Here is a 112,023-nt window from a genome sequence, read left to right on the forward strand (position 1 = left end):
GAAAAATTATAGTCCAATCTCACTGATGAATATTTGTGAAGAAAACCTTAAAATAATATTAGCAAGACAAATATAGCAGAAAATAAAAAATATATAACCTCATGCTCACTTTAGTTTTTTTCTGGAATATAAGGGTAGAATTTACATTAGAAAATCTCTAACTATAAATCACCATATTAATAGATTAGAGGAAAAAAACATATAATCATCTCAATATTTCGAAAAAAGACTGATTTTTAAAAAGGAAAAGAAACGCTTTTAGTAAGCCAGGAGAGGGGATCTTCTGAACTGAAAAGCAGCGCCTGGCGAACACTCTGCAGATGTCGTCCTTCGTGGCGGACTGTCCGCAGTCGCGCCTCTCCGACCGGGTCACTCGCGGTGTGGACTGGCTGTGGCAGCATGGCCATCACACTCCCACCTCCGTCCAGGAGCGGCGCTGACCGGCCACCCGCCTGCACCACCCGCTGCACCCGCACTGTCCCCGGAGGCTGCGCGTCCCTCAGGCTGCTCCCAGCCAATGACTGACAACGTCTGAGACAGAGCCCGAGTCCGCCCTACGGGGTGGGACTCCTCTAATCGATGGCTTCGTCTCAAGGGTTCCCCATTGGCCTAAAAGACACTGTCTCCAGGCGGTGCTACAGTCCAAAATCCTCCCTCCCTCCTCCCTCCCTCTTCCCTGCCTCTTCCCTGCCTCCCTGCCTCTTCCCTGCCTCCCTCCTTCTTCCCTCCCTTCTTCTCTCCCTCTTCCCTCCCTCCCTCTTCCCTCCCTCTTCCCTCCCCCCTCCCTCCCTCCTCCCTCCCTCCTCCCTCCCTCCCTCTTCCCTCCCTCCCTCTTCCCTCCCTCCTCCCTCCCTCCTTCTTCCCTCCCTCCTTCTTCCCTCCCTCCTTCTTCCCTCCCTCCTTCCTCCCTCCCTCCCTCCCTCCCTCCCTCCTTCTTCCCTCCCTCCCTCCCTCCCTCTTCCCTCCCCCCTCCCTCCTTCTTCCCTCCCTCCCTCCCTCCCTCCCTCTTCCCTCCCTCCCTCCCTCCTTCTTCCCTCCCTCCCTCCCTCCCTCTTCCCTCCCCCCTCCCTCCCTCCCTCCCTCCCTCTTCCCTCCCCCCTCCCTCCCTCCCTCCCTCCCTCCCTCTTCCCTCCCTCCTTCTTCCCTCCCTCCTTCTTCCCTCCCTCCTTCTTCCCTCTCTCCTTCCTCCCTCCCTCCCTCCCTCCTTCTTCCCTCCCTCCTTCTTCCCTCCCTCCTCCCTCCCTCCCTCCCTCCCTCCTTCTTCCCTCCCTCCCTCCCTCCCTCCCTCCCTCCCTCCCTCCCTCCCTCCTTCTTCCCTCCCTCCCTCCCTCCCTCCCTCCTTCTTCCCTCCCTCCTTCTTCCCTCCCTCCTCCCTCCCTCCCTCCCTCCCTCCCTCCCTCCTTCTTCCCTCCCTCCCTCCCTCCCTCCCTCCTTCTTCCCTCCCTCCCTCCCTCCTCCCTCCCTCCCTCCCTCCCTCCCTCCCTCCTTCTTCCCTCCCTCCTTCTTCCCTCCCTCCTTCTTCCCTCCCTCCTTCTTCCCTCCCTCCCTCCCTCCCTCCTTCTTCCCTCCCTCCCTCCCTCCCTCCCTCCTTCTTCCCTCCCTCCCTCCCTCCCTCCCTCTTCCCTCCCCCCTCCCTCCCTCCCTCCCTCCCTCCCTCCTTCTTCCCTCCCTCCCTCCTTCTTCCCTCCCTCCTTCTTCCCTCCCTCCCTCCCTCCTTCTTCCCTCCCTCCTTCTTCCCTCCCTCCTCCCTCTTTCCTCCTTCCCTCCCTCTCCCCTTCCTCCCCCCTCCCCCCTCCCTCCCTCCCTCCCTCCCTCCCTCCTTCTTCTCTCCCTCCTTCTTCCCTCCCTCCTCCCTCTTTCCTCCCTCCCTCTCTCTCCCCTCCCTCTCCCCTTCCTCCCCCCTCCCCCCTCCCTCCTCCCTCCCTCCCTCCCTCCCTCCCTCCCCCTTTCCTTTCCTAGGGGCCTGCTGCGCCCATTGGGAAGCTCTCCTCGCCCCCTTTGTTCCCGCTGCCCCTCGGGGTGTCTCCCAGGGCAGCTCCTGAGTGCCCCCCTCTACGCGCCCTCTCCTGGAGAGTCTGGGCTGCAGCCTGCGCTGCTCTGGCGGTGGCAGTGCCTCTCTGGTCCTTGACTTAGGCTGTAGACACACGAGACTAGTTTCCTCCTGAGCTCACTGTGCTTCTCCCCTTCCACTCTCCTGCTTGAGCTGCCGCCTCCATATCCACAAATCTAATCCATCCAGGAGCCCCAGCTCGCGAAAGCAGATTCCTCCTAACCCCGCTCAGGAGGAGCAGTCGCCACCTCTACTAGAACTCAGCGGCCTCTGCGGGGTCACAGTGCCGGCACAACGCATCCCAGTAGCTTATCTGTGCGTGAGTCTCCTGCCAGACGATTCATTCTTGAAATATTGGCCTTGGCCAGATAATTAATTCCTGAAAACCGCTCGTGGCAGTAAATGTTAGAATGAAAGCAAGATCGAAGCCTAATCCATCTGCTTATGTCTTGTAAATATGAACAAAAACACCCTAATACAAACCATCTCCACCTGCTCCACAGGGGCAGCGGACAGAGGCCATGGCCCACCCTGCAGAGCTGCCTTCGCGGCCAGGTCACTTTCGCTTGCCCTCCTCGGGAAGGAGCCCGCACAGCTCCTCTTTGGAAAACTGGTTCCAACATGGACTCAGGTAGCGCTCGGGAAGCTCTTCCTACGCCCAGCTTAGGCCCCTCTGGCTGGACCTCAGCGTCCGCTCTTCTCTTTGGGGAACTGGGGCAGACGAATGTGCCTGGCAGACCCTTTCACAGAGGGAGAGCCACCATTCGGGTTACGACCAACCCAAGAGCACTGATTTTGTCAACACTTGGATGCTTTTGAAAATGTTAACAATCTGGTGGGGGTCCTGAACCACCCCCAGGGAAGGGCCTGCTTCTCCTGGCTGGGTTTGCAGCTCTCCCACGTGTCATGCTGGTTTAGGCTGAGAGCCACTTCCTCAGAGCAGGAGCGAGATGGGGATGGGCATCTGGAAAAATTCCAGAGATCACAGGTCACCACTTCCCCTTCCTGCCCTATTGAAATTTGAGGCCCAGGCTTGGCCAATGCCCCACTGGCCTGGCCAGGGCCTTGCCTGCCCCCAGGTTGGCCCTTGGGTGTGTGAGGCTATGAATCCTCCCCAAGCTCATTTAGAGGACCCCCTAAGAAAGCCTGGGGAAACCTGCGGGCCGAGGCCCCAATTCATGCACCAGCAAGTGCAAACAGACAGACGTGTGGGCATTAGGGCATGCTGGCAGGAGCGAAGACAAATTCAGCTTTTGGCTTTGCAATGCTGACAAGGAGCATGCCAGCAAACTCACTTTTCCTTAGAAGCAACTTGTTATTGCCAAATGTCCTGCTCATCTGATAAGAGGAGATCCTGTTTGTATTCTGCAGCTCACTGGATTACTATGGCTACCAGCTGAACTGAATCCATCCCAGGTGCAAGGAGAGGGGTGCAGGGAGAGAGGGTGCAGGGAGACAGGAGCACAGAATGAAACTGATATTCCTTAGCTCCAAAGCCTCTGGTAGATGTTGAATAAATGATAGATAAACACACAGCACGAACACCGACACTACCCTGTTTATTCAAGGAGCTGACCTTACCCTTTATTTCTTTGCCACTGTATTTACTGGGTTTTAAAGAATAATGAACTTGGAATTTTAAAGGCTTGAGCGTAAACCCAGGTCCCGAGTTTATAGCTGGGTCTCATTTTCCATGGCTTTAAAATGAGAATATCACCAGCAGAAGGTCTCTGCAGCTAATAGTAACCCTAAATTGCTCTATGGACAGGAAATAATATGAATTGCGAAGGAGGCTGTGGGTACCACGGGCCTCCCACGCTGCACTGATCCAGGGGAGACCATTGATGCTGTAGTCCACTTGAATGGTGTCCTTTGGATCATGCAAAGCAGTGGCTCTGGATACTATTAAATAATATTTGTACAAAAAATATCTACTATTTATTGACAAACTAAGACAATTTTCTCATATCCATACAACAGTTTTGCAAGAAAGAATTATCTCCATTTTCTAGATGGAAAATCAGGGGCTCCGAAAAATTTAAAAAACTCCCCCTCTACCCCCCAAAAAATAACAGTCAATAGTTGAGGATAAGAAAATAAGAGTTTGCAATCTGTTTGCCCGATTCTAAAACTTGGGCTTTCCCCACTATTCTATTGATGTCAAATACCTTAGTAGTAAAAAGGTGTTTCTTCTCCCATTCAACAGGTGCTTATGGCATACCAATAATACAAATAGATCGGAGGCAGGGAAGCAAGCAAGGGACTGACGAATTTCAGGGGGAAGGGGTGGGGTGGGAAGAGATCAGCCAAAGAACTTACAGGCATATGTGAGTAACCCAGGGGCAGAATAGTGCGGAAAGGCCTGGGAGGGGGAGAGGGTGGAGGACGTCATGGGGGAAAAAGAGGGACATCTGTAATAACTTTCAACAATTTTCAAATTAAAAAAAAAAAAGACAGCACCAGTTTTTCAAACAATCCAATTAAAAAGTGGGCAGAAGATCTGAACAGACGCTTCTCCAAAGATGGCCAATAGATGTATGAAAAGCTGCTCAGCATCTCTAATCAGCAGAGAAATGCAAATCAAACCCAGGATGAGCTCAGCCAGCTTGGCTCAGCGGTTGAGCTTCGACCTAGGATCCAGGAGATCCCAGTTCGATTCCCAGTCGGGGCACAGGCCCGGGTTGAGGGCTCGATCCCCAGTCGGGGGCGTGCAGGAGGCAGCCGATCAATGACTCTCTCATTATTGATGTTTCTTTCTCTCTCTCCCTCTCCCTTCCTCTCTCTGAAATCAATAATGATATATTTTAAAAATCAAACCAACAAACCAAAAACCACACCTGTCAGAATGGCCATCGTCAACAAATCAAGAAACAAGTGTCAGAGAGGACTTGGAGAAAGGCCAGTTACCTTTAAAGTGTTTTGGCGTGAACTCTACTAATAGGGGAAGAAAACTGACCAAACGGAATATTTTCTTTGGGGGAATATAGATGTTAGGTGAAGAAAGAGAGAATAATAATAATAGTCAACTATTGAACACACGCTGTAGCAGGCCGAGGACACAGGTGGAAGGGCAGCAAGCCCTGCACAGGTCACGGTTAGAGGAAAGGAAAACATTAAGGCGACTAGGACAAGGGCTAATACATTTGGGCCTAATATGTGACAGGCATTGTTCTGCGTGTTTTATATCATTTAACCTCACACCAACCCTGTGGGGTAGATGCTACTTGTGACTCTATTTTACAGACAGAGAAGCTGAAGCACAAAAGGCGCTGGCCCCGGCTGACACAGCTGGTCAGTGTGACAAGCTGGGATTACAGTCCAGGGAGTGTGGCTCCGGAGTCCACGGACTTACCCACTAGCGATACTAACGGTGACCGTGTCAATCGTTATTTCATGGCTGCTGTGGCAAATGCCATAAAGTAAAGGTAGAGTGTTAGAGCATATAATATTGTATTTATTTTTACTCAAAGGGCATTAATCTCTCAGTCTTTATTCAAATCTACATATGTGTTTATAGAGAGAAAGAAGTCTAGGAGTAGTATGTATGTGTCTGTGTTTGCATGTATGTACTTATTTTTTTAAATCAAATTCTTAACTACTATTATCTCTGGGTGGTAGGATTTCAAGCAACTTTTAAATCTTTATTATTTATAATTTTATAATTTTTTGTCATACCTAATTTTTAAAAACAAGAATAATGTGTTAATTTTACCATTCTGAAAATGATAAAGCTATTTTCAATATGGAAAAAAATGCCCCATGTGCTATAAAAACTAGGTTTTGATTTAGAAATATCTTTTTGTGGGGCTGAGGGAGGAAAAATGGCTCATATCCAAAGGGAATAAAATTCATAAAGAATCTTTCCATGATTACCTCTGGGGTAAAAATATATAAAACTGAGACCTATATCCACTAAATTTCTCAGTTAAACACTGAATGAGGATTCTTTGGCTTCAGAAGAGCTGACACTATATTCAAAGTTTTGATCATTTAAAAGTAAGCCTCCAGCATTTAAATAAAGATTTGCCGGATTTAAATAAGGTAAGCCCCAGGAAGAGCCCACTCGGCACGGGAAGTGTCCTCTACTGTGGAAAGAGCAAAGCTTCCAAATCACTCAGAGCTGGGTCCAAACCCAGACTCTCCCACTTCCTACTTAAACGACTTCTCCCAGTTTTTAACTTAAAGAAGACTAAGGTGTGTGTGTCTCATACGTTCTTATTTACGCAGCCGATTCTGAAGTACTGTTATCTCTGCGTGGTAGGGTGTCCGGTGATGTTTAAAGAGCATTCTTATTAAGGTGCCTTTCACTTGCACTTGACTTGTAAGCATTAAGACAACCTGCATCTGCGCCCCCCCCGACCCTCGCCTGCTCTTCTCAGGGCTGGGCTGGGGGTGAGGGATGAACAAGCAGGGGCGATGGGACAGTCAGGGACTCAGGGAACAGGTCTTGAGACAAAGAAAGAGACGTCTGGAACTTCCATCCTGCAGCAGACATTTATTCATTTTCAGACTATTTTCCCCTGGCAAGTTTTAAATACTTTCTACTGTACCTGATAGGAAACAGAGGTGCATTTCCCCTGCTGATCCCCTGTCCCTGTTTACCAGGCGCGGTGAAAAGCGTCTATTGCGTGTCGGAGGCAGAGGTTGTCTTCCGAGAAGAAAAATACAAAATGCTCTTGCTCCCCAAGGGCTGGAATCAAGGAGTCAGCCCGTGTCGCTATCATATCTGGAGAATGGACCTATGCACTTAATAAACCTAATGACCCAATAAACCTCAGTTCTGAATTTTTTACCCGAATTTTCCCTCCAAATTTGCCCAGTCTTTTTTTTTTTTTTTAATTTATTTTTAATTTATTTTTTTATATATCTTTATTGATTTCAGAGAGAGGAAAGGAGAGTGAGAGAGAGATAGAAACACCCATGATGAGAGAGTCACTGGGGATCGAGCTCTCAACCCGGGCGTGTGCCCTGACCGGGGAATTGAACCTCGATCTCCTGGATCCCAGGTAGATGCTCAACCGCTGAGCCACGCCAGCCGGGCTGCCCAGTCTTAATAATGATTGATGAGTTCTTTTCTGGAAAGGCAAAACTTTGATCAAGCCAGAATGCTAATTACTGTCTGAGCTTTTTTGAGACATGAAACACCCACAAAAAAGGGTACATGTCAAGAATGTACAGCTTGGTGAATCTTCACCAACTAGACGCACCCATGGAAGCAGCCAGCACTCAGAGGAACAGCCGGGTCAGCACCACCCCCAGAAACTTCCCTCAGGACCTCCTCCAGCCACTGACGGACCCTCCCCTCAAGGGCGGCCCCTCCCCTGATTTCTAACAGCACCGACTATCTGTAGACCCTTCCAGTGTGTCCCCTCTGGGGGGCTGCTTTCTTTCAGCACCGTGTCTGTGAGACTCATCCATAAACTGCTTAGTCACTGCTCCTAGCAGCCCACGGAGAGTGTAAGAATTTTTTATCAGATATTCGTTTTCAACACAAGAAGCTAAAAATACTTACTCACTGACGTTAAGGCTTTCTTTTTTCAATTTCCTAACTCCCCCAAATGGATTTTCCTAAGAGTTCAGCAGGAAAACTTTTTGCTATGGAAGAAAGATGTTGGGTTCCCGTTAATTGGGGTTTGTTTAGATTTTGCACAATGGGAGGTGTTACAGGGGAAGTGTGATGCCGCCTGGGGAGGCAGCCACTGTTTATCTCCCAAATTTGCCAGTCCCTGTAACTGACTTCCTGTGCGAGTCCCAGGTTCTTGAAGACAGGAAGAGACAAGAGACCTGCTGTCTCACTGCTCCTGTCCTGGTGCCCAAACCAAAGCTGGGGGCAGCCCCAACCGCGACAGCGTTGCCACGGGCCTCTGGCGCCCGTTCTCCTGAGCACCACCGCCCTCCGGCTGCTCTGCGGGGGCGGGCGGGCCTGGCCCCCTTCTTGTCATCAGTAGGTCCATGCCACCCAGCCACCTCTCGGGTCTGCGAGGGTTTCTCCATCCCTTCTCCGCACAGGGGGACCCTAGCGGTAGCGTGAATGAGGCAGGGGTCCAGGCCTCGACACAACCCTTTGTCTGTGATTCTGTCTTTCTGTCGGAGATACTTGGAGACCAGGTATCCCCTAAGGAGAGGAAGATAAGATGCAGGGAGCCCTAGTGAGGACATGAGTTTCTCCGGCAGTGGAAAGCGATGCGGGTTCCAGGGGGTGGGCTGCTAGGCCGCCAGGGTCCTCGGACGGGACAGGACGATGAGGCTGGACGGTGAGGTCAGCCGTGTGCCGGGATGGGAGCAGCCAAAACTCTGCGGCTTCCCGTGTTTCTCTTGACAAGGTGTTTTCATGGTCACATTGGGAATCTCAGCTTTTGTCATTCTTCGAAATACTGGTCGGTTCCCATTTCTGAGGAATGGTTGTGCCTCTGGGTGCCGAGGTGAGGCAACTTAGGGGACCGGGCGATGGCCAGGTCTCACTCAGCGTGGGGCAGGGATGAGCCTCTGGGTCGTTGTTAACCTGGTTCCAAAAGAAAGAGTTAAGGAATGGCATAGGAGATGAGGTGGTTGCTGACATTTTTACTTATCCGACAGTCTTTCTAGAAATCCCACAGCCTGAATCTCCAACTATGGCATTTTTTGGAAACTGAGGCAGCCCAGAGAGGAGAGCTTTCAGAGGAGAAGCATCTGAAAGCTCATCACAGCTGCTGCCAACTGTGCCTGAACACACAGCCCAGGGTGCCGGTCCGCGAACGCCCACCTCCTGCAGCCTGGTGCCCACATCACATGCACTCTCTACAGAAGCATCCATGGCTCCCCAGAGGCCCTCAGAGGCGTGTGCGGTGGCTGAGCTTTTTCATTTGGCCAGAGGGGGTCCCGGAAGCCTGCACGGTGACATGGGAAGAGGTGGGCTTTGAAGTCAGACTCCGGCCTTGGGTCTCAGAAGTGGCTCTAGTACTTTCTAGTTCTGTCCTGGGCAGGCAGCTTACCTTGTTTAAGCATCCGTTTTACCCCTGTTAATATACTTTTATATTTATGCTTCTTGTAATGTTTTCAATAAAATTTTATAATTTTGGGCTATAAAGGCATCGCATATTTTTTGTTAGATTTATCCCTAGGTATCTGAAATTTTTATAAAAACATCACATTTTCTAAATTCTTTGTGTTGACACTTAGGATTGCAACTTAATTTTGTATATTACTTATTGAGTCCCATTTTAAAGTTTTTTAAATTAGTTCTAATAATTTACCTGTAGGTTCATTGAGGTTTCTACTCAATCATGTCATTTGCAAATAGACTATTGTATTTCTCACTCTCCAATCCATCTATCTTTTCTTTCCTTTATTCCTTCTGCCTTGTCTAAGACAACTGTACACAGAGGTAGAAATAGTGGGGTTCTGCTTTGTTCCTGATCTTGAAGGGAAGTTCCCGGTGTTTCACTATTAAGTCAGGTGCTTATTAGAGGTTTTCTTTCTAGACACCATTTTCCACATTATCGAGGTTCCCAATCATTCTAGTATTTTTGGAACAGATGTTGAATATCACTGAACATTCTTTGTACATTGAGAAGATTACATTTTTTCCTTCTCTAATCAGTTAACATGGACAATTATGGAACTGATTTTCTAACGTTGAACCTATTTTGCATTCCCAGGATAAATCAGTCAGGGTGCAACCTCTTCATTGTTTACAAAGGTCACAGAGGGAAAAGTAAACTAAGAGAAGTTGAGTCACTTCCCCAGGGCCACAGAGCCCAAGTATTTGTAAAAAGCAGATTATGGAAACCTTGAAGTTCTGAGTGATGTAGACTAGAAGTGGATCCAGCCTAAAAGGTCCTCAGATATCGCCAGCCACCACTGCATTTAGAGAGAACCACTCTGCCCCTTGGGTGATGGCACCTGGGACTGACCTTGCCTGGCAGCACAGCTGTCTGGGACTCGAGGTTACATTTAGGGTCATGCGGGTCCCCATCAGCTTTTACGTCAATCCTGAGGGAGGCCGCTGAACTTCTGGGTGAGACAACTCCGTCTTATCAGGAGCCAGGATCCTGGGCTTATTTAAGGATTACAATACTAGCCTCGATATGATCTCTTCCAGATGAGTGACTATGCAGTTGCTGCCTTTCTGTTCTTTGTCGTCAGAATCTGTTGTTTGGTATCACAGCTGGAGTTTAATCTAGTTCAGTCAATGGCCCACTTTGATAAGCAAAATATTTGGATTCCAAATGCTGTTCTGAAGCATGTACGGAATTTTTTACTATGCAAGCTTATACGTCCACTAGAATTCCCCTCTCTGAATTGAATGGGTTCCTGGCAATGTGGCCTCCAGCACACAGAGTAATGAAACAAGCGAAGTGCTTTTCTACAAATGAGCCAGCTGACCAGCCCTGCAGAAGGCAGACAGGCAGAACTGAACCCCACGAGAGCGGCAGCCACAGAAGCCAAGGGGCAGCCCCTGCCGGTGTCCTGAGAGCTTCCTTCCCACTTACCCTTCATCTCGGTGGAGCCCGCTGCCTTTTGTGCCTCACTGTTAGTGACTGCACCACAGTCCCCAAGCTTGCAAAGTGGCAAGAGGTGACACCCAAGGCATCTCTGGGCAGTGTCCTAATTTTATGTTACTTCTTAAGACATTGCGTACTCGTAAGCTCCACAGCAATCCAAGTCCTAACAATTAGAGAAGTGAGATTTTTGTCGCTGTTGTCTACCAGCGCGGCCACGGTTCTTAAAATTGACAAGCTCCGCGCTGAAGCAGGAGTGGGGGGAGGGGCACGCCCACGCACTGCTGGTGAGAGTTCAAGTTTATAGTTTTATCTGGGGGGTAACGGAATAGTATCTGACAACCTTTTAAGTGCACATTCACTATGGTCTGGTAAATCCACTTCTAGTAATTTCCCCAGAGAAACTATAGGACAAATATAGGCAAAGTTAAATATCTTAGGGTGTTTTTCAGTGTTGTTTATGATAGCAAGAAATTGTGAATAGAGAGATTTTCATCAATATGGGGTATTTTAAATAAGCTATGGTGCATTATACAATGGAATATTATGCAGCCATTATAAAGGTTGACATGGACCTATATTTATTAACAGAAAGATATCCTTAATATATGGTTTAGTTTTAGACACTAAAATACAAAAATAAAACTTGAATCTATTTTGTTGAAAATTTAGTTGTGGATATGTGAATTAAAAAATTCTGAAAGCCTACACTAAGTTAGCAGTGATGTAATGGATACTTTTTACTTGTTTGCCTTTCAGTATAGTAAGAATCTTTTATAAGAGAATATATTACTTTTATATTATTACTTTAGCAAAAAAACATTTTCTTATGGAAATTTATTTCTATTAATTACATTGACAGATGAGCTACAAAATTTAAGTTTTATTGTAATTACTGCAGCTATAGAAAAAGAAGATCACTTATTAAGCACAGTTTAAGGACAAACAAGTCACCCAAATTAAAATCCGAAATGACGCCTTTTCCTGTCTCTTCATTGTTGAAAGGGAAAAAAGTCCCTGAGAGGCCATTATACCTCTTGGTAAGACAATTCCCTTTTATCAGGAGCCAGGATCATATAATTATCAGGGATTTAAAAAACTGGACTTGATTTGATTACTTCCCGCTAAGTGATTTTATGTAGCCACTATTTTTTTGATTATTTATTTTATTATAATCTATTGTTTAATGTCACAGCTGGAGTTCATATTATTTCAATAAATTACCCATTTTGCTAACCAAAATAGTTACAAGAAAAGGAAGCATATATGTACATTTTTAAACATAGTTTAAAATTATCTTTCTACTTCTGGACTTGCTCAGGGGCACGCAGGCCAGTGGAAGGTCTAATGAATGTCAAAAAACCCTCCTTCCCCTTCCTTTTGGCTTTGATATTATCTGTGGCCACAGCTCTGTCATCTTGAGCAGGGCATTTAACCCTACAACCCTCGGTTTCCTTTTTAATAAAATGCATGTCATGCTGCTCCCTCAGTAGATGTATCAGCTGTGCAGATGGAATCTACACCTTCAAGTTTTGGGAGGAATAAATGAGGCAGAGCTTCTAAAATGCTTAGCACAGTCTGGCCCAAGAAAAAGTGCTCAATACCGGTAGCTCATAAACTTAATATCTCTGCTTCACTTCCCTGAGATGTGCAAATAATCTGTTCACAGTGCTCTTTGTAAGCAAGCCACCCATTGAACTGTTTCTAGTGCTCTGAGCTAGGTGATAACCCGTCTGTGGTTATGACAGTCGCTGGTAATCAAAGGGCCACAGACACAATATGCTTTGAAATAGTAAAAATACTGCTAATGAGAAAAACCACTTCCTAATTTATCTGCAACGTGTAGCGTATTTGCTGTGTGTTCTGTCCAACCACTGAGCTTGCAGAAAGCACCCGGCTCATTCCACTCAGCTGACGGGGTGGTGCCGTCTACTCACCCCCTCCAGGCCCCTCTTCAGCACCACCAGTGGCCTGCTAGCTGTCCTCCTGCAGGGCTCACACCAGAGCCTGTGTATGTGCTGCCTCTTCAGGGCCTTTCATTATCTTTCTATGCCCGGCCCTCCACTGGTCTCTGAGCTCCTGCAGGCCGGGGCTTGTCTCACTCACCTCTGAGCCTCCAGGGTGCAGCCTAGATGGTTGTCCCCAGCCGGTCCCCGCAAACACATGTAGGACGAGTCAAGGCACCCCGGGAGGGGCTAGTGGACGTAGACACGGTCATGCAGAGTGTGTCCTGAGAATCCAAGTCCTATTCAAGGTAACGCAGGTGGACAGCTGTGAAAGTTCATATACTGAGGCCTTTGCCAAAATAACTAATTCCCTGGCCTTTCCGCCCCTTTCAAAAACTGGAGAGCAGAGATAGAGAAAAGAAACACTTGATCAGGAATGCAGACCAGTTTAAACAGAATTTCAGTAGGAAGAGTTAGCAGCTCATGAAACTTGTACAATATCAGATCCTTCCTAAAGCTATGTGGGGACAGCTGACATCTTTGTCCACGACGGTCTCGGCCATCTGGGGAGACACAGACACTCAGGCCAAAAGGATTTCCTTTCTTGGGAAGTTGTGATAAGGCTACTTAAGCTGTGGAAGGTTGAATTTATCATTCATTCCTCATATTCATATTGTATCTATATCTATACTTATACCTACTTATATATCGGGTTTCTTTTTCCATTCTAACTTGAGCCTAAATATAATTTAAAACATCAGAAGAGTTTATGATCTATTATTATCAAGTGAAAAAAGCATTGTACTGAATATACAATTTGATCCTAATTCTGTTGGTGACAGTATCACGAGTGATTTTATTTCCTTTCTTTGTGTTTTTCTGAAAAATTTAAAAAACAAACATGTGTTATATTAACAATAAGGGGGGAAAGCTATATTTTTTTAAGTTCTAACTGATCATCCTACAGCTTACAATGCAGAAAGTTCTCTAGTCTTCTCTGAGTGGAGGGGCCAGGTGTGCAGGGAGCCTCTCTGAGGAATGGATTAACTGCCTTCTGTTTGCTACAATGACAGGTGGTGCAGGTGAAGACACGGGCTCAGTCTGTCCCCCCTGCAGCCTCCCAGAAGGCCCCCAGCCACTGTGGCCACAGAAAGCTCCTGGGCTGCTCCCTTCAAGGGCCTGGAATGTTCTCCCCACCCAGCGTGGTCATGCTTACTACAGGAAGACCTCAGCTCTAAGCCGCCACCAGGGGAGGCTTCCTCAGGCCAAGCTCCCATCATGCCTTTCCTTGACCACATTTTTTGCTTCCTGCATTTACTGGTATGTTTTTCTTAAATATCTTAATGTCCCCTCCACCTCCCCACAAATAAAACAGCCTCGGGCACCCCTCCCCTGGCGGTTTTGCTCATTCCTGAATCCTTAGCGCTAACACCCTGCCTGGGGCCTTGACGGGACTTAAACATTCCTTGTGTCTAGACTGCACCACGTAATAAGATAAGTAGATCGCAGGGGAGGTGGAGGGAGCCTTGCACTGAGCCTCCCCGGGAGCCAGCGATCTCGCCCAGGAACTTGCACCTGGTCGTGGGTGACACTCTCTGCTGGGCCCTGCGGGAAGTGAGACTCCCACGGAGGGCCCTGCCCTGGGGATCTGCGGTGTCCCATGAAGAGAGGAGGAGACGGGACACAGATGACCCCCTGATGAAATGATGTTGGAACTGTAGGTTTAACGGCCACATAATCGGAAACGCCGTAAGCTCCCTGCGCAGAGGACATCCACACGAGCAGATGGCCTTCAGCCCGAACAGCTTCGAAACAAAGTCAAGCGGTGTTTTCCTCCCATGTCTATTCCTGGGAACCCTTTGCTACTTCCCTTCAAATCCCGAAAATTTAATATCTGACTTAAAACACATTATCAGTTAGAGCCTATGGTCCACCCAGCACCTTCCCTCACACCCGTCTGAGACAGCAGGAAGGGGAAAGAGGCAGCGCCCAGAAGAGGGGCTGGAGTTGAAAATAAGAGCAGAGGAAAGGGCGGCGAGGCGCCCGAGCCCGGCCCGCCAGGCATCGCTCCGAGCACCAGACATGCAAATCCTCTTAGCTGTCCTAACACTCCAACTTGGTGACTGCTGGTGACTCGTGTCCTCGTTTGAGAGCACAGCTCAGGGGACTGAGTCACAGGAGGGTAGTGAGTGGCCCAGGTCACACAGCTGGTGGGCGGTGGAGCCGGGCAGTCTGGCCCCAGGGCCCGGCCTGACCCCGCTTCGTGGTGCCTCCAGGTCCCCGTCCTTTCCTGTCTCGCAGCACCCCTGTCCCTCTTCCCTCATCGCTTCATCACCATCCCCTCCACCAGGCTTTCCCTTTCTGCTATGTAACCTATTCCCTTCCTCTTGACACCAAATTCCTCAGTGCAGGTGCAGCCCCAAGCTGCTTAAACCATTGTCATCTTTGGGCTCCCCTCCAGGTCTTTCCATTCGCTCCCTTTTTAATCCATCCACAGGATGCCCACTTACGAGCTGTAACAGTCGCGGAGGAAGTGGGGGTAACACCCACGGCTGCACAACCGGGGTTCCAAGGCGATACACAGGAGTTACGGCTCTGACTCGACACTTGCTTTGGTGGTCTGATCGCAGACCTGAAGAGTGATCACGACGGCCCGCTGTGCGCCAGACTCCGTCCAAGCACCCTCCACGGGTTAGCCCAGTCACTCGCACAGCAACGCCCTGCAAGGCGAGTTCTGTGGCTACCGTTCTGCCTCACAGCTGGGTAAACAGAGGCACGAGAGTCTCTGCCTCAGGGAGAGCCACACTTCAGCCAGGGTGGTCTCGGCAGCCGGATCCCAGGGCCCAGGCTTCCACACTGCGCTACACGGCCTTTCACTCCCATGCGCCAACCCTTCCAATTTTACACTTTTTTCTGTTATAAGAAGCAGAAGTTCCTTCTTAATAAGGACCCATATCTGTTTTATATTTTATTTGAAAACTGTTCCCAGCAATCTCCCCCACCCAGCATTGCCAGAAAGCCCTCAGTGACGTTTCCTCTCCTACCTAATTATTCGAGCAGTTGTTTTTGCTCCCTCCCCTTGGAAAGGCTGCTGGAAGAGAAGGCAGGCTCTGGGAGTTCACTGGAAAATGGACACGGGGACTTTACAATCAGGACAATGCATGTTTTCCAAATATGTGCCCTTACATTGGGGCACATGTCATAATCCAAGGGACCTGACCCCTGGGTGAGGTATGCCCCACACTGCTCAGCCTGGGACGTCCAGCAGTGAGTCACACTTACTTGTCTCCCGAGCACCTCGGGAAGTAGGGGACCCCCCCCTCGCTCCCTGTGACTGTTTTTTCCCATCTGCCAGCAGTGCTCCCTGTTATCAGCATCTTCACTTTGTGGGAAAGGCTGTGGTGAACTTCTGGCAAGTGAGTAGGAAGTTTGCTCAGCACCGAGGGGGCAGCGAGGCTATAAGAGCACAAGCCGCCCGGGCTGGGCAGAGACAGAAGACCGGGAGGCGAGGCGCACAGGAGATGGTAAGTTCCTGTCTCTTTCTTATGGGCAGCGGGTGAGTACAGGGCAGGACAGGGTTCAGAAAATGAGGAATAGCTGGACTAGCCCTTTAGGGTTTGCAAGCATTTCAGAGCCTGCTGTCGTCTTGACCCTCCCAGCACCCTGTGAGCTGAGGTTATTTCCAAGTTCTAATGACCCTGCGATGCTGGACAGAGCTGGGGTTTCACCTAAGGCAGCCTGTTAGGCCTGGCACCATCTGCCTCTGGACTCCAGGCCTCTGGTGTCCAAGAGGGCTCGTGGGTACCCTCGGAGCAGGCCTTGATCCCCGGGCCCCTTCTCCAGGGATGCTCTCCTCTCTGGGTCGAACGCAGGGCTGAGCAGGTGCTCGGGACAAGCCTATGGTTGATGGGCTTCCCATCCCCAGCCCTCCAATTTCTTTCTCTGAGCCCTCGGAGTCTGCCAGGGCTGGTGGGGAGTGTCCACGTGGTTTCCATTTCTGCCTTAAGTCTCAGTGCTGCTGGGGACTCAGTTTCCTCGTCTGTAGAATGATCAAATAGTATTCTACTTAACAGTGTCACAGTGAGAGCAAAACAAGGTTACACCGAGAGCATGTAGCTCTGAGTGTGGCACAGTTACTGGCTGGGAAACGCTCACTATCATTGTTATGAGAAAGGGAAAATTCCTGGGTTCAGTGCTGTTTGGGGTCCAGGGAAGATGGAAAGGAAGGGACATACTTGAATTCATGAGCATTAGCCAGATAAGACACGTGTGGGGAGACACAGGCAGGTTTTACCCCAGCTCACCAGGAGCATCTCACGCAGGCCCAGAGCTGAATCTTAGTCTGTGGCTAAATCCTTGCGATTCGGATGAAAGAAGTCCTCTTCCCAGATAAAACTGAAAACATCCACATAAACACCGAGCTTCCTGTAAAACCGTAGCAGGGTCCCCAACCTCCACGCGGGGCTCAGGTTGAGAGCCCCACTCTGTCGCCATCAGCTCCGTGTGGCCCCCTCGGCTGAGCCTGGAAGCCTGCGGTGCAGTGCGGGCACCCGAGCCCTGGGACTGCTTCAGACATTAAAAGAGAAGACCTCTTCCTTTGCTCTTGAGCACATTTGACCTTCAGGGATTCAGGAAGCTCAAACCCTGTGTGTAATTTGGCTCAAGTTCAGAGAGAGGCTTCAATTAACCTCTAGGACCCGAGGAAAGGGGTTAAGGTTCACCAGTGGGGCACTTTCAGCAGGTAGAGCTCGGAGGGGAGCTCCTGACGGAAACTCACAGGAAGATGGTGCCGGTGTCAGACAGGGTTAAGGGGCGAAGGGCAGGTCCCGATTCTCTTCCACTCAGACCTTTAACCAGCTCAGGTCTGTAGCATCTACTTCTTACTCTTCCTTCCATTACTTGTGTTTCAAACTGAAGCTAAATGGTCCACACTCTCCCGGGCCTGTCACTGACCCTTAGAAGGTCCAGCTTCAGAGCTCCGCAAGTGGAAGCTCATCACCCAAACCCTCCAAGATCAGAGGACTCACTATGGCCCTCGCAGGTTTTCTCAGTGGTTAGAGCATCGGCTCTTGGACTGGAGAGTCCTGGGTTCGATTCTGGCCAAGGGCAGGTAGCTCGGTTACAGGCTCGATCCCTGGTCCCTGCCGGGGTCGGGGCACGTGTGAGAGGCAACCAGTTGATGTGTCTCTCACATGGATGTTCCCCTCTCTCTCTCTTTCTCTCTCTCCCTTCTACTCTTTCTGAAAAGCAATGGAAAAAATATCCTTGGGTAAGGATTAAAAAAAATAAAACAAAAAATCCCAAAAGGACTTACTAAGGATCAGATGGTGCTGAGAAGACCCTGGACCTCCCCTAGAGAGGAGGCACATGGTAGTTTCATAAACGACACTAGCTTCCCTGATCAAAAAGCAAAACAGAAATTTTATAATATTAAGTACAAAACAAATTCTTTAATTTGTAGGGAGATAACTCAGTCATTATCCAACAGACTTTTAAAATTTTTTAGTCATGTTACTTTATTTCTAATGCTAATACTTCACCTTAAGTAATGGTGGCCAGTTGTCTAATGAAAAGATGTGCTTTGATTTTTGGGGGTGATGTCCTGGGTTTCCCCCTGTTCCTATTTCTAACTTGCTGTTCAGCTCAGAGACCTTTTTCCACTGTGTTTCATTTTCTGTCCTTTACGTGGGACTCCACCACCGCCACCACCTAGAAGCTTACGGGAAATAAGAGTCTATCAGCTGTGAGCCTTGTGAAATCTGGACACTGCCGCCAACAAGTCACATAGTTCTGCCTCCTCAGTGACTGTCACATCTTCCTCCCCTCTGCATTCCCGCTGACCCCAGCCCAAGCCAGGCCCTCTTCAACTCTTCAAGACCACGCAGGCTCTTGTCTGTGTGACTCAGTGGTGGAGCACCCGCCCCTGCCTTGAGAGGGTGCTGGTGCAATTCCGGTGATGGCGCAGGCCCAGGTTGCAGGCTTGATCCCCAGCGGGGACCCTGTATCTCTCTTTCTTGCCCTTCGACTATGACAGTGGCCTCCTCCTTTTACAGCTCGGCCTCGCTGCTCCGCATTCATCACAAGCACCATCATCAGATGCACATGTTCGGGTTGCTTCTCTGATCAGAACCCTGGCCATTGGGTTCTGGCCCCAATTCACCCTCCAGGTCCCTTTCAGTTACCCTCCAGGACCTTCCTGCTCCAGCAGCAGTCCAGCCACATCACTGCATCACTGCCTCTCCTAACCAGCCATCCCCCCTCCCCCCATCTCTCCTCACCCTGGCTTCTCATCTCACTTAGAACAAAATCTCACCCCCCCCCCCCCCCCCGCTGTTTCGGTCCCCAGGGCGAAATGCCAGCAGCTGCATCTCACACTCTCCTTCCCCTTGACATCTTTCTGTTCCCAGAACGCTGGGCCCTCAGCCTCCACCTTACAGCCTCAGATTCGCCCTCCTTCCGTCTCCAGTGCCCCTTCTCCTGCTTCTCCGTGGCTGGCTTTTTCTGGTGACTCTGCTCTCCACTTAACACCGCCTGCCCTGGACTCCCCGTAAACGGAGCCACCAGGCACCCCAGCACGAACCCACCTTAATTCCTTCCCTGTCACTTACACCTATCTTCTACTTTTCACGTTTACTTGCTTAGTATGATTGTGTATTTATTGGTGTTTGTTTCACTGTCTGTCTTCTTCAATAGGATGTACATCCCATAAGGACAGGAATTATGTCTGTTTTTATCATTTTAATGCCAGTGCCTCAAAACAGTGGCTGACACATTGTAGGCACTTAATAGATCAATAGTTATTGATAAGTAACGGGAAAGGACACAGGCAGTAACCAGGGAGCTCCGATCTTGGTGTGGGGAGGAAGGGACTGGCGACAGGGCAGGCTCCTTTGGGGAGGAGATGTCTGCACTTACAGAGCTAGTCACACACAGGAGAGCATGCTCGGGGCTTTAGGAGACAGGGAACACACAGTGCATTCTGGAAACTACAGACGTTTTGTTATGACTCCATTGTAGGATTCTGTTGGGGGGGTTGAATCGAGGGGTAATGTCAGTCGATGAGACTAGATCAGTGATTTTCAAACTTTCTTCTCATGGCACATAAGCTAATTACTAAAATTCTGCAGCACAGCAAAAAATACATTTTGCCAATCTGACCAAAAAACGGGTATAATTTTGATTCAATCACACCACATAACTATTGTTGTGTTTGTTGGCTGTTGTCATTTTTTAATTTGACAATCGAAGGGAAAAGAGATCAGTGGCCCTGACTAAATAGTCAGGTATTGCATGTTTTAAAAAGTCTTGCAGCTCACTGGTTGAGAATCACTAGACTAGACAAATAGGGAAAGGCTATATCTTACAGGAGCTTGCGTGTGTCATCTTTATTTTTTCAATATGTTTTTATTGATATTTAGAGAGAGAGAGGAAGGGAGGGGGAGAGAGAGACAGAGAGAGATACATGGTCCCTACTGGGGATCAAGCCTGCAACCTGGGCATGTGCCCTCATAGGGAATCGAACCAGCCTCTTCTTCATGCATGGGCCAATGCTCAACCACTGGGTCACACCAGCCAGGGTCGAGTGTGGTCTTGAAGAGTGCATGTGCTGCTCAGGGAGTAGGACCAGCTGATGGATATTAAGTAGTGAAGCAAAGCAATCAGATTTTTGTGTTGGGAATGTCGTTCTGACCGCATGATAGAGAATGATGGGAGATGGGTAACCTTGAGGAGAAGAGAGGAGTCAGAAGATGACCGTCCTGGTCCAGGAAGGAATGATGGTGTCTGAAGCAGTGCTGTCGCAGTGAGTGGGCATCTGGAGACTGGCCAGGTGTCTCGTCAGGAGGTACAGTCAATAGGATCCATGTGAAGGGTTTGGACAAGGGAGCGATCCCCAGTCTTCCCTCCCTGGTCCCAGAGCCAATATTCCAGAACTCCTAGATGGAAGAGTGCTGGTTCCTTAACAGTGATCACCCCACTCTCTGGGATACTTGCCCTGATTTGAGTTAAGTCAGCCCCACTATCTAGTCAGGTTGTGGTCAAACACACACACACACACACACACACACACACACACACCACCCTATACACCCTACAACACCCATCAATGGAGAGCATTCTACGAAATTCTGATTTTATACAGGAGGGGTTTTAGGTAGCAACCGGGTGGAAGAGCGATAAAGCTTCAATTGCTAAGCAAATACAGTGCACTGTGTCTATGCTGCTGGGTGCTTTGGGGTGGACCTGGAGGGGCCCCCAGGCAGCGGGGAGCTTGGCCACACCACGTGCTCTGTGGTCTACCTCAGCGCAGCACGGATTTGGAGGCCAGAGGCGTGTGAAGGTAAAAACATGAAGTGGTCAAGCTTTTGTTTCAGTCAGGCTCTGCTGCTGTCATTTCGATACCTTGTTGTAGACTCTCCAACATGAGGGAGGCGGGCGAGATGAGCATTTCCAGAACTTACTTGTCTGAAAACATTTTTTAACAATGTCAATAGATTAGATGAGTTCCCAATAGAAAGGAGCGCATGAAAAATAATACATGTTATAGATCCAAGGGGAATGCAATATATAGGAATAAATGTTAAATATGTCTACACACACATATCTGTTAAGCATGGAATAGTACTGAGATATATGCTACAATGGTCCAGCAAGATGACAAAGTGTGGATCAGTAAGACAGCCCAGCACAGAGATGCTCACAGCACACTGTGTGGGTCAGGGGCTTTGCATGTGACTTCCCATTATTCGTGGGTATGGCAGACCAGTTCTTAAAGGAAGATTATTGCGTAATAATAATGACAGTGTTTTTTTACATGCACGTTACAAAATGTGTTATATAGAAAAATGTTAGTGGCATGAAGCAGTTACTCAACGCACACGCGTTGAATAACTGAAGAAATGACACAGCATCGGCGTGGTGTCCAACCAGGGAGGGACTCGGAAGCAGAGCTGTGAGAAACACGAAGTGGGGAGAGGGCTTGGGCCACCTCCTCGATGGGCCAGGCAGGATCATCACAACATAAGGATTGTGGACAAAAATGTTCTTGGCCTTACTGGTTGCACATGAGCACTAAAAGGATGTTCTCTTTTCTTGTTTCAGGCTGGCCGCCTGCGAGCCACCTGGAACTGGAGGCCTCAGCAAGTGGTGCTCAGAATCGCCCAGCTCCTCTACCTCAGTGCCCTGATCTCTGGTAACCTTTATTCTAACCCTGCACCCGGCTCTGAGTAATTAGGGTAACTTCTCCGAGTGGGAGAAATTAAGGATGGAAGCCAGTTGTTGCGAGGCATAGGAAAGCTGTCCAAGCCCAGATTCCTGGAAGGAAAAAAAAAAATGCGCCCAACACCATCCTGTTGCCAGAAAAGGCATCAGGAAGAATTTAAGCGGGTCTGTCCAGGACCAATTTATCTGTCAGGCGCAGTAGGCATAGGCCTGGTGACTCTCACGGACCCACAGATATATTTTAATTTCTTTAAAAATTATTTCCTTCTAGGTCAAAGAAAATGTTTGTAGGATATAATATTAATATACCCTATATGCAGCAATACAGCTGTAAAATATAGTTTTTAATAAATATTGTGGAAGACGGGGCCCATGGAAGTCACAACGTGGTCCTGGAGATCTCAGAACAGAGTCTTCATGGCAAAACAGTGCGACAAAGGTGTCAGGGAGGAACAAACATAACTGGCCCTCACACAGGCCACAGAGGAGAGAGTTGAATAGGAAAAATACATTATAAACAGGAAAGGGAACCATTTCCAGGCCTGATTGCTTGCATTGTACAGCTCTTCACGTGGGAGCTGGCCTCTCCTGGCTCAGCTGAGCTCCACAGGCTGAGATAACAATACTTTGCACCATCACACAGGCCCTTTAAAGGTTTGGAGGGCACATTCGTTATTTCATTTGATATCACAAACATTTCTTTAAAAAGTCCGTTTTAAACTTTAATAAGTGAGTAAGCAGAGAGGGAGGAAATAAGCAGTTAAGAACAGTGGAATGAGTGAATGTGAGACTGCGAATCAGGAGACCTGATTTCTAACCTGTCTCTGCCCCAAACCCACTGTTTCACTCAGTGCTTACTGAATGCCAGCTAAGTACCAAGCTCTGTGCTAGGTGCTGAGGAGCCAGAGCTTGAAAGGGACCATCCTCAGGACTCACAGTCTAGCAGGTGTGGACCATGTCACAGAAGCAGACACACAATACACAGCAGCAGGGCGGTGGAGGCAGTTGGTGCCATGGGAGCCCGGAGGCAGAAGCACCGAGCCAACCTGGGGAAGTGAGGGAAAGCGGGCGAGGAAGGGTGTACCGGGCCTAGGCGGGGGCAGCCAGGGTAGCAGGGAGAGCATGTGCAAAGGCATGGACGTGGGACGTCTGTTTTGCTAAGAAAGTAAGTGTGACAGGGAATGAAGCAGGACCAGCAGGTGCGCCCCCGACCATAAAGCATCTTAGTTTCCTCGTAAAGGGCTGGAACCTGTAGATAAGAGGCAGCCACCCAGACATTTCCAGGGACATTTAAGTTGGATTTGGCGAATTATTTACCATGCCTCCTTCACTTATAAAAGGAGGAGAGGATTAGATGACTTCTAAGGTCCCTTCTGGTTCTGGTATCTTATGATACGAATCTTTAACATCGGGGGCCTCAGAAGAGGGCCTTGTCCTAGTGCGACTTGACGTTCATTTTTAAGTGAAAGATGGATACCACTCTTTTCTCTTAAAACTAGAAGATTAGGCATGAAAGGGCCGTGTGTGGGGCTCTCATCTTCCAGTCAAAAGCTCCTCCGACCACACAGAAGGGCCCTCGGGCTCCAGCCCCTCCTGTAGAAACGCTACCTAACCCGACGCTGTCCCCTTTACCCAGAACTACTGAGCCAGAAAGAGGTGGCAGCGTGGACCTATCACCACAGCACCAAACCCTACACTTGGAACTCCTCCCGGCATTTCTGCCAGAGGTTCTACACGGACCTGGTGGCCATCCAGAACCAAGGCGAGATCGCCTACCTCAACGACGCCATGCCTTACTACAGCCAGTACTACTGGATCGGGATCCGCAAGGTGGGCGGGAAGTGGACCTGGGTGGGGACCAACAAGACCCTCACGGCCGAGGCCGAGAACTGGGCGGACCATGAGCCCAACAACAAGAAGAACAACCAGGACTGCGTGGAGATGTACATCAAGAGCCCGTCGGCCCCCGGCCAGTGGAACGACGAGCCGTGCTGGAGGAAGAAGCGCGCGCTCTGCTACTCAGGTAGGGTCCCTCTGCTCGGAGTCTGTCTGCTTGAAAAGCATGCCATCCCTGTGACTGCAGCCACTGAGCCAGGGACAGGGAGTCACGGGGCCAGGGACGGGCAGAGTGAATGCCAATCGAGCAGCGCCTTGAGCACCTCGAGGGAGAGACGATCCAGACCAGAGAAAACTGGGCTTTTGAAACCAGGAGGTAATTTTACTATCACCTGGCCCACCCTTCTCATTTTATAGCTGACGAAATAGGTGCTCAGGAGGTTTTAGCGTCTTGAAATGCACGTCCAGAGCTTTTTTGCCCCACTGTGCCCTAGAATGAGAGGGGTGAGGTGGGAGGAGCGTGGCCCTCCCCGGGAGGGACAGCCGCAACTAACACCCAGGCGCTGTCATTGGCTCATGTGTCTCGAGCCATTTCGGATCAGTGGCATTCAGTCCTACGAGACCTTCATCCATCATGTCCTCCTATTACTCTCGTTTTGCTGAAGAAGGAAAGGCTCAGAGCCGTCAAGGAATCTGCCCCAGGTGCTAAGCTCACGATGAGGGAGCCAGTTTGAAACCCATGTTGACTTCGAAGCTGGTCCTCCTTAGCCACGTGGGCTACCACCCCGTTTGCTCTGCATTCTCACGAGACAGTCTGAGAACATGACCAAGGGCCACAAGCACTTTATAGATTCCCCTTAGTGATAGGGCTGTTGGGCTTTGGTGAGGGCTGGGGGAGAAGGAAAGGGGGGAGGTAATGAAGGGGAGATCCTGTGAGTATATTTGATTCTCAACCCTCCCAACTCCAGACTAAGCAGACATGCACGAAAGCTTGGTCTTCCCAGCTCCACGCACCCAGTGCCAGGGCTGATCCATCTTTCTGAGGTGGCTTCCCTGCAGAGGAGCCCCCCCGGCCCTGTGCAGCACACGGGCACTGTGGGGGCGGCACCTAGGGAGGGTGCCGACTGTCCTGAGCAGAAGAACACTGTGTACTCTGAAGCTTTTTCCTTAATAAGTCACCTTACAGATGTCACCTTCTTGCTGTATATGTCCTGATTTCTTTAGATTATAAACACCTCCCCCTAGAAGCCCTCAACAACAGGAGCGGAACACACAGCATAGTGTATTCCCTCCGCTTTCTCCCTCTCCTCACCACGCTTCCTCCTGAGGGAAAGCATATCCATAAATGCATCATCATGTGGCCAGGTCTCATTTTATAAATGATTTATTTGGTTTTAAATAAATTAATTAGCTTACGACCTGTTCTTCAAAGGTCAGGATGGACATTACCAAGATATTAGCTCATGCACCTTCTCTCCCAGAGCTCACCTGTCCATGGAGATGACCTTGGCTGCTACTAGATGTCCCAATAGGCCACCGTTTCCACTCCACTCCCAACTTCAACATCCACATCTGCAAGGCAGTCTTCCCAATACAGGGTGCAAAAAACTACAGGACAGGAAAGAGAATGAAAATTATTGGCGTAAATGTTGCCAGCCCTCTAACCCGCAACACTGGCAGACATCACTAACTGGCACAGTTTCACCTGAGTACGGTTGGCTTCCATCTCCACGAACACTGATGGGCATTTTGGCATCCAAGGTGAAAGGGTCAGGGACCATCAGCTCCCTGTAGGAGATATGGAGCAGATATGTATCCTGCAACAAGACATGAAGCTGGGATAATTCCATAAATGTCAGGTTTTGTCAGACCTCAGAATAGTCTTTCAAAGAAAGATCCATTTTTTGAATTGTCATTCATTTCTTTCCTAGAGATACAAGGGAATAGAAAAATTACTAACTTGATGGAAACCCTGGAAGGGAGCAGAATACAGAACAGTGGCTGTTTTCCTTTCCTACAGTCCTGAATTCTGGGGAAGCCACAGCCAGAGCAAAGCCGCGTGCTCTGCGAGCACAGGGTCGGCGGGTGTTGCTTCTGCAGGGCACTGGCGGGGCCAAGGAGGAGCCAGCTCTGCCTCCTGCACCTTCTCTTTACTTGGAAGCCCTCCCAGCGCCTCTGTGCAGCTTCCCCAACCCCTCTGGTTGTCATGGGAACCTCTGCAGAACCTTGCATGGCTTTAGGCTTAGAGCATCTCAGAGTGGGGAGAAAACGTAGAGATCATCTAGCTTGGTCCTCCATGTGACCTACGGATTTCCTGTTGTAAAAGGAGCCCAAAGTGGACCAGGTGTGGCCAGGGCTTAGCGCACAGGAAACACCCCCAGAAAATAGTCTAGCCACAGACCCTGCCCCAGCTATGACCTCATCAATAAAAACATCAATGAGAACATCCTCAGTGCTCTGATAGCATCAGTTCCAACAGTAATCGTCCCACCAGGTAGTGCATACACCCCCAAAGAGTCTTGCAGGAAAGAGGCGCTGGCCCTTCTCCACCTGTCACCCAGTGGCACAGACTTAGCGAGGAGAGCCTGGCAGGCCACCGGCTTGGCACTGCCCAAACCTGGCATACTTATACCCATGAAGCATCTGCTCATAAAACTGCTTGCTTTTTACCAGGAGCAGGTCTTAAACATTTCACTTGGCTTCTCTGCTTGCCCACCACGTGGCACTGGGCATAGATTTGAAATGAACAAAAGGTGGAAGGGTTTGGCCCCTAATGATGGGCAGGTTGGGCTCCATGCAGGAACTTCCCTGAGGTCACACAAAGGCCACAGTAGGCGACAGAGCCAGGACTGAGATCATGTGTGCAAGCCCAAAGCTGGTGCCTTGTCGGTGCTGCAGCGTCTCTCTCTCTCCCACCCCCTTTCCCTCCCTCCCTCCCTCCTTCCCTCCCTTAAAAAAAAAAGGGAAAACATATCCCTGGGTAAGGATTAACAACTGAAAGAATCTGCTTTTCTCCACATGCCTGCCCCCTCTGTATCCACCAGCCTCCTGCCAAGACACGTCCTGCAGCAAACAAGGGGAGTGCGTGGAGACCATCGGGAACTACACCTGCTCCTGCCACCCCGGGTTCTATGGATCAGAGTGCGAATACGGTGAGGCCTCCGTTGTGCTGATATCGTGGCCGTGAGTCTTGAGCTTTCCCTACCATCTGTCCACCTGCCCCGCTCAAGCTGCCCCTGGACACTGTGCTCTGAGAGAGCGCGTCCGTCATAAATCTCGACAGTAAAAGGGAAACGCAGAGGAAGCAAACGAAGGCGGGTTACAAGCAGCAGTGGGGGAGCGAGTGGTTCCCTAGATGCAGCCCACAGAGGGGAGCAAAGGCCACAGGCTTGGGCTGGAAGCCCCGGGGCAGGGTGGGGGCTATGCAAACAGTGCAGCTTTCAGCAGGCCCGGCCTTGTCGGCGGCCTGCAGTGGAACCTCGGTGTTTTGTCCCCGCAGTCAGGGAGTGCGGACGCCCGGAGCTCCCAGAGCGTGTGCTCATGAGCTGCAGCCACCCCCTGGGAAGCTTCGCTTTCCGTTCGCGGTGCAGCTTCCGCTGCACAGACGGGCACACGCTGGACGGACCCCGCGAGCTGGAATGCTTGGCTTCGGGGGCCTGGACGAGCGAGCCCCCGCGCTGCGTGGGTGCGTACACCCCTTTCCTTCATCCGCACCGAACTTCAACTCGGGAGGGGAGAACGCTTTCTCCATTAAACAGCAGGGGAAATGAGGGGGGCCTACGCAGAGGAGGGATTCTGGGGATTACCACCACCCGCCAACCACGGTCCCGCTGCGTTTTCTATCTGTGCAGCGAGATAATCCGCTGAAGTCTCGATTCTCAGGCGGAAGCACTACGGGGGCCTCTCTCCCTCTGCTAACTGCTAAGGGCACAGAGTACAGTGAGGGATTAGGGGGCCAGTGTCATTAATCTGATCATTTTGCTTTGCTTCTCTAAAAAAGTAAGTGAAACATAAGGGTGTGTGGATCTTTCCAAACAGCTACTGAAAGTATCGCCTAAGCCACTGAGCCCATCACCTTGCCTGTCAGTTTGGGGAGGTAGACAGCAGCGGCCTAGGCTCCCCAACGCTCACGCCATTGCCTGTGGTTGTTTCAGCCACCCCATGCCCACCCCTGCGGCCCCCCGAGCGAGGACACATGAGCTGTCTGCAGGCTGCAGAGGCTCCCTCGCACCAGCCCAGCTGCAGCTTCAGCTGTGAGGAGGGATCTGTCCTGGTCGGGCCAGAGCTGGTGCAGTGCACCGCTTCGGGCGCATGGACAGCCTCGGCCCCGGCGTGCGAAGGTGAGTTTCAGGCCGTGGGGGATGCACAGTCCCCGGCACCCAGTTCCGCTGGGAGTGCAGGCGACACTGGCCAGCTGTGGAGAAGCTGGCCTGCATGGCCACGACCTAGCTCTCCTCCTACCTTCCACTCAGCCCACGAGTGCATCTGGGTAGGAAAAGAGTGTCGGCTCTAGAAGAGTAACAGAATTTACTAGATTTTACTAGAAGCAGAATGTAGAAGTCTCCCCCCCGCCAATTCGCAGCCCTCAAGCAGGTTCAGAATGGCCTCGCTCATAGTTTTACGTCAGCGGGGAAAGGGCGGCATCGGCCTCTGTAAGTAGACGCCAGAGACCTGCCGAGGCCGCACGGCGAAGGCAGAGGCAGAGAGGACACTGGAGTAAGCGTGGGGGAGCCTGTGTTGGAGAGATTCAGGTCACCCTCAGGACTGGTACTCCAGGTCTGGACAAGTGGCTTCAGGGTCTCCTGACCCTTACAGCTCCCCCCGCCCCCAATTTCCACGTGCTCCCACCGTTGCTCTCCGGCTGTGGGCATGGCTTTTCTCCTCCCTCAGACCTTTCTCTCTGTCCTTGGTTTTTCTCTCTAACTGAGCAATGTCAGCTCCTGGAACCCCTGACAAAGGAGCCATGGGCTGTGCCCTCCCCTTGCTGCCTTTGCAGGTGGCTCCCGCTGTAAATTCAGGTGTGGCCCGGCTATCCAGTGAGGGGCTGGCACACTGGCTGCCCTGGCCCGGCCGGTGGACCGCAGCCTTGCCAGCGGTGAGGGTGGGCCGTTCCTGGAGTAGCCCCGTCACGCAGGAAGGAGTTGTTCACAGCGGAATGATCCAGGGCTCTCACCTTCGGCATGGTCTCCTCTGGGCTGACGCAGGGCCAGCTTTTCAACCCCAGGAGGCATGGTTTTCTCATCTGTGAAATGAGCCAAGATTTGCAAGGGCCTTTGTGAGGATGGAGTCTATAAAAAGTATACAATTAAATGGCATCTATGACTTGCCTAGCTTAGAGCCTGGCACTTGAGTAACCTCAGTTTCTGCCTCTTTTTTCCTTTCTTGCCCCACGGGCCTATACACGCTGTGGGACAATGTCCTATGCTTGATAAGGGTCAGAACGGGGCTAAGAGGGCAAGGAGGGAGATGGCTCATTGTGGCCTTGGGAGGTGGCCTTGACAGAGGAGAAAGGAGTATGGCATTGAAGAAGAGACTGTGAGGCAACGCCAGGCAGTAATACAACAAAGCTGAAGTCTGTGCACGAGCCTCACAGCTCCCAGCTTACCAGGCAGGCAGGAAGGAAAGGGCAGCTGGAAAGTCAGGGCTGGCGCAGCGAATTCCTAGGACACCTAGATTCCAAGGCCGGCTCTGCTACTGTCTAGATGGGAGGCTGTAGGGGAGTGGCTGACACTTGCTGAACCTCACTGCTCTCATCTGTAAAGTGAGAGAGAAACGCAGGAGGATCTTCCGTTCTTAAATGCCCCAATTCTGTGAAAACCAGAAGTCTAAGCCCAGGGTGTAAGGGTGGTCTTTACACTCTGAAAACAAACAAACCAAAAAGCCAGATAAGCCAGGACCAGCCTGGAGATGAAATGGGCTGGAGAAGGAAGGGTGTGCGGAAACCAGCCTTTATCAGAGCCGAGGTCGCTGGGCTTAATCACGCTCAGGAACTCGCTTTGGGCTGCGCTCCCTGGCAGCTGCAGTCTGATTAGGATGACTTCCTGTGGGAGGCAAAGCCCACGTGGGATCGCTTTATGGGGCTAGATAATAGTGTCAACAATAAGCTATGCCATTCCAGCTTCTTCCTTAAAAGTCCAGCCTCTTCTATACCTAACCTTCCACACATACCCCAATAAATGTTTCAAGAGCACCTTCGATGCACAGACTCTGCCAGTCTCTGAGCTGCAGCTGCGAATGAGCCTGCGCCTCCGGGGGGCCGCACTCCACGGGGCACAAGCACAACAGTGTAGGAGCAGCGCAGGACCAGGGCTGTGGCAGCCCCCGCGGGTGGGCGGAAGGCTCTTAAGGAAAGTGGAGTCTCAGCTGAGCCGGCTGAGACAGGCAGGGCGGGTGAGTGATCCGGGCGAAGGGGGCATGGGGAGGTGCTCTGGGCAGTTTCCCTTGGGAAAAGCGAGGACTTAGGGTTCTGAGCATCCTGGCAACGTGGGCAGACAGATGCAGCCTTTCTCTAGGGCTCTTCTGAGGAAGAGCGGAGCCCTCGCTTGACCCGGTTTCAGACTATCATGCTCTCTTCTAGCCGTCGAGTGCAAGCCCCTGGAGAGTCCTGTCCACGGGAGCATGGACTGTTCTCCGTCCCCGAGAGAGTTTCAATACAACACCACCTGCAGCTTCCGCTGTGCGGAGGGTTTCGAGCTGAGCGGAGCCGACACGGCGCGGTGTGCTGATGCGGGACAGTGGACGGCGCCAGCCCCGCTCTGCCAAGGTACCGAGACGGCGAAGCGTCCCCTCTGTGCCCCTCAGCCTGTTAAGGCATCAGCATCTGCATCGAGCCACCATCCACTGAGGCATCAGACATGCGTAAAGCCCCTACTATGTGCAGAGCCCTCTGTGCTGGGCACTAGAGAGGAAACGGGGAGCAAAGCCAGCCGCAGGCGCAACGTCTTCGTCACCGCATGTTGTTATAGAGGTCGGGGTGCCCTGGCTGGCACGGATGGGTGGGCTGGTGCGGGGGAGATGGGGCTGGGGGAAGGACTGACGCGTGAGGAGCAGCAGGACGTCAGGGAATAATGGACGAGGCGTTCAGTCTAGTTCCTTTATCTCCTGACAGCCAGCTTTGGTCTCTCTGAGGCTCAGCCTCCTCAGCGGTGGGAGTGCTGTTACCGCCTGGCCTACCTGCCTCACTAGCGTCTGTCAGTTAATGTGAGGGAAGCAAGCTTAAAGCCGCTAGGAGCTTTACAAATGTGGGCACTGGGGTCTCTGGGCAATTTATGTAAATTCCTGAGTCTGACTGAAAAATAAGGCAGTGGTTTGAAATCACTGTCTTGAAAAGGGATTTGAAAGCCCACGTTCAGAGCACATTATTCATAAAAGTTAAAATGTGGAAGTCACCCAAGTGCCCATCAGCAGAGGAATGTTTAAACAAAATGTGCTATAAACATGCAGTGGAATATTATTCGGCCTTAAAAAGGAAAAAAATCCTGACATATGCCACAAAATGAACAAACCTCAAGAACATTATGCTAAGTGAAACAAGCTGGACACAGAAGGACAAATACTGTATGATTCCGCTTAGATGAGGTCCTTGGAGTAGTCAGAGTCATGGACAGAAGGTAGAGTGGTCGTTACCAGGGGCTGGGAAAAGGGCAAGTGGGCAGTGACTATGTAACGGGTATGAAGTTTCCGTCCAAGAGAACACAAATTGTTGTGGAGATGGGTGGTGGTCATGGTCAGTAGGGATGAACTTAATACCACTGAACTGTACACTTAAAAATGGTTAAGTGGTAAATGCCAAATTTTATTTTATGTGTATTTTACCACAATGAAAAAAATGGGAGGAGAAATGAGGCAGTGGGGGAAGAGACGACCATGCACCGTGATGGGAGGCTTGGTGAGAGCAGTGGGGTATGTAGCAGACACACTGTCCGAAAGACAAACTTTATCCAGGCAGGTGAACCATCCAGAAGAGATAGCTGGATATTCTCTTATGCATCCAGATGTGGCCTCAGACTCCCTTGCTGAGCCCCCTAGGGTTTCAATTCTGACAGCCAGGGTCTGCATCTGACACAGAGCTGTAACGATATTACTATCTGCCAGGACTGCTGCTGCTACTAATCCTAGCAGATAATACTTACTGCGCACTTCAGCCTCGCTCCATGAGGCGGTTACACTCATTGTTCTTGTTGTGAAGATGAGACTGAACATCTATAGAATCCACATGTTCTCCCTATATGATCCTCTATTTTATATACTGTAATATATAGTAGATCACACAGCTTATATTCTGTTTTTCACTTAAGTCATACTGTAAGACACCTCCCTTATCTTTTCAAGGTGAAATATGCCATTTTTAGTGACTTCCACCTTCCTCTCAAGGATCCACCATAACTTACTTTCAGCCTCTGATTAGTGGCATTTATATTTGTTTTCAGTACTTTGCTCTTATAAATAATGTGGTGATAAACAATCTATGAATTGATATTTAGATATGTTATGTTGATTATGTACTTAGCATAGATTCTCTTGGGTTTATTTTTAAAATTATGATATTTTGATATTTCAAAATATGGTATTTTCAAAATTATTGATACATGTTGCCAAAATGTTAAATGGTGGCTCAGCATTTTCCTCACAAGACCCTTCAGGTGCCACTGTGATGAAAGGACACTTTTCCCGTCCACGTTACACAGGCCCAGCTTAGAAACCCCTGCCTTTGGCACTCACTTGGGCTAAGAGGTGGAAATCCATGAGAACTCGTGTAGTGCTGTTTCCTCGCTCCCTCACTCCCTCCCTCCCTCTCCCGTAGCTTTGCGGTGCCAGGACCTTCCAGCTCCGAACAAGGCCCAGATGAACTGCGTCCACCCCCTCGGTGCCTTCAGGTACCAGTCCACCTGCAGCTTCGCCTGTGCTGAAGGCTCAGTCCTGGTGGGAGCGAGCGAGCTCCAGTGCTTGGCTACCGGGAGCTGGAGCTCTCCGCCTCCAGAGTGCCGAGGTAAGATGCGTTCTCCCCAGCATCTTGGAAACGAATCGTAGGCTGTGTTCTAAAAGGCTGTATTTTAGAGGTGGAAACTCTCTCGTGGCCAGGAAGTTGATACGGACTGGAAAATTCATGAGCCCTTTCATCCTGTAACCTGGCGATTCAGGATGCAGGTGCCCTCGGGAGCCAGGCAGACAGCACAAGTGGCAGGACGCTGGGCAGTGGGCGACGGGAAGGGCCCCAGCCAACGACTGACCAGGCCTTCAGCAGGACCTGTGATCAGGACCCAGGTGAACTGTGCTGACTTAGCTAAAAACAGCACCCGGAAAGAAGGCCAGAGGACAAAAGCAGCTCGAGGCCTGCTGTGCCAAGGCTGACCTGGCATCTGATCCCTAGGAAGCACAGAGTCTCGTGGGGGCATGGGGGCAACAGATGGGCATCATGGTGGAACGGGGGGGCTCTGGTTCATTGGTGCCTGGCTGCAGACACCCTCCAATTCTGTATAAGATTGCAAAAATTCACGTAGGATGAAGTGAAGAGACAAAAAGAGGAAGAGACTAGTCTATACAGGCCAGGTTATGAAATCTCAGAACAGAAAGAGCACACTCAGCGTAAGCCCAGGCACCTGCACTGTACCCGATACGGACCAAGGCCGTGTGCTCCGTCAGCACCGAACGAAGTGCAACCGGCTGTGATGGCCGGGCTCAGGGCCTGAAGGGCACGAGCGCTTCCTGTGCTCCCCTTTCCTTTCCACTCAATGTACCCGATTTTTAGTTACATTCATGGCAAATGCTGCTTTTCCAAAGCAATATTTTCATTTATAAAAGCTACAGAAAAATAAGAAAATAGAGAAACAATAAAAATCCTCTCAAATACCCCCACCTTAAAATAGACACTGTGAGCATTCTTGTATGAATTCCTCCAGTTTTCCCCCATCCACTTTTCCCTCCATGCATTTAGTATTTTTATGATACTTCTACAGTTTTAATATATAAAATTAAGCAGGTAAAATGCTGGAAAATTCTGCATTGGTTGCCTTCGCCTTTCTCTTTGCACAAGCTTTTAAAGTCTGAGTGAAAGCAGGCAACTCTGTTCTTAATGGAGAGGAAACCACTTGCCATTCAGGTCACACACGGGCCTGCGCACCCCCCCCCCCCCCCCACTGTTAAACTGGGGCAACAGTAAACACATGAGTGAATGACTGAATGAGCGAACTCAGCCGCACTGGAGCTGGGGTGGGGCCCACATTCTGAGGCTTGTGACGGTGCCCTTCGCTCACATCCTGGCTGCCTTGAAGCCTGGACATGTCACACAGTCCACGCAGCTTTGGGGAAGAGGGTTGTCGGAATCATTCCATTAATACATTAATGTGTTAATGTATGAAAACATTCAAACCTGTGAAGAATTTTTTGTGAGTTTATTTCAGCCAAACTGTCGACATATGCTGTAAGGCTCCCGAGAATGGCAGTTTTGCACCTTGCTTTATAGATTACAATCAAAGAAGACACAAGTGGGTTACAGGAAATTCATTGGTGATAGATTAGGGAGGCGAGAGAAAAGAAGGGGGGCCTCTGGGATTGGATAAAAAGTAAACTGATAGACACATATTTCTTTTACATAGGTGGGTACAGATAGTTAACAGTCAACAAGATATCAATAACAATGAGAAGATTCTTGGTCTCCGCCCTGGTGCTGAAGGCCCAGAAAAAGGGGGGAAAGTACTTTGTTTTGCAAAGCATGTTAATCAGATGTGTTATCTCAGATGGGGAAAGACAACTGACAAGCTTTCTTTAACCTTTGTGAAGGAAAAATACTCCCGTAGGGTGTGACTACCAACCATAAACTGCTTATGTTTAAAAAGTTTTCATTTCAGACCATCTGTGGTTACTTTAGGTCTCTGAGTTTGCACCATACAGGCCTGCTCTGAGCTTTTCAGGTTTAGCATGTAGCCCCCTTTCGTCCACACGGGCAACGCTGGGCTGTGCGGGGCACAGATTACAACTCATTGCCCCACACTGTCCCTGTGTGGGCGTTGCCCAGCAAGGTTGACATGCGGCTTCCTGTGACCTCCCAGTTCCCTTCTGCTTTTGGTTCCTTATTTACTCCTACTGAACTTTCTCCTCTTGTTGCTGGGTGAGCATCCAGTGAAGTGCCCACATGTGGGCTGGACAGGAAGGTGCCAGGAGGCTTGCAATTCACTAGCTGTTGCAATACTTCTAAGAGAGTCTTATCAATTTCCCTTTTCAGTGCTCCTCCCACCCCTGTATCCCCCACCCCAGCTGTCAGAAGGCGCCGCCCCAGAAGAGCTGGAAATGGGCTCTAAGGCACCAAGACCCTCCCTTTTTGTCCTTACAGATTAGAGGCTACTTGGCTTTTCTCCTGTCCTTTCCCCCACCACACACAAGCACCCTGAATACAGTCTTTTCAAGTGGCAGAAAATAACTAGGTCTTTGGCCAAGTTGATCAGATTGGGGGGATGTAGCTGAAGAGGGGAAGAGACGAAGGGAAGAGGCAGGTACAGAAAATGTTGAAACTGTAAGCCTCTCAAGGCGGCGGCAGAAGGGTGGTCCTGGGTGCAGTCCTAGGTGCAGCCCCACTGCCGCCCGCCGGAGCAGCGCGGCCACAGTGAAGGCGAGACGCCCTAACCCACGCGTGGCTTAGCCTTGTCTGTTTCCGTCAGCACCTTTAATCTGGACTTTATCAGCTCACTCATTGGCAGAGGGGCAACCTCACCAGCTACTAACATGTACATACAGCGATTGCACTTCTGACCTTTGTTTCCATCATTCTCCACATTTTTAAGGTAAAGATATTGAGGCTCAGAGGGCTTAAGTGACTTGCCGAAGCTCACAGAGCATGATCTCCAATCCAAGAGAATCCCCTAGCACCTCAAACTCTACATGTATAAACTGGCAAAAAAACCACACCCATGAAATTGAATTTACCTTTATTTTTGCAAGTGAACAAGTAGAGGCTGGCAGGAAGAGCGTTTGCAGGTGGTAGTTTGAGCTAAGTGCCCACTTTGTGTCCATGAGTTTTAAATTTAGTTTTCGTGTGTGATTTAATTGACTTACTATTTTATATCCCTAAGGATCCCTGCAAGGCAAGGGTTATTACTTTCCCCATCCCGTAGATGAAGCAGCGGAGGCTCAGAAGGTTTATTTCCCAGAGACGCACTGCTAGTGAGTCAGAGCCGAGACTTGGGCCCAGCATCTTTCGGCCCCTTGGTTGGGGAAAGGAAGTTGAGAGGGAGGAAAGCGCTTCACCCACTTACCATTTCCAATCGCTGTCATTGTTTTCGGGTAAGGTCAGTAGGCTGGTTTCTGAAGAAAATCCTCAGGAAGCAGCCACCTCCGCTCCTGTCCTGGGGACTGAGATGAGCTGCTCCGCTATCTCCAAACAAAGCGCAGCTCCCTGCTCAATGCCCAGAGCCCTCCGAGGGCAAACCTGTCAGGGTGTCAACCAACCGTGAGCGCTGCTGTTACATGACCTCTGGCTGGGGATAAGCACCGTGAAATTCAAACAACCATGTCTAACCAAATGCTGCCCTTGCTTATTAAGGACACACACACGCACACACACGCACGCACACACACGCATGCACACGCACCGACTTCAGGTTGCTGAGTTCTAAACAACCCCTTCTCCCTTCCTCTCCATGCCGCGGTAGCCGTCACCTGCACACCCCTGCTAAGCCCTCAGAATGGAACGATGGCCTGTGCCAAGCCTCTGGGAGACTCCAGTTATAAGTCTACATGCCAGTTCACCTGCGATGAGGGCTTCTCTTTGTCTGGACCAGAAAGATTGGACTGCGCTCCATCTGGACACTGGACAGGCTCCCCACCAACTTGTGAAGGTAGGACCACCAATCGGTGTTTTGTTATGGCTTCTCAGGTAACACTATGGAATGTGATCTGTGTAAAACTGTCTTAAGCTAAAGGAAACACACTTTCCACAAAGCATGATGACCTAGACCGAAAGCAGCTCCCCTCTTTTTCTCCCCCCCCGCCCCATGATAATAACTTCAGTTGAACATTTAGCAGTTTTATAAAGTATTCTCGCCCGGCTGGGCGTGGCTCAGCGGTTGAGCTTCAGCCTAAGATCCAGGCGATCGGGGTTCGATTCCTGGCCAGGGCACATGCCCTGGTTGCGGGCTCAATCAATGACTCTCTCATCATTGACGTTTCTGTCTCTCTCCTTCCCCTTTCCTCTCTCTGAGATCAATAAAGAGATATTAAAAAAAAAAGTTATAAAGTATTCTCATGTCGTTATGGCATTCAATGTCACCACAATTTCGTGTTCCTTCCTTACAAAGTCTTTCTACTACACCCTTCATTCACTTTCCGGTGTTCACCCTTCCTGAGCACAGCCAAGCCCCGGACGTGAGCTGAGGTTGGGGTGGATGGTGTTCACCCCAGCCTCTCGAGGACCTCACAGCCTGACGACTGTGTCCTTTCTTTCTCCCCCGACTTCTATGTGGATATAAATTCCGCAAGGGCAGGGACTGTACCTTCTTCATCCCTGTGCCCCCTGCAGCAACCAGACAGAGTAAAAGGGGGTGTGTGACAAATATCTGTTGAACCGAAGCTTATCATTTACTGGTAAAATTTATTCAAGCACAAATCCTACTGATCGTGAATTAGTGGACTAGTCAAAGGTGGGGGCTGGCTCTTACCAGTCTTTGATTTCCCCCAAACATCTGGCTGATACAGTACCTAGCATATAGTATACTCTAAAATAGACTTAGTGAATTAATTAATTCATAGGTCACGTTTACTTTCAAAAGGCACGATTGTGCTAATCGACTGTTGAGTGTACTCAGTGACAATGAGACCAGCAGTCATATTTATTGCTTTGTAGTAAGTACCAGCTGTTTCATATGCATTATCACATTCAACCCACTCAACGATCTTTACATGGTTATTTTTATTCCCATCTTAAAGATGAAGAAACTGAGGCTTTGAGAGAATAAATAGGAGGCAGCGGGCACGTAGCTCGGAAGTAGGGCGCCAGGATCCAAAGCCGGTCGAGTGGGCGACTGCGCCGGCGCTTTCAGGGCTGCGCTGCGCTGCCACCTGGTGGCAGGGCTCCTTCCCCGCAGACGCCGGGGAGTGACCCCTCCCACGCCCAGGCTGGGGCGACGGCGCTCAGCTGCACCTCAGAAGCCGCAGCGCCTGGTGTCAGATGAGAGAATACGCTGAAAGGAATTTACCATTAGCATTATGTGAAAAACAGCTAAAATATCATTTATTCTTTCCTGTGGAATGAGCACTAGATTAATATCCGAAGACCTGTCCCATTCTCCCTTGCCGTCACGTGCCATGTTAGAAAGTGGTGTCACACCCTGAGGCGGCAGCTTTCTCGATTCGGAAAGGAGAGGAGCAGACACGATTTCCTTGGCGGACTCTTCCCTGGCCAAGAATTCTGCAGGTTACAGGACATAAAATGCTACCATGTGCTGTCAAAAAGATCCACTACGAGTGCCAGAGGACTAGGGCAGTAATGGGGGACAGCATTAGGCCATCGCTCATTCACTTGTTTCTCACTCGTTTATTCCATCAGCATTGATCTTGAGCTCTGTCTTCCCACATTCTGTTTTCAGGCCAAACAATAAAAAACCCGTGAGAATTCTCTCACTGAAGTTTTAAATCATTTATGCAACTAATATGGTTGTTTACTCTGTAATCTCTGAAGCCTGCCTGCCCCACCCACTCCTTCCTAGCCCCGTTTCTCCACAAGAAGAGGTGTTTGCCTGCCCCCCTGCAGGCCCAGCCCTGCCCGTGTCTAGAATCAACCCCGGCCGCGGACAGCAGCTTCGGCCAGCCGGGGGACTCAGATTTGTCATCTGTGTCTGAGCCTGACCTTGAGCTCTGGTTTTTATACCTGTGTTTCCATCTCATTCTCCAAATTCATTCTGTAGATTTTAGCAAGTAGTTCCTCTTCTCTTCCCATCTGCCCGAGTCCATGATTGTTAACCCTCAGCGCTGACCCAGGGCCCTGATTTCCGCAGTGACGCAGCATCCTAGGCTATGTCGGGGGGGCAGGGCCACCAGGTAAGCAGGGTAGCAACAGGTGGAGTAAGCAGTGTCCCTCTCAGTTTTGGGGTGGTGCCACCAATACTCCCTCTTTAGTTAGAACACCGGTCCCTGGGCCTCTGGGACTTGGGCTCTGCCTGCATTTCCCAGACTCCTCCCTGCCTTTGCCCTCCAGGCCCTGAAGTCCTTTCCCGAGCACGTCATCTTTTCGTTTGAATGTACGTGCTCACATGTCATGGGTCCTTTCTTCCCTCTTCTACTAGATGGAGATCTCCTAACACCCAAGGACCACAAGTCCTCGTGGGCCGCACAATTCTCATGGCAGGATTTCAAATAGGGCTCAACAACCATTTGCCAAGTTGGCAATACATGACATTTTAATTTACTAACCATTTACCTCAAGAACTACTTTTATAAACTACTGCAGCTGCTCTTCTCATGATGCTTTTCTCCCCATTTAATTCTCTCACAGAAGATTATTATTTAGCAACAAATATTGGGCTATTGGCAAACTGAGCAACTATTCTTTCTTTAAACCCAAGGCTATTCTGAAAGAAATGCCTTGATAGGCTAAGACTCATTTTGCTTAGCTTTTTTGCTTAAAAAAACACAAACACCTCTTGAAATGCTGCACTGAGAGGAGAAGGCGGCTGGGATTTTACTCAGTGGAAATAGAAAGGGATTCGGGGCGGTGTGAGCTGAGAACCAGCGGCAACAAGCCTGAGCTCAGCTCAGGGAATTCCCGGGACTGATCCGGCTCGGCCAGGAGATCCTGAGCTCTCCTGGGCCACGAAGCTGGGACATAAAGAAACAACCTGGGGATCGCAGTGGAGGGGCCGTTTAGGACCGAAGAGGCTCCCGCAGCCCTGGATGCGCTGAACTGGGGAAGGTGGCGGGATATCGGAGAGGGAGCAGCCTCGGCAGCAGGGGGCAGGAGGGAAGCCGGGCCCACAGCCGCGCACAGGGCAGTGGGAGCCGAGGGGGCTCTGAGGTCTCCGGAGAAGGTGCACAAGAAGAGGGGGGGGCTGTGACCCCGGAGTGTGACTGCTTCCATCCCAGGCTTCTTCATTTTTGTGACTTCTGTCCACACCCCTCTCTGTAAGCCCACCAACCCCCCTCCTCCTGCCCCCTGTGGGAGGTGGCCTGTCATGTTGGGTGTGGAATGCCTGCTGCTTGGCAACACCTGACATAGCAGGTGCTCAATAAATACCTGTTGAATACATGAATGAATGAATGAATGAATGAGCGAACTAGTGCAAAACAAAGCTTCTGAGTAAACGTGAGGATTTTGAGTCTCGATTTGCTTCTCCAGCCATCAGGTGCCCAGCATTACCTGCCCCGGAGCGGGGCCTCCTGGACTGTTCGGACACTCGCGGAGAATTCGGTGTGGGCACCACCTGCCGTTTCTCCTGTCACAGAGGCTTTCAGCTGCAGGGGCCCCCCACTGTCCAGTGCACAGCCTCCGGAAGATGGACGGCACCTCCGCCAACCTGCGAAGGTAACAGTATACAGTCGCCAGGACAGCCCTTCTGGAAACATCTTCCACAACAGTAGCAAACACTTATATAGCTCTTACCGTGTAACAGCTACACACTATTATTATTATTACTATTATAGTGAAAGCCCTACTTCTTGCTATGAAATAGGATCTAGGAAACACAGACTGGATTTCTAAGTGTATAAGGAGTGACAGGACTTTTTAATATTTGCAGATAAAAGATATATTGATCCATAAGCAGAAACTGCCTTTCATAATTTTGGCCCCTTTCTCCAAGAGCTTTATTGGGTCAATGAGTGGGCCTCTGTTGCTTCATTACCAGAGAGAGCACAGGGGTGGAGTCGCTGATCGAATACTTCAAATCAAGGACCTGAAGTGCAGAGGTCATCTTTCTGCCTCATGTCATGTTAGCGACAAAGCCAGTGGCATCATTTCCACCTCACGTTTCCTGCTGACCTTTGGCCAGAGGACCACACCTCCTCCCAACAAAGCAGGGTGGGCAGGCAACTGGCCCATGCGCACTTGGCTTCCTACCAAATTTTCTATATCTGCGCACTAACTCTCCTGCTTTAAAATTTTTTATTATTGTTGATAGTATTACAGATGTCCCCCATTTCCCCCCTTTACTCCCTGCCCCCCAGTTTTTTTAATATCACTGTCATTGACCTCCCAGTTGCATCTTCTAGCGGAGAATTCTCTCTCCAAGGACACTTGTAAATACTTTTCTTCACCCGGTTTTCCATACCTGCAAATAACAGCTTCCGTAACTGCCTAAGGAGCCCTTCTAGAGCCTCCTTCTGCAAGGAGTGGGGGGCAGTTATTCCAGGAGAGGCCTAAGCCTGTGATGCTCTCTAAATTCAACACCTTCTCACAGCAGGTGCAGCACCAGCTCGTACTCCAGAGGTGCGGTGCCCAGCCCTCGTCACCCCGGGGCAGGGAACAATGTCTTGTAGACATCAGCTGGTGACCTTTGGATTGAACACCACTTGTCACTTTGGATGCAAAGCCGGATTCACGCTCAGGGGAGAGGGTGCTATCCGATGCGGACCATCCGGACAATGGACGGCAGCGGCTCCAGCCTGCAGAGGTAACGTGAGAAGGGCCGGCAGGTCTGCTGCTAGCTTCCTGCAGGCCCTCGGGCCAGCATGGCCCCTGCCCCTGAAATCCCATCCAGCCCTCTGGCACCTCAAGCGTCAGCTCCTCCTGAAGTCCACACCGGTCCCAGTGAGAAGTAGTGTGTGGCAAGTGCACCACTTCTCCCCCCCTTTGTCACAGCTAATGCCCTGGTACTCAGAGACCCAAAGGAAGGGACATTCGTGAATGTGCAAAATGTGTGAGAACAGTAAGCATGCTCAACATAAAACCAGCCACGTGAATGATGCGATACAATTTCAATTCTAAATTATAGTAATTATGTGGCATTGTAAACATCCCATATTCTCATGATTTGAACCTAAATAAAAAGGCAAACCACGTATGACGCCTCCTGAGGGCTATCGCCCCACACATAAAGCACTGTGTCTCTTTTTTGTTGCTGTTGAACTTGTTAAGGAGTTTTGTGTTTTTTTTTAAAATTTATCTTTATTGTTGAAAGAATTACAGATATCCCCTTTTCCCCCCGCATTGATCCCCTCCACCCCGCACCACCCCCCCACGCCTTCACCACACTATTGTCAGTGTCCACGGGTTATGCTATATGCATATAAGTTCTTTGATTAATCTCCTCCCACCCACTCCCCACCCCCGCCTTCCCACTGAGATCCCTCAGTCTGCTCCATGCTTCTGTGTGTCTCTGGATCTATTTTGTTCCTCAGTCTATTTTGTTTATTAGATTCCACATGAGTGAGATCATGTAAAACTCAATCAGGAAGAATCAGAAAACCTGAATAGGTTAATAACAACCGATTAAATAGAAACAGAAATAAAAAATCTCCCAGCAAACAAAAGCCCTGGTCCGGAAGGCCTCACAGGGGAGCTTTCTAATTCTTTAAGTTGTAGGGTTAGATAGTTTACTAAAAACTTTTCTTGCTTTTTGAGGTAGGCCTGCAGTGCTATGAACTTCCCTCTCAGGACTGCTTTCGCTGTGTCCCATAGCTTTTGGGTTGTTGTGTGTTCATTTTAATTTGTTTCCAGGAAGTTTTTGATTTCTTTCTTGATATTATTGATAACCCATTTATTGTTTAATAATGCTATTTACATATGTTCGAATGTTCATACTGCAGTTGATTTCTAATTTCATGCCATTGTGATCTGAGATGCTTGATATGATGCCAGTCTTCTTGAACTTGTACAGACTGGTTTGGTGTCCTAACATGTGGTCTATCTTTGAGAATGACCCATGTGCACTTGAGAGAAATGTATATTTTGCAGCTTTGGGGTGAAGTGTTCTGTAAATATCAATTAAACCCATCTGATCTAGTGTGCCATTTAGAGTCACTGTTTCTGTGTTGACTTTTTGTCTGGAACATCTATCCAGTAAGTCAGTGGGTTGTTAAAGTCCACAACTATGACTGTATTGCTGTTGATCTCTCCCTTAAAGTCCTTAAGGTTATTATTGATAGGTCCTTATTTATTGCCATTTTAATTCTTTATGCCTATGTTTCTCTCTCTATTTCTTCTAATTATTACAGGAGTCCCCTTAACATTTGTTGCAATGCTTCTATTTCTACTTCTAATAACAGCAGTCCCTTTAACATTTCCTGCAATGCTCGTTTGGTGGTAATAAACTCCTTTAGCATTTTTTTTGGTCTGGGAAGCTCTTTATTTCACCATCTATTTTGAATGATAGTCTTGCTGGATAGAGTCGTCTTGGTTTCAGATCCTTGTTTTGCATTACCTTGAATTCTCCATGCCATTCTCTCTGGTCTGTGTAGTTTCTGATGAGAGGTCATCTGACAGCCTTATGGGAGCTCCTTTGTGGGTAGCAGATTGCTTTTCTCTTGCTGCCTTTAATATTCTCTCTTTGTCTTGAACTTTTGGCACTTTAGTTATGAGGTGTCTGGGTGTGGGCCTCTTTGGATTATTCTTGCTTGGGATTCTCTGTGCCTCCTGAACTTGTGTGCCTTTTTCCTTGACCAGGTTAGGGAATTTTTCTGCCATTATTTCTTCAAACAGGTTCTCTAAATCTTACTTACTTTTGACCTCCTCTGGCACTCCAATGATGTGAATATTGTTACATTTCATGTTGTCCCACAGCTCCTTTAGACTATCCTCCTGTTTTTTAATTGTTTTTTCTTTTTAGATCTCTGATTGAATGATTTTTTTCTACCTTGTCTTCTAATTCACTGATCTGATCCTCAGCTTCCTCTAATCTGCTGTTTTTCCTTCCAATGTATTCTTTATTTCTGCTATGTCATTCTTCATTTCTGACTGGTCATTTTTCATAGTTTCCATATCTTTTTGCATGCCGTTGCGCATCCTTACAATGAGTATTCTGAACTCTATATCTGATAGATTGCTTGTCTCCATTTCATTTAACTCTTTTTCTGGAGACATCTCTTGGTCTTTCATTTGGGGCTTGTTTTTTGTCTCCCCATGTTGGCTGCCTATTTTGGTTTGTTTCTATGTATTAGGTAGGCCTGCTGGGACTCAGTATTTTTGGAAAGTTTCTGGTGCAGGCCAATGTCAGATGCTATTCGTGACTGGCCTTGAGTACCCTGTTTGGAGCTATCAACAACCCATGACTTGAGGCCCCCTCTGTTTGGGGCTGGGTGCATTTGGACAGGACCAAGATGCACACCAAAGAATGCTTTTCCAGGGCCTGGGTTCAGAAGCAGATCAGGCAAAGACTCAAAGCACTCTGAAGTCTGCCTCTGCCTGCAGGCTGATTAATCTGATTCTTTTAATGAGCCTCAAGCTGTAGAAACTCCTTGAGGTAGAGAGAGAGGTTTTCCAACAGGGTGGAGCAATTACTCCCCCTCAGGCAAAAGCTGTTTGGAAGGTAAATGTCTGCCTGTGACAGATGTCCTCTGCAGTATGGGGGAATGACTCAGCACGGGAATCCAGAGGGGTGCCCTCTGAGCTCCATCTCCAGAGCCCACAACCTTAGATTTTCCTCACACAGCTCCAGTCCACTCTTTCCTCTCCCTGCTGGAGCTCAAGGTGAGTCGCTGCACACGATACTGTGTGTTGACTCTTTTTAAGAGGGTGCCTGCATTTCCAGCCATCTCTCCCTGGCAAACAGAAACCTGACTACTTTTCACAGCCAGATGTTATGTGGGCACCTTTCTTAGTTCTGGTGTTCTTGGCTGGGAAGCCAAGCTTGGGGTTTAGACCCCAGAGTCCTCAGTGGGAACTCCCCACAGCTGAGATCTCCCTCTAGACCTCCGGTTGCTGCCTGTGGGAGCCCAGCCAGCCCTCTAGTGCCTCCATACTTCCTACCAGTCTCTATGTGGTCTCCACTTTTCCTCCTTGGTTATAAGGGTGCTCTCCAGGTCATCTTCAGTTGCAGTTGATTATTCAGGATGTTTTTTTAAATATTTTAGTTGTAATTCCAGTTTGGTCCCAGGAGAGTGTCAGTGTAGCTTCTGCTCAGTTGGCCACCATCTTTAATCCTCGCGCTGTGTCTCTTTGATCTTTGTGCTCCCCACAGAGCACAGCGCAGTGCTTTGACCATGTCACTAACTCTCAGTGATTATGTGAATTAAATTTAATTCCTTGAGCTTTAGCTTCCTATCCACAAATTAGGGTGAATGACTTGAAGTTGCTAGAAAAGTAGTTTAAAGAGGGTTGTGGTCTCTACTTCTTTGCTGAACACTTATGAAATATTTTCATAATATTCAACATCTAATAACACATACTGACATGCCTGCTAATTGTCAACTGTAGTAATAATGACATTTAGACCAATAGCATTTTTGAGAAGCAACATTTTATAAATGGTATTTTTGTAGGCAAGATTGCTCCATCCAGTAGCAGGTATTTCCTGGATGCTGCTCTGTGCCCGTCTTAGCTCCTTGGCTGGCATTCTCCAGCGGACATCTCAGGATGCATGATGTTGGAGGAGCTAGTGTGAATGTTGCGAGTGGCTCACCTCCTCTCAGACCTTTGACATTCTAGCTCATCTACTGGCAATGGTAGTCAGGTTACAAATGAAACCATAGTCTCATTCTACACGTTTGTTTTTCCCACGTTCCTCTTTTCTGCAGCTGTCCAATGCTCCACGCTGTACACGGTTGAACCAGTGCTGATGAACTGCTCCAACCCTTGGGGAAATTTCAGCTATGGATCAACCTGCACCTTCCAGTGTCCAGAGGGTCAATCGCTTAATGGCTCCACGACAACAGCATGCCAGCCCAGTGGCCAGTGGTCAGCGGCCATGCCAACCTGCCAAGGTATATTCTTCATAGTTTAGGAAGCCACACTAATACAGAAAATAATAAAATCCTTGTTTCCCCCGTATTTCTGACAGTGTCTCACTTTTCATCACCGGGCTTCCCCTGCATTTAACAAACATTTCACAGTGAATCAAGCCCCACCTTCTTGCCTTCTACGTGCAGAGGGAATTGGAGCCTGTGACTCTGTAGACAGTCACCTCCTTCAGACTTATGAAACAAGTCCTCTCATTTCTTTATAACCTGGGGGGTGATACATCTTGACGTTTCAGAATGTTTGAAACTAGAGGTGGTTTTATGCAGATCCCTAATCTGTCTCAGAAGAAGTTTGTCTATCACATACCTTTAAGTCTAAAGCTGCCACGGATGTTCTTTAATTAAGCTCTTTCTGTCTGTGAGGTTTATTTCATCCCTCCATCCGTCTTTCTGTTTCTTTTTTCTCTCTACAGCTTGTCATGACTACTTTTTGGTCTATAACTATATTTTTAGTGCAACAAAAATTACCGACGGCTTATTTTATCTTCCCAGGCTTCCATTTCTTGGGTCTCCCATATGATCCTTTAATCCCTTTTAGTATGTCCTATCCTGACTCCTTTGGAAACTGCATTTGATATTAAGCCTTAGGGATAAATGAGGTCTCGTGACTTGCCAGGACCTCTGGTGATCCCACTTGATCTCAGCTCCTAGGACTCTGAGCCCCCCTCTGGGAGCGTGGTCCTCTGCACGGTGCACCTCTAAGTCTTCGTGTATGTGTTGCTCCGCAGCAGGGCCGCTGACAGTCCAGGAAGCCCTGACGTACTTCGGTGGAGCAGTGGCTTCCACAACTGGCTTGGTGATGGGTGGGACACTCCTGGCTCTGCTGAGAAGGCGCTTCAGACAGAAAGGTAAGTGGGAAAGAGTTTTCTCTTTCTGTTCTTCTTTCCTGTGATTTGGGGTGGGGCGGGGAAACCACAACTTCAGCAGCTCAAGTTTGAAATCATTTGCATTAGAAGAAAACAGGGCCAGGAGACGTGATCTTGAGAACTGACTACCCGTCAGAATCACCTTTATAAAAATAAAGATCTTTATAAAAACACAGATCTTCATATAGGGAGAGCTGGAAATGGGCTTGGAAATCTGAATTTTTCAGCGCCCACCCCCTTTGGCATTTGGGGACCTCTGCTCCAAGGAAACTCAGTTACCACCAAAACTAATTAAAATCATGCCTTGCTTCCCCCCGTCATCCCCTCCACCATTCTTTCATGCCTCAGTCATTTATTGACCTACTGTGTTAGGCAGTGGGACCTAACAGAATGATGGTCCCTGATATGCAGGAATGTGTAATTCGGTAGGTGAGATACACAAGTGACACCCATGCTAACACTGAAGGGCAGGATTGTGTGAGGACACATACGGCCTGAGTGTGACAGGAACGCAAGACAGGTGTCCCAACCAGCCTGATAGCTCAGAAAGGCTCTTGGAGGAGGGATCTTGCCAAGGGGAAGGGAAGCAGAAGCGGAGTGCCAGCGGAGGGAGAGCTGGGGGAGAGCCCTGAAAGGCTGGAGCCCGGGCAGGCGCTCTGCTCAGCAGTTCAGTGCGTCGGAGTCAAAAAGGCTCACGGAGCAAGCGAGAAATGAAGCCGCAGGTACGAAGAGCTGCCGCCCTGCTCATGCCTTGGCACGAAAAGCTACGGGAGACGTATGTGCTCGTGGAAACATGTGGAGCTAAAGCCGGTGTAAGCAGGGAAGGGGCCAGAACGGGTGGAGACCCTACGTGGGAAACCGTGCTTATGGGACTCCTCGTGGGAAGCGCTCTGGCCTGGAATGAAAGAAGGGACCCATCTCCTCAGGGTCAGCACACCCTCCCTCTGTCCACCTCAGATGCCGAGCCTGTCCCTACGTTCAGAAACCTCTGGGTCAGCTAATGGGGCTCTTCATGGTTCCTCATGGAAGGTGACAGGGGCATCAGAGGGCCGGGAATGCGCAAGTCCAGGCACCTGGAAGTGGCTCCGTCTAAAGCACCTGCTGGAGGTCTCAAGGAGCGAAGGGGTCCCGACCCCTACTCTCACCCGCTCAGGGGCAGAGCCGCCTGTTCCCTGCCCTGCGCTCCCTCCAGTCGCAAAGCCACCAGGGCACCGAGGCTGGTTTCCTAAGGTCCCTCCCGGGCTCTCCCGTGAGTGGTGACTAGGACAGCAGACCAAGAGCAACACTGTTTAAAACCCAAAGACCTGCACCCAACCTCTGCGCAGCGACTGCTCCCGCTTCACCCACCCAGCGGCCCGGACGCCATCCCCGTGCCGCGTGGGAGCCACACTCTTCCTGCGTTCCCCCCGCGCGCTTGTTTAGCTCGGAGACATTTCTAGGGAACCTTCTGAATCACGGGGAGGGACCAGCAGCCGCTCCTCCTCCAGTATCTTTAACAATAAACACATTTACTGGTGAGGATGGGGACTTTCCCTCGGCGTGTCCCGATTCAAGTTTGAACTTCCTAGGATTCTGTGGTCAAATGACAGGACAATGCGGCCGCCTCTGTCCCTCTCCTGCAAATGCAAAGTGCGCATCCCTTATCACATTCAGGGCTCGGTGATGCCCTGCCATAAAGATATTTGTTCTTCATTGGACCTGATATTTTAAAACTTTTTAGCCATGAGATGCTTCGATTGACAGGACTGCTGCGGTGCTTTAAGTTCCCACTATCATGGTTCATGGTTTAGATGGAGACAGGAGGCCCCGATCACATGTCACCAGGGAGGGAAGCTGTGGCCGTGGAGTTGGGATGGGTTTCTTTATGTAATTAACTTGCCTGAGGGATGGTGGAGGGAGTGTGACACAGGATGGACGACAGGGGGCCTCAAGCGCTGGAGGCTGAGTGATCTCAACGCCAACCCAAGCTGCCAGGAGGCTGAAGGCAGGCACCAGACACGGGAGGAGGGTTGTTACTGAGAGGGAAGAGGGGAAAGGTGGGAGGACTCTGGAGTTACGCTGTCAAGTGTTTAATTTAGCTTAAAACAAGTAGGCCTTACCTCTCAGGGCCAGTACGCCCCTTCCAATGAGTCCACCTGAAAATCAGTCTGCCTACCAACTTTCCCCAATAATCCCACCACGATGCCCTTTCTCCTGCCCCTTGTTTTTTCTCTTAAACCAATCATTTGTGTCTTCTTGCTTATTTCAGATGATGGGAAAAACCCCTTGAACCCTCACAGGTAAGATGGAAATGTTTTATGATTGAGTTCATTTTTCTAGTCTTACTTTTTAATTCACCATAACAAGTCAGAATAATTATATATAACACCCCCTTCTTGCAACAAAACTAAATGCACAGATAATATATCTTAACTACATGTTTTTAAAAATCAATAAGTACCCTAATTATAGTAGAAATAAAAAATAGGAGGGAAAGTGAGTTGGTGAGTTGTTGCAGAAATGAAACGCTAAAGCTGGGGCACTGCACTGGCAATGCTCCTTCAGGTAGGATCACTGCGAAGGCCGCAGCCGCAGAGGGCAACCGACAGGGAGACTGCAAGAGTGACTCAGAAGGCTCCGAGCGTTGCCAACCTGATTGTTAAAATGATGAACGATTGGCAAAAAGTTTGGAAAACCTGTTAAAATCTCCCCTCAGTTCACACTGCAGTTGCGTTTTAGAAGATGCTAACAAACAAACAAAAAGCCACCTCGCCCGGCGGGGTGTGGCTCAGCGGTTGAGCGTTGACCTAGGATCCAGGTGATCAGGGTTCGATTCCCGGTCAGGGCACATGCCCAGGTGCGGGCTTGATCGGTGGCTCTCTCATCATTGATGTTTCTGTCTCTCCCTCTCCTTTCCTCTCTCTGAAATCAATAAAGATATATTTTTTTAAAAAAGCCATCTTAATATTTAGATGTAAAGCAGTGAAGTTCCAGGCTCAGAGATTTTTTCACCCCTATGAATATCGAGTAGATATTCTAAAGTTGTATGGAGTGTAGGACAATTCTTTTGCGTCCGGTGTGTATTAAGACATCCAGCATCCCTGTCCCTGCCCATAAACGTCCGCAGAACTCTTGATCGTGATGAAAATTTAACACCGCCCATGGAGGGCAATACCACTGCACTTTGAACGCTATTGCCCGATGGTGCAGCCCCCAGGCTGGGGATTTTGTACCGATTTCCTCTCACCAAGGAGAATCTGCAGCCCCGTGGGGGGCAGAGCAGGTATTCAGCACCCCAGGCCTCAGTGACGACTTCACCTGGGTGCAGAAGGCAGTGATAATTCCGGAGCTGTTAGGGGGATCTAGAGAATCCTGCTGGCCTTTCTTCTTTCCCTTTTAAAGCAGAACTCCAGGGTGGGTAGCAACCCGCGGTCTGAGAAACTATGTGGTCAACGACTAGGCACCATGTGACAGGGCATCTTTGTGTTTCTGTTCCTTAGCCACCTGGGGACATACGGAGTTTTTACAAACGCTGCGTTTGACCCAAGTTCTTAAGGTAAGTTACCAATGAAGATATTTTTAAAGGAAATAGAACAGCAGGGGGAAGGGGAAGATTTTAAAGCTCGACTTTTCTTTATATAACATGAGTTAAATTTTAAGTATGTAGTAAATTTTTAAGCCACGGAGGAAACTGCATTGGCACAGGGGACAGGAGTGGCTGAGGACTGACAGCAGAGAGTGAGTTCACACAGGACTTCCATCTCCTCCAGGGCGGAAAGGCTCTGGTGAGACCTCACTCATTTCAGGATGGGCGGCATCCCCGGCAGTGACCCACAGGTCGTATCAACACTGCGGCTTGATAACCAGAGTCTTGACCACTGGGAAAATTTTACAGACTTCTACTGGGCCAGTGCCCTGTGCGGCCTGCAGGGGAAAGGGGAACAGCCGATGCGCTCTCCCAGACGGCTCAGTGCGCGGCTGAGTCTCCTAAGAAAAGCAGCCTCGATGGCAGGAAATCTGAACTCCAGAGAGGTTATATTGAGCCTCAGATACGAGTGCTTTCGGGGGAACAGAAATGAGAGCTGTTCAGACATGAGGGGAACAGATATGAGAGCTTTCTTTCTTGTATTTCTTAAAAGGCAATGTAGTTATTTTAATTTCTTTTGGTTCATTTTCAGAGACCTCCCTCAACCTCAGAGGATGCTGTTGTTGACCGTCAGGCTTCCTGCTAGACTTGACTTAAACTGGAGTGAACTTGCTGCAGTTTTCTGTAAATACTTGTGAATAAAGGACATGGCATTTCCTCTAGATTAGCTCTGGACCAGAGCAGAAGGACCGGACCGCAAGCCCAGAGCCTCCGCCCGGCCCTTCCTGCTCCCCACTTCCTTCTCCAGCCCGAGCCTCCGCAGTGGGCCTGAATGTCCCTGCCGGTCCCGCCGTGGTCTGTGGGCTATGCCCTGCCTGTCACTTGAAATACTAATTAGCCAAATACTGGAGCTTCTGAGTCACCTGAAGACCAGACTATGGAGAAATAAAAAATGCCTATTTTTGGACTGGAGGAAGGCTCCTGTACTTTTTGGAAGGCAGGCAGTGTCTCTGCCTGGAGGTAGTTTCTGTAAGACCTCTGGGGTCTCCAGGGCGGCTGCCTATGAAGCCACTTAGGCCCCTGCTGCAGAGGCTTCCAGGGCGGCCTTGGGTGGCACCACAGGCTCGAGAATCAAGACAGGAAGGCACATGTCCCTGCAACGGTCCCTCCACTGGTCACTCTCCCCCACAGACCAATATTTAAACGTGTCAATGAAAGGATTCCCCCCAAATGCCACGTTCTGTTATCTGATGTTTTGTTCAGTAAGGTCTACGTCCATCACTGTTTACACCAGTGTCATGCACAGTTACCACTGTCCCCTTTACGGCTCGACCCTGCGACCAGTCAGCAGGTATATAACACACCGCCTTCCCACAAGGAGAAAATCAGAGAAGCCCAGAGCCTTCATCAGCCGAATGTTCCTCGGGGAAGAACAGCTGTGTTACATGTTCTTTCAACCACAGGTTTGGTAAATGGGCTGTTGAAAGTTGCACAGCAGTTACCTGGCACTAATCAAACGGAGAGGCCAGCACACAGCTGCCTGGCCCTGTGAAGGCGAGGCAGTGAGCATGTCACCAGCCTGAATGACACAGACAAACATGCCAAGAAAAATGGTGAAACAGTCTAACTGAAGGTCTTCCAAAATTTTGCAAGAATTTTGGTAGGAACCTTGGGTTTGAGGGACACGGTGCTATTAAAAGATTTCTCTGACGTGCTGGCAATAGCCTCCCGGACTGCCAGTCTCGAGGCCAGGTCCCACAGGACAGTGGTCAGCAGCCCTCTCTCCCGAGGCAGGATCTACACTTGGTAAGAGATCCCCAGGGAATCTGGGCGGTTTACCAGCCGATATTAGGGATACAGGGGGCGTCCTGCTCCTGAATAGCTTATGACCTAGTTGGGGAGAGAGCAGACACCCACCCAAAGCACTAGAGGCTAATCCACGTGGTGTATTGTTTGAATAGTGTTGCAGGAGTTCACAAATGGAAAAGTCCACGTGGGCCCAGGATCAAGGAGACAGTAGAACTCTGACTGGACTTTGAAAAGCAGAGGAAATGGGTGGCCTCCGTTGGTGGAGTAGATAACAGCAGCCAAAGGGCGGAGGCAGTAGTGGGGTGTGTGGTGGGGGTGAAGGCTTGAGGAGCCCGACATCGTGACTGAATCTGCTGAGACAAATCCTAAGACGGGCTTGTGAGGCACGTAGATCCGGGGAACTTGGACAAGTCATCATGATGCTTCGGACAACATGGTCTCTGATTATCAATAGCAAAATATGATCTCAAGGCAGCGTGAAACAGACAGCTGGTCCGAGAAACACAGGGGGTCTGGAGGCAGGGAAAATAGAGCCCCGGGAAGGAGCAAGTGCTCAGCGCTCCCCAAGGGCGAAATCACACTCTCCACCGTGTTCTTCTAGCCTCCCAGCAACCCTGTCGGGGAAACGTTTCTCACCGTCCCTGCTGGGCACGTGTCAAAACCAAGCTCCGAAGCAGCTAGTGAGTGGGACTGAGCCTGGTCCACTGATTCTCTCGGCCACACTCTTGAAGCCCCCCCTCCCGCCGCCTTCGCTGGCCACAGGCCCTGACCAAGCCTGTGCTGTGCGTGGGCAGAAGCCGGGCAAGGGGTCCAGGCCGGCAGGCCCAGTCCTGCCTGTGCTCATCCCCTCGCTTCTGCACCTGAAGACATCCCTGTGCCAGTACAGTGTGTGTGCCCTGTCCCTTGGATCAGGATCAGGATCAGGATCAGGATCAGGATCAGGGTCAGGGTCAGGGTCAGGATCAGGATCAAGGTCAGGATCAGGATCAGGATCAGGGTCAGGATCAGGATCAGGATCAGGGTCAGGGTCAGGGTCAGGGTCAGGGTCAGGGTCAGGATCAGGATCAGGATCAGGATCAGGGTCAGGATCAGGATCAGGATCAGGATCAGGATCAGGGTCAGGGTCAGGGTCAGGATCAGGATCAGGGTCAGGATCAGGATCAGGATCAGGGTCAGGGCCAGGGTCAGGGCAAGGGTCAGGATCAGGATCAGGATCAGGGTCAGGGTCAGGGTCAGGATCAGGATCAGGGTCAGGGCCAGGGTCAGGATCAGGATCAGGGTCAGGGTCAGGAGAGTGCTGTGGTTAAAGGTTTGGGGTCCCGTTGCACTGGGAATGGCAGGCATCTGGGGAGTGTTTGTGGTGGGTGGTGAGGGGCTGCTGCTCCGTGACCATGACCGAGCCGCTGGAAGGGCAGGACTGCCGTTTTGCCCGTGGCTTATGAATCCCTGGTCACTGCCCCACCTGCTGGAGCCTCTGAGTTCTGCCCTTCCTCGCCTGTAATCAAAAAGTCACTGATCTGTTTCTAATCCGCCTCCCTGTTATCTCTGTCGCGGGGCAGTGACCTGGCCGACGCTCTTCCAGGAAAGGCCCTGGGAGGCGGGACAGCCGGAGGCTGCAGCCGCTGCCCCCGAGCCGGGGAGTTGCCGGGCGGACACTGCCACCCACAGCCTCCCGGAGCTCACTGCAGGGGACAGCAGGCGGCGGGGCACGAGCCGGCTGAGGCGCCCTGCCCAGGACGGGCGGCCGAGGGCAGGCGCAGGAACGGAGCCATGTCCCCACACTGGCCTCGCCTCTGGGTGCTGGTGGTCCTGGGCTCGGGCTGGGCGGGCCCCGGGCGCCCGGCGGCCGCGGCGCGGCTGAGGCAGTTCTACGTGGCCGCCCAGGGCATCGGCTGGAGCTACGGCGCCGAGCGCGCGGAGCACAGGTGAGCAGGGCGCGACCCTGGGGCCTGGGGGCGGTCCATTCCTTCAGCGGCCTTCCCTTTGCTAATTCTGCCTCCAGCTCTGAGGGTACAGGGGATACTGTTTGATGGGCTAGAGCGGCTTCCGCGGCTTTGCTGATGACACAGTTCTGTTAGTGTGATTGATTGTGGTTTAATATATTGATTGGTTCAAAAGCACCGGGCACCACCCCCTCGATACCCTGCAAGCTCCTGTTCTAGAGTTTTAGCAGCCGAGTATTTTTATGCAACTTCCAGCTACATAGTATTTATTGCATTCTCTACAAAGCTTCCTCTTCCGAAACTAAAGACATACGGACCCCGGTCCTTCACTAGACACAGGTTATTCAGTAACAACCACCAATTTTGTTATTTCCTTACAAATGGCTTTCAAAACACCATCAGGCCATAAACCTGCAACATTTTTGTTCATTCGCCTTTTCTTACAGCATGTGGCCCTTCATTTTCCTCCCTCGCTCCATGGACGCGCCCTGCCCTGGTGATCTTGGTGAGGTCGCAATGAAAAGGCAGATATGCAGCTAAGAGGAGGTTTAAATAATAAAGCTCTATCTCTGAGTCACAAACTGCTTTTCCTAATTGCAAGGCTAGAAGTAAGACTTCCCAGAAATGAGACAAATTATAGGATCTACTCAATGTTTCCAGTTGGTTATATTTTTACTTGTTTTAGTGGGAAACCTCTTAGTGTGACTCAATTTTTTAAACTTATCACTTTGAATGATTGCAAAAGATGTGTTCCCCTTTTACAATTACAAAGCGATCTACCAAGAGATATTGTAATATTTTCAGTCTTTTAGTGTATAACCTTAACCCTTTTCAAGTTTCCCTTGCAAGGTTTATTTTGGAGGGCATTACATACTCTCTTAGTCTTGTAATAAGAAATCCCTCTTTTTAAAATAAATCATCCTAACTATTTCATTTCAATGTGATAATCAAGGTCCCACTAGCACGGGGAGGGAGCTGCGTCAACTAGAACCCCAAGGGAAAGAACCGTCGGGCACCAATCTTTCCTGCTTAGGGGCAAACGCTAACTTGACTGCTGGCTTTCCCGTGGCCCCTGTGCTTGGGCTTGAAAGTTTGGTCTTTCCTCCAGAGTTAATGCTGAAAACTGGAGGCAGAACCACACAGGTCAAAAGTCTGGTCACGTGGTGAGTCCACAGGGAGCCACGGTGGGTCCTCCTGTCCTCTCGCTCGGTGGCTGTTTCCAGGATTCTAGGAAGAGTCACTCTTCTGGTATCAATTATTGAATCAAATGATAAACTAGACCAGCTCTCAATATTTTTGAAGCTTAAATCATGTCATTTCTCTCTAGTATTTTCATGTGAAAAATCTAACCTGTATATCTGGCTGTTTAAGTTAAGGACTTGTTCTAAGTCGTCCTATACCCAGGGCTAAATGAGACTGCAAGGAAATCCACATAGCCAGTTCCACCCTTTGCCAAAGTCTGTTTTAGCACAAAGCAAAGATCTTTCCCTTTAGTTCATCTAATATTAGCAGAACAATGCCTTTTAGAGGTGAAATATATCTGTTTTCTTGTTCCAGGTCTGAAGTGAATGTTTTTAAAAATTTCCTTAAGAAAACTTGTTCAGTTATTACATGTACGTAGTAACAGATATTTCAAAAATGTATATATATTTTTCCTTCAGGGTTATAGTATTATATATGCATCATGCATATTACTTGAATTCATATCATCTGTAACTTTCTGTTCAGTTTTACTAACAATAAACCAAATAAATAAAAGCGGAATCCCACATTAGGGATACAATCGACGTATAGAATCCTTGGGATCTAAGAACTCGAAGAGGTCATTTAGTTCATTTTCAACTTCCATGTTCTCACCTCTGCTTCCCCCACCCCCTAAGCTCCAATACTCCTGGAATCATCTACTTTTTATCTGAATGCTTCCCGAGACTGAGAACCTAAGAGAACCAACTCCTTTCCATAGCTCGGCATTCCAACGACACTCACTCATCCTGTCCACAAACATTAACCCAGTTCTTAGGTCTCAGTTCTTAGACTTCTTTACCATGAATACAATGGGTTCACCTTTTTTGAATCTTGGCTCTCCCACTTATCAACTGTTTCTCCAGGGCCAAGTCACTTACACTTCCCGAGAGTTTGTTTTTCATTTGTTTGTTTGTTCCCGATATGAACCCCAGGGCTTTTCCTCCATGACTATATCCAGCTTCTCGCCAGACGCAGGCCCGCCAGTCAACAGCCCCTTCCAGGGCCCCGCAGCTTACCGCTGAACTGGACTGACAGCGAAAATAGCCCCCGGAGTTACTCATTAAAGATTCGATCAGATTTTTAATCTTTTAAAATCCAAACCTAAAGTTTGGGTTCACCTCGTGATCTTGGGTCCTTCTTTAGAAAAGTGATTCCGATTCTGAGTAACAGGGTTAGTTAGGGCAGATTTAATTTGTGACAGGATGGTGATCACAACAGAACAGTCTTGAAGAGATCAACAGTGACTGTGATCAGCCTCACTTGCTCGTATTTATAAAAACATGGGCTTTTGAAATATAATGAAAATTACTATTATTCCTAGTACAAGTCTGAGGACATGAGAGAGGCTTCTCTTTCTTTCTTTCTTTTGAAAGTGAATAGATGTCATACAGACCTTTCACATTAATTTTTGTATTGTATTTCCAGTTTGAATTCTTCTGCAACTACCTTTAAGAAAATTGTCTACAGAGAGTATGATGCGCATTTTCAGAAAGAAAAACCACGATCTAAAACTTCAGGTAAGCCCGAAACATATATTTTTAAATTTAAAGATAAAGCTCTTTGATATTTATCTATATCTAAGATATCCGTTTAGTGATATTTAATAGAAATGTGTATTTTTGTTGTTTTTAACCGGTGAAGGCTACATAATTTGTGGGGCCCAGTGCAAAATGAAAGGGAAATTCATATTATTGAGAACTTAAAAACAGTGACAGAGACATACTGAGCCAAGCAGGGGGCCCTGCGTGATTCCACAGGTCACAAGTCACTTGCCCATGAAGCCAGCTGTTTCTAACCTGGATCAAAACGCTTTAAAAGTCCTTTAAGTGTTTGAATGTTTACGCATTCGTCTCACAAGCTATTACTGAGCAAGGGCTGGGCTCTGGGCTGGGCGCTGTGGGTGCGCAGCGGACGGGACACACGGTCCCCTCTGACGGGTGCAGTGAGCCTGGCCGGGTGGTCTTCCCCGGACTCCAGGACCTGCGTGGCGCTGACCCCTTCCCCCCACCTGTCCGTCTCTCCTGTTTTATTAGTGTGCTATACACAATAGCGATCTTCTTTAAAGAAAAACCTTTTCTCCCCCCCCCCCCTTCTTTAATCAGGGAAAGCAGGCTGAGTGGGTTTGGGGATCGGAAACTCGGCACCATTTTCACAGACACGATAGAGGTGGGTAAGAGACAACCCCCCCAGGTGGGTCCCCTGGTCAGTGATCCACTCAGCCTTCCTCCCGACGGGGTGGGGACCCAGAATCGGTCCCAGATTCATTCTTCTGCCTCGTTTAGCCCATTATTTCCTGCCTCCTCTTCCTTTTATCTTCACTCTTCCCTTGACTGGAGCCTTCCCTTCAGCCAAAAATCATTACCGATAAAAGAAAACACAGCTATGTTCGGGTCCCCCCATTCAGAACAAACTCCCCTCGTCCCTGCTCGGCCTCCCCTTTCCCCGCCTTCCCTTCGCGAATGGTCGGCGTGGTCCCCACGGGCTCGTCTCCTCTCCCTGCCTCCCCCGCCCTGCCCCGTGGGGTCCCCTGACAGTCTCTCAGGAGGGCACCCACGGCTGCAAGGGCCCGGAGCCGGCGGTTTCTTCCCAGGTCTTTTCCAACTGGGCCCTTCGAGGGTATTTAATGCTCCCCCTTCTGGAAACTCTTTCCCTGCCTTCCCCAGGGCCGCCCCCCCCCCCCCGGGAGCAGGGTTCGAGGGGAGGGAGCGGAAGGCGAGGAGCCAGAGCAGGAGGGCCCAGGGGTGACTCCCCGAGCTCGGCTCCAGGTGCGGCAGAGGCAGTGGTTCTGGAAGGACATGAGAGCGTGAGGATGTTTTGGAGTTTTATAAAATAGAATTCAGTGACTGAAAACGCCTAAGAGCTCAAGGGAAGAATCCAATAGAAAAGGAGAGAATAAAGTCATCTGATGGAAGGAGCCAGACTCAGAAGAAATGGAAGTGACGGGCCGGGTGGAAGACACGCCTCCTTCACCGGGCGGGGGTTACTGGTAAAATTAAGTGTGGTCGTGGGCGGGAAGTCCAAGCCCTCCTGTCAGAGAGTCTGCGCATTTTCATAATTGCAGCGCCAACCTTAGCACACGCTTAAGAACTATTATATTAAATTAAATGGTTTGGGTAAATAGGCGGGTAAACGGAAAGTGAGGCAGGAACCATTGGTGAGGCCTGGGGAAAAGCCAAGGTAACCGAACCCGAGCGCCGGTCTGTGTGAGCCGCTGAGCCGCCGGCCACGGGGCACAGAAGGGACCAGAGCCAGGCTGCAGACTCTCTTTAAACAAGGAGGAGGCTCTGATAGTTTTTCAGGAGGACAGTACTGTGATCCGAATCCTCTGTAGCGATTTCCTGATCAGCCTCATTGATTAGAAGTAGACCTTGAGGGGTGGTTTGTTTTTAAGCCCCGTGCGCTGAAAATACCATCTTTCTGTCAATCCCTGTGTATCTCATAACGGGTTTGTTTTATGTGCTCTCCAAGGCACCTCAACATTCATTTCTCTGCAGCCGCTTCCTAAACTTGCAAGTTGCTAAGGACGAACCCCTGGAGGGCAGGGGGGACGTCTTACTGGTCTTCGGATCCTGGTGGTAGTTGATACAGGAGGCGAATCTGCTGTAAAGGAAAAGCGTCAGATGTTGAATGAGGAGATCTGGGGTTTTGGTTTTGTTTTGTTTTATATGTTTCTATTGATTTTTAGAGACAGAGGGAGGGAGAGACATAGAAAGACAGAAACATCAATGAGAGAGAAACTGCGTTGATCGGCTGCCTCCTGCACGCCCCCTACTGAGGATTAAGCCTGCAACTGGGGCACGTGCCCTGACCGGGAATGGGAATCGATCCGGTGACCTCCTGGTTCCTAGGCTGATGCTCAACCATTGAGCCACACCGGCCGAGCGAGCTCTGGGTTTGCCTCCATGGCCTTCCCCTTCCCCAGGCTGGTTCTGCGTCCCTTGTACCAACCCCTATGTCCTGCCCCACTCACCTGGTGGGCGGGAGTCTAGCTGAGCCCGAACAGGAGCGTGTGGGCCTCACCTCCGCAGCATGAGCCCAGGCCCTGCTGTAACGGTGGGCGGGGCCAGGCTGCAGGGCTTAGGTCTGACGGTGGATGCCTGCCCGGCGGACAGGTGGAGGGAGGACTGGGCTCATTGTCAGGAACTCCGTCTTGCATTTGTGAATGGCTAGTTTTGAGTCTTTGTATCTTTGCAAGGAAAATTATGATATGTTTGTTCCTGGAGGTTTTTAAAGAGCTGCAACAATGGGCTGCCCTGCTTTCTGTAACACGCTGTTCACCTGAGTGCAGGGGCTGGATTAGCTGGCCTCCTGTGGTCCTTTCCGATGCCAGAACTGCATGAAACTGGGTACGCGATGTGCTGCCTTCCTGGGCCCACAGCTTGTCTTTGGGCCCTGGGGAGGGGATGGGGATGCTTTAGGACATCTGGGTGCCAGGGGAGCTAAACGGCACCTCAGGAACGTGTTTGCCTTCACACATGAAGGCATCTGATTTGCCTTTGTGAAAACATAACTTGGTTTTGCCTTAATTCTGAAGAAGCAGAAGGGGGGGCTAAGTAAATACTCCAGACTGTTCGCTGCAGTTAGAGGTCTTATTAGGTTAAATAACTTATGACTGATTCTGGGCATCTGGTATTTGCAGCCATGTAATGCAACAAACACGTCAGCCAAGCAAGGCAACCATGGCAACGAAACGCAGGGCACGTGTGCGAGTGCAGTGGGCACCCTGTGGAGCTCGCGGGCATCTGGGCGGTGGGAGCAGCCGGCGGGAGCTCTATCGGAGCCTGGACTGAGGGGTCAGCCAGGGAGTGAGATGCGGTCAGGAGTCAAGACGGGTGTAGACAGTGGGGCTGTTCTAGGAAAGGGGCCTAAACCACCCTGCAGAAGGCGGTAGAGAAAGCTTTGGTCCAGGAGCCCAGGGGCCTGAATGTCAATCCCCGCAATGCCACCAATCTGACCTTGGGCGAGCCACCTCCCTGCTCCTGTGATGAGCTCTGTGAGGCCAGGGAGGGCATCTATGTTACTTGGCATTGCAAGTGTGACCCTAGGATAATATGAGCATTCAGTTATTATTTGTTGCATGAATGGATGAATGAATATGGGGTGGGGAGGTGCAGTATAAACAGGTGGTTAAAAGCTCAGGATCCAGAGTCAGGCAGATTTCACTTTAAATCATGGCTCTGTCTCTAACTAGCTGTATAACAAACAGTACACAAGATATTCAAACGCCCTGAAGCTCAGTTTCCTGATCTGTAAAACAAGAATCTCAATGTTTCCCTTGTTGGGAGGATTACTGTAAGGACTTTCAGTGTAGCTTTGGGGTGAAATGTTCTGTAAATGTCAGGTAAATCCATCTGATCTACTGTGTCATCAGTGTTTCCTTGTTGATTTTTTGTCTGGAAGATCTATTCAGTAAAATCAGTGGGGTGTTAGGTCTCCTACTGTTACTGTATTGCTATTGATTTCTCCTTTAAAGTCCTCCAGAAGTTTTGTTTTTATTTTCAGCCTGTGTGAGTCTTTTGTTCTGAGGTGGGTCTCTTGTAGACAGCATGTATCTGGGCCTTGTTTTCTTATCTATTCAGCTACCTATGTGTTTTGATTGGGACATTTAATCCATTTAAGTTTAAGGTTATTATTGATAGGTAGTTATCTATTACCATTTTATTTCTTTATGTCTATGTTTCTCTCTCTCCTCTCTTTCTCTCTCTCTCTCTCTATTTCTACTTCTCATTACAACAGTTCCTTTACCATTTCTTGCAATGCTGGTTTGGTGGTCATAAACTCCTTTAGCCTTGTTTCTTCTGGGAAGCTCTTTATTTCACCATCTATTTTGAATGATAGCCTTGCTGGATAGAGTAGTCTTGGTGTCAGATCCTTGTTTTGTGTTACCTTGAATACTTCATGCCATTCCCTTCCGGCCTGTAGAGTTTCTGATGAGAAGTCATCTGACAGCCTATGAGAGCTCCTTTGTAGGTAACAGATTGCTTTTCTCTTGCTGCCGTTAAGATTCTCTCTGTCTTGAAATTTTGGCATTTTAATTATTGTGCATCTGGGTGTGGACCTCTTTGGATTCTTCTTCCTTGGAACTCTGTGCCTCTTGAACGTGTGTGGCTTTTTCCTTGACTAGGTTAGGGGATTTTTGGCCATTATTTCATCAAATAAGTTCTCTAACCCTTGCTTAATTTCTACATCTTCTGGCATTCCAATGATGTGAATATTGTTACATTTCATGTTGTCCGACAGCTCCCTTAAACTGTCCTTCTGTTTTTTAATTGTTTTTTCTTTTTGGTTCTCTGAGTGATTTTTTTTCTACCCTGCCTTCTAATTCCCTGATCTGATCCTCAGCTTCTCCTAATCTGCTGTTTATTCCTTCCAATGTATTTTTTAAAATTTCTACTATGTCATTCTTCATCTCCTTCATAGTTTCCATTTCTTTTTTCATGCTGTTGAGCATTGTTACAATCAGTATTCTGAACTCTATATCTTATAGATTGCTTATCTCCATTTCATTTAGCCCTTCTTTTGGAGAATTCTTTTGTTCTTTCATTTGGGGCTTGTTTTTTGTCTCCCCATTTTGGCTCCCTGTTTGGATTTGTTTCTATGTATTAGTAAGATCTGCTAGGACTCCCATTCTTTTGGAAAGTTTCTGGTGCAGGCCAATGTCAGATGCTATTCGTGACTGGCCTTGAGTACCCTGTTTGAAGCTTTTCAAACTCCACAGTTTGTGGTTCCTTCTGCTGGGGCTGGGTGCATTTGGAAAGGACCAAGATGTGCACCAAGGTCTGGGTCCAGAAGCAAATCAGGCAGACTCAAAGCTCCCAGAGGCTGATTGTTATTCTGTCTCTTAATGAGCCTCAGGCTGTGAGGGCCGGTGAGAGGTTTTCCAGCAGGGTGGGGAAATTGCTCCCCCGCACCCCCGCCTCCAGGCAAAAGCTGCTTGAAAAGTAAATGTCTGCTTGATAAATACGTCCTCTGCCATATGGGGGAGTGACTCAGCACAGAAATCCAGATGGCTGCCCTCTGACCTCTATCCCCTGGGCCAGCATCCCTAGATTCTTCTCACACCACTCTGGTCCACTCTACCCTCTCTCTGCGGGAACCCAAGGTGAGTGGCTGCACATGAAACCTTGTGCATTGGCTCTTTAAGAGGGTGCCTGCATTTCCAGCCACCTCTCCATGGCAGAAAGAACCCTGCTGCTTTCTACAACCAAATGTTATGCAGATACCTTTCTCAATTCGGGTGCTCTGGGCTGAGAAGCCCAGCTTGGGGTTAAGTCCCCAGAGTTCTCAGTGGGAACCCCCCACAGCTGAGATCTCCCTCCGGACCGTCAGCTGCTATCTGTGGGAGCTCAACCAGCCCTCCTGTGCCTCCACACTTCCTACCAGTCTCTATGTGGTCTCCACTTTTCCACGTTGGCTATGAGGGTGCTCTCCAGCTCATCTTCAGTTGCAGTTGATTATTCAGGATGGTTTTTCACTATTTTAGTTGTAATTCCAGTTTGGTCCTGGGAGAGTGTCAGTAGCTTCCACTCAATCTGCCGCCATCCTGGAATCTGAATATCTTTCTTTTTTTGGCCAAAGAAAAGATGGTAGGCTGTCTTTAAGAAATGACAGTGGGTTAGAACCGGGTGGATATAGTCAGAACTATTGCTGCTACTGTCTCGACTTGCTTTGAGCCAAGCCAAGTGTTTCTACCTTTCTGTCCTTATCTGACTGCATGTTGAGTTTATGAGGTGGTAAAGCCTCCCAGATTGAAGATAAGCAGGTCAAGCTCAGAACTTGAGAGAAAGACCGCAGTCACTCGTGGGATACTCTGCATGGTGTGTGTGTCTACGTGCGTGCACGTGCGCACACGTGAACACACACACTTAGCAGCTGTCTTCGATTTTCCTAACATATTTATCTTTGCTTCCATAGGACTTCTTGGGCCTACTTTATATGCTGAAGTTGGAGACATCATGAAAGTTCACTTTAAAAATAAGGCAAACAAGCCCTTAAGCATCCATCCTCAAGGGATTAAGTACAGTAAATTCTCAGAAGGTAAGAGGAATTTCCTATCCCTCTGACAGGAGAAAACGTACAACTCTAACACCAGGGTCAAACACATAAAACCTATTAACCACGTGTCAGAGAACTCTCCTGCAACTGGTAAATATAAAAACTGTTGCCCTTATAAGTTTCAGAGAAGAAAATGAAAAAGTTCTGGAGTCATCTAGACCTCAGTTTTTGCTAGGTCCTTGTACTTTAATAGTTGGATGGGCCAATTACCTGACCTCTCTGAATTCCAGTATGTTTGTCTGCTCAATGAGAATGACCATACATACATTACACGATTGTGCAGGGCGGGGGTCTGCAAGCTTCTCTGTGAGGAGCCAGGAAGTAAATATGTTCGGTGTTGTGGGCCATGTGACTCAGCGACAACCACTCAACTCTCCCTTTTAACACACACAAAAGCAGCCACAGGCAATATATATGTAAGTGAATGAACACAGCTGCATCCCAATAAAACTTTATTTAGAAAGAAAAGAGCTGGCTGGATTTGATCCATGAGCCATAGTTTGAAATAGGGACATAGGACTAGCCTGGTGCACAGGAGACACTTAATAAGTAGTATTAACATTTTGAACATAGTGAAGTGGTTAAGAACGTAAGCTTTGAAGGTTAGGTTCAAATTCCAGCTGCATGTTTTCTGGCTAAATGACCTTAGCATCCCTGCGGTTTTTCTCTATTTTAGTTCAGGATCTCATCTATAAAGTAGGAATGGTTATACCCACTCCCTAAGATTGCTTTGAGGTTTAGATAGGGTTGTTTAGCATTGTAGGAAATAAACATGGTTCTGGGACACTGGTAAGCCCTCAGTAAATGATGTTAATGGTGGTGATGATGATGATGGTGCTGATGGCAGTGACAGTGAGGATCACGAGGGTGATGGAGATAAAAGTGACCACATCGGCCATCGTATAGCAAGTACCTGTTGATATTGTTCTGATTATCTCCTTTATGCTCATGTTCAGACCACAAGAAGCAGAATAGAACTGATATAAGAAAATTGTGTCCATATTGTAAGAGATGTTAGTATAATATCACAAATCTTCTTTCTCCCGTATGTTCCAACCACCATACCTTTGAAGAGAGTAATTGAGCAAGAGAGCAGTTTACAGTGCAGGCCGTGGAACTAGACAGCCTGGTGCAAATCCTGGCTCAGACACAAAATGAGTGACTTTGGGAAAGTTTCTTAGCCTCTCGGTGCCTTGTCTTTCTCATCTGTAAAATGGGAATAATAACCATGACTTCCTCATTTAGGTTTGTTGTCATGAAATCTTAGAACTATGCCTAGTATATAATAAGCACTTGATAAATATTAGCTATGAGGAGAAAGATAATTCTTCAGTCAAAATTTATTCATGTCAATTATATCTCAATTAAATTTTTAAAAATGTGTTCAAATAATTTAATATTTAGCTGACAATTTATGGATTAGAAAGGGACTTTTACATTTATTATTTCCTGTGTAAATTACTGTCAAACTCATTTCTACTAAAGGGATAAGTGACCGATGACAGGTCAATGAACGAGTCTCCGTGGGAACATGGGCGTCAGCACATCATGTTTAGCTTGAGGAAAAACAATGACACATTAACTGTGAAATTTCAGGCACCTTAAAGAGCCAATTTGGCAAGGCTCTGAGTGAGGGAGCATAAGCAGGGGTCTCTCCTATGTCCCCCAAATCATATGATGACAAAGACCAACCAGTTAACGTACTTATGAGGCTTCCAGATGACTGTATCGGAAATTCAGCACCCTAGTGCCCAAGGGGAGCACTTCAAAATGTCCTGTGCAGGGTCCATTTCGGACGTGGGAGGAGGTAAATGTTGTGGACTTTGTATTCCAAGCTGGGCTGTTTGCACAGGAAACGAACTTTGCAACACTGCCCTCTTCCCCTTCTGTTTGTTTGGCCCTACACTGCCCCACAGCCAGCAAGTATTTATGAGCAGAGGCTTAAAATGCTCCCCCCACTTCCACTGGCTCCATGACTCTCAGAAAAGTAAACTTCCGGTGGGAAAGTCAAATGCTGTCTTGGAAATGAGATGCAAATCTAGTCAGCAGAGAAAGGGTGTCTTCGTGGCACAAGTCTACATTTTGTTGTGCTCTCATTAAAATAAAACATCATGTCTGACCCTCGCCCTCACCCACAGCCTCCTGAGGGGTTTGAATGATTGTTTCCCGAGTGGAGATAAGCTACATGCTGAGCCAGCTCATGAGAATCCAGATCTCTTTATCTCAGAGGTAGATATTTGAGAGATGGGTGGTGGGAGGTTGGGACAAGTAAGAGCCTGAGAGAGGACTCAGTCCCCGTCCTGCGGCTGCCTGTGAGAACCGGAGAACCAGAGCAACCTGGGCAGCGACCCTCCGTACCTGGGAGTTAGTCCTCGAGTCCGCCCAGGGTTGGAAACCCGCTCTCATCAGCTCGAAGGAAGAGGCAGCCATGGAAAGAAGGCAGAATGTCCTGGCTTTGAATCCTAAGTAAACTTTGCCAATTTCCTTTACCACTAATCCTCAGTTTTATATCTATAAAATGGGGATTGCAACTCCTTCCATCTAGGGTTACTGCAAGGATTAGTTGTAATAAAAGTAAGGTTCTAGGCACATGGTTGGCACACAGTAATGCCAGCTGTGGCTATTCCATGGCTGTTTACAGCACAGGCATTAAATATTGTTTCCAGAAGCTAAGATTGGATGACGGCCTTCGCCTTGGACAGTGTCATCTACCCGAATGAAATAAAATTCTCCCGTAGAATTCAGGTGCCCAAATGAACTAAACTTGCACAGAAAGCCTCAATTATCCTGAGCACATAAGGACTAATCATTTTGGACGATGGCGGTTTCTAGATAGCCGGAGGTTCCCTTCAGGGGTCTAAGATACTTCTTTTCATTGCGTTGGGCCTGGGTCTCCCTAAATGGTGGGCCTCCCCAGGCCCTTTCAAACACGATGGGAAGCAGGGCTCTGGTCCCTCTCCAGCCAGGATTCCAGTCCGCCTGAGATTTACAGGCATCCACAAGCGTGGGAACTGCGCGCAGCCTGTCGACAGGCCAGCCGAAAGCCCGGGTTCCTCGTCTGCGGTGCCGCTCGCAGCGAGGACCCCGGGCTTCCACGCGTGGGCTTCGTGCCTCGCTCTGCAGCGAGAGCTCCGTGGGGCCTGGTTTCCTGGGCTTTCTTCCGTGGCCAGCTTTTGAATTCTTGGCTGCGCTTTGTTTAGGAGGTGCCTGGAAATCTGGGTTCTGGACAGGGAAGGTGTTACTGTATTTGGTGTGCAAGTCTCACGCCGGCCTTTCTTCCATGAATTGGGAACATCTGTCGTAGATGCTAAGTTGTCAGTTGTTGTCACCCAAGTGCTCCCAGTTGTACCCTCTCCCCAAGTGTGCCGGGAGCAACCTCAGGAGCACAGAGAGCAGGGACGAGTAACCCCCCACAGGACAGGATGGACAAACTGTCATTTGTAAAAATGCTTACAAGATCATTCCCTTTAGAAATGTATTGGAGTATGTTTTAAACTGCAATCACAACTGTACCTGATTATTTTAAAACTTTCTGTCACTAAAAGAGTTTTGATTTGAGGCTGACGCTTCAGAAACGCTGTAATGAGCCCTTGTTCACTCTCTGTAATGCCGCACCTTCCAGCAAATTTTGTCACTCACTAAGATCTTTGCAATTCTTTGTGCAATTACCTTTAAAAGTTTGTTTCAGCTTGAATCTTATCCATTTATTTTATTTATAGTCTCATTTTTAAAACGTGTGCTTTGCATTATACACTATAAGTACTACAGTGCAAAATTTTACAATATTCTGCTTTCTGCTGGTAAGCCAACTCTTGGAATAAAAAAATTGAAAAATAAAATTTCCACCGAAGATTGTTTTTTGCATTTAAGTGTTGCCAAATTCTCTATATGAAAACAGTCTTCTAGGCTTTTCCAAGACCTTCCAATGTTTGACATAATATAGGCAATTACATTTTTCTCTTTTTATCTCAATATTTTGGCCCAGTCTAGAAACTTCTTTGAGTATATAAATACCTGAAACAAACTGTAATGGCTAATATAATGGTTCTCATTCATCTCAAAAGTGTAAACTCCCCTTCGGAGTTAGAGAGCTCCTTGCCCTGTGCCCTGGGACCAGGCTCCTTAGAAAACACGAGTTCCAGTTTCCCCAATGCGTCAATGAAAGCTGCTGAAAGCATCTTCTGAGCCTTCAAGGCGCACTGAAGCCCTCACCCCGTGTGTTCAATGGAGAGGAAAAGAGCTGGTCAAACAAAGTAACCGACAAGGGAGGATTTCGTGAGCGAGCACCCAAATGGACGAGCAAAGGGGCCTTTATGCAACTTCACTGTCCCAAACTTGTACGCCCTGTTTTGCATTTGACAAAAAAGTACTGAGAGCCTTTTGGCAAATAATTAGTTCATCATGACAAGAGTAAACAAATGCCAAGCTGACTAAAGACCAAGCAGGAAGCGAACAGAATTAAGTAAATATAAAATGAAGGGCTACCCTTGTGTAAAGAATTTATTCTTAGCGAGAAGCTGAACAAGGACTTTTTGTGCTTCGGCACAATGGTCTTTCCTGTTCCTTCCTCTTCTCTTCAGTAAAGATTTTTAACTTAATTTGATCACAAAGTTAAAATTAGATTTACCAAAAACGCATTTCATAAATACTTCCCCAAAAATAGCTGTTTATATTTTACACCTCATATTATGTAGGTTGCAAACTCAAAGATACAACATGCCTGTTTTGTTCTAGATTAAAGGTAAAATAAAATACTTTGAAGTGAAAAGAAAAAAGCGTTGAAGAAATATCTCCAAACTGTCTCACTAGTAACCCTCACTCAGTATAACTACCCCACGCATAATTCTAACTGCTCACTATTTGTGTCGAGGTACTCGCAATCCACCTTTTAATGAATCATTCACCCAATTATGTGAAATTTATCTTATATTTAACTAACATATGAATGTGAAATTCTCAGTAATTTACTTGGGTCAACTAGATGAACATTTATAATCCACTATGTGTTCCAATAAACCTGGATATGAAACCCTGACCATTTAAAAATAAGTTTGCTATCACTTGAAAGTCAGTCATGCTGCTATAGCTAGCCCATGTTACAGCTTCTTAGGTGACTCTCAGATGGTTATATTGGTTAGCTCTCATTACAGATGAACAGTGTCTTCTAATTGTGGCACCTCCACTGAAGTGGCCCTAGAAGAATTCTAGAAGTGAAATTTATAGCAAGTAGGGTGCCAGCATGTACCCTACTGTTAGCTGGGCTGTGAGCTAACAGGGTTCTCAGGCTGTCTTCTTTATATTTGTGCCCTGGTGCTTGGCACAGAGCCTAGAACATAAATGATGATGATAATGATGGTGATGGTGATGGTGGTGATGATGGTGACGGTGACGATGATGGTGATGATGGCGATGGCGATGGTGGTGATGATGGTGGTGATGATGGTGATGATGGCTGTGGTGATGGTGATGATGAAGATGATATGATAAATATGATGACAGGGATGATGATTATAGTGATGATTACTGAACTAACCTGAGGGGCTGAGGACTGGATTAGAAAGTAGAGGCTATGTATTATTTTCCTCCGGCTCTGAAATTTATTAATTTTACTGGTGATTGTGAATAGTTGCCTAATCTTATTACCAGTTTGTACCATCTTTAGAAAAGATATGTCACCACCGTCAATCTTTCTCACATGTGTTAAGAGAACTCAAGGGCACTTAAGATACATCTTATCAGAAGTAAAATGTAAGGAAAGAGGCTACATTAATTGTAAAATGGCTGAGAAAGGAAATAACCCAAATACTGAAGTGTATTGCCACAGGTGGCCACAGCTCTGGTTAGGTGCCAGACGTTTTGCATATATTTTCTGGTCCTCAAATAATAATATTATTGTTAGAACAAAAGTTATATTATGTAATAATGAATTAGAAAACTGAGGCTAAAAGGGAGGCTAAGAAACTTTCCCAAGTTCAAGCAGTTAGCAAGTGGTACAACAACAAAAAATTTCAGTTCTGACCCTAAAACTCATGTGCTTTCTCTCTCACAATCTAGCACGAGGAAGTATCATTAATCGTGTAATCTCACAAATATTTAACTAAAATTGTGATGAGTGCCGTAATGCTGCTATGCGTGTATATATTCCTGTCATATCACAGATGATATACAGGCATATACATGTCTATACTGGGAGATGTGATTGGAGGTCAGGGAAGGAGTAGCTGACATTTAAGCTGATGTCTGAAGAATGGGATGAGACGCATTTACCCAAAGAAGAAGGAGAGCTTCAAAAGGTCTCTCTCACCTACAAGGAAGAGCACATTTTGTCCTTTTGAGAGCTTGTGAAGGCCACGGAAATAATGCCCTTTCCTACCATAGGCATTCCCTGTGCTGTTTTAACAGTTGAAACAGTGGAAACATCGTGTCCAGAAATACTCTTTCTTGACCTCATGAGGCCATAGGTGTGAGTCACTGACTAAGGGCCGGGAGCTGGATTTGAGATGGGCCCGGCCAACAGCTCGCCACGCGCGTTCCAGTCAATAGACAAGGCCTGACCTGAGAGGGCAGCTCTCCTTATCAGTCCTGTTTGTACTTTGCTACAAAAGCTATTTTGCACCTTTTGAGAGATAATCCTTCCTGTTAATCAGCAGAGACTCTTCCTCATGAGTGCCCTTTTCTTTTTTATTTAGATTAGAATAGTATTACTACTCACAGGAAGTCATTTAAGCTTTTGACATTTGTCAGTTCCTGATAATTTTAACACTCAAATCTTTCTTATCAACATAGCGAAAGTTCAGTCTATAGTAAATATTGGTTAACAATGTCATACTATCTTTTGGGGGGGAAAAAAGATACAACAAAATCCCATGTTAAGCTTTTCACTAGTACAAGGGTCACAAACTCAGATACCTTCTGTAGCCAAGAGGGTAATTAGATGAAAAATAAGTCCAGCAGGGACTGAGGGTTGGAAAGCCGATGTCCTATCTAAAGGGCAGTCAGGACTCAGGTCCAGGCAAATTCTGTGCAGGAGTTTGGCCCAGTGTCACCAGATCTCCAGTTTTGTTTGTTGTTTTTTTAAGAGAAACCAGCAATCCAGTTTCTCATATAATATTCCCATATTGTTAATGTTGGCATTTAATTTGTTTTAACACAATGCAGTTTTAACAAAACATACCCATGAGCTGTGACTTGATGGCCTTGGTTCCAGCCCGCAGGACCTTCAATCCTGAGAGTTCAGTAAACAGTCACTGAGCTCTTGTCCGTGCCAGGTACTGTGACAGGCCCCAGAGATAGTGAGACAAACACAACCCAGCGCCTGCCTTTGAGGAGCTCACTCGGGTCACATTATGGGCAGGATTTATCTAGTAGGCTAAAATGAAATTAATCACATAATATCACACATATTCAGTTAAAAATTGTGATGAGTACTATAAAAGAAAAAAATGCACAGCACAAGGAGAGATCAGGGGAGCAATAAGCTTGCATTTAAGTTGACATCTGAAGGATGAGCACACATTTATCCAAAAGAAGAAAGGGAGGAAGAGCACTGTAGGCAGAGGGAACAGTATCTGCAAAGGCCCTGAGGTAGGATGGAACTGGGTGTGTCCAGGGAGCTAACAGGGGGCCGAGTGGCTGATACACAGCGCACAGGGGAAGAGTCGGGCATAATGAGAACGCAGAGAAGTCGGGGTAGGCCACACGCAGACTTGCGGTCCACATTAAGGACTTTGTGAAATAAGATGTTGTGAGGAACAGGGCAAAGTAAGATCTGGGGTTTTAAGGGATCATTCTGTCTCCAGGGTGGGAAACAAAGCAAGGCTAACAAGGCAATAGTGAAGATAAAAAGGAATCATAAAAGCTACTCAATCCAGCCCTGACTGGGTGTCTCCGCTGGTTGCAGCGTTGTCCCAACACCAGAAATATTCTGGGTTTGATTCCCTGTCAGGGCACGTGCCCAGGTTGCAGGTTCAGTCCCCCACTGAGGCACATGCGGGCGGCAATGGATGCATGTTTCTCTCTCACATCTCTTTCTCTTTCTCTCAGTCTCTCTCCCCCTCCTTCCCTCCCTCCCTCTCTCTTTAAAATCAATGAAAACATATTCTCAGGTGAGGATTTAAAAAAATACTCTCTCCAAAGAAAGGCAAGAAAGAAGAGAGGGAACAAAGACCAGATGGACAAGTAGAAAACAATAGCAGGATGGTAGATTTAAAACCAAGCACATAAATAATTACATTAAAAACAAGGGGGAAGAACCATGCGACTAAGAGACACTGTGAGGTTGGACAAAAAGCAGCACCCAGCTGCCTGCTGAACTCAAGCAACCCCCTTTAAATTAAAGACAAGACGGTAAAAAGTAAGGGACAGAAGAGATCTACGGTACCAACGCCGCAGCACGCAGGGGACGTATGTCTTATTCCATTTTATGACATTATCGGGAAACCAAAGACAGGGACAGAAAGCGGATCAGCGGTTGCCTGGGCCCAGAGGGCAGGGGACGGCTGAATGACAGACGTTTGGGGTGAGGGGGATGTTCTGTAGCTTGATTGTGATGGCGGCTCTAGGACTGTACACATTTGTCAAACCTCAGCAGATATTCTTAGAATTTATGGATTTTATTGTATGTAATGTATAACTCCAGAAAGATGGTGGCCGGGGGAGGGGGAGATAAAGAGGAGAGGGAAAGGAACAGGGAAAGGGAAGGAAAAAAATTAAGCATTTTTATTTTCAAAAAGCACAGTCACTTCAGCAAGAGGAGTTTCCACTGGCCCTTCACCCCATCACGGAAAGCATTTTAGGTTTTTTAGGTTTGACCCTATTGTCTGCTCACACCAGCACTCTGGTGGTCCCACCTTCAAGGAATGAATCAGGCTCTTGTACCAAAGACACCTCATCCCAAAGGGAAATTCTGGTGCCAGCTGATGGCAGTGAGACTTTCACCCAGTCAAGTGAGGCCAGGCCAGGCGGGGGAGCTGCCCAGCCCCTTGGCCTGACCCTGCCCTCTCCCCTCCCGCCTGGCCCTCGCTGGCTCCCCGTCGCCACACCTCGGCTCTGTGGCTGAGAGCCGCCCTCCGGGGCCTGGGCAGCTCTTCGGGTCCTCAGGGCCTCGGCCCCTCCTTCGGGTCCTCAGCCCCTCGGCCCCTCCTTCGGGTCCTCAGCCCCTCGGCCTCTCCTTCGGGTCCTCAGCCCCTCGGCCCCTCCTTCGGGTCCTCAGGGCCTCAGTCCCCTCCTTCGGGTCCTCAGGGCCTCAGTCCCCTCCTTCGGGTCCTCAGGGCCTCAGTCCCGTCCCCTGGAGGAGCAAGGCCAATCCCCCCCACCCCGCCCACCAGCAGAGAGAGACGGGTATTCGTCCAGGCGTTGATGGTGGGCCTGGGTGCACAAAGGACTGGAGCGGGACATCTGTCGTCAGGGGGTGGGCACACTTCCTGCTCTCAGGACAGCCAGGCTGCATTTAGGGCGAGGCTCTAAGGCTCTGGGAAGGAGTTGGGACAGGCGGGTGGCGGAGATGCGATGAGGCGATAAAGCGGGGCTGAGGGTGGCAGCAGTTGGAAAGAAGACAAGAAAAACTTACAGATCCAAACAAAACAAAACAATATATAAACAGTTCTGAGTATAGTTACATCCCTGCTAACAGGATATTAAACATAAGATGTCCCGTCAAGCGCCCCGGAGAAAATATAACCCATTCTCAAATTCTGGGATGATTCACTGATCAAAGATGATCCAATTCTCTGATTGAATTTAGATAATAATTATTTAGAGAGCCTGGAAAATTAACTTACTAAACCTTAAATAATGTGCTAGTAACGTCTCTTATTGACTTCAGATCCCCGTGGACTCAAAGCCTTTATAATTACAGAGACATGGAAGTGGGTATATTGTGAATCTTTCCAAATAATGAAGGTTCACTACACAAAGGCCTGGATATCTCTGTAGAGGTCTCCCGTTCCTCCCGTTGAGAGTGAGGGCAAAGATCCTCACAAACTGTCCAGGGGGATTTTTGTTTGTTTTGTTTTTTAATCCTCACTGGGAGGATATTTTTCCCACTGCTTTTCAGAGAGAGTGGAAGGGAGGGGGAGAGAGAGAAACATCGATGTGAGGGAGACACACCGACTTGCCTCCTGCAGCGGGGGCCGGGGATGGAGCCTGCAACCAAGGGACTTGCCCTTGGCCAGAATCAAACTTGCGACCCTCAGTCACTGGGCCGACGCTCCAACCACTGAGCCAAACCAGCTGGGGCATGGCCAGGTGTCTCATGACTTTTACCTCTCTAGGTGCTTCCTACCCTGACCACACATTCCCTGCGGAGAAGATGGATGATGCTGTAGCTCCTGGCCGAGAATATACCTACGTGTGGACCATCAGCGAGGACAGTGGGCCCACTCACGATGACCCGCCGTGCCTCACATATATCTATTACTCCTATGAAAATCTGACACAGGACTTCAACTCTGGGCTGATCGGACCTCTGCTTATTTGTAAGAAAGGTAAAAAAAACACACCCAACAATAGCAAAGATGTTACTATACCGGAACGAGGCTCAGGAGAATCGTAGAACCTCTTGGTAAATCGAGCAGAGGGAGAAGGGTGGGGAAGCCAGGCCACTGGGACATCGGTATCCGAGGGGCTGGTGTCCCCCTCTGCCTCCTCAGCCCCTCCCTCCTCTCAGTCCTCAGCCTCTCCCGAGCAGATCCCTGCCTGAGAGCTGGTGCTGAGGCCGTGTCCATGTGATCTGTGACACTGCCCCAAGGCCAAGTCCTTCTGAAAGAGCATAGCAGCCTGCCCTCGGCTGATGGCACGAAACTCGAGTTTCCTTTCTTGCAAAAGAGCCGAACAGTTTGGTCGGCACATTTCAAACGCGCTCAACTGGCCTTTATAAGAAATGTCATTGACTGGGCTTCTGAGGAGCAAGCTTGGATTTTCATTTTCCATGAAAAAAGTTCAGCTCATGTTTCATTAAAACAAACGACCACAAGAACTGCACTGTGGGAATAATGGGATGAACTCACCGTCTGTGTGCACATAATGCACACCATCCCCATGTAAATCCCTAACTCATTTATTCGCTACGCAAATGCACGTGCTCGTTGCCTAGTATATAGAGGATACTGGGATGGACTGAAAAAATTAAAACTTATAAAAAACTCTACTCTCATTTTACTTTCAGCTGCATTTTTTCCTTATATGAGAATGGATTCACCTTGGCCCTCTCAACCAATTCTCTAGTGAGCCATTACATGCGCAAGCAAGGTGGCTGGTTAAACTCGGAGAGCAGTGCCTTTACCAAGCGAGCTATGGTACCTACGTATGGTCTACTGGCACTGGGGAAATGGGCACTTTTGCTAAAACCTTGACAGTCACCAAACATTTCCTCTCTATGGCAGGTCAGATTTACCTTTCAAGCCCCATTTCTTAAAGCTGTGAGGACCAGATAAAATGCTTAATGTGGCAGCAAGATTTTAATAAGCCCCCAATTATCATTGCTTGATAAAAAAATTAAATAGATTTTGAGAGAGAGAGGAAGGGAGGGGGCAGAGAGAGACAAACATCAGTGTGAGAGCTTAACGTGCATTGGCTGCCTCCTGCACGCCCCCTACTGGGGATCAAGCCCCAGCCCGGACATGCGCCCTGACTCAAATTGAACCAGAAACCTTTTGGTGCATGAGACAATGGCCAACCAACTGAGCCACACCGGCCAGGGCAAGATGCTATTTTTAAAATAAGAACTTCTTCAAGTTGACATCACTATGATGGTTGCTTGCCTGAAACTCTGCTATCTAGAGACAGCAAATGAGAGTTTTCTATCTGGGGTGCTACTGACAAGCACACCTTTTCTTCCCCAGGCACCCTCACCGAGGATGGGGTTCAGAAGATGTTTGACAGGCAGCAGGTGCTCATGTTCGCTGTGTTTGATGAAAGCCAGAGCTGGAGCCCATCACCATCCATCATGTACACGGTCAACGGCTATGCACACGGGACGATGCCAGGTAACGCGCAGGCTGTGCACTAACCAGCTACACCAGAATCGTTAGGATCTTTAATCTTGCTGTTTTCCTCAAGGCACTGGGAAACTGACCATCTCACTGCTTTTCAGCTCTTCATCAGAAAGGCAATGTAATCTAGCTCAGTGGGCCTCAAGAGTTCATCATCTTTTTTTAAACAGCAAGTATAACAGACAGACCGGAATTTACCTAAGTGAAGGAGTGTGCAGCCTTATTAGATGGAGTGCTCTGAGTAGGTTTCACCTTGGCCTGCATCTCCAGGATGACCTCCAGGATGTCAGCTTGGTCTCTTTCGGTGGGTTCTCTGGTCCCTGCTGCACGGTGACCATGCCTTCAGCCACAGAGGAAGCCTTGCAGTGCAGAAGTTCAAGGCCAACCCCTAGCAGAAAGGGTCGGCAGAGAGAATTCAATAAAGATACTTACAGCACAGATGAGCAGGAGATTAGGAGAAATACCAGCATACAAAACACTACTAGCATTTCAAACGGTGATTCAAAGGCTTATAGGAGGCTTTCTCTTCCCATCTGCATGTGGACGCTTTGAAAAAAACGCAGCAACTATTAAGAAAAAAAAACTGACTCTCTCTCTCTCTCTCTTTCCTTTTTCCTTTCCCCCTTCCTTCCTTCCTTCCCCCTCCCCTCCCCTCCCCTCCCCTCCCCTCCCCTCCCCTCCCCTCCCCTCCCTCCCTCCCTCCCTCCCTCCCTCCCTCCCTCCCTCCCTCCCTCCCTCCCTCCTTTCTTTCTTCTTTCTTTCTTTCTTTCTTTCTTTCTTTCTTTCTTTCTTTCTTTCTTTCTTTCTTTCTTTCTTTCTTTCTTTCTTTCTTCTTTTCTTTATCTTCCCATCCATTCCCCCCAAAAAAACCCCCCAAAAAAACTGACTCCCACCTAAACCACTTTTACTTCTATCTGAGAGAAATGCCTTAGAACCAAAGATCCTGAGGGAAAGAGTGGAAAAATGAAAATATTACTTTATTAAATAAACCATTCAAAACATTAAGTTTCTCAGGAGTCATTCTCTATATCTGAAAAATCACAAGTGGCTTCACTTACTACAAACAAAACTTGTCACAAGTTGAGGCCTGGACATTGCTTTTCAGTTGTTTTTTATTTCATTGGACTGCGTCTCCCCGCCTGGGTCATTACAAACATGCTCCGGTGACTCTCGGCTTTGACGCAGAGTTTCAACACTTCGTTACCTGAGGTCTACCTGGCTCATTCCTCCACCTCAGTGTGGCCCTTGGCAGTTAGTTGTCTAGATGAGCTAACTTACAAAAATGGATTAACCATCTATCCTGGGACAGGGGGTGTCTAAGAATTTTTTTTACATATAAAATAGCATGTCCAGTACTATGGGCCTTTGAGGGGCGTGGTCAAAAGAGAAAACGTCTCTGTGTCCTGGCAGAATGAATCACCTGTGTAAATATACAGAAGCCCCCAAAAGCAAACCATACGCACAAAAATAAAAATTAACACATTTATCAGGGCATCGAGTATATGGATTTATAGTTGAAAAAGAGACTAGTTGGGGTTCAGAAGGGCAGGGAAGGGAAATGGCATTAGAGGAAACAGAAGTTGATGCTGTGAAACAGCCTTAGGGAGAAGTATAACCTGAGTAAACATGGCAAATGCGAATACGGACGGACTAAATGCTCAAGTCAATAGGAGATTTTTGGGGGTGCCTAAACGCTTCCACCAAAGCCTCCTACCCCTCAGCTTCTCATCCTCAGGTCCCAGCTTCTTGTTCTCATGACGGTGCCGGATCCCCGTCTTGTTAAAATGGTCCCCTAAAAAGACAAGCCCCTTGGCCCCTCTGTGGGTAGGAGACGGATGCTCAGCCCCACGGTCTTTCCTCTACAGTAGCACTTACTGCAATGAGTTGTGGCTGCTTGGATCTAGTGATTAGGGATCTGAAATTTAAAACCCAGGCAAAGATAGAGACGGGGCTGGAATCCCCCGTGCGGCAAAGGAGCATTTTCCCGGCCACTGTGGCAGCCAAAAAGGAGCAAAACTCAGCTTCGGCACTCCGTCCACGAGATGGTCCCAGGGCCCAGCGTCATGAGGACTTGTCCTCTGCGTTTTAAGGAGAGCCTGTAACCCAACGAGGCATTCATTGCCTTTCATTAAAGCGGTCAACAAGTGGGTACAGGGCAATACACAATCCTTAAACCATCTTCACGCCTCCTTCCCCCAGGTGGAGCTGTGGCCCCTCTACCCCCTTGAGACCATCAGGCTCTTGGTCTCGGCTCTAATGGGCACTCCGACGGCTCCCTCCAGCGGGACCCAGATTGGCTCCAGGGTGGCCAGCTGCCCGGCAGGCCCAGGGCTGGCCCAGTTCTAACAGTGAATGTCCAGCATCCAGGGAGCCCCTCGGGCCTGGTACCCCAGGATGGTTGTCACTTACTTGGTTGCCTCCTTGGCCTCATCTTTGTTTCTGAACTGATGTCCCCCATCTCTAGGCTCTGTTCCTAGTGTCTCTCTCTGAAATGAGCTGGACCACGTGTTGGCCCATCCCTCGGATGCCTGCGTTTCTAGGGCAGGTACTACGGTTGGAGCGGCTGTTCCTCAGATCCCTGCACAATAGCAGGTTCTCACACGTATCGGGCGGGCAAGTTTATTACCACAGAGCGCTGACCGCCTGGCTTTGCCCCATCTCCCCTCCTCTCTCAGATATCACGGTGTGTGCCCAGGACCACATCAGCTGGCATCTGATTGGGATGAGCTCTGGCCCAGAGCTGTTCTCCATTCATTTCAACGGCCAGGTCCTGGAGCAGAACCATCATAAGATCTCAGCCTTGACCCTCGTCAGTGCTACGTCTGCGACTGCGAACATGACCGTGGGCCCGGAGGGAAAGTGGAGCATATCTTCTCTCATCCCCAAACATTTACAAGGCAAGAAGCTCTCCCGACAGGCTTGCTTGTGAACGCAGGGCCCTTCCTTCCCGGACACTGACTCCCTCCTGACCCTTTGCCTTTTTGAGCCCCCCGCACCCCAGGCGCGCTTGCCTTGGTCCCCGAGAACAGACGTTACGTTCCCCGCTCTCAGACTTATAACCCTGGTTGGGGGGGAAGAGGGGGGTTGGCGAAGACTTCTGAAAGTGAAGCAAACCTGAGGAGGCCTCTACCTCCTCGAGGGGAAAGGGAGGAAGGGGACTAGCGCACACGGAGATGTTCTGCCTCGTGGTATTTCACATGTAGCTAAAAGGAAGGCCCGGATGCTAGGACAAGACAAACGTGCAAATTTATGGAAGTGCCAAGTTACAAAGTGTAACAGTCAGTGCACCATGAATAGATTCTGTTCTAGAACAATGTGAGCACAAAGACTGGCACAAAGAGGAGCCCCACGAATGTCCACTGAGCGGCTCAAACGTAATGTCTGAACAGCTGAGGAATGAGCTTTATTTATTCACTTATTCATTTATTTTGGTGAGCCTCACCCGAGGATATTTTTTTGCCGTTGATAGAGTGGAAGGGAGGGGGAGAGACAGAGAGGGAGAAACGTCAATGTGAGAGAGACACACTGATTATTTGCCTCCCACATGTGCCCCGACCGGGGCTGGGGATCGAGCCTGCAACCAAGGTACGTGCCCTTGGCGAGAATCGAACCCAAGACCCTTCAGTCTGTGGGCTGATGCTCTAACCACCCACCGAGCCAAACCCACCAGGGCAGGAATGAGCTTTAAAGAATATCAGTGAATTCTGGTGGGAAAAACAGATCAGCCCAGGTTGTTATGTGGTTCCACGTAAACAAAGTAACTAACTGTTCTCGTACACACTGTTGCTTTAAAACTCTTGGGAGGAGGGTTCCTGTAAACAGAGACTAAATTATAAGTAAATGATGTTAGTACAGGAAATCATTTTGTTACCAAATAATGTGTACAAGCCAAACACGTAAGAAAGAGAGACTTATTAGGACCATTTCATTCTTTTAAACAGATTTTTTTATTGATCTCTAGAGACTGCGGAAGGGAAGGGGGAGAGGGAGAGACATCTATGCGAGAGGGAAGCACTGATCGGCTGCCTCCGGCACGGTCCTCCCCGCACCAGGGATCGAGCTGCAGCCCTGACCGGGAATCGCACCAGCAACCTTCCAGTGCCGGGCGACGCCCAACCAACTGAACCACACCAGCCAGGGCTCTTTTTTTTTTTTTTTTTTTTTTTTTTGCAATAAGCAGTCAAAATTATATTTGAACTAATGAAATTGTCACACTGTTCCTGGAAGATAGAGTCCCAAGTAATAATAAAACAACAAAACTAACACTGTTGAGGTTAAGTGCTTTTGTATTAACTTATTTAATTTTTAACAATTTCATATAGTATGTACTGGTATTCTTTTGACTTTACAAATAAAGAGACAAATGACAGGAAAAAGGAGGAATCAACAAGACCTAGGTCATAAGGTCTTAAGGGTCTGTCTGGAAACTACAAATGTTCTTGATCTGGAAGAAGCAAAGGAAAGCTTTCCAAGTTTCCCCAAGCATTCCTCTCTTTCCCTTACTGTCACTGCTATTATTTAACCCTCCCACGGTTTAGAAAGATACACATTTGATCAGCCTTAATTTCTTCTCTCGAATTCTGTCCCTGTCTTTCTGTACTAACTCAGCTGGGATGCAGGCTTACGTGGACATTGAGAACTGCGCGAAGAGAACGAGACGCCCGAAGACGCTGACCTTAGCGCAGAGGCGGCACATGAAGCGGTGGGAATACTTCATTGCCGCGGAGGAAGTCATCTGGGACTACGCGCCTGTCATACCAGCGAACATGGACAAGTGAGTTTGGGGGTTCTGACCACTGTGCAAAGGTTCAAGGGACGTTCCCTAGGGTCCTAGATGCGTGGGCAAAATGCCGTGCCATCAAGGCGATACATGCTCTGGATTCTGTTCAGGTCTTGTTCAAAATCAACCTGGAATTATGCCAAGGAAAATAATAATAATAACAGTAACAACAGCTGCCACTTGTCGAATGTGTTAAATCCTTTCCAAGGGCTTCACTTTAACTCTAGAAGTGAGAAACAGCACTTGTTTATTATGTAGATTAGGAAATTGGTCAGAGGTATTAAGAAATCTGGAAATTCAATAGCTCTGAAACATCTGAATAATATTCAAGCTCCCACAATGAAAGAAATGCAAATTAAACTTCTCTGAAATACATTTTTCACCCATCGGACTCACAGTCCAGGTGACATAACCCCTTGCAAGGCTGTGAGGATAAACACTATCATATTGCCGGTGGAAGAGGAACCTGGAAGAGCATTTGAGAGGATATTTTGACATTTTGTGTCAAAATGATAAATGCCTGGACCCTTTGACCTGGCAATCTCACCCTGGGAATTTACTATAGAGATATTCCTGTGCACAGGAAAATGATGGACATACAGGATAATCACTGCTACCCTGTTAGTAGTAGCAAAAGACTGGAAACAAAACCCAAAACGTCCATCAATAAGAAGTTGGTTTAATAAATTATGCTATATCCATACATGGGATACCATGCCTCTGTTTTAAAAGGGTACAAACATGCTCTATGTACTAATATAAAAAGTCCTCCACTGTTAAGTTAAAGTCAAGGGAGCAAGATGGCAGAAATGACCCCCCCACCCAGCTCTCCCACAGCAACAATAATTTGGCAGCCATCCACACACAAAAGCGCCTTTGTGAGAGCTTTGGAGTCCAGGTAGAAACTTGCCAAATCCCAGTGAAAGTCAAGACCAAGGAGGCTGATTAAAGAAGGCAAGTCAGTGCTCAGGTGGTACGTCTGCTGATTGTGGTCCAGGTACAAGCCTAGAAACAACCTCATCCTCTTATGGACTCAGCTGCAGCCCCTCTTGGCCTTGGTCCTTCTACAACACCATTTGACAAGGGACTCGGGAGGAGTCACACCTGTCCATGACCCTGGAGGCTGGCCTGTAGACCTTGGTCCCACTGCAGGTCTTAAGGTGGCTCTGTAACTCAGCTCCAGCCCTGCCAACCGCAGTCCAGGAGCAGTCCGGCCTACCCGGGGATGGGATGGAAGCCCCCCAAGGACCAGATGGAAGCCACACCCATCTACACACCTGGTAATGGCCCACCATTTGCGAACCCTACTGAGGACCTCAAAGTGGACCGTTATTCCAGCACCAGCTCTACTGACCAAGGTCCTGGAGGCAGTGCCATCTGCCAGGGACCAGACAGGACCCAGACTCCACTGAGCCCTTGGCAAAGGCTTGCCCAGCAGCCGCCAGGTGACCTGATTCCAGCCTCACTCAGCTGTGATCCCAAGAGCAGTCCCATCAGTCAGGGGACCCGTCTGTCGGGACACGGTCTTTGCCAGATCAGTCTGTGAAGGCTGGGAGAGGGCGTTTGCTGCAAGAGACACCAACACGAGGCTACGCAAACCACAGAGAATGAGGCAACTATGACCCCGCTAAAGGAAACTCACACAGCTTCAGTAACCAGCTTCAAAGAACGAGAGGTCCACGAATTGCCTGACAGGTAATTTAGAATACCCGTCTTAACAAACCCCAGCGCAGAGCAAGAGAACACAGACAGGCCGCTAAACAAAACCAGGAAAACAACGCATGAACAGAACGAGACGTTTAAGAACAAATAGAAACCGTAAGAATAACCAGACAGGAGTCTCGGAGCCGAGGAATGGAAAAACCAGTGAGGGCTTCAATACCGGACGCGGCCCCGCGGGAGGAAGATCCGGCAGACTCAGAGGCAGGCGATTCGGAACGACCCAGCTACGGGAGCGAGGGGGAAATGGGGGAGAAGCGTGAGGAACCCCGTGGGAGCTGCGGGGTGCCACCGGCGGAGCCAGGCGCCCGCTGGGAGAGTCTGAAGGAAACGGGGAGAACGGGAAAGGAAGCTTCTTAAAAAGCAGTGGCTGAAAACTCCCGCAGTCTTGGGGAGGACATGGAGAGGCAGGGCCGTGAAGCCCCGAAACAAGACCAACCCAAAGATGACCACCCGAAGACACATCGTAATCAAATCGTCAAAAGTCAAGGGCAGAGAGAGGATTTCGAAAGCAACAAGAAAAACAACTTGTCATAGATAGAGGAACCCCTAAGGCTATTAGCAGATTTCCTAGAAGAAACCTTATAGGCTAGGAGAGCGTGAGATGATATATATTCACGGTGCTGAAAGAAAAGAAAATTGGCAACCAAAATACGATACTATACTCAGGAAAGCTGTCCTTAAGAGGTGGGGAGATAGAGGCATTCCCCCAGACAGAGGAAAGCCGAGGAGTTCAACTTCACTAGACAGGCCTCGCAAGAAATGCTAAAGAGTTCTTCAAGTTGACAGAAAAGGATGCGAAGTGATAAGTTAAACCATCTGAGACCTAATACAGTGCGGTGACTAGAGTTACTAATACTGTATTGTCTTGACATTTGTTAAGACAGCAGATCTTAACTTTTCTCACCACACACACACACACACACACACACACACACACACAAGAAAATAGTAAGTAGGTGAGGTGGTGCAAGTGTTAATTAACTTGATTGTGGTAATAACTTATATATCATTAGGTTGTAGGCCTCAAATATATACAATTTTTATTTGTCAGTTATATCTCAGTGAAGCTGAAAAATGCAAAAGTCAAGGTGTAGCACAGAGGGTAAAAATTGCTGTCCTTTGTTAAAGGAGTAGAGAGGATAAGAATATTTATATTTTCAAGCTATATTCACATAAATTTACATAAAGATTATCTGGAATTATACACGTGAAGTTAATATAAGTAGATACTTAGAAAATGCAAGGAGATCCCGGCCGGGTGTGGCTCAGCGGTTGAGCGTCGACCTAGGATCCAGGCGATGGGGGTTCGATTCCCGGTCAGGGCACATGCCCAGTTGCAGGCTTGATCAATAACTCTCATCATTGATGTTTCTATCTCTCTCTCCCTCTCCTTTCCTCTCTCTGAAATCAATAAAGATATATTTTTAAAAAAAAAATGCAAGGAGAGTTAGAGAGGTGGGGTTGAGAGAATATAGTATGTGAGTGAGAGTTTTCACTAATCAAAATCGTTTGGATGTATTTACTACTCAAAAAATCAAAACAGAGGGGACATCTGTAATACATTCAACAGTTAAGATAAAAGCTTTTTTAAAAATCAAAAAAGGAATTGATCAACATTATATAGTAACTGAAAGAACTGAGATAGGAATCCAGGACTCTCTGGCAACGCTCGGTGCTGTTTATTATGCAAAATAAATGCATTAAATGGATAAATTCTCTCACGGAGCTTTGGCTTTTGCAAACTAAGGTAGTAAAGAGGACGGGGAGCAAAGTGGTGTCATTGCTGCTTCCACATCACTTATCGCAGTACCGCAGGTGGTGGCTGCTTTCAGTGGGCACCAGGCTGAGTGGGCGGCACAGAACCATGTAAAGACACAGAAACTTCCTGGACTGAGGAAATACCTTTAGAGACTGATAAATACCTGGAAAGCCAATAAGGGACCATAAACGAAGTGATAGGAAAGACTTAAGAAAAACCTGTCACCTGTCCTATCCTTTCATCCCGGTAGGCCTTTCCCCAGAGGCATCTAAGGTCTACTCCAGCAACCAGAGGGGCAGGGAGACCGCAGTAGCTGCCTTTAACCAAGACTATGACTTCATCAGACAGACCAGAGGGCTCCGGCTTTCCAACTAGAGGGAAGATATCAGGACTTCGCAAGTCATATTAAGAGTTGTTTTTCTTTATAAATCTAGATTTTTAGCTAACCTAAGAGCAGAACTTTTAAGCAGAAGGGTTACCCCATCCTACCAGGGTCTCTACTTGAGAATATGGTTAATTTTTTGAATATTTCATTTCATTTTAAGAAAATACAGATCTCTGCACTTGGATAATTTCTCCAACCAAATTGGAAAAAATTATAAGAAGGTTGTGTACAGACAATACCAAGATGAGTCCTTCACCAAACGCCTGGAGGAGTCCGATAACCAACAAAACGGGATCTTGGGTCCTATTATCAGAGCCCAGGTCAGAGACACGCTCAAAGTAAGTAACAGAAATGTAGGACCATGTGAAAGAAATGAAACAGCAAAGGACATTATAAGTACTGGTTGTTTATTTTTATTTTAAAAGGTATCCATACGATTTTTAATTCAAGCGCAACACTTGGTTTTTATTTAGTATTTGCCCTTATTTATAACCTACCTCATAAGACAAAGAATGTGAGACAGTTTATCAAATTATAAAGGAATAAAATAAAGAGTCAATGTAACTGGGGTGAAAAATATTGGGGACAAAGAAAAGGCAACCAAGAATAAGGAAAGTATAATGAAGCACCCACCATATGATCTTATAAGGTTGTTTGCAAATTTTGTCCTGAGCTTTCTAGCAGCCAAAGTAAAAAGGGAAACATGTCAGGGCAAGATTCACAGTAGTCATAAAAGAAGCACCGAGCTCTGAGAAGAATTTCTTCCATGAATCCTTGAAAAGAGGGTGCTGTGAGATGCGGTGGATGGATTGCTTGGTAAAATCCGTACAATTGGTACAATCAATAAAAAAGTTGTAGGGCCTTTTAAAAATGTTTCTCGTTAGAGCTGAGAATATCACAGGAAAACCCACTGAGGAAAAACGGGTCCTCGCTGTGGCCGTGGTGTGCGGCTCTCTGAGACTGGTCTCTGATGGGTTAGACGCAGATATGTCCCGGAGCACAGGGTGCTGCTCAGGCAGGTTTCCTCTGAGGTTATGTCACATCGCCAAGCTGGGAGGCAGCGAGCTGAAGGCTGCAGTCTTTGGCAGATACTCTACAGCTGCAGGATGGCCCCCAGGCTTTGGCAACCAAGCAAGTAAAAGACGCGGTTAACGCCCTGGCTGGTTTGGCTCAGTGGTTAGAGCGTCAGCCTGCAGACTGAAGGGTCCCAGGTTCAGACCAGCCAAGGGCACCGACCTTGGTTGCAGGATCGATCCCCGGCCCCAGGTTGGGGTGTGTGCAGGAGGCAACCAATCGATAGACACATTGATGTTTCTCTCTCTCTCCCCCTTCCGCTGTCTCCGAAAAACAATGGGAAAAAATATCTTTGGGTGAAGATTGGAAAAAAAAAAAAAAAAAAAATATATATATATATATATGATAAAGGTTCTCTTTTAAAGATTAAGGAGTCTAACCAGGACTCCTGCATGGATAATGCTCCTCCCTTCAGCTGCATGGGGCTGAGCTAAGGGCATCAGCAGACGAGGCCAGTTCTGTTCATTTGAAAATAACAAAAGGACCAGAAGCAGCCTCTCTCTGGCCCGCCTTGCCCCCCATCCCTGATGCCTTTGAGGTGTCCTTAGCGAGCGTACATACACCTCGCTGGAGGACCTGGCTCTTAGCCATGCCCCTCGGGAAGTCGCTTCAAGGACAGTGGTCCCGGGAGACCTGGGAGACCTGCCGGGGGAGAGGGGCTCACGGGCCAGATCCCAAGGCAGGTGCGGTCTAAGGGGAAAGGAGAAGGGAAGCGAGACGGGCGCCAGCCTGGAGGGGGTGGCATGCTGTGGGGAAAATGCCACTTCTAAGGCCAGACTGCTCTGTGAGGTGACACGCGCAAAAGCTTCTGTCAGGTGACGGCAGAGACTGCTGCTCAGATAAACAGAACTAGTTTGCACGCACGCGTACACACACACACACACACACACACACACACCCATCCAACAAGAGAACGTGCAAAGTTAACACCCGACATTAATTCTCACCATGAACCTTAAATCCCGAGTAATGAATCTGAGTTGACTTTGCAGATCGTGTTCAAAAACATGGCGAGCCGCGTCTACAGCATTTACCCCCACGGAGTGACCTTCTCTCCGCTCAAAGATGAAGTCAACTCCTCCTCCTCCGGTGCGAACCCTCCTCGTCCCCGGACGACTCCACTGGCCTCTGAGAAGCTAGCGTATTTTCCTACCGCCCCCTCGCTCAGTAGTATAGCTTGTGCGGTCAGGTAGCACATATACAGGGGCGGGCATCCTAAAAGCCACAAGGAAACCCTGCTCGCCTCCGGGGTTTTCTTTACCCTGCTGGTCACCAAATACTGTGTCCCTCGTCAGTGCCATTGCGGCCTCTAGGGGAGCAAGATCTGATGACCACGTGCTACCCAGGGCTCTACTAAGTGCATCTTAATATAGGAAGAATATTCCTTTCCCAATATTAATTGCTTACAATGAGAGCTCCTTTTTATTATGCATGCATTCATTCATTCGTTCGTTCATTCATCTATTTATTTTCATGAAATAATTTTGAAAATGAAAACAAGTCTGACTGTATTTTCTTTCAGGCAGTAACACCATGATCAGAGCCGTTCAGCCAGGGGAAACCTACACTTATAAGTGGAATATCCTAGAGTCTGACGAGCCCACAGAAAATGATGCCCAGTGCTTAACAAGACCATACTACAGTGATGTGGACGTCATAAGGGACATTGCCTCTGGGCTGATAGGGCTACTTCTAATTTGTAAGAGCAGATCCCTGGATAAGCGAGGAATACAGGTATTTTGTCCTTGACGTAATCTTTCAGAAATTCCAGGAATCTCTTCTGGCTGGAACAGACTAGGTCTCCTTGCTAAGTAATGGAGCTTTTCTAGAGAAGAGAAACTGTGAAGTCATCCTCTTGAGTGCGAATGTGATGACATTTACCCCTTTGCTAACTTTTTTCTCTTGTCTATTTTCATCTGGACTCACTGCAGAGGGCAAGTCTACAGTGTGAAGCTATATTTTGTTCTGGTTTCAAAGTCCGGGTCTGTTTAAAATGTCTATGTGCTGAGCAAGTCACTCAGCCTCTCTTAATTCTTCCTTGTATGAAATGGGTAATACACCCCCCAAAACTACAAGGTTGTTCAGGGTTCAGTGAGATGGCACCTGGTAAGAGTGCAAAGCTCTGTGCCAACCCTTGTTATTTTTAGAGATCTGCACTAGAAAGAGATGAGAGAGATACACTGAAGACACAGCTTCTGGAGAGGCTGGACCTCGACAATGGTCCATGTCCAGTGAGACTAAATTATGCAAAGATAGGAGTCTTCTGACTTGATCTGCACTGCAGAAGAGCCTCATATGATTAACTTAAAATTCACAGACAATTGGCCTAAGCTATAATAAAAATAGGTCTCATCTCAAGGCATTCAAAATAAATATATTCCTAGGAAAATCAGAAACGAGCATTAGGAAGACCCTAATGTATTGAACTTGAAAAGGAAATGGGTAGGGGGAGGCACAAAACTTTCCTACTGCAACCTCCTGGTTTAGCCTTTGCAATTGTTAGGAGCACATCCGGTCAGTCGGTCTGCCTGCCTGATAGGTGTTCAATCAGCGATAAACAGAATTACAGCTGCCATGATGAAAGGAATCTTTCCATTAGGATATTTTAGTCTCTGAGTTTTCTGATCTGCTCCGTTTGCTTTGGCGTAACACCTTTGGCTCTAACGAGGGCTTTTACACAGTGGGCCCTCACAAAGGCCTACCTGGGTGGCTCCAGTGGCCCAAGGACTGTGCCCCTCTGGTTCCTGAAGGGGTAGGTAATTGGCTGTTTCCCGGCAGAGGGCAGCAGACATCGAGCAGCAGGCTGTGTTTGCTGTGTTTGATGAGAACAAGAGCTGGTACATTGAGGACAACATCAACAAGTTCTGTGAAAACCCTGAGAAGGTGAACCGCGACGACCCCAAGTTTTACGAGTCAAACATCATGAGCAGTAAGTTGAAGCGGCGTCTTTGTCCGTCAGCTTCTCACTCCTGCGGTTGAAGCGTGGCTATGCCGAGAGGCAGACGTGGGTGCGAGCCGACACACATCTCAGCCTCCCCTTCATCCGGGGATTTGGTGATGAAATTACGTAAAACAGTGACATCATAGCAACCTTGTTACAGCCAGAGGTCAAAAGCATGTTGTGTGTGTGTGTGTGTGTGTGTGTGTGTGTGTGTGTGTGTGTGCGTGCGTGCGTGTGTGTGTGCCCGGGCACATGCTCTGGGCAGGAAAGAACAGGTGAGGGGAGGGGGTGGTGAAGGAAGCGGCTAAAGGCCTTGGTCAGTGGCACCTGGGGTATAAAATAGACAGACTGAGTGCGAGGTGAATACTCTGTGGCCAGGGCGGAAGCAAGGTAAGTAATTCAAAACTGGATTTTCAAATCACACTAAGAAGGTTAGTGTGTGTGGAGCAGCAGTTAAGCAGAGTCATTCTGTGAAGAGGTTTGAAATGCACAGTAAGAGGCTCAGAAGGGTAGGTGTTCCCTGAGCCACAGCTCGGGCATTTGCTGCAGTTTTAAGCTCAGAGTCACTGCTGCGGGAAGCCTAGGTTTGGTCTTGTAGTCACATGTCAGACCTGGTAAAGTGTATCTCAGATAAGCACTGCTTTAATGCAACTAAATGAACCTGGGACATGTGTTTGAGGTGTTACCCACGTGCCCTCTTGCTGGCATAGGCCTGGCACTCTAACCAATTGACTCTTTCAGCCATCAATGGCTACGTGCCCGAGAGCATATCCACACTAGGATTCTGCTTTGATGACACCATCCAGTGGCACTTCTGCAGTGTGGGAACCCAGGATGACATTTTGACCATTCACTTCACTGGGCACTCCTTCATCTATGGCAAGAGGCATGAGGACACGCTGACCCTCTTTCCTATGCGTGGGGAATCTGTGACCGTCACAATGGATAACGTTGGTAAGGGCCTGGGTGGGGGAGAGGACTCCTGGTAGCTGCAGGTCTGCTGTACTCTCCAGACTCCCAGCTCCTGCTCAACTCTTTGATCCCTTGCAGGCGTCCCTCTCAATACTTGTCATGATTTCCATTTGGGGAATTAATGACTTCAGTGGAGCCAGCCCTTTTCTGTAAGTGAGAAGTAAGACACACATGCACAGAAAGATGAGGCATGACTTTGAGGAGGAAGCATGAGCATTCAGTCATAAAAAAAATCTCTTTTATCAAAATGCCCTTTTCAGTTTTTTAAGACAGCCATCCCACACTCGGGTTAGTGATGATCAGATACAGTGCCTTAGAGGCGAGGCTGGCCTCAGACACAGCATGTGTCCTGGAAAGCACGTGGACTTTGGAGTGCATCAGACCTGGGTTCAAATCTTGCCTTTCCACTCAATACCTGTGCAACCTTGGGCAACTGACTTACTCTCACTGAGGCTGTTTATTCATCTAAAAAACAACCACCACCACACACACACAAAACAGAATAACAGCAGCTTACAAAGTTGCTTTGATCATTAATTATAATGTGTGCCAAGTATCCAGCACTCAGTAGATGCTCAACAAGTGGCAACTATTGGAGACTTCCCAGGAAATCTTCAGTATGACAGCAAATCATACCATTTCAAAGAGCTTGAAAATGGCCCTGGGCCCATGTGAATTACTGGTCACTTGGAAATGCCTAGATGTCTCTTATTTCTGTGGTAGACATCACTACCCTCCCCAACTACAATGCTCAACCAAGACCTGCAGCTACCAAGATGGATGTGATTTTCAAAATTCATTTTATTCTCAATTCATCCCCTTTAAAACATATTCCGAAACAGTGAATCTCAAACACTCTGCGCTAAGAGTTTGTTTCTCCCCACTCTCCCCCGACCAATCTTTTTGGTCTACATTCTGTTAAACAGGGTAAGTGCATTGATCTCATGCTTGGATGTCACAACAGTGTCAAATTGCTCAAAAGTGTCCTAAGTACTTGACTCTCCCTTTTCCTCCCTATGCCGCTGTGGAACCATAATCAACAGTTTGCCGGGCAGCAGTGGTCCGCAGGCCACCCTTGAGTGCCCTTGACCGAAGCTTGCTGGAAACTATCTGCCACAATGGATGCTGGGCTTTTATTTCTTTTTCTGGACTGAAAGCTCTCTATTCTGTCTCTCTCTCTTCTCTAGGAACTTGGATGTTAACTACCATGAATTCTAATCCAAGAAGCAAAAACCTACAGCTGAGATTCAGGGATGTTAAATGTATCCCGACTGATGAAGAAGACGACTATGAAATCTATGAATTTCCAGAATCTACACCCATGATGACTACGCGGAAAATGCGCAATTCTTCGGAAAAACAAAATGAAAGGAATAATGCCGACGTTGATTACCATGACCAGCTGGCTTCATCCCTGGGATTCAGGTCATTCAGAGATTCATCACCGAATCGCGAGGGAGAAGAGTTCAACCTTACCGCCCTCGCCCTGGAGAACAGCTCTGAATTCATTCCTCCAAGTCCTGATGCCTCTGTCCCTTCAGATTCTCCTTTTGCAAGCAGCGTTAGCAGGCTCATTGCCAGTACCTCTGCAGAACCTCACAAAACCCTCCCTCACCCTGAAACCACTGCAGCTGGTCCCCGTGCGGGACACAGCTTAGAAAAGAACTCACTTCTCAACTCTTCCACAGTAGAGCGCTCCAGCCCTTCCGAAGGCCCTGCAGAGGGCCCTCTGCAGTCAAATGTCACACTTCCGCTGGGTGCAGGAGTCAGAAGTCAAGAACACACTAAACATAAGGGATTCGAGGCAGGGAGCGACCGAGAGGCAAGGCACAGGTTCCCCCAGATGGAATTTCTAGAACATAAAATTGGGAGACATTCAAGCCGAGACAACTCTTCTTCCAGAATGGGGCCCTGGAAGGACCTTCCCAGTGATCTGTTACTCTTAGAACAGAAGAATCCGTCTAGGATTTTGAATGGGAAATGGCACTTGGCTTCTGAAAAAGGTAGTTATAAAATAATCCCAGGGGCTGATAAGGTGATGGCGGTTAATAAGCTGCTGGGCAGCCCCTGGAATGCCTCAAGGACGTGGGGAGAAGGCATCCTTCTTACAAACAAGCGTGGAAAGCAAGAGGGCCACCCACAGCTTTCTGGAATTAGACATAGGTTTCTACCAGTAAGAAAGGATGGAGGAAGGAGTGGACGGAAGAATGGCACTGTTCTCATTCGGACACGAAGAAAGAAGCTTGCACACCACGTCCCTCTCTCTCCAAGGAGTTTCCACCCTCCCAGAGGGGAGGCCAGCATCCCACTTTCAGACTCGCTCCCCAAGGCCAGGGAAGCACCTCTTCCCACAGACCTCAATCAGACATCCCCCCCTGTGAATCTTAGCCTGATAGCCTCACTTCCTGACCATAATCAGAACCCCCCAAACAACACTGGTCAGACAAGCTTCTCTCCAGATGTTTATCAGACAACGGCCCCGGAAGAGCTCTATCAAACGTCCCCTATTCCAGACTCTGATCAAATGCACTTCACTACAGACCCCAGTCACAAAGCTTCTCCAGACCCTGGCCAGATGCTTGACAGTGATCTAAGAAGCCAGTCCTTCCCTACTGACATTGGACAAATGTTCCTTTCTGTAGAACTTGAAGCCTGGCAGGCAACCATCTCTCCAGATCTCAGTCAACCATCCCTGTCTCCAGAACTTAGTCAGACAAACCTTTCCCCAAACCTCAGCCAGGAGATTCCTTCTCCAGACTTCAGCCAGCCAACCCTTTCCCCTGACCTCAGACAGACAACCCTTTCTCCTGATCTTGGTCAGATGACCCTTTCTCCAGACCTCAGCCAGGCAACTCTCTCTCCAGACGTCAGCCAGGTAACTCTCTCTCCAGATCTCAGCCAGGTAACTCTCTCTCCAGATCTCAGCCAGGAGACTGTCTCTCCAGATCTCAGCCAGGGGACTGTCTCTCCAGACTTCAGCCAAGAGATTCTCTCTCCAGACCTCAGCCAGATGACCCTTTCTCCAGATCTCAGCCAGGGGACTGTCTCTCCCGACTTCAGCCAAGAGATTCTCTCTCCAGACCTCAGCCAGATGACCCTTTCTCCAGACCTCAGCCAGGAGACTGTCTCTCCAGACTTCAGCCAAGAGATTCTCTCTCCAGACCTCAGCCAGACGACCCTTTCTCCAGACCTCAGCCAGGAGACTGTCTCTCCAGACTTCAGCCAAGAGATTCTCTCTCCAGACCTCAGCCAGACGACCCTTTCTCCAGACCTCAGCCAGGAGACTGTCTCTCCAGACCTCAGCCAGGTAACTCTCTCTCCAGACTTCAGCCAAGAGACTCTCTCTCCAGACCTCACTCAGACAGCCCTTCCTCCTGATCCCAGGCAGACATCACCTCCTCCGGACCTCGATCCAGCGTCCTACACTTCTGAGTCTAGTCAGTCACGGCCTCTTCCAGAATCTGATCGGGCTTTCCCTTATTCAGACCTTGGTCAGATGCCATCTCCACAACCATCTCCACTAAATAACACTTTTATAACAAGCAAGTTTAACTCAACAGTTATACTTGGCTTCAGAGGAGAAGATGGAGATTACGTTGAGTTTATACCGATGGGGAAGGAAGAGAGCAGCGAAGAAAACTCCCGTGAGATTGATCTCATGTTCTATGATAACCCCTACCAAACTGACGTCCGGACGGACACCAACTCCTCCAGGAACCCTGACTACATCGCCTCCTCGTACCTCCGCAGCAGCAATGGAAACAAGAAACATTATTACATTGCTGCTGAAGAAATATCCTGGGACTATTCAAAATATGCCCAAAGGTTTGGCCAGTTTTCTCCTCTCATGTTCTCATTTCTCCACCACTGCTAGAAAAGTAATTACAACAGTCCAAGGAGAGAACTCTGGGCAAACTAGTTAAGTATAATTTAGTTCCCCTGCTGCAAGTTGGCTTATACTATGTGCCAGGTAATCTGCTAGGCACTGGAAGGAAGCTGTGAGCTAACTGGGCACAATCCCTACCTCATGAGGCTTTTACTCTAGTGGCAGAATCAGAGATTAATAGATAATCACACAAACAAGTGATACAGAGTTTACTATATATATATATATATATATATATATATATATATATACTGTAGAAATACTATAAGAATACTACAGGATTTTACTACATATACTATAGTAATACTATAGAAATGTAGGAATGCTATAAAGACATTTAACTTGGTCTAAAGGCTCATGGGGGGACTTACCTAAGAGATGATATACGAGCTGGCAGGTGGCTATCTACTGGCCTGTGTTTTTAGTCATTTATATTTTCATTCATTTGCTCATCAAATATGTATTAAATATCTTCTCTATGCTAGATGCTATACTCAGAAACAGAGATCATTTCCTAAATTCTTTGAATGGTCTTTCATTTGTTCTTGTAAACAAATACCGTCATTATCATTTCAGTAAAATGGGTAACGAGGACCCCGATGATGCTCCAGAGCACACCGTATACAAGAAAGTCGTTTTTCGAAAGTACCGTGATAGCACGTTTACCACCCGTGACCCCCGGGGAGAGCATGAAGAGCACCTTGGCATCCTTGGCCCTGTCATTAGAGCTGAGGTGGATGATGTCATCCAAGTAAGTCGCTTTCAGAGCCCCGCTAAGGCCTCCAGAGGAATGTCCACAGGCCCCGTGGGGTGGCAAAGGCAGAGGTGGCAGGAGAGCTGCAGGCGAGCTCCTTATTTTCCAGAATTAACAAATACTGACATTTCTTCTCAAAGACAGTTTGCCAAGTATTTGGCAATCTTCAAGAAAAAAATAATAATCTTATGATTTTATTTCTCCCTCTGCTAAGCTCCCGCTCATTCTCTAAGGGTCCCTTCCATTTCCCCTTAACCTTTCCGAAACGTCAGCCGAGTTGCTCCTCCCGGGCCCTGCCCTCTGACCCCATTTGCACTGGGATACAGCACCTTTGGGCCCCAGATTTTAACTTGAATTCGCATGTGCAGCGTCTCTTCGCCAGCAGGCTGAAAGCTCACTGCGAGCGAGAGCCAAGCCCGGACCTGCCGACCGCGGCCATCGCGCTGCATCTGTGCGCCGGGCCAGTGCTTTTGCTTTGAGCCCAGGAGCTGCCTGCTTTGGTGTTCCTGGGGGAATGGACTCGGGCCCTGTCTCCCAGGCTGCTTGTAAGACTTCGGTGAAACAACGTGCATGAGTTTCGTGGCAATGGGATTTTTGTTGAGCTTAAGTACCTTGCGGATCATTGTTTTTTCTAGGTTCGTTTTAAGAATTCAGCCTCCAGACCATATTCCCTTCATGTCCATGGGCTTTCCTATGAAAAATCATCAGAGGGAAAGACGTATGAAGATGACTCTCCTGAATGGTTTCAGGAAGACAATGCCGTTCAGCCAAACAGCAGTTACACCTACGTGTGGCACGCCACCAAGAGGTCGGGGCCCGAGAACCCCGGCTCTGCCTGCCGGGCGTGGGCCTACTACTCATCCGTGAACGCGGTAGGCACACCCCTCAAAGCTTTGTCATCCCCTAACCGTATAACCTGGGTCCACTAAGTGGAAGGGTGAAGGTTATTTCTTGTTAAGTGTCCGTCTTGGGATCATGAGGAAGGTGTAAGGATTGTGGTCAACGCCCTACAGCTTCCGTGGCCAGGGGCTCTCCCTGCAGACCCACAGGTGACAGTGGGAGGCAGAGGTCTGCTCGGAGGAGGAGTGAGGATGACTGAAATGGGGGCGCACTGAGCGCGACGACCTTTGCAGAGGAGGACGTTTGTTGGCGACGTCCCTGCACGAGTATCAGCTTTCTCGTCCGCTCTCTCCGCGGAAGAACTGCAACGTCAAGGCTCCTCCTTGGGCCTGGTGGAGAGAGCACCGGCCTCGGTTTCAATGCCTACCCTGTCGCTTACTGCGTGGCCCTGGGAAAGTTACTCGACCTCTCTTGGTCATGGTTTCCAAAGTTCAAAATGAGATAACAACATAGTAGGCACTTGGTTATGTTTGTTTAACAAGTGAATTCTTTTTACCATCTAGGATTGTTGTCAGAATTATATAAGGGGCCATAGGCAAAATATTTAATATAGTAGTAAGCGCTCAATAAATAGTATTTGTTATAGTATCAATATTATCATGATCATTAGCATTACTACCCTGTCAAGATAAATGATTAATCAAAGGGGATATGAACACCGTAGAAGCAGAGGAATAATATTGAGCCTTATGAAGCTACTCATTATATTCCTCGAAGTCAGAGTCTCTGAGAAGGGCTCCTTTTCTGTGTGGTCAGTGATCGCCAGAAGCGCAGAGGAAACGCTGAGAAAGGGTATGTGCCACTTCCTCCCGCTGTCTTCCAGGAAAGAGACATCCACTCGGGCTTGATAGGGCCCCTTCTGATCTGCCGGAAAGGAACGCTTCACAAGGAGAGCAGCATGCCCGTGGACATGAGAGAATTTGTCTTCCTTTTCATGGTCTTTGATGAAAAGAAGAGCTGGTACTATGACAAGAAACCCCAGAGTTCTTGGAGACACGTGTCCACAGAAGTAAAACATTCCCACGAGTTTCATGGTATTTTCCTCTGACTTTGATCTAATCTCTGAACTCAACCACGCTGGGTGACAGTGACACCTGCCCTTAGGTCTCCACAAGATTAGGCAGGAGATGCTTCTGAGGAACCAGGAACTACCACTAAGACTAGGTCCCTACACATCTCAGAGGGCTGATGGAACCCGGCAGGTGACACTCCAGGCGAAGGAAAGGCGAGAAAGTCTGAAAGACAGACCCGGAGTCTGCTGTGAAACAAACCCAAACCAACAACAACAACAAAAAGCAGTGTGCTTCAGCTGATCACAAATTGAAAAGGAATTAGCATTATTCTGCAATTAAGTACTTGATAAATCTGTTTCTTGACCTTTAATGGAATATAGAAGGAGTTGCCCCCGTGAACTTTCTACAATAAGAGTGGCTGGAACCGTCCTAGCATTTGGCAGTTCCCAGGTGGCACCAGACACTCATGAATAAAGTAGGTAGGCTAATGACCTCCACCCCTCTCCAGCAAGCCACTGGCTTGGTTCCTGGAGGCCCACACCGGTACCTGTAACTTTAGGAGAGTAAACAACAGCAACAGAACTTCCCTCACTTTAGTCCCAGTTAAGTCACTGTAGCAGGACTAAGCTTTATTATTGAAATGTAGTATTATTTTTTAAGGTGGTCAAATTTACCAGGTGCTTCACACACACACACACACACACACACACACACACACACACACACACTCTTCACTGAGCGGAGAGTGGGTAAGTCTCAGAGCCCTAGACATCCACGCTGGGAGGGGGCAGAGCAGCTTTCGAGTGAATGAGAACACCCGTGAATCACTGTGGCTGTGGGTGCAACAAAGGTGAGGTCCAGCCTCCTCACTTTGCCTGGATCTGTCTCTGAATTTAGGCGGCCCTGGGGTGACATGCTGCATACCCCCTTACTTACTGTTTCCTCTAAACACTGGAGTTCCCTTATCTGGCTCCTATCAGTCAAGCACCAAAGGAAAATTCAGACTATAAGCAGCAAGGATACCTGGGTGAAGCACGGAGCAGGACAGTGGAGAGTCTGGGGAAGTGACTGATAAAGTGCTGGGGAAGGGGGCTCCTGGACATCATGACACATAGGGGACCCTGGGCGGGCCTGGCCAGCTGGGGGGTAAGGAAGCTGGATGGCGAGTGAGGCCCTCCTAGGTCCTTACCAGCCTCTCTCCTGGTGTACACAGGTTTTTAATGGATTGTAATTCTCTGGCCTTTCAGCCATCAACGGGATGATCTACAACTTGCCTGGCCTGAGAATGTACGAGCAGGAGTGGGTGAGGCTCCACCTGCTGAACTTGGGCGGCTCCCGAGACATCCACGTGGTTCACTTCCACGGCCAGACCCTGCTGGAAAACGGCACCCAGCAGCACCAGCTCGGCGTCTGGCCCCTGCTTCCCGGTAAAGACCAGGCCACGAAAAGACGCCCGACTGAAAAATGGCGAGAGGAGGCGATCCTGGCCTCTCTAAGCTCCCCCATCCCCTCCTCGGGCATCTGCTTCTAAGGGGTCGGGCATGGGCCCTGGCATAGATCCTGGCAAAGCCATATCCCAGAGCTGCGTACAGAGCACGAAAACGCCAGCTCGCGTGCGCACTGTTTGCAGCAGGGCTCTGGCTAAACGCGTGGCCCAGCGTGGTTCTGCTGAGACCGTGCCCAGTGCAGGTCCTGCCCAGCCACTGTGTCACACGGCGGGATTACAGGACGAATCCCGCGGGGCTCAGGCGGCACATGGCGGGGAGACCAGAAATGTACTGGGCTGGGGAGTCTCGATTTCCTGAATTCTACTCACTGTCACCCTGGTGTCTTCGAGTGAGTGACAGGATTCTTGATCTTAAATTGACTCATGAGGCTGTTTGGAGAATAAATTTTTCTTTCTTTTTTTTTAATGATTTTAAAAGCTAAAGAATAACAAGGGTCTTTAGAGCTTTTCATGTGCAAAATAATAAGGTTTAAACACTAGTCATCTAAAAAGATTCTTATGTGCCAATGAGTTGTTTGTAGGTAAGTGTGGGGGCTTGGGGGGTGAGGGCTACTCAAACTGTAGTGGGCATAGTAAAAACGCAGGAAGGCAGCTAAAACGCCGATGCCGACGCAGAGATCGGGCTCCCAGAGGCTCTGATCCGGGAGATCCAGGGCCCGGGAGTCTGCATTTTTAGCAGGCGGCCTACCTTCCCCGAAAGCTGCCTGAGGAGCTCGGGAGGGAGGCCGCCCCCGACAGGGCTTTGGGCGGGGAAGCTGCCGTGGGAGCCGGCCTCCGACGGAAGCACAGACGTGGAAACGCGCCCGCTTTGGTTAAGAGTAAGGAAAAGGAAAGCTCTTGTTTGTTTTAAACTTGCCAGCGACGCACTAGTGAAGCCATAAAGAGTCCATTCCCATCAGGGGCGGGGGTGGGTAAAGGAACTCCTCACCTTCACCATGCAGTGCCAGAGCCGCCGGGGCCCGGGGCCCGGGAGGGGAGCACCGAGAAGCCGGGCTTCGCTGGCCCAGCTGCATCTTCAGGCCCAAGTATCTGCTTTTGAGAGGGGAAGGCGGGAGATCTTTTTGGTGTTTGAGGGGGATGACCATCAGCTATTCATTTTATTCACAATCTGGGAAATGCTCACAAACTGTAGTCGGCAGAATTAAGTGTTAACTGGCAGCAGGAAATAGTCAACAGGGGCACGGTCGTCAGAGGTTTCAGAAACCCCGTGCTTTCCGTGGCATCCTGAAACAGCTCATGAGTGCTCTGCCCAAGTGTGTAACTATCGAGAATGCGAAACACGGGAGGATGGGATGAAGAGGGGGAAAGGAAACACGGACAGGATTTTTGAGGCCCAGCGATGGGTCACTCAAGGTTGCTTTGATACTAAGGACTGTGAAGAAGCTATGTTATGTGTGGGTTAACTTGTAATATTTTGTTTAGATAAATGAAAGCTTCTTTCTAGTACAGGATGTTGGAGGTTTTTTTAAGTTCTGGGGCGATTGATTGATTTGTCGTAATGTGGGTGTGTTTGTGTGTGTGTGGGGGGGTGTTCTTTTAATTTGTTTGTTACACTTCTAGTCCTGCCTAGAAATAAATGGGTAACTCTTCGGTTCTATTCTAAAGCTTCTTGGGATGCAGTGATACTAGGATTCTTTGATATCTGTCCACCAATAGTAACTTGTTAGTCTTTGAGTATGTAATGTCATCCTTCACTTTCTATTTTAGGTTCATTTAAAACTCTTGAAATGAAGGCATCTAAACCTGGCTGGTGGCTCCTAGACACAGAGGTTGGAGAAAACCAGAGAGCAGGGATGCAAACGCCATTTCTCATCATAGACAGAGGTATCAGCCAAGAGCCACAAGACACTTTTAGCAGGAGAGTCCTGTTGCTAGCATATTACAAACTTATAGATAGGAGATATTCAACTCAGAACTCTGATATGACAAAAAGAGTCTGTAGCAGGAATTGCCTTCATTCTGGGCATGGTCTGATTATAATGCAAACGTCAGTCATCTAGGAAACTCAAACCAAATGGTTCAGCCCAAAGGCATTCCTTTCAGTTGGGGAACCAACATAAAGCAGCCTCCTTCATGATTTGTGACCCCTAGATAAGTGCATGTAAGAAATAATTCTCCAGGCTCCTAGCACAGAGGAGGAAAAAGATAGGAGAGACTCAACAATAACCAAGATAGTCACTGAACTTGGCATCCCAGGATTTGAGAAAAAATTTCAATCTGTCTGTCCAGCCAGCCAGCAGCACTGATTAAGCACCCACTGAGTACAAGCACTGTGTCGACATCCAGATAGCTCACTGGCTGTATTGCCTTAGCTGGTATTCCCTTCCACAATCGGGATGTAAATAACCCTGTACCTTCCAGGTGTACTTAACGTTGTAAAATGGCTTATTTTCAGATATAAGCAGATGGAAATCGGTTTAAAAACTAATTGCTCTTCAGGATTTCAGTTGTTTTCCTCTAGGGTGTCACGATGTCTATTAAAGTACCAGTTTTGTTAGTGCACTTGCCATTTTAGGGCCAGATACATTTAAGTCAGTGCTATACAAGGTAGGTCACAATATCTAATTACTGACCCACCGCAGGTATAACCTCTAGCCATGGAGTTATACCTGTTAAACGTACTTTCTAAGCAAACATTATTCATCATCCTGTCTTTTTTGTAGAATGTAAGATGCCATTGGGACTAAGCACAGGCATCATCGCTGATACACAGATCAAGGCATCTGAGTTTCTGAGTGAGTAGTAGAATCACAGCCTCAGAGGGGCACCTCCTCCGACTGTTCAGTACACAGCCTGCAAAGCCATGCGTGACAGCTGGGCCTGTTGAATCTATGGGTCCTTGCTCCCCTCCAGGCTTTTCTCTATCACAACACAGTAAACCAGCTCTGTGTGGGGTGCTTATCTGGTAAAGGAGCGCTATGGCAGGAGCTAAAGCCTGTTGGCACCCCCTGATCACTGCCACCCCCTCTAGTGTATAATGTTCCCAGAGTCTCTCCCAGGAAAGACCAAGAGCTCAGTGTCTCTACACAGGTAGTCTGACCTCTCAGCAGATTGGGCAAGAGGACATAGCTTGCTCTTATGGCCATGTGCCCTTTTCCAAAACTCTTCCCATTCATCCCCATTCTCGGTTTGATCACACATGTGAAATTCCAGCCAGATTCCCAGGGTCTTATCTGCCATGTGTTAGAGTCCCCATTAATAGGACCCTTGCTGTACCAACCACTCATCTATTCAAGAAACTTTACTGATCACCCACTGTGTGTCAGGAACTCCTCCTAATTGTCCTCACTGCTCAGAGCCCTTCCCAAGATCAAGAGGTCAATTGCAAGGGACCATGAGGATCCCATAAACCCCTCCCATGTCTTCCTGGAAGGCAGGCACACTCAGCGGTGACCACATCAACATAACTGAGAAAAGACGAACGTGACCTGTATGCAAGAAAGGGGGTGGGTGGCAGGGGACAGCTGAGCAAGCACAGACCTAAAGCCAAGATTTCATCACCATGGACTAAGTCAGGAGCTTCAAGAAGCCTGTGCCAACTGCCTGGTCTTCTAACTGCACAAGAAGGTCCTCTGCAGATCTGGTTTTCCACTGGGACTGAACTCACTTGACAAATTGCTAATTGTATGTTTTTTAAAAATTCAGAATAAATTTTTTTCTTCCTTTGGATTTAGATTATTGGGAGCCCAAATTAGCAAGATTAAACAATGGTGGTTCATATAATGCTTGGATGACAGAAAAAACTTCAGACTTTGACTCTAAGCCTTGGATCCAGGTATGACATTACTCTGATAATATTTATTGCTATTGTAATAATAAAAGTGACACTGATTTAATAATTTCTTCTTGTCCTTGCAATGTTGTTAGGGGAAATAGCAATTACTAGGTGCTAGGCAATATTCTAAGTACTTAAAATGAACCCTATGAAGCTGGTTCCAGTAATATCCCATTTTACAGATGAAAAAAACTAAGACATACAGGGGTTAACTAACTTCCCAACATCACGCACAGCTAGTTAGTGGTTGAGCTGGGATTCAAGTCCAGGTCCCCCATGCTCAAATATGAATTGCATTTTATTAGTTTGCTAAGACCTGAGGTGCTGGCTCTTTAGTTCTGACGAAAGCTGGTTGGTTGCTCAATGATTTAAGGCAGCATGTGACCTGTTGACAAGGACAGTTCTGTTCAGTGGCTTTGCTGTGTTGCAGGTGGACATGCAAAGGGAAGTCCTGTTCACAGGCATCCAGTCCCAAGGTGCCAAGCACTACCTGAAGTCCTACTACACCACTGAGTTCCGTGTGGCTTACAGCTCCGACCAGACCAACTGGCAGATTTTCAAAGGGAACAGCACCAGGAATGTGATGGTATGTGTGCAGTGTCTTTCTGAGGCTCCAGACTCACCCGCTGGTTGCTATGACTAGACTCTTTGCTTTTGTAAAAATACTTTACTGGGCATCAGAAATAAAAAAGGGCTTCTTTAGGGCCCATGGAGGAAAGTGGTAAAATAATGGGTCTGTATATTACAAATTAAAGGGATAAGTGTGACTTGTGAAATTTCAAAACTCCACAAAACTTTTTAAAATCACTTTATCATCAAACTAAATATCCAGGCTTTTCAGATTGGCAGATGGTGTAGGGCAGAGTATCGATCAGGTCTTGTGCTTTAAGGAGCTCACACTAAAAATATGCCACCAAGAGTTCTGATTTTACTAATTTTCTATATTCTCATTTTCTATATTACCTATAATTAATTGTCTATATTATCACTTAGCTGTGATAGATCAGGATAGATCAGAAAAATCCTAAATTATGGTTCCTACTGACTGGTATTGGAGAGAGAACACAGCTTAGAGAATTTTACATCTCTATTCACGAGGGATGTCAGTGTGTAGTTTTATTTTTTTGTACTGTCTTCCCTGGTTTTGGTATCAGAGTAACACCAGCTTCACAAGATAAATTGGGAAGCATGCTCTTTTTTTCTATTTTGTGGAGGAGAGTGTCTAGAGTTGGTGTTAATTCTTTAAACATTTGGCAGAATTCACCAGTGAAACCAAGTAGGCCGGGAGATTTCTCTTCCGGAAGTTCTAAAATTGCAAATTCAATGTCTTTAGCAGCTACAGGCTTTTCAAATTACCTGTTTTATATTGGTGAGTTGGGATAGTGTTTTTTTCAATACATTAATCCATTTCCTCTATGTTGTTAAGTTTGTGTCTAGAGCTGCTTGTACTTCCCTTAGCATGCTCCTGATGTCTGTAGGGTCTGTAGTGATACTGTCTGTGTCACGTCTGACACTGGCCGTTTGTGTCTCTTCTCTTTTTGCTTCATTAGTCTTGTTAGAGATTGCCCAGTTTTTTAAATCTTTTCAAAGAACTGGCCTTGTGCCTCATTACTTTGACCTATGTTTTTCCGTTTTCTGTCTTACTCACTTGGTTACTTAGTCTGCTCCTATCTCCTGTTTCGGCCGGACCTCTCTGACGTTGCTCTGGTAGGGCGAGAGGACGGGGCACAGCCTCCTTATTGCCAGGTGGTCGAAGTCCTGGGTGCCTGCCTGAGGGGGGACTACTCCTCTTTGCTGCTGGGTGGGGATGAGGTGCTCGCCATGGACACTGCAAGGGAAGGAGCCTTGTGAGGAGCTGGGCCCCCAGCTGGCCTTCTCTGACACACCCAGTGAGGTTGCTGAGGTGCCTCTCACAGTCTCATGACCATGGAAGTCCAGGCTCCGTGCTTGGCCTTTGCTGCTGTTGGGTGGGGAGGGGCCATAGTTGTTTCTATGGAGTTTGGCTTGCAGTAGAACGATTACTGCCTAAAAGTTTTCTGTCTTGCTGGGTTGCCCTTTCTTGGTTCTGAGGCTAGAGAAAGAAGTTTTGTGCTGGGGGGGCGGGGGAAAGGGTTGTGTCTGTACCCATTGGTGTTTCCTGGTTGCTGGCCTCTTCTCTTCCAAGGCTGGGATCTATGGGGCAAAAAGAAAACCCAGGGATCCCATGACCATGTTGTTCCTTGGGTCCTAGAATTCTAGCCAGCCTGCCTTCTCTCCACCTTCAGAGTGATCTTCTGGTTTGAGTTGTACTTAACAGGAGGAACAGGAGAAAGTAGATCTATACCATATTCCTAGAGTGGAAGTATCCCCAAATATTTTTTAAGACTATATTGATTTAGTTCTGGCCACATGAAAATGTAACATTACAATATTGGATTAGACCAAAATTTTACTATAAAATCACTTTACAGAGAATTTTTACATAACTAAGCTTTTCTCTTTTCCTCTAGTATTTTGATGGCAACTCAGACACCTCTACAGTCAAAGAAAATCAGTTTGACCCACCAATTGTGGCTAGATACATTAGGATCTACCCAACTGGATTCTATCAAAAACCTGCCCTTCGATTGGAGCTGCAAGGCTGTGAGATTAATGGTAAGGAACCACGAGGCATTATCATCTCGCCGCCCCCCGGGGAATCAAGATGGGGGAGTGTGGGAAAAGGGGAATAAACTTTAGTTCCTTTCAATCAATGGGGAGCAGAGCTTCCACTCAGGTCAACACCCATGGTGACTTAGAAGGACACAGGTCCTACCAGCCAGGGGGCAGGCGCCATCCCTGTGAGCAGCGCCTGGATGATATGACTCTGCCCTGACCCCCAAGGAAGGGCCGCAGCTCAGAATGACCCCCATCAGCCCATTTTCAATAGAACTGAGATTCAAACTAGGCCTGACTCTTCCAAAGTCCTCCAGGTTGCGCAGACTTTAATGTAATAACAGTATCTAACAACATTCCTGTCATGTATTAGAGTTCAGTGAATGGTTTTGAAATCTAAGTCTGCTTCCCAACTTCCTGAAACCTTGCCCCTGCTCTGTGTCCTGATTCACACCCTATGTACGCACTCAAGCTTTTTCTATGTTAAGCTGCTATTTTTCAGGGAAAGTAATGTGACCTGTGGCATAAATAGATCCAGGTAACCGTATGTGGCCATAATAAAATTCTACTATATAGAACAAAGATAACAACTATTCTCCTTCTCTGACTCATAAAGTAGTGCTTTCCAAAATTTTCTCACTGCAATGCACATACAGAAAGTAATACCTGGGCGAAAAGAATAAAGTAGCTGACCCAGGGCTTGGCTGATCCAGACACCGCCTGGCTGCTCACAACTAAGGGGAGAGGGAGCCTGATATATAGGCATGCCTGAGACATGGGTGACATACGTGTTGGGAAGCTCCAGCACCTTCTCTCGGGGTGGAGGGAAGGGCCGCGGCTCACGGTGGAGAATGTAGCTGAACCTTGGAATCAGCTCTTACCTGAGCAGGTGATGTTACAGGATGCTCCTGCTATCCATGAGGGATGCAGACATGGGCATTTTGCCAATGCCCAGATAGCAGTGCTCTGAAACATCTCCCCATTAAATGCAACTTTCCCACAGGCAGGAGCACTCCTTGAAACAGCTCTATAAATCATTTTAACTTTCCACATGGTATGTGATGTAAGTGGTAGTTTGTTCAGCCCATAGAGTCAGGCTACCCTAAAATAGACATTCAGCTCTGTTCCAGTGTGTGAGTTGCTTGCTGTGGTGGTTGCTTCTCTTGTTACTTGGCAGTCACGGTGTTACTCGGCAATCATGGTGTTACTCGTAGTAACAGTGTTACTCGGCAGTCAGGGTGTTACTCGTAGTAATGGTGTTGCTCGGCAGTCACCTTGTTACTCGGCAGTCACGGTGTTACCCATAGTAACAGTGTTACTCGGCAGTCACAGTGTTACTCTGCAGTCATGGTGTTACTCATAGTAACAGTGTTACTTGGCAGTCACGGTGTTACTCTGCAGTCATGGTGTTACCCATAGTAACAGTGTTACTCGGCAGTCACGGTGTTACTTGGCAGTCACAGTGTCACTCACAGTTACAGTCTTGCTCATCTCCTCTGCAGCACACAACACAGTGCAGGGGATGCCAGTGGCCGGTCTTTAATCACATTGCTTTTCTCTCAACAGGATGCTCCACACCACTGGGCATGGAAAGTGGAAAGATAGAAAACACGCAAATCACAGCTTCCTCTTTCAAAAAGTCCTGGTGGGGAGATTACTGGAAACCCTCCTTTGCCCGTCTGAATGCCCAGGGCCGTGTGAATGCCTGGCAAGCCAAGGTGAATTAGCCCCTGTGCACACAGTTCCTTCAGCTTCCGGAAGAAAACAAAGGAACATGGGGGGCCTGGGAAGCCAGACAAGCATCTCCTGTTTCTGCAGGTTATGATCCTGGGCCTGAGGATCTAGGATGTCTGTTGACTTGAGAGCTTTAGCTCTAACTCTGACTCACAGAGCAGTTATTTATCATCTTTACAGTTCTTTGTCTAATCTTAATTTAGACCAGGGTGGGCAAAAGGCCAGGTAATAAATATTTCAGGCTTTGTGAGCTGTACATTCCCTGCTAACACTACTCATCTGTTATTGCAGCAGGAAAGCAGCCATAACATTATCTAAATGAATGATCGTGGCTGTGTTCCAGTAAAACTTTATAAAAACAGGCAGTGGGCCAGATGTGGCCTTGGGCTATAGTTTGCAAATCCTCTTTGAGACAACTTACGTTAGCAACATCTTCTCTTCCTCCCCTCCCTGTCCCGCCACAGTTTAGCAGTATTTTTCATTTTCTTAAGAGTGCCATTAAAATTTTTTTGTTTCCACTTTTTTGAGAACTTTGTGACATTCCTCTAGACAATTGGCAGCATAACAAAATGCTGCAAAACCAGGGTTTTAAAACAGTGATCTAAGCTGAAGAAGCAGCTTTCAGAGTTACATTGCCCCTGATATTAGCCCACTGAGTAATTCAGGTGACAGTTTTAGGTAACTCTTAATAACGGACTCACTTTTTATTGTACTTTTCAACTGACCTGAGAAGTCAGAATGACTTTGTTAATCAGAACAGTCCTATCAACCAATTTAATCCAAACTCCCTATTATCTATACTCCTAACTCCCTCCTGTAAGGTACCGAAGGGAATTCCTGGACTTGCTATAGATTGCGACACCCTCTCCTTAAATAAGGTCACAAGTGGTGCTAGTGGAGCAAACATAGGACCTGGGCCCCATACAGAGAGCTTTGGGAACCAATATCTATGCCTGGGCCTTCAGAGAATCACAGAATGTTAGAGCAGCAAGGCATTCTACAAAGCGTCTGGTCCGGATTTTTCCTTTTAAGTCTCAACACAAAGGAGATGAAATAATTTTAGTTTAGGCTGGTGGCAGAATCATAAATCCCGTTCTCCCTACAAACAGCTCAGTGCTCCTTCCACCAACCCAAACACCTCATTTGTAATTTTGCAGAGGGGGAAACTGAGACCCAGAAAGTTAAAATAACAAAAGTAATAATTTCACTTAGCCTATTAGCATGAAATGTCTTTATAGGGTCTCCTTGGGGAGGCTGGAAGTCTAAGTTAGACATAGACATCTATAGGCATGCATGCAGCTTGAAGGGTCTCTACCCCTTCTATGCCTACAAGAAAAAGTTATGCCTAGAAACGCCTCTAGCTGCCTACACTCTGTATCACTAGTTCCTCCTTGGTTTGAAGACACACTATACAGTACCACCAAATGCCACTAGAGGGTGTGACAAAATTAACAAAAATACCCAATACGATAAGTTTAAAAACACGTAAGGCATATGACTATATACATACACATGTGTATGCACATGTATACATACAGACATGCACATATGAGTGATATTGAGACAAATATATCAATATTCATTATTTCATATAGAACTGAATGAGACAATGGGGCATGAAAAATCTCCCAGAGATTCATCTCAGATTACTCTAAAACTCAATTAGTCCTCTGATCCTCTCTCTACAAGTGCATCTCACCAAACATGTAACTAGGCGTTTTTTTTGGCCAGAGTCAGGACAATTACGATGCTATATCAAGCCCTAAGTGTAGCTTTATCAGGTTTCTCAAATATTATATGTACTTGAAATATCTGAAAAGAAGAAGTTGGACTATTTCTCCTATTTGACATTAGCAATAGAAAGGAAAGTGGGGCTTCTCTAAAATAAATAGAGAGAGGATACTATCCAGTTCTTTCCCAGGTAACCCTTCAGTAATATCAGTAATATCATCATAGCATTTAAACAAACTTGCTTACCAGAATAACACATACAGATAATTTATCAACTTAATATTTTTCCCAAGTAAATTTCCTTTACGTGTTCATTCAACAAATATTTTATATGTGCCATGCTTTGTGGTAAGTGTGTAGAAACAAAACTAATCAGTCCCTGTCTTCAAAGAAGAAGGGATACAGAGGTGGAACCAGATAATGACTGTGCAGTGTGTGAACTACTCTGGAAGCAGTTGATATACGTGCTGTAACAACAGACAAAAGGAATAGGGAAGGCTTTGAGGAGACGGGGAATCCTAAGGGATGAGACAGACAAGGAATCCTTGGAGCTCTGGCATTTCTGAGTAAGTTGGTCTAAAAAAGTGAAGGTTCTAATATCTGTCTTATCCATGTGTTCTCATTTTCACAGGCAAACAACAACAAACAGTGGTTACAAATTGATCTGCTCAAAATCAAGAAGATAACTGCAATTGTAACACAGGGTTGCAAGTCCCTCTCCTCTGAAATGTACGTGAAGAGCTACACCATCCACTACAGTGACCAGGGAGTGGAATGGAAGCCTTACAGGCAGAAATCCTCCATGGTGGACAAGGTAAAGGGAAAGCAATTAGAAAGCTGTGCTGTGATGAGACCAGCACCTTGCATTGCAAGTAGCTCTTTGCATTAGACAAAATAGGTGCTGGCACTTACCACCTCTGAGTCCTCTAAATCCTAGCTCTGCAGGTTCACGGTCTCGGGACAGGGACCATGCAGGCTACCTTTCTGTTCTGACTGAGCCACCTGTGAAGTAGCGAGAATAAAACTCCAGGGGATGTGACTGAGAGGGATGGGCGTGGGCTGCTGTAACAAGTCACCGTAGCCTGTCGCGGTGCCCGCATGGTCGGGTTCCGCTAAGAGCCCTCCTCCTGTTAGTCCTCAGATAGCCTTCCTTGTTGCGTGCGCGTGGAGGGAGAGCTCCCACGTCTCCTCCCCCTTTTATTATGTGTATTAATTCCATTTAAGTTCATCCTAATTACCTCCCAAAGGCCCCACCTTCTAATGCCATCCCACTTACTTGGTATAAAGTACCAAGGTTATGTATGAGTTTTTGGAGGACACAGGTGTGCAGCCCATAACAGGGGCCTAGAAAGCCTTCTGCTGTGAAATAGCATTTATTAGCATTGCCTTGGGAATACTTGTTATTCATGACTGATCCAACACCCATGGTTGTTTCTTCGGTCTCGTTCGGTTTATTTCTCACAGTACCAGGATGTCCTCGTAGCAGGGCAAGCATCGTTGTCATAAACAAACAGCAGTTTCGCTTCTGCTGTGTGTGAAGCTTCGTGAACTTGCTGGGGATGCAAAAAAAACAACCCTAAAAACAAAACAAAACCAAAAAAAACAGAGGGGAGGACACAGTTTAGCTAAAGATATAGGGTATATCCGAAAAGGAGAAATATAGACACATGGTTGCATTTTATTTTAAATATTAGTAATAGCTAACCATGTATCGGTGCCACTATCTGTCACTTACTAAGTACTTGTTATACGTTTAGAAACATTTGTTAATCCTTAAAACTTCTATAAGGTAAAATTTTATTATCCCCATTTTGCCAATGAGGAATAGAGAATTAGAAAACAGAAGTAACTTACTCAAAGTCACACAACTACAAAGGGCCTGAGGGCAGAGACGGTTTCATAGCTGCCCCGGGACACCATATCAGAGGTTTTAGCTTTCCCTAACTCAACTCGTATCACTGGTGAGGGGAGATTCCTAATGAGTTCATAGGTGATTGAGGATCATCTCTGTGTTAATGTCGTCTGTGTTCCTGGATGCCTTTGGTTCGAACACAATTAATTTTAAAAATATCTGTTTATACCCATTATACCATCACTAAGGATTTTCTCATCTTTTGCTTTCAGATTTTTGAAGGAAATAGTAATATCAAAGGACACGTGAAGAACTTTTTCAACCCACCGATCATTTCCAGGTTTATCCGCATCATTCCGAAAACGTGGAATCAAAGTATTGCGCTTCGCATGGAACTCTACGGCTGCGATATTTACTAGAACTGAATATTCGAGGAGACAGAAAGGACTCAAAGACATCGAGCCAGTGAGACTGGGCAACGTATTTTATAGTATGTTAATTTCTCTACTAGAGAATAAAATTTTTTATGTGAAACTTTTATAATGTAACTCCATGCTTCCATTAAGTGAGATGATGCCTATTATTTCTGCATTAATTTAAATATAATTTTAATATATTAGTTTTAATGTCAAGAATCAACAAGAGATTGCTTATCTTTCACAATGATTAAATATGTTACATGAAGTAATACTCTGTGCATGTAGTTAAAATGCTTCACAATAGTTCTTTTAAACCCTGAACACATTAATAGAAAAGATATTATTTTTTAAAACCATATCTGGGCAGCTGTCACTCCTACATTTTTCTTTTAAAAAGACTACTATAAGAGTAGCAGTTTAAGAGGAAAGGAAAGATTTAAGAGTAAAGGAAACAAATGAGATTTTTTTAATGGTTGACTTTTCTTGACAATGGAGAGAGAAGCGATCTTATCATGTGAAGCAATGAGTGTCTTACCTACATGATGGTGGTTTTTCTGACCCTCCACAGGGAAAACACAAGTAAGATATATTTAGTAATCCTGCTGGCCTTGTGAATCTGATCTGCTCTGCCTCGGGACTGATGACACAATATTGATGTCCAGTATTAGGGGCCATTAGACATAGAAAACAGAACCTTGGCTTCATTCCAGCTGACACTATATGGCACAGTTTCAAAACATAGGCTCGCCTAAGAGAAAGCTAGTATCGGTCAAGCGAGCACTGGGACTGTTGGCCCAAATGCAGTTAATTCCTGTCAGAACTGGCCCCTGGCCAATTTAATGTTCCATAGTCACTCTCCTGAAATTTTTAATAATTTTTTAAGAATGAGTCCGATATTTGCAATTTGCAATAGGCCCACACATTATGTAGTGAGCCCTGGGTCCCTCTACTGCAAAAATGGTCCGGATCTCTTAGGATCTACTGAGGTATAATAGAGGTAAGAAAACCACGCTGAGTCGTAGGTAGGGGGAGAGATGCGAATGGAGAGTGAGACCCAGCTTCACTGCCCAATAAGGCCACGGAGGTTCAACAACCTGCCTGAGGCTATTGCTTGTTCTCTGCAGAGCTGAAACCAGAAACAAGACAATCACTCCCAGCCTCTCCTACAGTCTGGTTTCTGTCCCATAAAATGGAAATGATAACGATTATGATTCATCCTCCCCAGACAGGTCGATATACATATTAACACAAACTATTAATTGACATGAAAATTACTTGTTTGGGGATCAAGAAAATGTTTGGGCTATATCTGGTTTGTGTAGAAATATTAAAACCCCTCTTGTTTTGAAATAAAAACATGTATTTTTATCCCTCTTTGAAGTCATTTAGATGAAATTACAACTTTTGCCATATTCTCCACTGACACAACATGCTCACTGTTGTTATGTCATAACTGGTTGCTGTGGAAAAGCAATAATGACTCACAGTTCAATCATGACTCGGCGAAAGAAACAAGCAGGCACAACCTGAGCGGTATTAGTCATTCTGAATGAGAGTAGGAAAAGAGGGGCTATCTGGGCAGAACCCCAAGAACTGGATTACAATCGGGGTCAATGAGGACCAGAGAAGTAGAAGAGCTTTACACTTAGATTCAGGACCCTGTAGGCTTCCCCCGGCACACCCACCCATTCTCCCTACTCCCTCCCTACACAATCTGACACTGGCTTACCTGCCCACCTCTCTCCATCCCCCACCCCCTGCACCATGCCCATAAATCCATAAAAGGTCAAAGATAAAAACAACAGCTACCTGGGAGACCTTACAATCTGGGAGGGGGGGTTGTGGGGGGGGCGGGTAAGAGAAACATACAGATACAAAACATGTCCCTAATCTGCCAACTGCAGATGATAGATGGTGGTGACCAGATTAAAGCAGGTTACTCTTGGTAATGTCATGGATGCCACATTGGACAGGATTCTGACTCGCTCAGGTTGAGAAGACTGGGCGCGCTGATCAGAGAGACCAGCAATGGAGTGGGGAGAAAGTGTGTCCTGTGTGGGAAAGTGACTAAATGAGAGATGAGACAATCACATGGGTATATCTGGATATGACAAGGTGTGAAAGTGCTGATGTCATTGTTCTGTTTTGTTTTGTTTTCCACTAGCCCACATCTGGCCACCTCAAATTCTTCTGCACACTCATATTTTACATTCAGGAGCAGCTTCTCAATGTCTTGAGAATGATGTACAGATAATTTCATACACTCACCTGCTTTTTGGGGGTCAGAAATTTAGTTATGGGTTTACTGTTCTATTGATTTCAATGGCCTCCTACTGCTGTTCCTCCTTGTTGACTAGAGGCTTGTTGAAAGCATGGGACCTGGCAACCAGGCTTACAGATGTGACAGATAATGTAAAACTTTCATTTCCTAAGGAAATAGTGACAGAAGCTATATTTCTATGTACAGTGCTTAGACTAGTCCCTGGCACATAGTAAGTGCTAAATAGGTACTGATTATTATTAATATTAACATTAATAATAACAGCAATGATAGTATAAATAGGATATATTATAAAATCAATATAATGGTATTAATCATTATGAACAATTGTTATTAATTTATGCTGTGCTAAACACCTTGTTTTATACCACTCATTACTTTTTTTTAAATTGTGGTAAAATATACATAACAAAAATGGTTGAAATGTAAGTTTTATAAGTGTACAGTTGGGTAGTGTTAAGTTCATTCACACTGTTGTGAAATCATTACCTTTTATAGCTGCTCTATTTTCTACCTGTAACTCCATGCTTTTCCCAGTAGGTGGAGAGTCTGACTCAACTGTATACCTAGCCAGAGTTTGGAGGACTTGCACACTGAGGTCAAGCTTTAATTATCCAGGCTAAAGAAAGAATTAAACAGCTTGCAATGACTTTCTTCAGTGGATTCAACTGACCTAATTACATTTTTCTCCAGGGTAGAGACTAGAAATTTTTAAATAGCATATGTGAACATTAACATTTACATCCTGAGTCCAGTCCCAGAACATGACTTAGACATTACTGTAAATTATCCACAGACAGAGTGGATAATTTAAAACAGTATTAAGTAGAAGTTTACTCAAAGAGAAAAATTAATAGATTGCCAATGGGCTTAAGGAGGCTTAAAACAAGAAGAGGTAGGTCAGTTGTGCCAGAGCCGACACGGGAAAGAATGGTGGGCGTGCGAGGCGGCGGTGCTGGGTGGACTCACACGCAGGTTGTGAAGATATACTTTTCTGCAATGCACCAAAGAGGCTTTTAAAAAC

The 112,023-nt window shown here is 47.8% G+C and overlaps 2 protein-coding genes across 3 annotated transcripts; both read left to right on the top strand.

Annotated features, from left to right (window-relative positions):
- The first annotated feature begins 15,968 nt into the window (after window positions 1-15,968).
- SELP (selectin P) lies at window positions 15,969-50,809 on the top strand. 2 transcript variants are annotated; one of them, XM_081121066.1, is made up of 16 exons: window positions 15,969-16,000; window positions 21,576-21,666; window positions 23,332-23,718; window positions 26,576-26,683; window positions 27,031-27,216; window positions 27,686-27,871; window positions 30,109-30,294; window positions 32,335-32,520; window positions 36,176-36,361; window positions 39,853-40,038; window positions 40,913-41,125; window positions 45,186-45,371; window positions 46,136-46,255; window positions 48,522-48,552; window positions 49,753-49,808; window positions 50,431-50,809. In XM_081121066.1, exons 1-15 carry the CDS (start codon window positions 15,998-16,000, stop codon window positions 49,805-49,807), a joined length of 2,310 nt encoding a protein of 769 aa, XP_080977192.1. In that variant the 5' UTR covers window positions 15,969-15,997; the 3' UTR covers window position 49,808; window positions 50,431-50,809. The 2 variants fall into 2 exon arrangements, with proteins under 2 accessions (XP_080977192.1, XP_080977193.1); XM_081121067.1 differs by having other exon boundaries at window positions 15,981-16,000; window positions 40,916-41,125.
- Window positions 50,810-53,288: 2,479 nt separating this feature from the next.
- Window positions 53,289-110,092, top strand: F5 (coagulation factor V). The gene is made up of 25 exons (XM_081120282.1): window positions 53,289-53,572; window positions 56,261-56,352; window positions 62,750-62,872; window positions 73,162-73,374; window positions 74,731-74,874; window positions 77,556-77,777; window positions 79,489-79,654; window positions 83,687-83,864; window positions 85,593-85,689; window positions 86,123-86,334; window positions 87,379-87,529; window positions 88,283-88,495; window positions 89,701-92,338; window positions 92,976-93,150; window positions 93,789-94,025; window positions 94,877-95,087; window positions 96,314-96,493; window positions 98,281-98,397; window positions 99,237-99,308; window positions 100,248-100,348; window positions 100,779-100,934; window positions 102,838-102,982; window positions 104,549-104,700; window positions 107,079-107,261; window positions 108,572-110,092. Exons 1-25 carry the CDS (start codon window positions 53,418-53,420, stop codon window positions 108,716-108,718), a joined length of 6,480 nt encoding a protein of 2,159 aa, XP_080976408.1. The 5' UTR covers window positions 53,289-53,417; the 3' UTR covers window positions 108,719-110,092.
- Window positions 110,093-112,023: the final 1,931 nt, after the last annotated feature.

Source organism: Miniopterus schreibersii (genome assembly GCF_964146895.1).
Source record: "Miniopterus schreibersii genome assembly, chromosome: 19".
Classification (NCBI taxonomy): domain Eukaryota; kingdom Metazoa; phylum Chordata; class Mammalia; order Chiroptera; family Miniopteridae; genus Miniopterus; species Miniopterus schreibersii.

Bases quoted from the DNA above. Each gene is read 5' to 3' on its own strand.
- SELP (XM_081121066.1), top strand. The intron at 21,667-23,331 runs GTAACCTTTATT...CCCTTTACCCAG, and splicing joins CCTCAGTGCCCTGATCTCTG to AACTACTGAGCCAGAAAGAG. The intron at 26,684-27,030 runs GTGAGGCCTCCG...TTGTCCCCGCAG, and splicing joins TGGATCAGAGTGCGAATACG to TCAGGGAGTGCGGACGCCCG.
- F5 (XM_081120282.1), top strand. From the start codon at position 53,418: ATGTCCCCACACTGGCCTCGCCTCTGGGTGCTGGTGGTCCTGGGCTCG. The intron at 85,690-86,122 runs GTGCGAACCCTC...ATTTTCTTTCAG, and splicing joins AGTCAACTCCTCCTCCTCCG to GCAGTAACACCATGATCAGA. The intron at 107,262-108,571 runs GTAAAGGGAAAG...TTTTGCTTTCAG, and splicing joins AATCCTCCATGGTGGACAAG to ATTTTTGAAGGAAATAGTAA.